At 38.4% G+C, this 126,771-nt stretch overlaps 1 protein-coding gene across 2 annotated transcripts; it reads left to right on the forward strand.

Moving 5' to 3' along the window:
- Positions 1-18,627: 18,627 nt before the first annotated feature.
- On the forward strand, positions 18,628-121,203 carry Pcdh19 (protocadherin 19). Of its 2 annotated transcripts, XM_027933196.2 has the most exons (6): positions 18,628-22,440; positions 25,179-25,319; positions 26,005-26,332; positions 75,502-75,560; positions 83,894-84,066; positions 118,776-121,203. In XM_027933196.2, exons 1-6 carry the CDS (start codon positions 20,294-20,296, stop codon positions 119,372-119,374), a joined length of 3,447 nt encoding a protein of 1,148 aa, XP_027788997.1. In that variant the 5' UTR covers positions 18,628-20,293; the 3' UTR covers positions 119,375-121,203. The 2 variants fall into 2 exon arrangements, with proteins under 2 accessions (XP_027788997.1, XP_027789014.1); XM_027933213.2 differs by lacking the exon at positions 25,179-25,319 and having other exon boundaries at positions 19,666-22,440; positions 83,897-84,066.
- The last annotated feature ends 5,568 nt before the right edge of the window (positions 121,204-126,771 follow it).

The raw sequence follows: 126,771 nt of genomic DNA on the forward strand, positions 1-126,771 counted from the left end.
TGATTCAGGGAAATTGAATAGGACTCATTACAGTGTGTATTCAGTTATTAAATGAGTGTTGAATACAAAGGCAATTACTTGAACTAACCAGAGACTGATCTTACCCCAGCCTTAGGTTTATGTTATCTATGGGGATGGTTTTAGTCAGCTTTTTCCATCACTATTGCCAAAAGACCTGATAAGAACAGCTTAGAGGAGGAAAAGTTAATTTTAGCTCACAGTTTCAGAGGTTCAGTCCATGGTTGGTCAACTCCATAGGTCCATAAGTCTAGGACTGAGGTGAAGCAGAACATCACGGCATTAGGGCACAGCAGAGGAAAACTACTCAGTTCACGGCAGCCAGGAAGCAGAGAGTGAGAACGCTTGAGTGCAAGAAGCCAGGGATAACATCATTCCCAAAGGCATGTCCCTGGTAACCTATGTCCTCCAGTCACGCCATACCTGCTCACAGTTGTCTACCATTAATCTACCAAATTATTAATCCGCTAAGTGGATTATCTACTGATTCGGTTACAGCTCTCATAATCTAATCATTCCACCACTAAATATTCCTGCATTTTCTCACACATGAATTATCAGGGGATGCCTCACATCTAAAGCATAGCAGGGACTAAGGAGTAATATTTGGATATGGATTCCTTTTCTGAAAAAACACTTCAAAGTCAAAAACAGTGCTTCACTATTGTGGTTCAGCACAGTTATTTATATTTAAAGGATAGCACATTTTATTTTTGAAAAGTGATTACCTCTGAAATATCTATTGTTATTTATACTGAACAATTTTCTTTTATTCTCTCTCTCTCTCTCTCTCTCTCTCTCTCTCTCTCTCTCATAAATACCATTAGTGAATTTGACTTGTAATTTAGAAAGGGGAAATAAACTACTTCCCCAACTTTCAAACTGATTCTAGAAACTATATCTGGGTACAAAATCTCACAAGGACACACTGTTTTCCCCAAAGAAATGTCTTATGATTGTGTACTAGACATGGCCAAAGATATAATCCCCAATTTACTGATATGGAAATTGAGGTATGGGCAGATTGACATACCTTGGTACAGTGGTTTGAGTAGTGTCCCCCACCCTGAAATTCATTTCCACCCAGAACCTGTAAATTTGGCCTTATTTGGAAATAATATCTTTGCAGATCTATCAAGTTCAGGTAAAGTCATATCAGATTAGGGCAGACCCTAAATTTAATAACTTTCTCTTTAAAAGGAGAGGGATCCTTGAATACAGAGATAAAGGGAACATATGATGGAACAGAGGCCATGTAAGGTTAGAGGTAGGGATTGGCATGATGCAGCAACAACCTAAAGAACACTGAGGACTTCCTGCAACTACCAGAAGATAGGAGGGAAGCATAGAACAAATTCCTTTCTAGAATCCTTAGAGGGAGCATGACCCTTCAGGCAACTTGATTTCAGATTTCTAGCTTCCTGAATTGTGAGAGAATTTGTCTTGTTTTAAGCCACCCAGACTATAGCAATTTGTTGTTGGAGTCCTGATAGTGAATCCATGGATTAGGTTTGGCATTTCTGAATTCTAGTGCAGTGTTTGTTTTCCCTGACACCTGGATGCCTCCTTATGTATGTGTATATCTTTCCTCCATATAAACCCACTTTTTCCCCCACATTTTTTACAATATTTTTTTAGCTGTAGTTGGACTCAATACCTTTATTTATTTATTTTTTTTTGAGGTACTGAGGATTGAACCCAGTGTCTTGCACATTCTAGGTGAGCGCTCTACCACTGAGACACAACCCCAGCCCCGTTTTCCCACATATTTATTGGTGCGTTGTAGTTGTACATAATAGTGGGATTTGTTGTCACATATTTGTACATGTACACGATATTACAATGTTATTTGGCTGTATCATTCTTCAGTACTTCCCCTCTCCCCCTCCCCTCCTTTCACCCCTTGGGCCCTTTCCTCTATTGATTTCCCTTTGGTTTTCATGAGATACCCCCCTCCCCTGCAACCTTTGTTTTCCTCTTTCCTATCTAGCTTCCACATATGAGAGAAAGCATATGACCCTTGACCTTCTGAGTTTGGCTTATTTCACTTAACATAATGGTCTCTTTTCAATCCATTTTCCTGCAAATGACATTATTTCATGTTTTTATAGCTGAATAAAACTCATATACATGTATATGTATCACATTTTCTTTAGCCATTTATCTATTGATGGACACCTAGGCTGATTTCATAGTTTGACTATTGTGAATTGTGCTGCTATAAACATGGGCATGCATGTATCACTATAGTATGCTGATTTTAATTCTTTAGGATAAATACTGAGAAAAAATATAGCTAGGTCATATGGTGGTTCCATGCCTAGTCTTTTGAGGGACTTCCATACTTATTTCCACAGCAGTTGTACTAGTTTATGATGCCCAAAAGAGTGTGAAAGTTTATTTTTCTCCACATCCTCTCCAGCATTTATTTTTATCTGTATTCTCAATATTCCATTCTCTCTTACCAGGAAAATGTTTAAAAATATCTCTTTCACCAGGAAAAAAAGTTTAAAAAATCATTATCTTTGGGATTTATGGCATTTTGTGTTTTAGGATATTGTAATTATGGAGGTAGGTGACAGATTGAAATGTTAAGGGGTTTGCAGTATTAAAATCCCATGGACACTATCTAGAGGCAAAACTTGCTGTACTGGGCAATCTATGTCATGTGGAGAACACAATCCTCCTCTCTGGTTTCCCCCACTGAGATTGTCTCAAAACAGAGCTGTAATGAGCACTTAGCTATCTCTGCTGGCAATGTATGATACAATTAAGATAATGATGATGATAAACATTTATTAAGCACCTACAGTGCAAGGTGTTACTTGTTTAAAATATATAAAAGAATTGATTCCCACTCTCATTGTGCTAACCATAGTATTGGCACAAGGTGGGAGTTGGGACTTTCTGGTAAATTAATGCTTCAAGCTAATCTGCTCGGACAACAGACTATAATCCTGAATACTTCTGAATTTCTTTTGTGAACTCAGTCTCCCCTGATTATACTGTGCTTCAAAACTATAAAAATGATGAACTCTGGAATATTTGGAATTACCATAATTATAATTATCCTCACAAACTTGCTGATGAGTAAACTGAGGCAGACTGATATTCAATGGTGTAGTGGGTTGAACAGTGCCCCCCTCCTATTCATGTCCACACAACACCTACAAATTTGACATTATTTATAAATGGGACTCTACAGAGGTATTCAAATTAAGATAAGGTCATACCAGATTAGATGAGTTGTTTTTGTTTGTTCTGAATTATTCAAATTGTCATAGACATCTCTGCTTCTAGATTTCCCTGCTATCATTCCTTGAAGTTAGTAGCAGTCCTGCAGTTAGGATGAGTCAGTGATGGTCATAGAACCATGTATCATAGTATCATAGACTGGAAGGGACTTCAAGACATCATGATAAACTGCCTGCTTTAGGGAAACTAATATAATTTCTATTGTATAGATTGAATAATTGAAGAAGATTTTAGTAAACTAATAAAATAATACATTTGCTTAGTAGCTGATAATATGCAAAATTTTGAATACTTTCTGCATGTCAGGCATTATGTTAAGTATCATATGTGGGCAATCTCAGTTTCTACAACAACTATATGAGGTAGGTAATGTTATTATCCTAATTTAGAGAAGAGAGACTGAGACCAGAAGATTAACTTGCCCAAGGCAATACTGTTAATAGATTATCAAAACTGAGCATCTGCACCTTACCATAGACACCATTGTGAATACAGAAAGTGTTACACCCAATCCTAAGCATTTAATCACTACATTATATTGTTTGGTGTTTAGGGTATGAAGCAAGTTCTTTTGACTTGGTGGTTTAGTGAAGTTTTCCTCAACATTTTTTCAGGGTCTATAAATCTTTATATACTCCAAGAATTATCTGTAGATTTAAAAATAATGTACTCAGTATTGTTAAATGAATATTGGTTGTAGTATTTGAATAATTAAAATATAAATTAATTTAAAAGTATTATTTACTTAAGAAAGGATACTCATCATTATTCATTTTATTAAATTAGTGGAGACTAAAAGAACAACCACACTTTGTGGGAGTCTGAAACATTTTGATCTGGAAAGAGGTCTTTGTATTCGTGATGATTGGATAACTACATATGTTAATTTTGGCGACTATAACAAAATAACATAGACTGGGTGGCTTAAATGATAAAGATTTATTTCTCACAGTTTTGGAGGTTAGAAAGTAGTAGATCAAAATTCTGGTAGATTTGGTATCATGGGGGCCCTCTTCCTGGTTTGCAGATGGCCACCTTCTTGCTGTGTCTTCACGTGGTAGAGAGATCATCTCCTTCATGCCTCTTATTAAGGGCACTAACCCCAAAATGAGGGCTCTATCTTCATGACCTAATTACCTCCCAAAGTTCCCATGTCTAAATATAGTCACTTCAGAGCAGGTCGTCAACATATGAATGTTGGGGAGACAGAAACATTCAGGCCATAGCACCAAGTATAGTAGAAAGAGCTAGTATGGAGTCAGACAGAATTGAGTCTGGATTTGAGTCTTGGCTTCTGTTTACTTTCTAGATGAGAACCTCGGGCAAGTCTCATAATCATCTGAGTTTTAGTTTCCTCGTTTGTTATACAGTTATTTTGTAACTTATAATATTATCAGTCTCAAATGCAACAGTGAATGTGAGATCATTTTGTAAGAAAATGAATTTTCTAGGAATACAGGAGATCATTGTTATTCATCTTTGATATACAAGGAATTGAGTTTGTTCCTGAATTTTTCCTTTTGTCAATTTTGCCTGTGTTCCTTTGGTGGACCTTTCTTTACCTTTGTCACTACTGTGATGCTACACTGAGGAAATAAATCAATTTGCAAGAAACTAATATATCTCCCTGGGATAAACTAGCTCCACATTCCAGCACATCCTTTGTGAGATGAAGACTTTTGGTGGTGGACAGGAAAAGAAGGTGGCATCCTAGCTCCTTTACAGGTTCACCCCATCACTTTGAGTAGGTCAAAGCCATTCTGGGAGGGTTTACATTATTTTTTTCTAGGCTGAGAACTAGAAATGGAATAATGGAGCAAAGCCAAATATTCTTGTATCTTTCCACATTTCTTTCCTTTCTCAGCTTTCCAATCTCTGCTGGGGACACTATTTTTTTAAACAGAAGCTCACAAAAGAACAGAACAGATCCATCCTGGGCCTTCCAAGTGATATGAAAACATTCTGGGACTTACTTAATGCAGAGACCATCGTGAAGTGGCTAGCCAGAACACTCCTTTAAGAAATCTGAGGGCCTTAATGGAGAAGTGACTGGATCACAGCAGGGATAGGCTTGAAAGAACCTCAGATATAATCCCAAGTCTGACTTAGCCACCTGCTATGACTTTTCATTTCTTGTCTGATCCCAGCCATTTGCTGAGTTGCTTTAAGGCTTAGTAGTTAGTCTCAGCTTCTGGAAATAAAGCTGTACATCCTACACCTGGGGTTGGCGATATTTCAGCAGGGATTGTCCTCATCTCACTCCCAGGAGCCAGTCATCCACAGACAAAATACTGAATTTATTCTCTTGTCTGAGGAAATTTTTTTTTAATCTGGAAGCCTCCTGATTCTTTGGGAGGTACTTGATTATGGAATGGAGTTTGGTTCCTGGGCTATTGAATGAAACTTCAAGACTGGCAGAAATGAATCCTTAGACAGATTTTTACTCTTTATCAGCCACAGCTATTCATTATGAGTAATAAAACAGTGCACTAGTAACCCAGGTTTGACCAGTGTTAAGACATGATTAAGGGGCTGGGGTTGTGTCTCAGCAACACATGTGGGTGTTCACCTAGCACATGTGAGGTGCTGAGTTCGATCCTCAGCACCACATAAAAATAAATAAATAAAATAAAGGTATGATGTCCATCTACAACTAAAATAATTTAAAAAGAAGTGATTAATCTTATGTCTGAACTGAATTCCAGCTCTTTTTGTTAAACTCACATCTGAGAATATGTATGTATCAAAAGAGACTGAGAGCCTCCTTGTTAATTACACTAGGAGCTCACAGTCATACTTTATAAGACTGAGGAAATACTGGAAATCTGATTGGCTGCTCTAGTTTCCTATCATCAATCTATGCTGAGGTCCTTGCCACTTACTTCTTTGGTTCCATCTGCACTGCTGGTTCTTGATGTTGAGCCACCATAGTCCATTCTCATGGCAGATTTGGGCTGTGAGTCCAGACTAAAATGAATTTAGTTGCTATGTCTGCTATGTTCTTTGTGTTCAAGGAGACAGTAATGATTCTTTTTAAATAAATTTCACCTAGCACAAGATGGGTAGGTCTTTGTCCTAAGCCATTTGTACTCCTATAACAAAATACCTCAGCCTATGTAATTCATACAAAACAAAAATCTATGCCTCACAGTGCTGGTAGCTAGAAAGTTCAAGATCAAGGTGCTGTAGGTTCAGTATCTGGTGAGGGCTGCTCTCTTTTTCCCAGATGGTGCTCTGTTGCTGCACCCTCCAGAAGGGACAAATGGCATGTATTCACATGGCAGAAGGGATGGAAATCCAAAATAAATAAATAATCTAAGTAGTCCCCTTCAGCTCTTTTATAACGTTACTAATCACATTCATGAGGGTTTTGCTCTCATCACTTAAATCACTTCCTGAAGCTTAAGTTCCAATATATGAATACTAGAAGGACACATATATTCAAACCATAGCAGTCTTATAGAAAGAAATGATCCTCTGAATTTTAAAGTTGACCCAGATGTCAGGCCTAAAGAAAGTTTGTGGATAACACCAAGAAAGCTATTATTTCCTAGGTCTACCCTTAAAGTCAGGTTTACTTTGCGTTCACATGGAAGAGGTTGTTTCTTGGTATTGGTCATCTGGTTGCTCTAAGACACGTATTTAATTTTCATTATCCTAAGGCATAACCTAACGAGAGATAAGTCATAGGCTTGGAACATATCACACCTCTGGTTCAGTCATAAGAACTGACAGACGTAGAAATTATGGGAGTACACATGAGAGTTCTGTTCCAGGATCTTCAGTCCCCAAGAGTATGCAAATCATTGCAATCTATGGTTTTACAGACATACTGTCAGGGTTTCTAGAATTAATCATTTTTACCACTTGGTCATATACTAACCTCTCACTCTGGTCTTTTCCTTATTCTGTAAAAACTTTTGGTGAAACTGATATTTCTTTTCCTGAAACTTTCCTTGTCTAATCTCTAATACATATCTTGAAGAAAATCAAGCTTGTTTGATAGGTAATCTCTTGGCACTTAGTGAATTCTTATCAATGAAGGCTGACTTAGAGGGTCTTTAGATCTCATATTAAGTGTTACTTCCTCAAAGAGGCCATTCCTGATCCTCTGCTCTGAAATTTGTTTCTCCAACCTCCTTTATTTGGTATAATAGTTAAGAAAACATGCTCTAGAGCCAGACATCAATTTCCTGGCTCTGCTTACCACTACTTATGTTACATAAGGCAAGTTACTTGCCCCTTTACTTCTCAGTTCCCTTACCTGTTACATAGACATAATATGTACTTTACAGAGTTTTCTGAAGTAAAGACATTAGTTATAGTGCATAAAACACTTAAAACAGTGCCTATGGTCCTCCTCCTCCTCCTCCTCCTCCTCCTCCTCCTCCTCCTCATCATCATCATCATCATCATCACTTGAGCCTAGGTCCTGTATTTCATGTTACTTATATGACTTAGTGTTTTTGGTCTTTTTGAGTGTTCTGGTATTTCCCTCACTGTTCTGAAAATTTCATGAGGGCAGAAACTGTTTGTCAGGACCAGTAGTATAGCTCCAAGGTAAGAGTGTTTGCTTAGCATGCATGAGCCCCTGAGTTCAGTCCCCAGAACTGGAAAAAAAAAAGAAAAAAGAAAACTGTCTTGTTCACCATTATTTCCCTAGCACAGTGCCTAGCACACAGTAAGAACTCAATGAATACTTGCCAGGCAAATGACTGATAATTTAAAGAAATTTCCCTGAACAACTCAGATATTATAAATCTCATTCCTCCAAGCTTCCATTGCTATAAAATCTCTTTATGACAAAAAGGCTTCCAGATCTCAATCAATGGAACGTATTATTTCAAGGAACATTTGCTAGAAACAAAATGCCAGGACAATACATTCCAGACAGTAATCCATGTCAACCATTCATTTTTACTATTACCTTTGCTTTCTCCAGTTATTTCTGGCTAGGTCTAATAATGTGACCCACTTCTAGGTCCGGCTCAGAGCCCAAGTCAATCATCCAAGCTATAACTAAGCAGGATGATTGAAATTTACACTAGAGTAGGTACAAATACATTAAGTAATTTGTGTTTGCAAACTGTAAAGACTCATTACCCTAGCATGAAGTGTGTTAGAGATGAATCTTGGGTATTTGTGTAGACTCCGTAGTCCCTGTTCTCTGTACTCTATATTGCAGGTGACCAGATATCTGGGAAACAGCACAAGATTCCAACTACATGTGGTATATGGCATCTTTTCCTGACCTATCCTGTCTTGAACTTCCATGAATTATTTTTGGACTTCCTGATTTTTTTTTGACACAATGCCTCAGATATTCAGCTGTCATAGCCGATATCAACCTCCTCTAGATTACAATACTCCAGTCTCTTTTACTACTCATTCTCAGCAGCCCATACACATGAACTCACTCTAGTCATGCTACTTTGGTATATGGTATACTGGGATTTGGCTTGTGAAAGAATTTGTGAGTTAACCTAAAATGTGGGCAAAATGGAAGAAGGTTGAGGAAACCTATTTTATTACTTTGAAATAAACCACAAATCATAAAAGTTATATTTAGTTATTTCCCAGAACAAAAGCCTTTAGTGACTCTACTGGTCTTCAACATAAGGTTCTAATCCTTCATTCTAGCAATCAAGGCTCTGCACAATAGCCTCTACCTACCTTTACAACCTCAATTCCCATTATTCTGTTACATAAACCTTCTATGAGATATTTGAGGGTAAAGATTTCCTCTTCTTTTCTTTAGTTGTAGCCTAGTACTTTGAATTGTATCTGGCACATTGAATTGTAGTACTCAATAAATATAACTAAAACTTATTGAGTTCTTTATTTGTACTAGGCATGTAAAACATGAAATGCTTTAAGTATCTCACTTTATAAGCATCATCTTATGTAATCCCAGTTTTATGAAATGGTTATTATATTAATTTTCCCAAGGTCACTCAACTAGAAATGGTAGAACCAGGACACAGTCCAGATCTGTTTAGCTCCATAATTTGTGCCCTTAGTAACTACAGCATAACACTTAAATAATGTTTGTGGAATGAATGCTTGAGATAAATTATATTTTTCACACTCAACTTACTTCAGTTTATATTATCTCACAAATATCCTTTCCTTCACTGGAAAGACTTTCCTACAGCTTCTAGGTTACCAGCCACCCCTCTGTAACTTGGGTTAGACCAAAGCTGAGCACTGCTGTTCTGTTAGATACATCCTTGTATTTGTAGTTCTCCTTGTATATCTACAACTAGTCTCTAAGCACTTGGGAGGTAGGATCCATGTCTCATGCTATTATGTATTCTCTATCTTGAAGCATCAAATGTAGGCAATCAATATTTCCTGATGTTGTTGGCTTAAAATGGAGATTTAAAATATTGAACTTTTGTTCATGAATAATCACAATTTATGAGAGATCTACATTACATAAAAATGTATCAAAATGTGAAGTTTCTTTTATGTGCCAATATTAGTTATCAGAATGAGAAGTTGAAGGAAGAGGGAAAAAACAGGTAGTCATCATCATAACCATTATCCTTACAAATACATCTGCTTCAAAGGTTGAATTTTCCTTTCAGTCCACTGTTTTAGACTAATCTGTGGCAACTGCCAGAAATAAGGAATCAGTTGCCTAGATTGGTCATAATTATTTTGTAGTTGTAGAGTAATTAACATTTATAAAACTGCTGTACAACAGTTTTAATATCCACTGGACATCAAATGGACTGAACAGGAAACCTGGGAGGGTCTTCAAAGGCTTCCTGATGACCAGGGACTGTCTGTGGTAGGAAATTTTTGGTTAAACTCTATGTAGAGCTCCTTTTCTCAAGGGACAAACAGATTTCATTGATCTCCATGTTCCAAAGCTTTTCATGAACCCTGCTGTTCTGGATGTGTGACAGCTATTTATTTCTCAGGGAAAGGGGAACTAAATTAAGCATCTTTATTTTACTCTCCTTGGCCAGAAAAATCTAATGCTATATTGGAACAGGTTAATGGTCCACTAAGTAATATTCAAAACCTTGAGTTATAAAGGAAGGGGGTGGGGAACGCCTGTGCATGAATCTCCAGGAATGTACGAAACAGATATGAAACTCAGCATTGTGAATTCTTTCTTGACTCTCATAGGTGATTACTTCTGCTGAGGTTTTAATCTGGTGGTTTCACAGACTATGAGATCAAATATTTTGCTCCATTAAAAATATAATTATATATATGTGTGTGTGTGTGTGTGTGTGTGTGTGTGGTTGGTTGTGTGTTTCTGTTTTTTGTCCTTTCTACATTAAGAATAAAGGTCTGGGGAAGATGTCTTCATATACATTGTATTGAAGAAAAACTGTCTAATATTTTTCCAGATTGCCCTGATCTCCACTATGGAACATGCAATTTGATTACCTTGCTAGTGTTCACTTATATTGCATAACTAGCAAAATTATTAATAGCTATAAAATTATTTAGGTCCTTAAAGATGCAGTCACTATCTTCCCCTCAATGGTCTCTCAAAGAAGTAAATTCTAGGCTGATTAGAAGCTGCATACTGATTTTCATTTTAAATGTATTTTCCATTAATTTAATTAAGGCCCCTCTAGTTTCCCTGCAGCAGCATCAAGAATCAGAAGGGCTGGCCTCTCTTTCCCACCACATCCTCCATGGATGGAAGAAATCAGGTCCGCTTTTCTCACTTCTCATTTTCAGGCTGAGTCTGTCTTTTTCACTTTACTGTTTCTTCCTGAATGACCCTGCTCTTGACCCTGGGCATGCAATCTGAGAGCTGGATGGGGGTGGAGTATAAGGAGGATGTTCTGGAGCTCAGCAGATGGATCCCAAGAGCACAATGGCTTACCAGCCCTCCTGTGATTGTTGCCAAAACGCCTTCCTGTTTTCAAAAATGTCTCGCCCCCTGCTCCTTTGTTTTGTTCTGCTTGGAGACTGCAGTTCTGATTTTGCTAGGAACCAAATCTGCTGTTTCAAGGAAATGCAGCTGCTTGCTTTGGTGGGTGGCTTGAACGAAGGAATTTTTCTCTCCTCCCCTCTCCAACCTCCTTCCCATCCCACCCCCATGTAAACTCCACTGGCTGGCTCATCATCTCACGAAGCATTGATTTTAGAAGCTGACTATTTGCTTTTGATTGTTTGGCTGGGACTGCAACAAAGTCATTGATGGATCTCATTTTGAGCTATCATCCTGTCCACTCTTTTCGGTCAGCCTTCCAGAACTGATTGCCTGTTCCCCCAAATGAAACTGCACAGCTAGACATCAAGGCTATCTGAAGTTCCACCATTTCCCAGGGCAGAGAACATGCAGAGCTGCACAGGCCTCAAGCTGGGCCCACTCCCCTCTAAGACTGTTAGTTCTCTCACCAACCCATCATTAGGCGCTAGACTTAATTTGATCACTGCTGCCTAGGCTGCTATCTTTGAGTAGATATTGCCTGGTACTGATGTCGCTGCATTTTGTGATCTTTGCTGAAAGAGACCAGCCAAGCTCAGCCCAGCTGGTGTCTCCTGTGATACAGGACACTCTCCCTACCCCTCCCTACTCCCAGCTTTTAGAAGAAAGGTCATTGGCCCTCTATGGCCATTCTGGCTCCAGCTGGAGGCAACAGACGCAAATTAATATGCTTTCCCCCAAGCCCAGTGCACCAATATGCAAACTCTTGGACCCCAAATTGGGATGCTTTCCCAGCTGGCAAGTCATTGTTTTCTTCTCATTCAAAAAAGGTGCATAACTTCCCTGCTGCTACAATGATTTTTCTGTCATTTCTGCTCTATCTGTCCCCTTTGTGGTGCTCTCTCTGCCTCCTTCTGGGATCTCCCTCTTTCAGTTTACTCACCACTGCCCCAGGGCTTGTCAACCTGAACAGATACTGTGCCTTTTGCTGTTAGTGGCATACGTGACATGCCTTTGGTACTTACATTGCTAGCCCAGGTAATGTAACTGCAGCTGTCAAATTGGCAGTTCTTCATGTTTATTAGTTTTCTTTCTTTCCTACTTAAGTTGACATTAGCCAACTGGTAAGTTTCCTAGTTCAGTGAAAGATCAGTTTGTGGAGCAGCTGGAACTCCCAGGTAGCTACACAAGGACAATGCTGAGTTCTAGATGAAGCTCTGGAGGAACTAAAAGCAAATCTAGTCCCAGCCTGGTCACCTAGAATTAAAGAGAATACAACAGGTCTGGTGCCTCCACAAGATCATCTTTTGCTCAAGATACTTGGAGAAGCCTAGGAAATTGGCTTGTCAGATTGACTTTTACATTCCTCTTCCTAACAATTCTTTGGCTATTATCATTCATTTGAACTTAATGCAACAAGGAGTTGTAGTGTGGAGTTCACATGCTTACCCCAGCAGCACTATATATCTCAATGTTTCAAAAGGTCTGGTTTATTTTCTCCTGTCTTGTGGGCCACTCTAAAAATAACAGCCTCCTACAACCCCAGGTAATCAGGTAGATTACTATTTTTTTTAATTTGGAAAATTATCTTCAGAGTCCATTGTATAGAGATGACATTTTGGTCAGGGTTCTTTAATACTCTCAACTCTTCCTTCCAGTGATATTTCTATCTCCTTCTGGCCCCACTGAAACCACTCCACAAGTAGCAAAAGAGATAGAGAGAAGTCCAGGCTGAGACTTAAAAGCTAAGTTCCTATCAGGAACTCTAATCAGAAGGGAGTTTACAAAGGCATAGGGTTCCTGAGATCTTATGATTAGTTGCAGCACTGCAGGCTGAGGAGAGTGGTGAAAAAAACAAAAACAAACAAAAAACTTAGCCTAAGACAAGTCATCTGTAGTCTGCTCATTTTCAATTGCTTCCTCTTTTTAACATTGTAGTTCATATTTCAATTGGTTTTCAAGGTCTCTAATTTGGAAATAGGTTTTTATTTTTCATGTTGTCAAAAGGTATTTCCTTTGTGGAATACCCTCCTTGGGACAACAGAGGTAGTGGTGGGAAGGCTGGGCATGATCTGATCAGAGTGCCTTTGAAGGGAAAGTTATCTGTTTTCAAAAGCGATTGTGGTAGGGAACAGTAATAGTTGGCATGAGGTTGCACCTAAGAGACTGGCGTTTGGGATATAGTTGGAGAGAATTCACATGAAAAGGCTGAGGCGATAATGCTGAGAGCCCAAATGGTGCTGTCAAAGCATCACAGGTGATCACTGCAGGGTAGTACAGAAGGTGCTAGAGAGCAGTGTCATTTATTGAAATGTATCTGCTGATTTAGTCTTTGCTAATTAAATGGTCCCCATGATGTGTGTTTATTTAGGGATATTTATGAGTTTGGCAGCAGCAGGGGTTTGGTCTTGTGGGAAATAGCATTCCTAAAGAGGGGATAAGGCAAGGAGGGGGTTTGGATATAATTTTTCCAGGGAGTGTAGAAATGGGAAGCCTTGGAGTGATTAGTAACTTTCTCAGTCTCTTTTTCACCATTGTCCCCCTCCTCTCTTGTCTTGTATCTCTTGGTAAAAGCAGGCATCAGGGTCATGATGAACAATTTTAGCACTTAACACTTACTCTACTTTATCTGCAGCAGCTCCTGAAATTCACTATTATCCTCTGTAACAGGATAGGAATGGGGGTGGGACTTGGCAAGAAGAGAGGAAAAGTGCAAGGGACCTCAAAGACTTTTCCCGGTCCCATTCTCTGTCTTCCTGTCCTTCAGAAGGGCCAGAAATTGCATCCAGGATGGTGGAAACCTTACCCCACCCTTGCCCAGCAGGTTTACATCCCTGACTGCTGCTCTTGATGACTTTCTTTGTGTTGCCTAGGACAGTAGGAGGAGGGGTGGAGGAAATCAGGCAATCCTTTTGGGCAGAAGGGATTAGAATTTCAGGAAGCTTTCAACATTACATACCTCATCTTCCTTCTCAAAGAATATTTATAGCACATAGAATTTCATGTGTTATTAAATTAACCAACTGAGTTTTGATCTTCACAAGGGCAAGGTCCATCTTAGAAAAATTCTCAGTCCCTAACACAATACTGGGCACACAGCCAGTACTTGTTGATTTCACAAGGGAAATGGTTGAGTTTTGTGTAATGAGGTCATCTTGGCAAATCACTGAACTGCTCCTTTGCAACTCTGCTTCTACATCTGCAAAGCATCTTTACCTCCAAGGGATATTGTGAAGACTAAATAAGATGATGTCTTTAATAATGACACTTTCCAGTTTTGTGATGTTTACACCATTTTTATTCTTTGATTCTCTCTAGGTATTATAACCTAAGTAAGGAGATCAGAGATGCAGGCAGGAAAAGTATGAGTGACTTTGACTAGATTTTAAGTCAAGCTTTTCTTTCTGAGAGAATGTTGTCAGGCAGCTGGTCAAATTATTTCAGTGGGATAGGATGCCATGAGATGCAACAAAAGGCAAGCTAGAAGATGATCCACTTTTCTGCAGCAAGGGCCAAGAGAAGAGGAAGAAAAGGAGAAGGGGAGAGGGAGAAAGATAGAGAGACTTGGAGCTATTTGAAGGCTATTTTCTTTGGAGGCTGAAACAAACACCTTAAAAAACATATCAGAAAGCTCCCTTAAATTTGTCAGTGCTTCAATCTCTCATATTCTGGTATCTTATTTCCTACTATCAATTTTAAACTTTGTGAACAAACCTCCCCTTATCAATCTTGGTGGGGGCAACAAGAATTACTGTGGCACACTGGATGATTTAAAGGTAAAGATGTCCCTGATTTGGTCTCTTCTGTTGCCATTCAGCACTATTTTAGCAACATGGATAATAAAATTCTAAACATGAAAAGCTCTCTCTCTCTCTCTCTCTCTCTCTCTCTCTCTCTCTCTCTCTCGTTATTTAACCTAGGGTCTCATTCATGCTAGACAAGTGCTCTACCACTGCAGCCCTTTTAAAATTTTATTTTGAGACAGGGTCTCATGAAATTGCCCAGGTTGTTCTAGAATTTGTGATCTTCTTGCCTCAGCTTCTCAAGTAGCTGGAACTACAGGCATGTACCACTACACCTGGTACAAAAACAAAAACAAAAACAATCTCTTCACCAGTTCTGATTGGGGAGCTTAGTGACCCAAGCAGTTGCTTTGGCCTAGAGAGCTGAGGCAGGTTGTGTAACCCTATAGTTGGTACCCAGAGCCTAGTGTTTCTCTACAGCAGTTGTATAAAAAATACTGAGGATGGTCACTAGATGTCCCTCTTGTGTCTCTAAAGAGGCTGGGAAGGCGGGGCTCCCTTCAGAATTGAAGTAAACGGAAGCTAAATGAAGAGAACTTTCTTTTTGTGTTTATTATCTACATGCAGAACGGTTTCATTCAGTTAGTTAATAAATTCTTGATCATGAAAGAGTTCTTGGCCACTCATTTAGTCAATAGCATTGTTGGACTACCATGATCAAATATGCCAATTTAAAAAAAGATTCAGAGAGCAAAGGGTATAAGGATTATCTGTAGAAATTGACTGGGGGATGGAAGAACTATTGTGTGTGCGTGGGGGTGGGCATAACTGTCACTTTGAACTTGGGGGTGGGGAGGTAATGGGAAAGAATGAAAGCAGATACATACGCCCCTGCCTCTCTCAGCATCTGGCTTCTGTAAAAGCAGTTTGATAGCTGGAAGTACTTGGGTGCTCTGCTTTGAAAAGAGGGACTCCTGGAGTGTGAGCGGTGAGCAGTGAGCAGTGAGCAGTGAGCAGTGAGCAGGAAGCAGGGGGAAACGGTGCCACTGCCTTAGTAAAGAGCATTTGTCTTTGCAAATGCAGAGCATGTCTTTACAATGTGATTGTGATTACAAAAGTAATGACATTCTACATGAATTGAATTCTCCTATTTATCTTTAAAAGACAGCAGAATATAGACATTCTATTAGCACTCCCTAAGGTAAGAGGTCTGCAGTCTTCTTATCTTGTTGTGTGCATCTTTTCAGATGCCACGGCAATGTTAATCATTTTACCTGAGTAATTCTTCCATTTCTTGTTACCTGGGGGATTGTTAATGGCCGAGACTACTTCTCAGACTCTTTGCTCCCGCTCAATCAAGCCGTGGAGGCGCCAGTTTACTTTTATTGATCAGCGGGTTCCTGACAGCCTTCGCCACAAGGAAGCAGCATCATCCTTTTTTAACTTAAAGGGGAACAGATCGCCTTAAAGTTTACAGCTAAAAGCTTCTAAGCATAGCATGCAAACATTTTAGCATGCTGTTAATTGTTGTGTTTAAATAGTCCAGGCAATATTTTAGAAAGCTGCCAAACGCTGAACTCTCTTCCCATGATCATATAGCAAACCCATTTCAAATGCCTTTTTAGGCCTTTTTAATTAGACCAAGATGCACTTCATCCCCACTCGCTGACATCAAAGGTAAATAACTGTGATATATCAAATGGAACCTTTCCTTTAGCGGAGCCCGCGAGGTGCGCCCGCGCTGCCTGCCATGTTGTCATTCTCCTCCTCTACTTGCCCATTTTTCCAACGTTGTCTGCAGAAAACCCAGCGGACCACGGAGCTCCCTCGAGCTACCCTCTCTGCCGTCCACCAGCATCTCTAAATGATCAAAATTAAACGATACTCATTGCAGACGCCTCAATTTTCTCCCTGATGGTCTGGGCTGAATTGCATTCTGATATGAAAGAGTAAAACGACCCCCTCGCAGAAAGCGGAACAGGATCTCCGCGCTTTCCCCTTGGCCTTGGATGTACGTTCGGAGGGTCGCAACCTTACTCACCAAATTTCTTTCTGTAGGAGGAAGCTATCTTTCCCTCCTCCCACCGACAAGGTAAAGGCTGCTAAACTAGCTCCCCTTGGAAGGAGAAATATTTTAAAAAGCAGCTGAGTTACTCTCTGCAAGAAGATGGCAGTTTTGAGAAAATCCACGATATGTCCAAATGCCTTTTCCTTTTCTTGTTTAATGTTTTTAAAGGACAAAAGTGATTCTCATTTTAAGTCGGGTCAATTATCGCTGGGCTAATTAGGAGTTTGCTCACCCCAAACTCCCGAAATACCAGAGACAACTCACTCAGAAGGGTGATTTACTCTTCCAAGAATTGGAATTCAGAAACTGCTCCCCTGCCCCCACATGATTTTAAAAAAGAAAAATAAAACTTGTGCAGCGGGAGTGCTTTTTGATTCCTTCCGCCGGTGACCTTAATTAAGAGCCTCAGATCAGGGCATGGAGGAGTCCCTTCAGTCCCCAGGGCGCCTTCCATCCAGAAGGCAGGCTAAGCTTGATGTCAGTCCTGGCCACGCTGGCCTCCTGTTTCCCAGCATTGGCACAGCCGCAGCCGCCGCAGCCGCCCAAGGGGAACTGGCAGCCCCTTGAGACTGAGGCCGGGTGGGAAGGCTGGGGCGCCCAGCACACACCAGATCCCAGCTGCCAGAGACCTATGTGAATGGCGCGCCCACCCCACAGCGTCTGTCCAGCTCTCGGCTCTCCTAGCTTGGTGCGGCTAGGCAAGGCGAGGTGAGGCAGCGGCGCAGCGCGGCGGCGTTCGCTCCGCCGGCTTTTCTCAAACGTACAATTTATTTATAGGGAGCTAAATTATCCAAAGAGTGGGGAGAGGGGCAGTAAAATGTGTCCAGATCTCTTCGAGATTCAGTCTTTGCACCACAGATTCAGTTTGATTAACAAGCAACAGAAAAGAGCTAGCTGAACCCAGTCAGGGACCTTGCTGCTGGGGGTGGGGTGGGGTGGCGGGAGTGCGGCATCTGCCAGGGTTTTAGGGATGGGGATAATAATCTGGGTGGATACTGGCCCCCAGTGAAGTGAAGACGCAACTGGCCAAGCGTTGGGTGAATTACCACCCCAGGGTGCTTTCTCTTTCCCTTTCTTCCTTATATTACCCAAGAATGGGAAGAGAGGAAAACAGAAAAACAAACAAACAAACAAACAAACAAAAAAAACAACAAAACAAAACAAAACAGACAAATCCAGGGCGATGAGACAAAGAATTGGTGGGGGAAGAGGAGAGAGAATGCATATTATATTCAAGATACGAAGATATGTGAGGGAGATAAACACGCCAAGAGAACCAAATCCTCCTCTCTCCTGCAATCTCTGCAAACTGGAGAGGCACATGGTTCCCAAGGAGTCTCAGCTGCAGCACCAGCCCAACCCCTTCCCGCTCTACCCTGCCCTCTTTCCTCTGCCTATCCCCTATCCGGCCTCCCCCGACTCCCGCAAGGGCTTCGCAGGCCCGGGTACCACTCAGTCCCGCCGGTGTGTAAGTTTCCGCCTGGCCCCGCCCCACCCCGCCCCCGGTGCCTTGGTCCCGCCCCAAGACCGGAGCCCGCTGGGCGGCGCGCTGATTGGCCAACGCCTGGCGTAGCCGGGCTCGGCTGCTCGGGGTCTCTCCGGCTCTCTCCAGACTCCGCGGCCAGTAGTTTGCGGCATCAGGAGGAGCAGCAGCAGCAGTAGCGGCGGCGGCTGGCGCAGAGGGGAGACGAACGAGCTAACGCAGACGGCAGCACATCTCCCGCGCACCATGCCTGGCTTGCCCGGGGGGCGCTGGCATCCGCGTCCCTAGCCCAGCGCGGGCCCAGGGCGCGTTGCTCTCCGCGGCATTCCAGCTGAGCAGATTCATCTAAGATCCGAAACCTCCCACCCCAAACCCATCTCTTCCTGCTCGCTCATACTCCACACTCACACTCCCCACGCCACACACTCACTCTTTCTCTCTCACACACAGCCGGAGGCAGACAAAAAGCGAGACAGACCTTCCGAGCGCGCGAGTGCCCAGAAGGGAGGGAGCCCAAGGCAGTGCGGTCAGTGCCTCTCCGGGAGGATGGAATCAAGACGCTCCCGCAAGTAAACTTTGGCGGCGACAAAACCGTCATCCGTGGAAGCTGCTGAGGCGGACCCCGGCGACATGCGACTGAACTAAGAGGGCTTCCTCCCGCGGCAGCGGCGGCGACAGCAGCGGTGACCCTTGGAGCAACACCCCAGCCCAAACCCAGGGAGGAGGAGAAGCCCCGGGTATCCACGGCGGCTGCCCCGCCTCTCCTGGTCGGTACTGTTGTAGATTCCCTTCCCCTCCTCCCCACTCCCCACCTCCCTCCCCCCACCTCCCTCCCCCCACCGGGCCATTGGAAAGACCCGGACTTTGATTTTGTTGGACAAATTGCCATCTCCCCGTTTTCACAAACTTGATGTGGAGGCTTGGGCTGCGTTGGTAACTTTGATTTCCGAGAAACGCCCGCAGCCCCTCAACTGCTCTGTAGGGGAGACTCCGTGCCCACCTCGGATCCTGAACAGACGCGCCTCCCAAGCCCTCCGAAGCCAATCTCAGCGCCGGGGAGCACGCTTTCTCCTCGGCAGCCTCTGTCCCCTCCCCCTTCCTCTGCCAGCCCTGGGACCGCCATCCAGCTCAGCCAGATCCCTGGGCACCCGCAGCCCTTGCCAGCAACTCAGACTCCCGCCTGAGATCCCTCTTTTCCCCCAACAGGCCTTGAAGAGGCCAGTGTGGCCCCCCCAGATCCCGGAGGGCGCATTCCAGGCGGGCCCTCTCTCCGCAGTGAGCCGGGAGCGCTGGGGGGAGGTCCTTGCGCATGCCAGGTGCACAGACAACGCGCTCGGCAGCCCCAGTGCCAGTGCGCTGCGGCGGGTCGGGCAGCGCCTGAAAGGCTGCACCCCCAGGGCCCTCTGAGTCTTTGCTCCAAGTACTGTCCAGACTCAGCCGCGGGTGGTCTCGGCTTCGCAAACGCCACCAGACCCGCAGCCCTGCGCCGCTGTGGCCAGTCGCGTCTGGCTAACTTTGAAGGGGGAAAACTGAGTAGCCGGGCTGGAGGGAGGGGGCTCGGGGCCGCGCGGCGCTCCCTCGGCCCCTTGGAGCCCCCGGGCCCTCAGCGAGCCCCCGCCGAGTCCACCTCAACCTCAGCATTGGAGCCGGCGCGGGTATACGCCCCGCGCCGCCGGGCCGCCCTGGGCGGGACTCCTCCCGCGGCCTCCGGGGCCACGGGGCGCGCGCAACAGGCGGCCCGAGCCGGCGGGAAGCTGGAGCGCCGGCGGCGTCGGCCTCGGAGGGGTGTGGAGAGGCGAGGCCAAGCAGAGCCCCGCGCAGCCATGGAGTCACTCCTGCTGCCGGTGCTGCTGCTGCTGGCCGTACTGTGGACGCAGGCGGCCGCCCTCATTAACCTCAAGTACTCAGTGGAAGAAGAGCAGCGTGCCGGGACGGTAATCGCTAACGTGGCCAAGGACGCGCGAGAGGCGGGCTTCGCGCTGGACCCCCGGCAGGCCTCCGCTTTCCGTGTGGTGTCCAATTCCGCTCCGCACCTGGTGGACATCAACCCTAGCTCAGGCCTGCTGGTCACCAAGCAGAAGATTGACCGCGACCTGCTGTGCCGTCAGAGCCCGAAGTGCATCATCTCTCTCGAGGTTATGTCCAGCTCAATGGAAATCTGCGTGATTAAGGTGGAGATCAAGGACCTGAACGACAATGCGCCCAGTTTCCCAGCGGCACAGATTGAGCTAGAGATATCAGAGGCGGCCAGCCCCGGCACACGTATCCCGCTGGACAGCGCCTATGATCCCGACTCTGGCAGCTTTGGGGTGCAGACTTATGAGCTCACGCCCAACGAACTGTTCGGCCTGGAGATCAAGACGCGTGGCGACGGTTCACGCTTTGCTGAACTCGTGGTGGAGAAAAGTCTAGACCGCGAGACTCAGTCGCACTACAGTTTTCGAATCACTGCACTCGACGGCGGAGACCCGCCGCACTTGGGCACCGTGGGCCTCAGCATCAAGGTGACTGACTCCAATGACAACAACCCGGTGTTTGGCGAGTCCACCTACGCGGTGAGCGTGCCTGAGAACTCGCCTCCCAACACACCCGTCATTCGCCTTAATGCTAGTGACCCAGACGAGGGCACCAACGGCCAGGTTGTCTACTCTTTCTATGGCTATGTCAACGACCGAACACGCGAGCTTTTCCAAATCGATCCACACAGTGGCTTGGTCACTGTCACTGGTGCCCTAGACTATGAAGAGGGCCACGTGTACGAACTGGACGTTCAGGCCAAGGACCTGGGGCCCAACTCTATCCCAGCACACTGCAAGGTCACAGTCAGCGTGCTGGACACCAATGACAACCCACCGGTAATCAACTTGCTATCGGTCAACAGTGAGCTTGTGGAGGTGAGCGAGAGCGCCCCCCCAGGCTACGTGATCGCCCTAGTTCGGGTGTCCGATCGCGACTCAGGCCTCAATGGACGAGTGCAGTGCCGTTTGCTGGGCAACGTGCCATTTCGCCTGCAGGAGTATGAGAGCTTCTCCACTATCCTGGTGGACGGTCGGCTGGATCGTGAGCAGCACGATCAGTACAATCTTACCATTCAGGCGCGCGATGGCGGCGTACCTATGCTGCAAAGTGCCAAGTCCTTTACAGTGCGCATAACTGATGAGAACGACAACCACCCGCACTTCTCTAAGCCCTACTACCAGGTCATTGTGCAGGAGAATAACACTCCCGGCGCTTATCTTCTCTCTGTGTCTGCCCGCGATCCTGATCTGGGTCTCAATGGCAGTGTCTCCTACCAGATAGTGCCGTCGCAGGTGCGGGACATGCCTGTATTCACCTATGTCTCCATCAATCCCAATTCGGGTGATATCTATGCTCTGCGATCCTTCAACCATGAGCAGACCAAGGCATTTGAATTCAAGGTGCTGGCCAAGGATGGTGGCCTGCCCTCACTACAAAGCAACGCCACAGTGCGGGTCATCATCCTAGACGTCAATGACAATACCCCAGTTATCACAGCCCCGCCACTAATCAATGGCACTGCTGAGGTCTACATCCCCCGAAACTCAGGCATAGGCTACCTGGTGACTGTTGTCAAGGCAGACGACTACGACGAGGGCGAAAATGGTCGAGTTACCTATGACATGACTGAGGGTGACCGTGGCTTCTTTGAAATAGACCAGGTTAATGGCGAAGTCAGGACCACCCGCACCTTCAGCGAGAGCTCTAAAGCTTCCTATGAGCTTATTGTGGTGGCCCATGACCACGGCAAGACGTCTCTCTCAGCCTCTGCGCTGGTCCTAATCTACCTTTCCCCAGCTCTTGATGCCCAAGAGTCAATGGGCTCAGTGAACCTATCCTTGATTTTCATTATCGCCCTGGGCTCTATTGCTGGCATCCTGTTTGTCACTATGATCTTCGTGGCAATCAAGTGCAAGCGCGACAACAAAGAGATCCGAACCTACAACTGCAGGTAGAGCCAACTTTTCTTTCTTTTCTTCTTTGTCTGGGATGAGTAAGGTGTGAGTATCTGTGTCTCTGTGTGAAAACCCCAGTGCTTTTGTTTCCCACTTAATTGCATGCAGCATACTCACACAGCTTCTTTGTGGAGGGGGGAAAAGTTTATGAGAGTCCAAGTTGATCAATTCTTTTGATCTGACAATTTGCTGGAAGACAATCATTTACTGTTTGAATGGATTCTGTCACATAATGATGATGAGCAGAAAAGCAATTATCATTTTAAAATTTGCACAGCTGTCTCCATGAAGTTATGGGAACTAGGGGCGGGGGAGGAGAGAGGGGAGGGAGAAAGAGAAAGGGAGAAAGAAGAGATGAGAAGAGATGAGACTCACATTTTCAGCAAAACACAGTGATTTGGAGACAGGTACTGAAAGGAGAGGGAATGCTGGCAGCTGCCCTATTTTGCTGCAGTGATAAACTCTGAAGAGAGTTTGGGGGTAGGAGTTTAAGTTGGGAAACAGAGTAAGGAACAAAGAACAGGTGATTAGTGTTTTTATGTCTCTTCCTGGTTTGGTTTGATTTAATCCCTAAACATCTGACTATATAAAGTGAAATTCTGTCAGGCATCTGTATGTTTTCAAATATCTGTTTGGTTGGTGTATAAAGACCTAACTTCCCAATGAGGGACAAGACTTTGTGTCCAGATGTTTCAATAAAAATAGCAATCTTGGAGTTTAGGGTGATTTCCTCTTATGTGGAACTGTGCTGTGGCATTAAGATCTGGTTGCTACCAGTGGATGTCACTATGGGCTATTGTGTTACAATTTCTCTTGAAGTGTGTGCAGGATGTGTATATTGGGGTGGGGGAGAAGAGAGATGAGGAGAAGGGTGAAGAAAAGGAAGAGAAATGTGGAAACTAGAATGACATATAGCATTTAAAAAACAATCCGGATTAGCACATTAGAGGGTCTTGCTGAAGTTCTTCTTTACAATTGGATAGTATAAATAAGTCCAAGAATTTCTAGAACCCAACTTAATATATAATTTTTCCAGCAGTGTCTCATCGAAACAGTTGAAAAAAAAGTTGTTTCTTTACTTTGCTGAAAATGAATGATGCTGCTATTTCCAACCAAGGTGTGTGTGTGCTTTCAACACACCTACACATCCAGTTTGTCTTTTGTGCCATCTGTGCTTGCATGTTAATCAGTCAAAATATGTTCCTGTAGGTCAGATTTGTAGTTGACACCATCTGAAATGCACACTTCTGTGAATCAGAGCTCCCTGAATATGTAACAGCCATGCAATTATTGTTTCCCTTTTACTATTCTCTGCATTACACAAGTTAGTAGACAAATGCTAACCACACATGAATATCAATCAGGTGCCATAAAAGAGCAGCTGCAATGCCTCATAAATGCTTTAATCCTGTTACTAGTGAAATGGCCATGACTTTTCTTTCCTTCAGCACGGAGTCATTTCAGATGGGAGAAATGGAAATTAATATTGCTCTTACCTTTGAAACCTGTGACTGCCAGTGGCGATTTTTATAGGAGAAAAATGCAGGGTCAATAAAATTTTATTTATATGGAGATAATGATAGAGGGGACTCTTTTTAAGCCATTTTCTCAGCATAAAGTAAATTCATAAGACCCTTTCCTTGATGAAAAAGAAATCAGCTTGAAATAAAGATATTGAAGGCTTTGCCACCTCTTGGTGATATATGACTAGAAGTGAGAGCTCTTTCTGAGTGCTTGCCAGGGAGATCATTAAAACAGGGAGGAGAGCATTTGAATTTGGAAAAAAAAGTGCAAATCTCAGTGCTCTCCAACTTCACCCAAATGTGTATTTTGTAAAGCACTCTCTTCTCTGTGATGGTTTGGGATTAATGAAGTACAGTTTAATTAAATAATTGGTCAATACAGAAAGGGCTATGCAATGAATGCCTCAGCTGAATAATTGGATGGGGCATTGCCAAACTTACTCATCATGGGTAAACAAAATGATTAGAACTTCCCATTGATTCTGTAAACAGATTAGAAAAGAAAATCAACCGTATTCCAGGGGTTTGGGGGGGATTTTATTCGCTCCCAATCCCCAGTAGCATCAGCTTGCCATCATTGCAAGTCTGCCTGGGCACAGAGTGAAAGGGTGAGGGGAAGGAACTCAACTGCTTAGCTCTAGGTAGATCCCAGGGACAGAGCAATTATTTGCCTCTGTAGATATGCAGTCTCCCCATCTGCTCAGACTTTTTAGAAACCTAAAGTTCAGGAGCGTTTCTTTCCATGTGATTAGGCAGAGGTTTCTTGTTCTCAGCTTCTGCAGAGCCTCTTCCTGAAATGCATTCATTTATGAGACTTGCAAGATGATCTGCAATTGCTGCTTGAATTGGGCTCCCTTTTTGTATTCAGACAATTAGCTTTGTCGAGCGAGAATACAGGCAGTCTTTCCCTTGTAAAGATCAACCTGTATTATTTATTAACCCTATTGTTTTGCTGATTATTACCTAGAAATTGAATTTCCAAACAATAAGCTTAAATCATTATTGCTAAGTGACATTGAGAATCTGCCTACATTTTAATGTATTTCTTTTGACAAGTCTCTTAATGCTTGGTGTCTTTGGTGCACGTTGCTGGGTCTGTGTCAGTGTTAATTAAATTGAGCTCTTTATGTTCCAGTTGCAGCACAGCTGCTTGTAGGTACACCTGAATGGAGAAGGATGCTGAATGCACTAACCTTTAAATTCCTTTGCAGTAATTGTTTAACCATCACTTGTCTCCTCGGCTGTTTTATAAAAGGACAAAACAGCAAGTGTCTGCATTGCATCTCGGTTTCTCCCATTAGCGAGGAGCAAGACAAAAAGGCAGAGGAGAAAGTGAGCCTAAGGGGAAAGAGGTAAAAAGGCATTTCCCCTCATTCAAATGGGTTTGGCTATCAGATTTCTCTGGAAGAGGAGGGGGCTGGGTGGAGAGTAGAAGGGAGCTGGGCTAGGGCAGGGCGGAGGGTGTGGAGGACAGGAGTTGAGGAGACTTCAAAGGACAGGATCTCATCTTCTACCCCAGTCCAAAACTGATCAGGTCAATCACAGAGGAAGCTGATTAAGGGAGTTTGCTACATGGTAAATGCCTGGAGGAACTGGCAAGCAGTTTATTTTTTATTTCCCTCCATCTCCTCTTTCTGTTAAATTGGGGTTTGCTTCTCACTTTACGCCGAAGTTGTTTTGGGTTCCAGGGAAGCTCCAGATTTAAGCATTTTAATGCTTTCTCTCCCACAGGCTCAACTTTCCCCATCCTCCCACCCCTGCTCACTGGCCACTCAAATGAAAAATTCCAGATCCAGATTATAGGAACTTTTTTTGGGTGGGGGTAGGGGGAGGTTACTATGTTCAATATGAAAACTTCATGGCCCTCAGCTTATTTTCGCATGAGAAAAGCACAGGGAGAAACCAGATGATGTAATGCGCCAGAATAAGGAGCTGGAGCGGAGATGGGGTGCAACCCTCTGGGATGCTTAATGTTTATTAATCAGTGCATGGTTTGGGAGGGTGTTATCAATTCATGCTGCCTTTTCTGTCACATAGAATCGCTGAGTACTCCTATGGGCATCAAAAGAAATCAAGCAAGAAGAAAAAAATCAGTAAGAATGACATCCGCCTGGTACCCCGGGATGTGGAGGAGACAGACAAGATGAATGTTGTCAGTTGCTCCTCCCTGACCTCCTCCCTCAACTATTTCGACTACCACCAGCAGACGCTGCCCCTGGGCTGCCGCCGCTCTGAGAGCACTTTCCTGAATGTAGAGAACCAGAATACTCGCAATACCAGCGCCAACCACATCTACCATCACTCTTTCAACAGCCAGGGCCCCCAGCAGCCAGATCTGATCATCAATGGTGTGCCTCTGCCTGAGGTGAGTGTAGATGAGTAGCTCTGTGAGGTCTTCACAGATCTCTTTTTGAGCTGTTCAGTACACCATAGACTGTTATGCTGGTACAATCCCCTGCAGTGGCAGGGAGAACTTCTCTGCCTAAGCCCACTTCCTTACTTAGGTTTGCTATCAGTGTTTCTTGGGGCAAAAGGTAACCCAACATATATGGATTTTGTGGGCTGGTGTTGCGAGGAGGAACCCGAAGGGTCTAAACTTTTGAAAGTCCAGTACGGTGTCCTGGCATAATACAAGTTTGCTCCACCTGTTGCAAATATCACATGCTTGAGAGCCAGTGGTAACAATATGTCAGTTGAAATAGCTTAGAAAGAGTCACTAAGTAATGTTGAAAATGAATGAAACCCTCTAACACTCCAGTGGGGGCAATGTTCTCCTGTGAGAGTTGTTCAGTCTCCTAAAGCCCCATTTTCTTTTTATCCCCCTTACACCACTGTTCTCTAGCATCTTGCCAAGAATATGGATGAGCTGGTTCATGGGAGGCAAGTAAAAAATGAAAGCCACTTTGCCATTTCTCAGCAGTTCTGGTAATAACATTTGACAGCTGAGGAGGTTGAAACTGTCACTAATATGAATATTTTAGGAATTAGCTATGCATTTTAGTTAATTCTGTTTCCCTTTACTGTGAATGAATGTTTCCAAATGGAAGGATTTTTAAAAACACAATGTGGTCAGATGCTTGTTGGCTATTGAAATATTTCAGGATAGTAGGGTGATATTCAGATGATGGTGGTGGGTGGCTAGGTGGAAGGTAGTTTTTATGTTGTTTTCATTTTTCTATGAATTGCCTAATTCCCTCTTTGTTTGGAAATTTGATGCAGTGGGAGGCATGTGCCCCCATTCAGGCCACTAATGAAAGAAATATTGTACACTTGGAGAGTTTGTCAACATTTTTCAAAGCACCTTTACAATTGTTGTCTCCTTTGATACTTGAGATTGGATATCTTGATAGATGGTCCTTCAGTAGATGATGAAACAAAGGTGCAGAGATGCTAAGAGATTTGTTCAGACTCACAAAGCAGGTCATCAAGAGAGGGAGGGCATATCACAGGGTGCTAAACTTCTAGGAAAGTACTGTTTCAGTGATATCTTCCTGTTTCAGAAATATTTCCGCCTGATATACCCAGGCCATCATGTTTACATAAAATGGTTGCATAGTGTTTATGTCAATTTTGTAGGACAAAGGGATCTTAGGATCACTTACATTGATGGCTTCTCCTGAAAAATAGTTCCCACCAGAATTAATAGCTCCCAAAAGCTGTATTTTTAATGAACAAATGAAGGTAGTTTGCTGGCAACAAAAGCACCAAGGTTATAAATTCATAGCTCCATAAATAAAAATTTATTGAAAGTATATTGTGCTAGATAGACTCAGTTGTAATTATTAATATTCCTGAATACTACTAGGGCCTAGACCATAGACTACTTGGAGGATCATTTATAGACCATCAATAGTTCAGCAGTGGAGAGGAGAGAGGCAGTTCTGTGTAGTGGAACCAGATAGATCACAATTTTGAATCCAAATGTCATTGTTTGTTATGTAGCCTGAGTCTCTGTTTCCTCATCTACAAAATGGGTACATTTGCCATGCAAGGGATAATATGACATTGTGTAGTATAAGGGTCTGATTCATAGGTGCCCCTAAAATGGTATATTTCTTTACTAGGCAATTGGGAATCACTGTTGACAATGGTGTGTATACCTAAGTGTGTCTTCCTGAGCACTTATAACCAAAGAAGAATTTAAGCTGATTCTATATAGATGATACCTACAAAGTGGTGTGGCCAGACTCTTCACACTGATCTCTCAACAATGGAGGTGAAATATGCCAAGGTTGTGTATTTGGTTGCTGATAGTGTTCTTGCTTAGGGAGATGGACAAAAGTATTGAATCCTGATGACCTGGTGATCATTCATGGAATCAATTCAGGGCACCAGAAAAATGCAAGGCCAAGTGTCTATGAAATACAATCAAGAGGCAGGAGCTCTATAACTATAACATGGTTTTATTAAGAACTTAGTGTTCTGAGATTCTCTATGGGCAGAGTGAAGAATGTATTGCTTCAAATATTTAGAAAACCTAAGGTCTCAGTTCTGATGACGTTCCTGACTCACAAAGCCAGATGTTCTACTTGTTTATCAAAATCACACAGAGCTGGTGTGGAGGAGTAGGCAGGTCCATGATAGCATGTATTAGACACTGTGAAGTTAAGTGTGTATTTCCAATATGCATTCATAGAAAGTTCAATTGAAAACCCACTCAGAAAAGGCAGAAGCCTACTCAGCCAAGCACAGTCAAGCCATTTGATCTGTATCTGTCACAAAGCCCTGCATGGGGAAAATGACATTTCTCCCTTTCTTCCATACTAGAAGCCCTTGAATGTGAACTGGATAAAATACTTAAATCCAGTGAAATCTATAGAAGAGCAGGCATGGTTGACTCATGTGTTCAACTGGTATTTGTTGAGCGTCTACTCTTTGTAAAGTACTGCTCTAGGCTGGTGGCATTGTACAGATAAAAAAGACAATGAATGCACATTCTAATGGGGAGACAAGGTGATTTGCAATATGGAATGATAAGTACTATTATAGGGTTCAGTGGGATTCCTAGGATAATAATATCCTGCTACATTCCCTAACTTTCTTTATATTTTCCTCATTACTTAAGGAATCCATCCAAGAAAACAACATTTATTAAACAATTAGGGAACTGAATAATAAGTTCTATGATGTGATAAGTATAAGATTCTATGGAAAATTTTCTACTAAATCATATTGTATCACTTCTTTTGTCCTTCATGTGATTTCATTAAACAATTCATTTTTTTCATTAGTTCAACCCACTAGCATTTATTGCACATTTAGAACATGTCAGACACCGTACTTACTATTTCCTAGGGAAACAAAATAATACACTTGATCTTTGACCCCAGGGAGTTTGTAGGGAAACACACAATATACAGATAATTTTAATTCAGGATAATATCTCTTTCCTGAGCATGTAACATTCTTTCTCTTTAGATTTGGACACTGGGCTCCCTTTTGTGACAAACCCATTTTCTTCATTACTGTAGAGTCCCTTAGAGCACTTACTCAGCAGGGTATTATACGCCAGCAGAGTCAGAACTACTGTGCTTGCTTCCTATGCTGCTTTACTCTATTGTACTTTGAAATTCATCACAGGGGCATTAAATCAAATCAGTAAGCATTTGGAGTGCATCCACTATGCTCAGCTGTGTAGCATGTACCATAGGGATTCCAAATAAATATAAGATGTAACTTCTGCCCTCAGAGAGTTCAAAGTCTAGTTGGGGAGCTAAGATCATCCATATGATTTCACTTGCAAGCAACGTAAGATAGTTTCTTTTTTCTTTTTCTTTTCTATTTTCTTCAGGTACTAGGGATTGAATCCAGGGCTGTTCTAACACTGAATTACATCCCCAGCCCTCTTTAGTTTTATTTTGAGACAGGGCCTCACTAAATTGCTGAGCCTGTCCTGGAACATGTGATCTTTCTGCCTCAGACTCCAGAGTCACTGGAATTACAGGTGCAAGCCACTGGGCCTGGTCAAACTATCTTAAAATACAAGATAGTTTCTAATCACCTATTACTTTGTAGATTCTTTAGTACTTCCTTCTCCTGCCATTATTTATATGTAAATTTACTGTTGGACTCTCCAAGTTTGGTGAATTGTGGGTGACTTTCTTTTTTTGGTGGTAGTGCTGGGAACCTTAGGCATGTGTTAGGCAAGCACTCTAACACTGAGTCACACCCCCAGTACTGAGGGTGGTTTCTGCATCAGCATATAGACCTAGCTGCATCTGAACAATGTTTGCTCTAGATACTATGGGGAACATGAATTTAGAAGCAGTTAAGTAGGTAAAGTAAAGGGAATGGAGCACAATTATAGAGAATTTGAATTTAACTTCTCATATTGCAGAGATAATCCTGCATAGAATTTGATATCATTGTTTACCTGTCCTCTGGTATTGGTTGGAAAGTCAACTATGTGGATTTTGTGGGTTTGTGCACAAATTTGAGAAGGCAAAGTGAAGGATTCCTTTGTTGTTTATACAAGACTTTTGCAGAATTAGTGATGCCAGTATTTTTAAAATATCTTGAATTGGAGGGTGAAATTTGAATTCTTAGTGTTTTGCTTTATTTAGTTCAGACTTAGTGTGTGTGTGTGTGTGTGTGTGTGTATGTGTGTGTGTGTATGTGTGAATGAAAGTATGCTCTGTGTGTGTATACAGGGAGAAAAAGGGAAGAAAGAGGAAAGAAGTTTGAAAAAGAAGGTGAATATGAAGAAAGATAGTAGGTTGGTCACTTTCGTAAGATTTTTCTAAAATTATGTTTTGAGTGCTACTTAGTATGTCATATAGTATTCTGCTGGGAATGGAGACTTGAGTGGGGTCTTTTCCTGACTTCAGGAGGGGTGAAATGTTAAAAAAATACTCATTCTCTTTTGTGTGGTGTATTTTAAGTTTTAGTTTTTTGATGCTGAATGCTTTTAATCTGACAGTTCTAAAGGAGTGACTATAGTAGCCAAGACCTTCTAAAATTCCAGTCATAGGTACATAGGGATTTAGATTTGGCTTCAATTTTAATCTTATCTTGAGTTTCTATCCCACACCCCCATCCTGGGGATTAAACCCAGGACCTCCTGACATGAAAGGCAAGTGCTGTACCACTGGACTACATCCCCAGCCTCCTGAAAGTTTTCCTTATATTTCCTACCTTTTGCCTGAAATCTGTAGCATCTTTGATATGATTTGTCCTAAAGGTTCTGTGTGTGCTCTGCTGTGGTCACTCATGCAACAATTTCATGAATAGTTATGTAGTAGCAGTGGAAAAGATTATAGAACAAGGGCATGTGTGGCAGGCTGAATTGAATATTTCCAGTTATCCTCGAAAAAGACTACCACAAAAAGGCTGAATGAATGCATGGTCATCTTAGGGCAAATAATGACAATAAAACATCAGTTAGACTATGAAGAAAAATGAAAAAGAAATAAATATCTCAGCATGTTTTTGTCCTTAAACACAATTTAAAATTTAGGGATTTGCAGTGATTAGAGTGAAACTCTGGGCTAAGGACAGCCACAAATCTATCACATGGCAGATTGAGAGAGCACTAGAAAATTAGTAGGTATGATGAAGCTGGTTTGGATAGCATGGAATGACACAACATATCACTACCAATGAAAACAAATTCTCTAGTGAGCTTGCTTTTATAAATTTTAGTTTCCTTATTATGATGGGGTGTTGGAATCATTTGAATCTAGAGATCAAAATAACCCTCAGGCAGCAGAAGGAAACAATAGAAAACAATGGAGCCCTCATCTGTCCAAGCATACTCACTCCATTTTTCTTCAAAAATCAAGGGCTCCACTTCTACTATTAGACATTCTAAGGAAACCCATTGCCTACATTGTACGTTTATTTGCCCTGTTACACATCTAGCTGAGGTAGTGCCTTTCCCAGCGGGGATCAGCTTGCAAGATGTGTTCCAGAATAAACTGTTCCTCTGTCGTCTCCATGCAACTGCTGCAGAACTGAGTTAGTTTACATTAGTATTTGCTAATTTATTATTATCATTCCTTATTGGCAATTAACTGGTTACCTTAGAGATCGCCTCTCTCCCTATACACCTTCACTAAAGTTGAGCTCAGCCAGAGTGCTTGCTAATGATCCTGAGATTTCTCTCCCTCGGGTGCTGGAGGCAGGACATTTTCCAGAGAGGGCTCTGAGGCACTGGAATTCTTCTTATCAGAGGACCACTTGTTTTTGGCCCCAGTAGCCCCACCTGGTTTTTCTCTGTTATACTTACAAGATGGGAGAAGCTGGAGACCTCTCCCTCCCTCACCTTGCCAAAGTTTGCTGTAGCTTCCATGTATTGTGCCCAGAGGCTGAAACTGGGGGCTCAAGGGGTTGCTTGTGAGAAATTAGAGAACTGGAAAAAAAAGAGAATGAAGTCACCTCCTAGAAAGCTGGAGTTTTTCATTAATGGTGTTGCAGTGGATTTGAGGTGTTTGCTTAGAATTTCAGATGTTGACCCCTCTGCATATATGTCTCAGCTTCCAGGGCTTGGGAAGGCTATGATTGTCTGGATCAAGTGTCTCAGATATGGGTGGATGAAGCCATTTGTACAAGAGTCCTGTGTCTGAGAGGTGGGAGGCTGGCTCTGGAGCCGCCATTTTCCCCTTCTGAGAGGAGGCTTCATTTCTTCATGTGTGAGTGGCTGGCCTTTAATGTGAGCCTCATTTACTTCAAACAATTCAGAGGCTTGAAGTGAAAGTCCCAGAGGATCAGTTGCTTGTGGAGGGAAATGCTCTTCAAGTTACATTTCCTCTTTAGCTGTTGCGTAGTTTTGAGTGGTTTTGTGTGGAGAGAATAGTGGGGTCACTCACCTTGCAGTGGGTGTACCTGGTGTGCTAGCACCTTCCTGTGTCATCCCAGGGGAATGATGAAAGCCCTGGAGCTGCAGGGAGGGCATCTCTGCCAGCTCCAGGAGCTTGGGTTCCCATGCAGAAATCTCATTTGCTATCATTCAGAATTTAATTTTAAAATATTAGCTAGGACCATTGCAGTTTCATAGTATTCCTGGAAGAATTGTCAGAAGGGACCAAGGTTTCTTTTCTACTGTATGAAAAATGGAGTTAGAAAAGGCAAATGACTTATCAAAGACACAACATTTGCAACCAAAATACACTCTGTGTTGCTTGACAGTAAGTAGTTCCTCAGGTGCATCCTCTAAGTGTTTTCTGTCACAGAAGAGAAAACCTGACTGAGCTCTCCAGGAGGATCTATAGATACACCTTTGATGGTAGTTGGGTTCCTGAAAAGCTATTCAGTTAGTGAATGTCTGTTTTGTGAATTAGACCTCATATTAACCACAGTGGTGGCATTCTATATTTAAAGTAACCCTGTGGTGGATTCTTTCCTAGAGGAAAGTGTCCTTGTATAATGTGCAAAATCAACTTCTAACTGGTTTCCTTTGTAAGTTTGAATTTTTACTTATCTTGTTTGCTTAAAGTGAGTTTCATTACCTTGACAAGATTCACAAAACCCTCATGAGGTGAGGTAATTCCTCATTTCCTTGACTGGTATCTGGCCTTTGAATTCTCACTGGTTAATTTCTGGTGGATTTTCATTTAATTTTAAAAAGTGAAATTATGTAACAGCTAAAATATACAGAAAAGACAGATACATAGCATCCAGATTTTTAAAATTTCGGTAATTTATATTTGCTCCAGATTTTAAAAAAATGAAACGAAATATTACAGTGTATCCTCTTTCCATCGTGTTGTACTTCCTCCACTCTTTGTAGGCCTTTTGCTGAAAGAATAGAAGCCCACCACAATTTTTTTTAATGCTTTTTGCCTTCTCTTCTTGAGCTCGTTCCTGAAGAGATGTGGTTCCAACTTGATGTGCCAGGTAATGAAAATTCCTTAAGTCAGTGAGGGTTTCCTGGATTGGGTGGAACACTGGAATTACTTTGGAAGATGAAAGGAGTCTCTTAAGATTTTTCTTTAAATTCAGCCTTTAGGAACAGAGAAAATTCTTTTCATGAAAAAACTGTGAGACAGAGATTAACAGACAGGTGTCAGGAGCAGGTACCTTGAGAGTCCTGAGCAGACCATTTGGGATTGAAGCAGGTGAGAATTCAGTGTCAAACCTGTGTTCTCCTTGAGTTCAGCATTCATGGACTAGCACCAAGGCTTCTTAATTGTCATATGCTTAAGCACTGCCTTCGTGTGCATAGTCTTCTGATGCTCCATTAAGTCTTTGAGTGCCAGGGTGGCCAGTTTTCAGCTTCTCCCACTGGGCCCCATCTGGCCACTGTTCTGTGGCAAGCTGCTCTCCTTAACTACCACCAGCACTGGCCTTGGCGGCTTTGCTTTCTGGATTATGTTATCTCCTAAATCTGATTTCCAGAGCATGAAGGGCACCTCTTCTTAGATTGTGTAGCTTGCTCTTTTGAATAAAATGAATTCCCTGTGTAAGCTAGCAGGAAGAAAAGTTTAATCTAAAGGTTAGATTCCTCTTTAGGGAAGTGGAGTGTGTGTGTGTGTGTGTGTGTGTGTGTGTGTGTGTGTGTATCTGCTTCTCTTCCTTACTTATATGACTTTTTTTTTTTGTGATGGAGCCTTTACCAGCTGTGCTGATTATACACATATCTATGATCTTAGGTCCTCAGGGCCCCCTTCTCCACTCTCCTCTGCTGGCTGCCTCCCTGAGGAAATGCTCATAAGCCTAATCAGAGTCAGTGATATCCTCCAAATGTGAGGCCAAGACACCCTGATTTGATGTATCCCAAGATTAGATCTCTCTGTGACTATTCATAATTGAGATCTCTGAGTAAGAAACAGCCAAATAATCATTGCTGTGCATAAAGCTCAGCTGAAGAATATCTTATAGTGAATATCTTCAATTCCTTGGAAATTATTTTCTGAGGCTTTGGTTCTCATTTTGTCTCTTTTGGGCTTAATTTTGTTTCAAGCCTTCCTCTTCCTCTTTAATTTATTTAGTTTGGAAAAGTCTGATTTGGGCTGCCTGTATACATAGGTAATTCATGAGTAGGGAGACTATATAAGACTGCATTAATTAGAATTGGTTAGCTTTTAAGTATTTTTAATAGCTAAAATATATGTAATCTAACATTTGTATTTGAAACTTGACATGCATGAGAAAAGCAGGATTCTGGGAATGCAGGGGTGAACAAATGCATTTGGCAACAGGTAATGGTGCCTGGCTTATTGGAAGACTAAATTCCTCCTCTATGTTGCTAGGCACAGAAGCCATCGTGAAGACACAAAATTCTCATATGACTGGCATTGATTATGACCTTGCTGTACTGATCATTTCTTTAATTAGTACATTCCTATTTCTTAAGTATACACTTCTGAGTGATGGGGTATGCTAATGGTAAGGTTTGTTCCTAAGAGCTTAGGGGATAGAACACAATGACATTAGTATTAAATAATGGTTTTTATCATTGTGGGATTTTGCCCAATTTTAAATTGCAAAACAATTTATGAGAGCTATAGCTCCTTAGAAACAAATTTCAAATGTTATAGATGCAATACCAATGTTCTGTATGGCTTGTGAGTTTGCTAATGGGATGGGTGTTCTTAGACCTCTAGGTCACTCTTTCTAATTTTGCTTCTACTGGAAATTCTTTAGAAATGGAAAAAGGGGTGCACTTTGTTGTAAAAAATACTGTCATGAAATGCTGAAATGGGAAGAAAACTAAAATGCCTTTGCACTAACTATACATTGTTTAGTAACCTGATAGAATGAAACCACATAAAGATGGTAAACTATACCATGGCATTGGGAATTGTTGAAATGACAATCTGGGGATTTGGTCTTTCCACATCTGATTATCAGGTATCCACAAGAAGAGATTATGGAAAATGATTTCTGGAACTGCAAAGGTTTGTAGCTATGCATGATGTCATATTTGGAAAGAATGAGATAAAAAGATGTGTGATGCTAACAACATTTTGCTTTCCTCGCTCTTTGAGCCCAGCACACCCCATCAGGACAGTTCTCTTTAATATATGAGTGACCCTGATTCACTATATCCACAAAGGTAACAAATGCACAAATCTGCATATCTGGGGAAAATAGAGGAAGTTGTTAGCAAAACAGATGAAGCAAAATTAACAACCTTATGAGAAATGAGCTTTAGTTATTGAAACCTGTTACTACTAAGGAAATCAGAATCTAAGACATTGAAAATTTTGAAAAATCCCAACAAATGCCAAACTGCAACAAACCTGTAACAATATGTGAAGAAGTTGGATCAGGGGATTTCCATTTTTTTCCATTTCTGAGTGTAATTCTCTGAATTTTTGTAGCATTGGTTTGAAGGGCTTCATATAGTTGGTTGCATTAAGGTTTGAGTTCATGTGATGATAATGGCTGCTCTATAGGTGGTATTGAGGGCAAATGACAGATATGGCAGGTGATTCAATAGATAGAGTCCTTTAATTTTTAAATGAGGGCAACATATTCTGCATGTCATTTTTGTTGTGAGTTTTATACATCAAAACTCAATAGCCTCTTCATTCAAATATGTCTTCCTGTTCAATGTGACTTCTGCCATAAATGCATCAATGAGTACGCTAACCTTGTTTCAGTTGCTCTTTACATGTTCTAGGGCTGAATGGGAGATACACTCATCTTGTCTGGCAAACTAGACCTTTCAGGAGAGTGCAAATTCACTTAAGTATAAATTATGTTGATTCTCACACTAAGAATTCACAGAGCTGGAAGTCACCGAGATCTCCTTTCTAAGTTAGTTATTCTTGAGAACTGTTTTGTGTATCATGATAAATTATCTAACCTTTTATACCATTGGAGGCCAACATTATGGAAATAAGCAACTTTTTATTCCATTCTAAGGTCAGTCTAACCAAATTATGCAACTTCTAATGCAATTGCTTGCAGCTTCCACTTTGAAGGTTTTCTCATTTTAATACCTTGCAACAGAGATAAATATTTTAGCTAACAATTCATGCTTAACAATATATTTCACTGATTGTCATTCTCTTTGTGGGATTTGTTGGCATGAGAGGCAGTTCAGCAAGGCTTTGTTCATTTTGCTATAGATTATAAGCAAAGAGCCAGAATTCAATAAAAATGTATTTTTGTTGTTGTTATTTTTAATTTCAGGCCATAGGAGGAGGCTAACTGAGCCTTACAGAATCAATATGGGACACGTGGGATTTTACTTGAGAGCCAAAAATGAGGTAGATTTTCTTTTAAACTGGATTTGATTCCAGAATTATTAAACCCAATGCATGTTGGAGGCTGGTGGATTGCATTCAGCAGGATTTGAGCACTGTCTGCAACAAAGTAATCTATTTTTTTTTTCTGGGAATCAGCTGCTACTTCAGGGGAAGGGGAAGTCAGTAACCTCAACCTTGGGAAGCACTCTTCTACTATAAGCCTGTAAAGAATAATTTTTTAAGAATTCCTTGAGGACAGGGCCACTCTGTGCAATTCATTTATACAAGGTCAGGTGTTCATTAAGTATTTTTGTTACCAATGAGTTTAGCTTACAGGGGTTAAAGTGCCTTGCTCTTACAGGATATTCATTTACTGTAGGTTAAACTTGACACTCTGAAGATTTGCTTTCAGACTTTAGTGAATATACTTACTTTTTAGTAGTTAGGCTTTTTTTGAAAAAAATTATGTTGGCTTGAGAATATCCACCCATTCATTCATCCACCAAATATTTGTAGACCATCTTTTACTGACCAGCCTTGTACTCACCTCTGAGAGATATAGATAAAAAAACATAAGCAGTACCTCCCCTCAGAGTGTATATTGTCACTGAAGAGATAAAATGTGAGATTAAACATATTTTCTTTAAATCAATGGAGGAAGGCAAGGTTTATTCAATAAATATAAAAATATTTTATTTTCCATTATATGACACACATTCAACATGATTTAAAGAGGTAAAGATGAAAACTCAGTGAAATTATTCGAAGAAAGCAAATAAATATCCATATAATTTTGAAATTGAAAAGGACTTCAGAAGCATAGAAGCAGTGGAAATGAAAACAAAGAAAAATACCAGTAGCTCTAATTATATAAAATTTAGAAATGTCTGTATGTTCCAAAATATAATAAGCCAAATTAAAAATAAGTCATACGCTGAGAAAATATTTTAAATCTATAGGGCAGTCAGAGACTATATATACATACACAGATATGCATTCATTTTTTTCAGCTTTATTGAGTTTTTTTGACAAATGAACATTTTATATACTTCAGGTGTATGACTTGATGTTTTGACATATGTATACATTGTGAAATGATTACTACAATCAATCTAATTAACATATTTGTCACCTCATATAGCTGCCATTTTTAAATGGTGAGAACACATAGGATCTATCCACTCAGTAAAATTTAAGAATATAATACAGTGTTGTTAACTCTAGTCATTATGCTTCATATGAGATTTCTAGTACTTACCTTGTGTAACTGAAACTTTGTACCATTTAATTAATATATTTCCATTTTTCCCGATAATTACCATTCTACTCTGTTTTTTATAAAGAACATATGTTAATTAATTCATTAATTGATTCTGCTAATAGTTATATAGAGCTAATTACATGCTAGTCACTATTCATGGTGCTGGGCATCCAACAGTGTTCTTGCTCCCATTGAGTTTGTGTTTTTATGGGCTGAGCCAAATAATAAATAGAAAGTTGGATGGTAATATGAGAAACATAAGAAAGAATGAACCATACATGTTCTGCCAGGAAGCAGGTTGTTCTAGGAACATCAGGAAAGACATCTCAGATAAAGGGACATTTAAGCAATACCCTTATATATTAAGACCTCTTACAAATCACCAAAGGCAAACCAAAATGTAAAATGAACACAAATAGGTATGAACAAATAGTCAATAGACATATGAAAATATTTTAATCTTAGTAATTAAATAATAGAAATGGAAAGCCATTATTAACTTTTTTTTATTAACTTTGCAAAAACTATGCATATTTTTTAAAATGTCAAGCAATATAGGAATTGAAGTCTCCACAACTGCATCCTCACCAATCTTATGACCTCAGCTCAAGGGAACAACAATTTGATATATAAGATGTCACTTTTTACTTATCAAATTGGAAAAGATTAAAACAAATTCAGAGGTGGCAAGGGCGTGATTATGGTACACTGCTATATGGAGTATAATTGATGGAACCAATATACTTTTCTTGGGGGCAATTTGGCAATGCATACTAAAAGCCCTAAAATATCTACTCTTTCTAGAATTTACCTACTATTTTGGAATTTATCCTAAGGAAATAATTTTACATCTGCATAGAATTCACATACAGAGGTGTTAATCTCAGTATAATTTATAGAAATAAGACATTGGAAATACCCAAATATCATCATTTGTGAATAGTTAATTATTATCATACATACATATGCCAGAATATTATGCAGTCATTAAAATAATATATTGAGGAATATTTAATGACCCAGGAAAAATTTTATGATAAAATTGAGAAAAATGAGAAAACAAAAGAGCCTATTATAGATGGATTTCAATTGTTTAATTCACATACACAGACATGTACACACTATACTCACAGTAACACACAGAGAAAAAAGACTGAAAGAAAAATTATCACAGCATTAACATTTATCTCAGGTTGTAAGAAGATTTTTAAACACACTTCTAATTTCCCACATTTTCTACATTGAGAATATATTATTTTTTTAGATCATAAAAGCAATCATTTAAGTTTAGTACTATATTTTACAGTAAGTATTAAGGGCCAAAGAAGTTGTCTTGAGGAAGAACAGACCAAACATGTTCTTTATTTTCACTTTTCAGTCAGATCATATCTTTTTATTTCTCAAAAAAGTATGAAGACTCACATTTAACAATAACACCTTCTTTAAAGTTTAAGTTTAAAATTTGAGAGAAAATGTTATTAAAAATATTTTTCCTCTTAATTCTTCTTGCCTACATGTATACTTTGTAAAAGTAGGCTTATCTCATCAGTGTTAAACATCTGGTTCACAAGTTTTATTTATAGGACAAGAGGTTTTAAAATAGTAACATTTAACTGCAACATGTACAGGTTTTTAACACTATAAAATGATATAGGCTTCCTCTAAGGGCCACTTTTGGCAAACTATTTTTATCAGAGCCCTTTTTTCAGTATCAAATGGACAATTTAAAATATTCTCCAATATTTGATTTCATGCTCCTGCCCCGTGGCTCTGAGGCACATATAGTGCTTACAGATAATAGCCCCAACAATTTGGAACAACGACAAAAAAAGAAAGAAACTTAATAAGTTGGTGGTCATTAAGATGCTGAAAATTTCAAATGCAGCCTCAACTAAATGCATTTTTTCCCCAACAAAGTGGAACAGGTTCAACCTTTTAAGAAAGGTAAATTTATTTGATTACTTTTCTATCTAGTATCCTAGTTTTGAAAAACATTAATGTGAAAACCAGCATCTATTTGAACATTTCTTTAACACTTCTCACATACTAGGCACTATACTTAAGTGAAAAATATTTAATTCAGTGGTCCCACATAGATAGACAAAAGAACAATTTAGATATTGTAAAGAAAATTCTCATAGAAAAAAAACCCCACATACAGATGCTACAACCCCCACCCCAACCCCATTGCTAATATATGAGAACCCTGTACAACATCACCTTGATTGTGGATGAAATGTTTGCCTGCTACAGGAAAACATCTCCAGCCGTATTCTGTGGTCTGTTCCTTGGATAAATGGAGACCATGGCCTTCAGTAGGACTGTTTTTCTTTTATGTGAAGACTTTTAACTAGATGACTCTAGCTTTGAGTTGGAAGTTAGCTAATGTTATCACATGAAGCATTTGATAGAAATAATTATCTTTGCATTTTTTGTGTGTGAGAGCACAGAAGTTGCTGAAAACTGAGGGGAAATCCTCCCCCTCCCTCCTCCTCCTCCTCCTCCTTCTTCTTTTTTTTAATCTAAGTTCCTTAATGTAAATGTCTTCATTTAAGGAAATATTGAGAATGTTTTAAATTTGATTAGGAAGTAAATTAAAAAAAAAGGTTCACATTTTCCTTTGTATGGCTTAAAGATGAGATTGTTTGGATTAAAAAAGAATTTCCAGGAAATTAAAATATTTAATTGCCTTTAAGCCAGGATTTGAAAGAAGCTAATGCAACAGAGCAGTGTTCCAGCTGAAAAAAATTATGTATTACTATAAAAATTCATATACCACTAACGTGAATTTAAGGTGATGGATCAAAAGTAAGGACATTTGTTTGTAAAATTCTAATTCTATTTACATTTGCCAGTCAGTGTGGGTTTGGGACTGGGTCTGAGGAAGGCCTTCCTAAAATGCTGTTTAGGATGTGGGTGAAGGCCTGACTTTGAACTTGTTTATGGATCCTAGGTAGGCCTAAAGGTCTTGAAGTACCTCCATCCTCCACTCCCTTTGGCTTCTATTGCCTAAGAAAAAGAACAGAATCAATTGTTGTGGCTTTAGATGCTCTGTTTCCCAGTGCCTATATGAGGGAGACTGAGTCATAGATATGTAAAAGCCACTTGCAAAAGGGGCTGATCTCGATGGGTTGATATCTTTATTTTAAATTTTTTTACATTTTATTTTACTTGCAGTTGTACACAATACCTTTATTTTATTTTTATGTGTTTCTGAGGATCGAACCCAGGCCTCACACATGCTAGACAAGCACTCCACTACTGAGCCACAATTCCAGTACTTGGGTTAATATCTTTAGACACATCTGCTGATATCATGACAGTGACTATAGTATAATATCTGACTTTAATTTGACCATTATTAAAAATGCAGTTGCTTTCTAGGGGAAAAGTAGGTACAGTTCTAGTATATTTTATGATTCTTTTTGTTGGTTACTCATTATAAAATCAATTTATGTCTAAAGTGGAAAAGTACAGAAATAATAGAAGAAGTTCGGAAATCATCCATGATTCTACCATTTCAGGGCAACTACGGTTAATTCTCTGTTCAATGCCTGACATAAAATAAATGTTTAATATAGGTTGAATTAATGATAAACTTCCCCAGTTTTAATGTTCTAAAATTTAATTGAGATTATTCTGTTTTTCTTTTGTATCTTTATATTATATCATAACTTTTTCCTATGTCCTTAGAAAATATTTACAAGCAAGATTTTTTTAGTTGCTGAATTATATATTGTTCTATAGATAAGTTTTGCTTTTCATCAATTTCTAACATTGAACTTTATGGTTATTTAAATTTTTGTCTTATAAAAACAATACTATGATGGATATCCTTGTACATAAATATAGTTGTACTCTCTAATTGCTTTCTTAGAATAAATTCTCTAGAAATAAATTGTTTTATCTGAAGGTTTATGTTTTTAAGACTTCTAGTAGATATTTTTTCCCAGAAATTTGTACCAACTTACCTGCCCACTTGCAGTGTATAAGAGTCTATTTTTGCTTATTTGGTAATAATAAAACATTACCATCACCTTTTTTGTGGTGTTAGGGAATCAAAGGCATGGCTTTTAGTATGCTAGGCAAGTGTCTACCACTGCGCTATACCCTGGTCCCATTATTAGAGTTTTAAATGTTATCTCCAATAAGGTAAAACAGTGGGGAAACAGACCATCTCCATACATTCTCTGTATAAATGGGTAGAAGTCCCAATGGAGAGCAGTTTGACAGTCTTAAGTTTACAAATACATATACCCTTTAACCCAGCAATTCCACTTTTAGGGAATTCATACTGTCTCTATGATTTCTGCTTGACTATGCGCAAAATTATATATATATATAAATAAAATTTTATATATATAAAAATTTATACACATATATAAATATGAGTAGATATGTATGTTTATATATGTATACACATATTAATACATATGAATATTCACTTATGTATTATTTGAAATAGCAAAAAAGGAAGCAATGTGTGTGCCTGGCAGTAGAAAAGTTTTAAAAATGTTTTATATATTCATATGGAAAAATCTCTAAATGCATTGTTAACGTAAGATGAAGATTAAAAAAAATGTGTAGGGCATACACTAATTTCTGTAAAAAAAGGAGGAGAAATATTTATTTTTAAAAATATTTATTTTTTAGTTGTAGTTGGACACAATACCTTTATTTTATTTATTTTTATGTGGTGCTGAGGATCAAACCCAGGTCCTCACATATACTAGGTGAGTGCTCTACCACTGAGCCACAACCCCAGCCTGAAAAATGCATTTTTTATTAGTTTACAAATGAATGAAATTATATGGCAAGATACATAGGAAAATTAATTAGAATGGATGCTTATTGGGAGGAAAAAAATATATATATATATCTCATATAAAGGTAAATTCCTTGTTTCATTTACTGCAAAGACTTTTCTTCAGTTTATTGAATGATTTTTAATTCTGTTTATGCTTGCTTTTGACAGAGTATTTTGAGATCATGTAGAAAAATGTATCAGTCTTTTTCAATCTGTGATTTCTTCTGTTGCTTTTGAGCTATAAAACTGTCTCCCAATCCAGAAATTATATAAACTGCATTTCTTTCACCGTTTTCACGAATTAATGCTTTCATAGCTTTTTTAATTCATGAGGAATTTATTTGGTTAGAGATAATTTATATTGTTAGAGATAAGAATTAAAAAAAATCTTTTCTAACTGGTTAATTGGTTTGCTTTGTACCACTTATTTCATCTCCTTCTCTACTGCTTTCTGGTACTTCTTAAAAATATTTATGTTGACTTTTTATTTTTTTGCCATACTGAGGATTGAACTCAGGGCCTCACACAAGCCAAGCAAGCACTCTGCCACTGAGCCACATCTCCAGCCTATTTATGTTGATTTTATGTATACTACGGTCTTTCCCAAACTATTGTGTATTTTCCACTGATCTTTTTGTTTCCTTTTTACCACTACCACACTGATTTATTTATTGATGCCTTATAATAGGTTTTAATATATGGTAGGGTTAGATTCCCTTTATTCTTTGTCTTTTAAAAATCTAGTTTTTCTGTTTATTCTTTCAGAGTAACTTTGGAACCATGTTTTGTTTAAAAAATATTATGTTGGAATTTTGATTGGAAATGTGTCAAACTGATAAATTTAGGAATAAATAACACGTTTATAATGTTTTTTTCTTTTTTATCTATGAATATGGCATCTTTTCATTTAGTTATGCTTCATTATAATGTCATCAGTACATTTATGTAGATCTCCTTGCACTTCTTTTTAAATTTTTTTTTTAGTTGTTGATGGAACTTTATTTTATTTACTTATTTATACATGGGGCTGAGAATGGAACCCAGTACCTCCCACATGTGAAGCAAGCGCCCTCACACTGAGCCACAAACTCAGCCCCTTCTTGCATTTCTTGTTATGATTATTTCTGGCCTTTTAATGGTTTATCTGTTGTTTTGAATGGGCTCTTTTCGCCCTGCATTTTCTAATCAGATAAAGCTGATGGAGTTCTTAGGATAGCTCTTAACTTTAGCTTTTATATTTTTTCCTAAGCATGTCCTGTTTTCAGACATGGCTTGTCACTTGGGTGCTCATGTAATAGTTATTTTGATGTGTTGTATTTGGTTTTTAAAAGGTAGAATCAGTAGCTAAGTGATTTTACAGAAACAACTTCCTCTCTGTGCTTCAGCTTCCTCATTTGTAAGATGAGAGCAATAGTGCCTACCTCATAAGATTTTTGTGAACAATCTGAGTGTTCAAGCACCTGACACATAATAAGTCTTTAGTAAGTGTTAGCTAGCTTTTTTTATTATCATCAACTTCTTTTGTCTAGAAAATATCTGATTTGTACCTCTCAATCTGGAAGGAAGCAATTAGATTTTTATTTTATTTTATTTTATTTTTTTAGTTTTAGGTGGACACAACGTCTTTATTTTTTTATTTTTATGTGGTGCTGAGGATCGAACCCAGCGCCCCACGCATGCCAGGCGAGTGCACTACCACTTGAGCCACATCCCCAGCCCCACAATTAGATTCTTATTGCCCCTGACAATATACTATAGAGGGCAAGAAAATCCAATTATGAAATTAAGGAAAACTTACATTTGCCTCCATTTCATTATTGCAAATCAATTCCACTCCAGCATACTTTTCTCCTCTTAGTTCCACAAAGTCTCTTTTATATGACTACATTTATTCTTTTCAGTAGTGGCACTTTGAGGTTTCTCCTTGTTTTTATACTGTGACACCCATCTCTAGTTCAACTGTGAAGTTGGAGGAGGTCCTACATGAATCAGAGTTAGCTAGATGGGCTGGTTAGAGAGCCAAAAGCCGTTCTCTGATGTTATCCCCTTGTATTTTCTTTCCAGAGTTAGTAGATATCAGTTTAGGCCTTAATCTGGCATTTTTCAACCTTTCTCCTGAGTGACTCTGTGCTGGGCATCTGCATTAGCTAGGAAGCTCTGGAGATGGCAATTTCATGGAACACTGGCTTGGGGTTGTGACCTGCACTTTAATAAATACTACCCTAAGTCTTTCTTCTCCTGTGACCTGCTGCTTCCACAGACCTGGGATCTGTTTCAGGGCCACTGCTTTTTCTTCTTTCTTTCATGCAAGTGGCTTACATATGAATTTTAAATAGGTAGCTCATGGTAAAGAACTTTTGAGCTCATGTTCCCAGGACTGTGCTCTGGCCCAGACATACCTTCCTCCCACCCAGGAAACTAGCTCCTTCTATTTCTTCTCTGAGAATATTTTATACCCTGTCCTTAATTTTGGGATGAAAAATAGTGGCCTAGAGCAGGGACCCTAATTGTACTTTGGCCACTTGGGGATCAATTTATATTTTTGGAGGGCTTTAGGGAAGGGCCAGGATGTTTGGTGAAGGGAGGAGAACAAAGTGTGATTGTCTACCATAATACTTAGCCTGAATGAAATGTGTGAATCCTTGCAAACATGTTCTTACTGTAAGTGAACCATTGCCAACAAAATAATAGGTAGCTAGTTGTGACTATTTCCTAATCAGGTTGTACATAGCCTTGATATACTAGTTTGCTCTTTTAAATGACTAGATATTGTTCCCCATAGAGTCAGCAGTTGAGTACCAGCTGCTTTCTGTTCATTTAAATACAAGCTGATTTTTCCCCTTCTCTAGGTTATAGAGTTGTAATCCATGTGCATAAAATTAAAATGATATCCTAATGCAGCTCAGAATTTCCTTTGAATTTGTAGTGGCTTTGTTCATAGGGAAGGTTGTTGCTTTGCTATAAACCTCAGACCCAGAGCAAACCTCAGCTGTGCTGTAGCTATTTTGGACGACAACTTTCTAGTTGCTTGTGTGTAATTGCCTATATTACATCATCCTAACTATTGTGAAATGTACAAAATACGAGGCTTATCTAATGAGTCATTTCAGGTGGATGGTTCCTTTTAAAGTAATTTTAGAAGCGGTTCCATGCACTAAATGGATCCTCCCACTTTGTTTTGGCTTTCTTGTTCTGGCTGAAGGTAATTCAGTGATTGATAACAATGTAGTGGAGAGAAGTGCATCACATACATTGTGCTCCATAGCCTTGACAGTCTACCTAAAATATTCCATGGGATATGCTTTCTCTTCATGTAAAAGCCAGAGGGGAGAAAAACTCCCTCCACAGCAAATCAAATAAACATTAACCCTGAATGAAATTTTATTTCTGTGTTGAGTGGCAGAGAAAAAAATTACCTTTGGTGACCACAATAAGCTTGGTCTTTGGGGGATTTCAGTTTATCAGGTTATGTTGTCTTTTGTGATAGTAGACACATGCCATAGAAAAAACTTTAAATGTCTCTGTTGGTGGATTTGTATTAACCCATCTTTAAGTCAGATAAGTTAAGTTCTAGTAACCTAAGATCTTCTGGCTTTTGCTTATAAGTGTTAAACATTTACATGCTAGGCAACATTACATATTTACTCAGCTACTAGTAGGAAGAGGGGGTCTAAAATAATAACATTTTTCTTTGGTTTTGACTTTATATATTGCACACAGCATACAGTGTGGTCAAATGCCTTATAGATATTATTTCAAATTGGGTGGAAAAAGAAGACTGTTTAGCACCTGGAAGGTCAGAAATAGATCAAATAATTCAGGATCTTTTTATTGCTGAACAATGGACTTTGTAAATATCACATGTGACTGTTAGACCAAACGAAAATACATAGAGCTCAATATTAATTGGTTCAGTATCAGCTTATGGCCTGTTTGCAGGATACAATGAAATTATGTAATCAATATAATGTTTTATTGATTCCTTGGTTTGCACAATTAAATAAACATAGCATAAGCACTTGCAGTGATAAGTTGTAGCAGAGAAAAGGGTTTTGATTTGGAATTTGAAAACAAAATTAAAGGTGATTGAAGCAGAAAGCAGGCTGTGGCATAAAATATCTGCTAGCATTTCTCAAAGTGACTAAGTATATCTGGGTATTTGGGAGGAATAAAGACCAGGAAACATACTTTAGGGGAAGTATTTCAAAATGCTTTCTTAAGGGTTATTCCAATATTAATAAATCCTTTCATTGAACAGATTAGTTTGCTTTGGTATGGTTATATTAATTGATTTAATTCTGTTTTTCCCCAGTGTCTACCCTATTCTTGGTATTTTTCTAGATACTGGTTAAATGGTGGATAACAAAACTGACATAGCCTCTGTCTTCATGGAGTAGGGAGACAAAATGCCACCAATATAAAATTATAGTGCTGTAAAGAAAAGAGCTTATTCTTATGAAAGAGAAAAATGGTGAAATCCCACTTAGTCTGGGGGATTAGGGAAGTAATATTTGAGCTGACCCTTGAAGAATGAATATGAGTTGTAAGGTCAAAAGGAATGGATTTGGGAAGATAGTCAGAAGCTGAGAGGGAGTGGCATTGTGGTTTTCAAAGTATGGATCTGGAATTAAATCCTTGGCCTAATATGAAGAACTTATTCTTTCTTCCCAAGATGCTCTGAATCTCAGTGCTGAAGGCTTGAATCCAACATATAGCTATTGGTTGAAACAAAGTGGAAAGGAGCTGAGGCAAGAGGGTGGTGGTTGTAACACTACATTCTACTATGAATTGTGCAAAAAGCAAGTTCATTTCAGAAAATCAGCCGTGGAAACATTAAGGAAGAAGCAGCTTGCAGCCAAATTCAGGTGGATAGTTTGTGGCTCAAATCCATTTTCTCCTCTATGGCCTTTGGTGTTGACCATGCCCTCACCCCCAGCCATGTTCCTGAGTGGTATGTAACTGCAGCTCAATAAGATGGTCTTTGTAGGGCATGCAAAGCTTAACTAGTTATATCCACAACATGAAATCAGAGTAGGGTTGAGGCAATATGCATGATTCTATCTTTCTTCTTGGCTGATCTTGATAGATAAGAATACAAGAAATCCCTTCTCTCCATTTTCACTCTCAATATATAGACAGCAGGCCCCAGAAAAGAAAGGCTTCTTTTCTTTTCTATTTCCTGCTTCCAGTCTTAGTTTCTCTTTTCCTGTTCTCTCTGCTCCAACTTTTTTCTTTGAAGTTCTGCCTGACATCAGCAGAGGGCGCACAGATGCACCAAAATCCAACCTTTATACCTCTGGCCACAGTGATTTCATTGTCTTTATCTCTACATTCCTCAGAGACAGGGATTCATTCTGGCCTTTTCTCTTTGTAATATTCCCATCAAGGACAACTATTCTACACCCTTTTTTTGAAGGTAGGCAAAAGCTACTGTCTAGATAAAAAGAGAAAAGGATTGTGTTCCTTGAGATCTGAGAGGAAATTGTGTGTGTGTGTGTGTGTGTGTGTGTGTGTGTGTGTGTGTGTAGTGACAGATCTCAGAGTTCCTAGTACCCTACATTACTCATTTGGAAAGGACTCGTTTTGCCAATAGCAAAGCAAACAGTCTGGGCTCTTTGCTTTCCCCGGGCTGTTGTCCTGCTAGCAGCTGCCCCGATTCCTGACATGTCCTAATAATGAGGATGATGTGGCCAAGGGGAGATGCAGCTTCTTCCCCAATCTGACTTCTTCACTGAATCTGCCCCTTGCTGAAGTCCAAAGAGGATTGTCTCTTCTTAACTGTGTGCCCTCTTCACTCTGCCCAAGGTCAGAGAATCCAGCTGTGGCCTGTCTGCTTCCAACATCACTAGCCGCAGAGAATGATCCACATATGTCTTTGACAGTTCTGTGTATGATTTGTAAGAGGCTGAGGAGAGCTAGTTTAAGCTCCTCCAAAGATGTCTTGGCATGGCAGTGCTGATGAAATTGGAGGTTGGTTTGTGTCAATGACATAATCAGAGAAGACATCCGGGGCCTAGCTTCAGGGAGTAAGGAGGTGTGAAGCTTAGTATAGTCTTGTGACAAAAGCCCACACACTTCACATTCATCTGCCCCTAGTGCCAATCTCCTTCTGATGTCTTAACCTGACTTTTGTACTAGATGGCTCAAACAATTCTTGTGCCACAAAGAATTACTTAGCTGTTGGTGGTTATGCTGAATAATGTTGTTAATACAAGTGTAGGGTGTTTTATAACCAACTAGTCTCATAATGAGTACTATACTGGAGGAACAGGCAAGGTTTAGTTTAGCATATTCTGCCAATTGTAAAGCATCAGGCACAGTTATAGCTCTTCATAAATAATTGTCATGGCTCCTAAAGGCCATTTTTCATGTAAATTTCTTTATCGTTAGCAAGCTCAGAAAAGAGTTTTATTGGAGAACAGGTTATTTTAAAAGCAGAATGATTTCCCACTAAAATTCTTTTCAACTTTTCCCTTTGGGACTCTAGGGTGTCCCCCCTCCAGTCTTGAAGATCCATATGGGCAGATTTCATGTTAGCTTGCAAAGGCAAAAGAAGCATTCTTGCTTTCAGTGCCAGCAAAACACTCATACTGTAAACACAAAGGACATTTAACACAGTAACTGTTTCTGATGGAGCAAGTGGTGCTGCCAACTTGCTCTCCTTTGGATGGCTTCTGTACTAGGGGAGAATGATTGGGAGTTAGGCCTACACTACTTCTTGGTTTGTGTGATATAAATGAACGACTTTGGAGAAGTGTTTGTATAGTAAGGGTCATTTCTGCCCTTTCTCAAAAAACTTGCTCCTGGGCTGGATACTTATCCGGCTTGGTTTTGTGTTTTTGGAACAAAGGAAACTTCCAGTAACCAGTCTGGTTAATCACCAAAGCTTATTCCCTCTTCACTACTACTCTGTATTGGGTTTCCATCTACTTCAGTACATTGCATTTCCAATCACATCAAACCCTATTAAGCTGACTTCCATTCACAGTGGATTAGATTCCCTTACACCTCACTGCCTAGCAGGATTTTCCTTTCTACAATGTGTAGAGTATTAGGTTCCCTTACATGGATTGCTGCTTGTTAAGTTGTGTTTGGTGCTGCAAAGTGTCGATTCTCTCTCTCATTGACAGTCACTGGGATGTTAATTACACACTTTCAGATTCACTTCTCTTGCACATTTTTTGATGCACAGCTCCCCATAAGCTCTGACCTCACACTTCAGTGCCTCATTCAGCTATATATTCTCAGAGATTCAGTTTACTTCAGCTGTGTGGAATTAAGCACCTGTTCATCAAGGTCTGTGCTAGGTAAATGCAGGATTCACGAAAATGAATGCAGAATAATCCTTGTCCTCAAGGACTTTACATTCTCCTGCAGTGGGGCCAGGGCAGAGCAGTATATAAGATGAACTATATGCATGAAGGGTAAGTGTTGGTTTTATTCCTTTCCTAGAAACAGTTTGGTATTTGACATAAAGCACATAAGAAGGCAACTTGTTCACAATAATGGCACTCATCTGCCCCATAATGAAAAAAAAAATCAGAAGCACAATTGTGTAAAAAGATTTTTTATCAGGTTTCACTGCAGTTATTGGCAGATTTGGGGTAAAACTCTTGGGTCTCTTAACAGTCTTGCTTTCATATGGATCTAGCATAATATGAAAAATAGTATGATTTCCAGAGATAAATATTAGACACAGAGACATAAAGATTATTATGTACACTACTTTCAACCATACCTTCACATTACATGTGGGCTAGGGACTATTTCTACTTTTTAAAAAATATTTTTTAAAGTTGTTGATGGACCTTTATTTTATTTATTTGTATGTGGTGCCGAGAATCAAACCCAGTGCCTCATGCATGCTAGGCAAGTGTGCTACCACTGAGCCACAACCCCAGCCCAATTTTTACTTTTTAATATCAAAATTTTGTGCAATTTTATTCATCTCTGAAATGAAGGGGGAAAAGTAATACAAAGTGGAGTGAGTCATAGTTTCCCACAGGTAACAGTTGTGCTCTTAGTTGGGGTCAAATTCACAATCTCATGTCTCACAATAGTGTAAATATTCCCTAATTACTTCTTCATGTAGCTTTGCATTCCTTAAACACTTATCATGTGCCAGGAGATTTTCCAGTTGCTTTACTGTAGCATCCCAGTGATTACATCCCATAAATGAACCTTCCTTCCTTGCATTTACTGGAGATTTTTTAAAAAGTCCACATTTACTGGCAACATAGGGATGTGTTTTGTATCTCTTTCTGCCAATGCAACCCGAGTGCTTCATTAATGCCAAATTTCTAATTTGATATAAAAAGTACTCATAGTACTCATAGAATAGTCTGAAGCATGAAGTGACAAATAGTGATTAAAAAGAAACATGGCTTAGCAAATGACCTAGCTAAAATGTAAAATTCTTTGTTATTGGAATTAATTAAAAATCCAGACTTTGGTTTAATTTTTTTTTATTTGACATCAAAATCTTGTGCCATTTTAAAAAATGCCATTGAAGAAGAACAACAAAAGTAAGGCAAAGTAGAAAGAGAGAAAGAGGTGACCAAACCAACACTTTTGCAATCTATCAGTTTTTTTAACTAGTCAAATGTATCATGTGTCCAAAACGCAGAGCATGATATCTGTATTTCCTAATCTAATTGTGCAGTGTAAAGAGATTTTACCAGTAAGAAAAAGTGACAGCAGCATTCAGTATTCATTTTCCAAAGGTGTATTACTAGTCACAGCATTTGGACCATGCCATTATTTTGTTAGAAGAACACATAGATCTTCAACCGAAATGTCCTACTTACTTATTTGATCATAGTTATCACCAGTAGACAAAGAGGTTTTCTTTTCTGAGTCTTCTTGTCCTTATTGCATAGGGCTCAACATGCACATCTGAACACAGATTTTTTTCCCTTACACTGTTTCCAAACTTCACTGAGCTCCTTCTGTGCATATTGCCATATCTTTCTATCCTCACAAACACCATTACTAAGGCCTGTACTTCTATAACTCAAGTGTTTCATATTTCATCTTCTTTTGAATCCAAGACTTGTGACCATAACTTATGGGTTATGGGTTCAGAGAAACAGTCAGTTCCATTGTGATCTGCCATTCCTTGGATATGCCTTATTTAACAGCAAAATTCCCCACTTTCCCCCTGTTCTCATTTTTAACTATAAAGACCAGAGTCAGTCACTGCCTCAAATCTAACCACTCCCTTTCACATTCATAGCATAATGCTGAACATTCTATACATTGCCTGTGACTCACATAATCTCCATGCAAAACAGCATAATTCATAAATTGTTTAGTGCAACCTTTTGCACAGTAGCACTAATTATTATTATCACACAAGCCCAGTAAACTAGATTGGTAATTATCAGGGATTTATTTGAATGGACAGCTAAGCTATTCTTGGCAAGTTAGTCAAAGCAGTTGTCATGACAGCCATACAAATATGCCTTTATGAATTGGGTTAATTGGGGTAATTAATAACTGTTATTTGGCCCCATTTTCCCAAGATATTGCCTAAGAATTATCAAAATGTGGGAGGTAAAGTTTAAATGAAAGTTTGGATACTTTTACTAAGAAAGCTACTTTTTAAATCAATGAAAGGTACCCACCCTCCAAAGGTGGCTCCCCTAGAGAAACCCTTATTTTTAAGGAATATTTTCCTATTTGGATGTTTCAAAGCCAACAAACACAAGCCACAGTGAAAAAATAATGTAGTTAAGAAGAGAAGCTAAATAGTTCCCTGAGGCTGCTGCTTTTCTTTTAGTTACCTATGAGAGCTCCCAAGGGACTGTCCCTCTGGCTTTCGCTTTTATCAGAGCCCTGCTTTGTTTTCTTTTCTTTTTTCTTTCTTTTTTCCTCATCTAGAACTTTATTGCCATGCTCTGCTGCCTATTCATTTCAACAGTTTCTTTTCTTACTTTCCTTCACAAGGAAGTTGTAGGTTTTTCTCACCTAGGTTTCTGCCCCTCAGAGGTTTTCCAAGTTTTAATTTTGTTGAAGGCCTTTTTTTTAATTTAATGCCTTGGGGATCATCTAACATTGCCTGATGGTGGTTTTGCTCTTTTTTCAATAAAATAAAAAGGGGATAGCTCTGAAGAGCTTTCTCGTTCTCTTCCCTAAAAAAGTAAAGTGTAAAGTCCAAATTTCTTCTTGTGTATTTCAGCATATTAAGTCATTTACTTGGTTCTAGTACAAAGAAGAGCGATAGGGAGAGGTTAAAAATGAAACCAATTTTCCTCAAGGAGATAATACTTTCAGAGGCTACCATTGTTCACAAAAGGAATTTGAGGCTTTTGGTAATAATTTTGAAGAACAAATTAATTTTCTCCTGTTTCTTGCATAAAACAAGGGAAGGGATATGGGGAGGGAAGAGAACTGAGAACATTAATTGGACACATAATCTATGTCAGTTCCTGGGCTCAATGATTTTCATTTATTAACTAATTTAATCCTTACAACAACCCCTAGGAAACTGGAAACATTATTATCCTAGTTTCACTAATGAAGAAACCAAAGTACATGTAACTTAAGTAATTTTTCTAAGGTTATACACAATTGGGACCTAGTCATATCTTCTCCACCAGCTAGAATGGAGTCCCCCCTGGCCCTGCCGCCACCCCTGCAAAGTGAGAGGCTTCTGGGACTTTAAAATTCCAGATGACTTGTTCACAGCTCAAGCTTCCATGGAATAGAAATGCCAATTCTTTCTTGCTTCTCTGTCTCTATCTCTTCCCTGTCTCTTTGGCAATTGAGTAGATACTAATGAGTCAATGAACCATCAGCTTGGCAAACTTTTAGGTCAGGGGCCAGCATTCTGGCTGACCCATAAAATTTAAGTTTGGGAGCAATTCTGGTAAAAAGCTTTTAGCAGAGGGCATTAGGTTAATACCTTAGAAATGGGCTATAGCACTTTCTTCCAATGTCATGCTGGAGTCTAAGGCAGCTTCTTCTCTATTTTATATTCGGTTGCTTTGTTGGGGAAGACAGGGTGTGTGCTGTCAGAGTGGCCAGTAGTGCTTGGAATCTACACAAGATGCAAAGGAGATGGAGGTGGATAGGGTTTTCTGGGTGTCCCTGTTCTAGCAAACCAGAGATCAGGACCATGCTCTGACATTGTATTAAGCTGATAACTGGCAAAAGGGAGCTATTCTAGGCCCATTTCTCTGACATGTCATTACTAAATTTAAAATGGGCAGTGGTATCATTTAGTATTTTTCAAAAAAATGCAACAAATCACTTATTCTAGAAAAAACATTAATTCAGTGGAATTAATTCAGGTAATTTATTGATTACCTACTTCATGCTCAAGGTCTATTTTCAGGGTTCTAGGCAGCAGTTTACAGATAAAATTTCCTAGCATCAAGGAGTTAACTTTCTAATAGGGAGAGATAATTGAAAAAGTCTACAGATGAAATATATGATATTTTAGAAAATAAGTGTCATAGAGGATAAATAAGACAGATAAAGGGCAATAGTGATTATGGAAGAAAATTCACAAATTTAAAGAGAGTGGTTAGGTAAAGCTTTGATTAGACAATTCTATTTCTCATCACTCCACACAGACTTTCTTCTCCAGCTAAGCTGATGGTTCATTGACTCGTTAGTATCTACTCTACTTACCCTTGTATCTTACCAAGCATGTGATGCACATTTGGAGCAAAATAGTCATTGCTCCTACACTTTTGGAGCCCAGATTATAGTGCAGGACACAGATATTAACAAAATGATTATGCACATAATTACTTGCAATCATAGTAAGTGTGAGGAAAATAAATACAAGGTAATAACATGTACCACTCATGGAGACCAGGACACAGGTAACAGTTCTATTAGGTAAAAGGCCACAGACAGACCACAAAACATTTGGGTTCACTGGATTCTCATAGGAAGGGCCCTGATGACATGGATTATAAAGCAGCAAATCTCATTTGGATTAGGTTGTGTCAAAGGATCCCTGAATTTGTGATTTCAATTGTCTTATTGCCATAATTACATGTAGATACCTTGGCCTCTAACCTAGCTAATTACTGACATTTGATATTCAACAGATGCTTGTACACACAAACACATGGACATTTGTTTTTGAAAAAAATGACCTCTTGATTGGTGAATTTTGGAGCTGCTAGAAAACTGACTTAGGAGGAAGTAAAGTATTAATGAAGGTGATGTCTGATTTCACAGCATAGTGCCTATTTGTTTTTTCTTGTCTTTTCATTGTGCCTCCAAAGCTTCAAAATCCCCTAAAAACCAAAGATTGGAGGACAAACTGCATCTTTTTAAACTGTGGAGAGCAAAGTATTTTAATGAGGAAATATATTATTCTCCTACAAACCAAGGGCTGATAGCCTGGAACTGGTACTTTGGCTCCCTAAAAAGTCCAACAAGACAAGCCAATTATGGACTCTGAAACATTTTTATTTTTAGTTCCTTGTAATAACGATTCATTTCTTTGCTATGGTACATTAACTGGGAAACCAGTTGAAATGAGAGTTTTGGCACTTTTAGAATAATTGACTTTATTTACCAAACTCTTAATAGTGCAGAGAGGTGAGCTGAGGGGGAGATGGAAGAACAAAAGGCTGGGTCAGAGGAAAGTGTTTTTAGGAGTCTGATTTTCAGTAAAAGTCAACCAAATGGACAGCTGTGAAACACAGTTCAGCTATTTTTTTTTCATTCTGGTTTATTTCTTAGGTAGATAATGAATTGGTTATTTCTGTTGATTTTTTTCCTTTAGTGTGATGTGATGTACTCCTGAGCAGGAATAATTAGTTGTTTACAAATGAAGAGTGCAGGAGATACAGCTATGATATCCTTATCCATGCCATGATATATGACACTCTTCCATTCTGCTCTATATCTGGGCACATTGGCAACACCATTCACTGGGCTGCTCCCTTTTCTTTTCAGAAGAATTTCTTTTGTTTGGGGGGTCTGTTATTTTGTCTTTTGGTCCACTTTCCTTTCAGTGGCTCTGCTTGACCTTTTGGTGATCTTTTTTGGAAGTTCCAAGCTGATACCCGTCTGGACTGGAGCTTGTGGAACTGAAAAGGAAGGGGTCTTTGGGAAGGGTAGAAATGTTATAAGGGATGCAACTAGAGAGACATTAAATGGGCTGCTAAAAGAGATCCAACTTTAGGTCTCATTAATGAAATATAATTTTGTGATTATAGGAGTTTTTAACTCATGTGAAGTCTTTGCTACTCAGAATATATCTGGAGAATTATACTCAATTCTGGATGCCTTCTTTTAAGTAGAACACTTCCAGACTAGAATGAGCTTCAAGCAAGGTCAAGAAATTGGCAAAGGTGCTCTCATTATATCAAAGAAGACATTTGGTATTTGTTTTTTAGGGATTGGCTAGCTTCACTAAGCATAATCTGCTCTAGTTCCATCCATTTCCCTGCAAATTCCATGATTTTGTCATTTTTTAGTGCTGCGTAATACTCCATGGTGTATAAATGCCACATTTTTTTTTATCCATTCATCTATTGAAGGGCTTCTGGGTTGGTTCCACAGTCTAGCAATTGTGAATTGTGCTGCTATGAACATCGATGTAGCAGTATCCCTGTAGTACGAACAGAGCAGGGAGGAAGAGCAGGAAGAAAAGATTAACATTAAACAGAGACATGAGGTGGGAGGGAAAGGGAGAGAAAAGGGAAATTGCATGGTAATGGAGGGAGACCCTCATTGTTATACAAAATTACATATAAGAGGTTGTGAGGGGAATGGGAAAATAAACAAGGAGAGAAATGAATTACAGTAGATGGGGTAGAGAGAGAAGATGGGAGGGGAGGGGAGGGGGGATAGTAGAGGATAGGAAGGGTAGCAGAATACAACAGTTACTAATAGGGCATTATGTAAAAATGTGGATGTGTAACCGATGTGATTCTGCAATCTGTATTTTGGGTAAAATTGGGAGTTCATAACCAACTTGAATCTAATGTATGAAATATGATATGTCAAGAGCTTTGTAATGTTTTGAACAACCAATAAAAAAAAAAGAAATTGGCAAAGGCCCTGGAGACCATGTGTTTTGTGGAACAACATTCATATTGCTTAATTATAATAGAAGCAAAAAGTTAGTTGCATGAAGCCAACTTTTGCATTGGTTGTCTACACTGGGCAAATGTGTTGGAAAAAAAGAGACTAAGACTGAAATATCACAAAATCATAAAATCTTCTCAATATTTGGTTTTTTATTTCCTTTGTGGTGTGGGGTACTTGCATATGCTAGGCTAATATTCTATGGAATTACATCCCCAGAACTATAAAAAGCTTTTTATTTTTGTAGATGGGGATTCATTAAGTTTCCCAGGCTAGCCTCAGATGTGCAATCCTCCTGTCCCAGACTCATAAATAACTGGGTTTATAGGTATATGTCATTGTGCCCAGCATGCCTTCTGAATTAGTTAATTTAGGTAAAAACATGTACTGTTTTTTATCCTAGGACCACCTAATTGGTTGACTAGCACAATAACTTTCACATATTCAGCAAGGGCAATCTGTTCTCAGGCATAAGGACAGAGCCTGATCTTTGGGTGACCAGGATGATTTTCCTTCCCTATCTAAAGTGTTCTGTGTTTAATATTTTTATCACTAAAAATCAGGTGCTCACCACTAGCAGAAGAAGAGTTCTAGAAAGGATGGACTGATGGCTGCTATGCTGTCTTCCATTTCCATGACACCTGCCATGGTTTGAATATATTACTCAAAGTTCATGTGATGGAACTTGATCCTCAATATAGTGGTACTTGGGAGTTGGGTATTTAAGAGTTATTTATTTATTTATTCGTTTGTTTGCTTGTTTTGGTACTGGGGATTGAACCCATGAGTGCTTAACCACTAAGCCACATCTCCAGACCGTTTTTGTATTTTATTTAGAGATAGGGTCTCACTAAGTTGCTAAGGCTGGCTTTGAACTCACATCCTCCTGCCTCACCCTTCCCAGATGCTGGAATTTTAAGAGTTATTGAAATCAGAGTGTTCTATCCTCATGAATAGATTGATATCATTATTGTGGGATTGGGTTTGTTATCCTCACAGTGGGTTCTTTATAAAAGAATGAGTTTGTCCCCCACTTGCTCTCTCAACATGTGATGCCTTCCTCCATGTTATGATGCAGCAAGAAGGCCTTCACCAGATGGTAACACCTTGATCTTGGACTTCATAGTCTGAATAACTATAAGGAAACAAATCACTGCTCTTTCTAAATTATATAGTCTCAAGTATTCTGTTATAGCAGCACAAAAAAGACTAAGACAACATTGTCTGCTGCTTTGTAGTCGTGTGCTTTTAATTGGGTTAGGAAGTAATTCATGTCTGAGAAAAACTTTAGATGTGGCTTGTTTTCTTCTTAGTGATATTGAGAATATGAACACATAGTGGGAAAATTTGAGATTTCCAGATGCTGTAGGCTTTTTCTAAAAGGCATTTATAGTAATAATAATAATGATGATAAGTCCATATGACAGAAGAAATCGTAACTTATGAAAATAAAATTTTAAAAGGCAATTTTATAAAATGGCCAACTGCTGTAGGATCCTAATTCTTTTTAGAGCAAACAGGGTGTGGTCATTCATATTTTTATTTCTTCCTTCTCAGTATTTTCATGTCTTTTTAAAAGCAAGACAGAGAAAACTTTGGGGAGGAAGAGATAAAAGTAATCCCTGTTTGCACAGCAACACAATGTAAACATTGTTAGCCTAAGGCCTTATGGACAGAAAAAGTCTGGCTTCAGATTCTCCCAGACTGCTATTCAGGAAGAGAAAACAGAAACATCATTCTTGGTGTAGAGACCAGGTTTCTGAACAAACCCAGAATTCCCTAGTTTGTTGTTGTGACTTTCCCTTGTTTTGGGGCACTGTATAGGACCCTTCCTCTAGGGATGGTACACAGCTGGTGTGAGAGAGTATAACTAGGGCTTCTGCAGCACCTGGAAAACTGGAGTGTGACCTAATAGCTTTTTAGCTTCTTTTGGAGAAAAGACATATGTTTAGCTGATCAGAAGAGGAAGAGATCTATTATAAAACCCATATCCCTAAACTACATAAGAAAGGAAATTACTCTCTTTGTTCCCCACCAAATGTGCAAGTTATATTGTAATCTCTATTTGGAGGGCTGAGAGTGAGTCTGAACTACTGAGGAAAGTGAAGTTCTCTACTTACAAGCTGCTGCACAAAGAGCTTGATCTTTGTTTCCTACCTCTGCCAAGGGGACTAGAACAAGTTTGCAGAGACTCTCTGAGATACAGTTGACTTGTCTCAGGGCTCATTCATCTGCAAAGGCTGGAAAAAGAATTTGAAAATCATGAACAACTGACCATTAGATAAAACCTTTACTGGCTCAAAAATAAATCTCTGTAGTTTAATTATGTACCCCTTTGGACATTGATTTTTCTGACACTAGAATGGAAGATAACTTGTCTTCCAAACTTTGTAGAAGAGCCAACCCAAATCCAGCTGGATTTGTATCTGTAGGGAAGTTGCTTGATTTTTTTAAAGCATGGTTTAAGTTTCTCCCTCTCCCCCTCTTTCTCTCTCCCCCATTTCTCTTTTCCCCCTCCCTCTCCTCATTCTTTCATCCCTCCCCCTCCCTACCACCCCCAAGCACTCATAAGAAACTTGCAAAATCAAGAATTAAAATCAGGGAGAAGTATGCTTCTCCCTCAAACCAAAGGTTCTTCCCAGTTCAATCTTCCCACAGGTTACTTGTGTCTGAAGGCAGTTCTGATGGCACATATTACTGATGGGGGGGGGGGTTCTTCTCTGTTGGTTTCTCCTTCTTGCTTCCAAGGCACAAGTGCATATACTACCTCCTATGATTTGAATATATATGTCCCCACAAAATATTCATGTGTTATAATCTAAGACTTAATGTGATAGTGTTAAAAGTGGTACATTTAGAAGGTGACTATGGGGACTTTGCCCTTATTAATGGGATTAATGCCCTTATAAAGCACCTGAGGGATTAGCCACTTCACTTTTGCCCTTCTGCCATGTAAAGACACAGTATTTATCCTCTTTGGAGGATGCAATAGGGTACCATTTAAAAGCAGAGAACAATACTCACTAGACACTAAATTTCCTGGCACCTTGATCTTGGACTTCATGGCCTCCAGAACTGCAAGTCATAAGATTTCTGTTATTTATAACCCAACTGCAGGTATTTGGTTATAGCAGTACAAACAGACTAAGGTATAACTTTGGTAGCACTTATGGCATTACATTATAATCATCTCTTCATTTACCCATCTTCAGTACTTCAAAAGTAAGTTCCTTGAGAGTAGAGTAGAAGTAGAAGAGTTTATGTCCATCATGGAGACTTCACCTAGACTGAACAGTATCCTTTGAGTAGAATTAAATTATTTCAGCCCGAGCTGTACTAGCTGCCATTTGTTTTGCAACAGTCAGTCAAGGATAGCCAGGGAGCATGAGGTAAATCTTTTCACTTGTGGGAGGCCTCTGAATGATCTCTTTTTGCTTTTCCTTCTAGTTTCTCTCATTGCTCCCATCTACCCTTTTCCACTAATGGTTACTTACAGTTTGTGCAAAGAAAGATCTTAAACATGGTTCAGGAACTTCTGTGACTTACATATTTTGACCTGAGGCTGGTGGCTTTGTCATTGTTCAGCCTTTATATAGTATAATCAAATCTGATTAATTGAGACTAACTTTGGGGAAGGCCTGTCAGAATTATAGATAGAAAACAAATGCAATTTTATTACTTTCAAGTTCATAGAATAATAAGAAGTAGACTAATAAAGGCTTTGCCAGGAAGTTTTGCCAAGTAGAAGTCCTTGGACCTGTTTTAATGAATAAATAAGAATGATGTGCAATTAACATATTTATTGTTTGTAAATTGCTTCTAAAGTGCTTAAAAACAATTTATTTTCTTAAGTAGTTTAAACACTTTCCTTGTAATCTTGTTTATACCATAGTTTGTCCAGCAATCCTTCATAAAAATAGATACAGCAGCCTAGCTCCATCTGATTGATCACAAAATACGAATGAGTGAAATCTGAACTGCAAAGGTATGACTTCAAGATGGTGATTTTTCATTTCCTACATAGTTGTTTTTCATCTCAGAAGTATAAGCTCACAGTTAGTCGTTTAGTCCTATTTAGAGAAGAAAAGAGTTTCCTCATCAGAAGGCAATACTTGCCATCATTCCAGCTACTCTCAGTGGCCTAATGCCAGAGTTTTCACTGAAGCAGTAAAAATGAGAAAATTTACCTTTTGGATAATTTCACTATGATCAGACAATCCCCAGTGGGCAAACCTGATAGAAGATACTGTATTTTGGTTGCAGTTTATTTCCAGCAATTATAGATGAGCAATTTAAGTGGCAACAAAGCAAGTCATTTGCTAGAATGAGGCTGTATTTCACAAAGCTTTATCATTTGACATTCTCCTGATCACTTACCTAAAGACAGTCTATTTCCTTGGGTAGATCATACATCCTCTTTCTACAATATCCCTAGGTACAATTACTTTTCTTAATGATAGGATATTGACAGAAAGTGATTTACAAACATCATTTGCACCAAGTTTCACTTTTTTCTTCCCAAGAGTTGATGGGACCTCAAACATTAGGTTTTATTCTTCTGGGACTTCTTAGGAGAAATAACAGGAAGGCACTAGGCAAATGGAGAAGAATAAACTATGACCTAGATATCAGAATAGATGAGTTCTGAACCCAGGCCTGGGTTTCTAATAACCAGCTGTGTGACTTTGGGGTTGGGGTAAGATTCTTTGAGCCCCCCCCCCTTTTTTTGTGTGTGTATTTGGTGGGGGAAGAAAGAGAAAGACAGAGATTAGATATTAGATAATCTCTAAGGTTATACTGAATTTTAATGGTATGTGGGCGTATGATTCTCTAATGATCCTGGGCCCAAAAGGGAATTTTTCAAAGCCTGCTGTGATAGTGTAGGACTGTCAAGTTGTAATGATTTCAGGAACCTTTTCAAATGACCACATTTGGCAGTAAAGCAACTGAAGGCTCAATCATGATCTGAATAAATAATTAATGTTGCATGAAAGGATGTATTTTTTTTTTATGAAGGGTAAATCTCGGAAGTGACCATAGATTAAAAGCAAAAGTGGTAAATCAGCTAACTGGGTTTCCATTTCCTACTGTCTATAGAGTGGAAAATCCCCTGGTCTAGTTCTTGCTCTGACTCTTCCAATAATTGGCTATTTGGTCATGGATTCACAAACTCTCTGGACCTTGGTTTTTCCATCTGTTTAAAAGGGAAAATGATACATTGCCTATGTACTTATCAAAACATAGTTACTGGAATAGAACACAGGTCAAAGCTATCTTAAAATAATCATCATACCAATATAAGATGCTATTTGAGAAAATAATTTTTAAATTTGGGTCATTGAAATACATAGCCCAACAGATATTTCTCATTGTGCTAAATTGTAAAACACTCTCTGTCAAATTATATTATGTTCAATATTACTTATATTACACATTGGCATCTTAATATTACTAAGCATAGCATTTTAATTTTTTAGGTTTGTAAATGATACTCTGATGAATGATAGAGATGGAAATAGAGGGTTGAGGACAGACAATTTGTTGTTTTTTGGCTTAAGCCAGTCCCTTATTTGTCAATTTGTGAGAAATGTTAAAACAAATACATGTGTTAGAAGCACAATAGCCTATCTTAAAAGAGCTTAGCAAACTTTGCATTTCTGACTTAATTTATGAAAGAGGAGAAATGTTCCTATCTCATAGATGGTTTGAACGTCACTATTAATCAGTTAACAGAAGTGAGTGAGCATGTGCTGTGTGTCAGGAACAGTGATTGGCAGTGAAGGCACAGACATTAAAGATATATTCTTTTTTAAAATTATTTTTTAGTTGTAGTTGGACAGCATACCTTTATTTTATTTATTTTTATGTGGTGCTGAGGATCGAACCCAGGGCCTCTCACGTGCTAGGCAAGTGCTCTACCCCTGAGACATAACCCCAGCCCCTAAAGATATATTCTTTACCCATAAGAAGTATCTCACTAGCCACTTAGCAAGGCCCTAAGAAACTCAGTGAGACCCTGTCTCTAAATAAAATATGAAAAAGGACTGGGGATGTGGCTCAGTGGTTGAGTGCCCCTGGGTTCAAACTCTGGTACAAAAAAAAAAAAAAAAAGTACCTTGCCGAATGAGTAGTGAGATTGATAGATAAATATGTCATAAAACATGTTATGTGATATGAGAGAGATAAGTATACTCCTTATATTTCCTTGAGTTATTAAGTGTATAACATTTCAGAAAAGAAGAATGCTGAATCACAAGCCAAAGACCTTCCTCTAAAGTACTACTGTGCAAAAGAACTTTTGTGATGATGGGGATGCTCTGTCTACACTGCCCAAGTCAGTAGCCACTACCTACATATGGCTATTGAGTTCTTGAAGTGTGATTACTAGATGAAGAACTAAAATTTTAATGTAATTACATTTTTGTTAATTTAAATATTCAAATTTCTACATGTGGCTAATATCTATGTTATTGAACAGCATAGCTCTAAAGGAATGGTAGAGTGGGTCCATAGTCAGGCTCCAAGGCAATACCTAGTGGGCTCTGGTGCAGCTGCCCCAGTCCTTTAATTCTGTTTTCCTATCCACAGACTGTACTAGCCGTAGAATGGCTCATTTCCAGCTGACAGCTCTGAATTATGCATGCTAATGTGCTTTACTTAACCCTGGGATGAGTTTTTTTTTAAAGATATTCTGTGACAGTTCAATCATAACAAAGGAAGGAAATGGGGCTAAAGAAAACTAGTTAATAAATGGTTTTAAATTGTCTAAAATCTTGCTTTTCTCATAATTTCAGATGGTGTGAGGTCATTTTAACATTCTTTAAGCTAGTGTGCTCTCTCTCTCTCTCTCTCTCTCTCTCTCTCTTTCTCTTTGGTGTCTGTTGTAGGGGGTCAGGTTCCTTCTATTTCTATATAAATCAACCATCAGAAAGGTTAGAGCCAAAAGAAAAATTGCATACCATATTATTCTTTTTTTTTCTGATACAACAGTCAGGGAAATAACAAGGTAAAATATCCTAGCAGAGAAGGGAAGCTTAGAAAGCAAGCCATTCACAGTGTTCAATGGAAATTTAGTTGTAGACAGAAATAAATATTTAAGAGAAATCAAGTTTGTTACCTGATAATAAGAAGACCTACCATTTGTCTGATGATTCTTAGTTTTAGAGAATATTTGAGCATATATTATTCTATTTGATTCTAGTAACAATTCTGTAAGTTAGTTAGAGCTGATTGGACAGATTCTGTATGTATACAAGGTATCACAGCTAGTAAGAACTTTTTCTATTATTATCTTGAAGGTTCTGTGTTTGGAGACTTTCTGGGATTTTTCTTTTAATATTCTGTGATCTTTTCTAAGCTTATAACTGTCTGCAAAAACAATCACCAGGGTGATTTTAGACTTTAACTGTAGCTTAGGTATACCACGAAGAAGCAATTTTAAATATCTAAACCCAAAGACACATCTTCCTTTCTGTGACAAAATTTGTGTGTGTGTGAAGGGAGAAGTGACTACTCACATCTGGTTTAGCTTCAAACAAAATGTTCATTTTCAAGTAGACACAAGTATTGAGCCAAGCAGGATAATGGAGTGGGTGTACCAGTTTACTTTGAGAGAAGGGTGTGAACATATAAGAGTGAATGAAGAGAAAGGTGTCTCTAAGACCATTTGAAAAGCTGACCAGCAAAGAGCTGGGAGGCAGGAAGCTGAGAACAGGGTAGGAAAAGGAAGGCATGGGTTGAAGGGGAGATGCTGTCAGACACCAGACACACTGGGTGTTGTTTCTAACAGTTCTCTCTCTCTCTCTCTCGCTCTCTCTCTCTTTCTTTTTTTTTTTTTTGACAATTAAATTTGTAATTGTCTCTGTTTTTTTTTTTTTTTTTTTGCTGTGGGGAATCTGATGGAAGAGGGAGAGTGAGGAGTTCCCCCTCATTATTTCTTAATCTTCCTTCAGGAGGAAATTGCTACAGTTGTGTTCACTGCCCTTGGAACTGTCATGTTTAAGCAGGCTAGGGAATTTTTTTTCTCCCAAATAGTATACTCAGTCAGCCAGTCCTAATTACTTCCATTTCATTGCGTTTTCCAGAATCCTAATGAGGTATGGACTGGTGGTGTGAGCACAGGACCCAGCATGAGGAGTCTCAAATTCTAGTTGCAGATGCTAGATGCCTCTTTCTAGTAGAGGCCAAGTCTCTTAACCTCTTCTGTAGTGCTGTTAATGGAGTTAATAATATTATTTAGCTCATAATGGTAGCAGGAGGATTAACTAGTTCATGTTGGCTAAAAAGGCTTTCAGGAAAAGAAAAAGTTTTTGTGCATTGTATTCATTTTCAAATGCAAATTCTTATTAATAGGAGGCACCTGCTCTATTATAGAAATTAAGCACTTTACGGAAATCTTGCTGGCTGTATGAGAAGGAAAATTCTTCAGTTCTGTGTTATGAGCTCTGTAGAAAATGTAGCTACTGTCAGCTGTAGTTTCCAACTTGGGTATCTGTTTTCTGCCCATCTAAAAATAATTCCTCTCCTTTATAGTTTCTCTAAGGTTTAGTAATTTCTCTCTCTCCTGCAACCTTTTATATTTACTGTTACTGGTGCAGAATGACTATTGTGTTTCTGCTATGGGGAGAAATGATCCCTTTTTATAATAGCCTGTTAAACATTCTGGAAATCTTTGTGATAAAAGGTTCCACACAAATACAAGGAGCATTAGTAATTGTTCTGGAGGTGCACTGCATAACTGCATTACAGATTGCTAATACTGTGACACTCTCAAGCTGCTGATATTAGCCATTTTGTGAGGTATAATTATGCTTTCTTGTACAGGGCTGCCAGCACTCTTATTATGTCATATAGTAGTAGCCTTTTGGTTAATCTCTGTGTTCAAAAGGACAAATTCTAATCTGCCATCACCTCTCCTCATCCCTCCATCCTGCATAAAATGAGAAGGTCTGTTAGAATTTTGGAGAATGGGTAGGGGGTTTTAGAGAATGAGTAAACATTTCCGTTACATCCTTGAATCCTCTTATTGCTTTTCATTTGTGGTTCACAAAGTGATGCTAAAGTGTAAGCTCTATCTTGCCTCCAACAGAGATTTGCTGCAGTGCTTGTTTTTGTTGCTAGAAACTGGAGGCTACTGTGGGTTTCCTTCAGTGCCTAATAATTTCCACAGAACCAAGTGCCCTTTATTTAAACTACAGTCATAATTAGAAGGTTGCCAATGTTAAGCAACCATGGAGCCTGAGTTTGAGAAATGTTTATTGTGCCTCATTAAATTTGAAATTAGTACTTAAAAGGTCAGAAATAAATAATCTATTTATATTTTTGTGACAGTAAATATATGTGGATGCTGTGTGTGCACATCTTTGACTACTCATTCCAGTGTACTGAGACACCACTCCGTTTGCCACAGCAGTAATCAAAATCTCTGTGCCAAAAGAGAGCTGTGGAGGGTTTCATTGACCACAAACAAGAAAATGATCTATTATATTGTATCTAATTAGAAAACATCAATATTAGAAGCTAATGCATTTGCTATTTCTAAGATGGTATATTACTCCATTGTCTCTTGCTAGCATGATCGCATATTACAGGCTTGAGCAACAAGCTGGTACAAGGGAAATGAATTTAGACCGATATGCCAAAGGCTATTACTCTTTCATTCTTAAGTAAGCTTGTGGAGGCAACTGGGTTTTAAGTGATATATAATATAAATAATGGGATTGGGGTTGGAACTGAATTTGGGGGTGTTGTTTTGGCCCACAGGCACAGGGCCACCTGTAGCTTTCCCTCCAAATATTTTGAAAGTCTTTTCAGCTGACAAGCCTCGCTCAATAGAACCTGCACTCTGCAGGCAGTCAGGGCTCTGTAGCTGCTAACTACTGGGAATTGAGACACTGATAAAATAGAATTTAGCAGAAAAGAATGGATCAGCTCAGGTTCTGAGAGTGCTGGGCCTTCTCTGAGCCAGAGGAGCTCAATGATTGGCTGGATCCAGGAGAGCTTATACTGTGGATCCCTGGATCTCATTGCTTTGGGGAAGTCTTAGGTGGAGTTTGTATTGCCGTTGGACTAGCTGTATCAAGTTATAGACTTTGGAATTGAAGCCACCTCATAAATCATTGTCAAAGTTCCAGGGAACAAAGCACCTTACTCCTGAAGCCCTTGGGCTATGTGTCCTAGTCCTTGAACTAGGTCTGGAGGACCATCTCCAGTTAGTGTGTACCACATTTTTCCTTTGCCTAACTGCTAGGCTATACTCTTCTTACCCATTTACTGGAAGTAGCCAAGAATGCCACTCTTAGAAAAACAGGTATGAAGCAGACTGATCTGATGTTATTGTATTATATTTGCTTTCTATCTCAGTAGTAGGTTATGCCAAGACTGGTGCTTCTGGTTTTTTTTTTTTTTTTTTTTTTTTTTGTGTGTGTGTGTCATTCTTGTTGTGGCATGTTCTGAGTCAGTATTTAATGTGGTTGTAGCACTTAACCTGTATGTTTGTTTTCTTGGCTGTTTAAGGGGAGGAATAACAGTTGATACTTGCTTGCAAAGGGCTTTGATTTTGGAGATGAAAGGCATTCTGTCTGTGCCTGCAAAATACCTTTAATATGTTGTACTTACATATTTGGGATGGTGATTGAACTCTAGGATTTGTTCCACAGGCATATGTGGGTGATAGCTGTTTAGTCCTCAGATTGAATTTTGTTTATGTAGCAAGATATAGTCTGACTTACAAGACTAGATTCTTCATTTTATTTACTCTCAAGCTACTTTACTTACACTGTGGCCTTGTTGATTTTGCATTTATACATACAATAGGCATGACTGGTTCCAGAGAGCTTTCTATAAGCAAATACTATTTCCAAGTACACTGTACCCCATAAAGGACTTAGCAAAGCATCCAAAGGCCTTATTCAGAAGGCTCTATTTGTTTGTTTAGTGGAACAACGTTTAGCCTGGTCTGTCAGCAGGTTATTTGCCTCTGAGTTGCGTGAATTCCTACAGCAAACAGCAAGGCTTCTAAAGGAGACCTTTGTAGTGAAACCTGTAATTAGGTTGTCCTTCTAAAGGCACTACTTTAACCCAAAAATGAGAGCAGAGGAAAGCATTTTCCCTGGGGCCATCTTTGCCCCATTCTAGGTAGTCTGACCATTTCAGTGGTGCTGGCAAAACTTCAAGACTGATAATGAAAGATCAGAAGGAGCGTAACTCTTTCAAATTAACTTGTTGTATGTTAACCACATAGCCTGTGTTTCCCATTGATAGCCCTGTACTAAAACCCAGTGGAATCCTAGAGTTTTCTACCACATATAGAAAAGTAGTTGCCACACTGTCAGCTGTGTGTCAGAGGTCTATGTTCTGATGAACCCTTATTTTCTCATATAATATTTTTTTTGTCTATCCTGAGTTGAAATCATTATCATGTGTTACCATTGCCATTCTCAGAGATGTGGCAGAACTGATGGAGTTAGATGAGCAGGAAGCACTTAACTGTGTCATCTTATCTGTGACAGTTATATCCACACTGCTGTGTACTTATAAGGTTGTAGTTGGGAATGATAAGAGGATAAATTGTAACTACAGAAGGCAGTATACAGAATGGATACTTTCTGAAGAAATAGGATCACTTTGGTCTAATAGAATTGGCCATCTACCTTAATTGTGATAAGTAACCACATTCTTAACCCCTTCCATCTTTCTCTGGTCATTTATTTTTGAATTACACGAATAATAAGTGACCAGGATTGTAGCAGATGGCAAAGAGAACTTCCAGTCCAGTTCAAAGATGAATTGACACAGTGCACATGAAATAATCACGGAACCAAAGGTGCACAATCACATGTATAGTCTGTATACAAAGTGCTGAGAAAATGCTAGTCAATGTGGAATGATCAATGATGGACATATATTAGAAATGAAGAGAATTGGATATGCAGAAGTAGAGGCCTTGTATGGAGGACTGCTTAGCTAAGGATTTCCATTTAGATTTAATGCTAATCATAATAAGGAGTCACTGCAGGTCTTGAAAAGAGAAGTGACATGATGAAAATAGTGGACAAGGAAGATTATCCAAATAGCATATTGCTGAAGGAGCCAAAGCAAAAGGCAAATGGAGATGAAGGAATGGTGGTAAAGGTGATGGATACTGGGGAAATGGAACCAAATGGAAAGATATATGAGCTATTTCTAAGAAGGGTAATAATTTAAAATCTATTTGACAACATGTGGATTGTGTAGATGTAACAAATATAAAGGCCAGATTCTCCTATGGTAGTCATTTGTGCTCATCAAATCATTAGGGTGCTCTTGAATTCTATAAAGTATTGGTATAATTCTTTAAATTGTATTCCAGGATCCTGTGTACGAGTATGTGCATGTATCTGCAGGTAGTACTGTCTCAGTCTCTATGTTCATTTATCTAATTGTCTGACATTTTGACCATCCCTAGTAAGAGATCCATTAGTTAATGAGCTCCCTGAAGGCATAGGCTATGCATTTTTTTCTATTTTCAGGGTTTGGTACATGTTTATTCAATGGATGAGTGAACGAATAAGTTAATAACAATCAGTTTGTTTTAGAAGCCTAGAATTTTTAGAGTTTGAAGGAAAACATTGAAATCATTTGGATTTTTCTCCTCATTTTATAGATGTATAAAGCAGTCTTAAGAGGGACAAATTGACTTATCCAAGGTCATCTGTGAGTTCAGTGAAAAATAGGGAGAGGATGTCGAGGTTTCCCCACCAGACCAAATTGCTCTCTGTAGTGAAACTGTATGAATTTGTGTATGAGAATTAGGGCTGTGGTATGTGGAGAACATATGACTTACAAGATGTGGTTAGTAGGAGCTTACTTAGATTTTGTTTTCAAGTTTGGCATAAATATAAGCTTTCCAGTGATGGTAACTATGGGGATGGTGCCTTATTCCACCTTCACTAATTCCCACTTCATCTGCTGCTGTCTGGATGGATGAGTCTGTGAATATACATTCTGGCTAGAGGCATGCCGGCTTTATCTTTATGTAGAATTTGCATTTTCATTTTTATGTATTAGGCATAGGAAGTAGGAAAAAGCCATTTGTCGATTCATTTCCAAAAAATCATTTTGTGAGGGGATGGCCATTTGAGCATTTAAAACAGCGACCCCTTTTGGAAAAGTTTATGGGTCTTTTCATCATTGAATCAATAGGCACAATTTACATTACTGGAAGTTAGCAGTTCAAAAAAATAACCAACACTTTAGAATAACTTTTCTGTGCATCTGATCTGGAATTCCATTTTTGCTGGTTCGTATTGCTAAAATGAATTAAGGGTTTAAAAATTAAAAAAAAAAAAACAATTAGTTAGCAAATTGCAGTTATAATGTTTTCAGTTTGATGGGACTTTTAAAGTGTAATTTAAGAAGATTGTTCATTTTCAAATGCAAACCTTTGGGTTTGAGGAATCTCTATTTTAATCCAAGAGTCTGCAACTTTTTTTAGCTTGGTGTAGTGACCTGAAGATTTATGCCAGTAGGCAAAGAGTCTAGTCCTAGATATCTGCATTTATTGGGCTTCTTTCTCCTCAGGGTTGAAGTCTCCCTGGTGATAAATGTGGTACTGAGAGAGTTGCAGTCACTCTTCCAGAGACTAGGGCACAATTCAGTGAACTGTAAAAGTAATGCAAAATGACAATTAAAGTAGGGCATTCTCTGGTACCTTGGGGGCCTGACAAAGTGGAAGCATTTGACTTCTGATGTGCCAGACTTATTAACATAGAAACATAATAAAATATAATCTACCCAAAAGTCTCACTAAAAACCTCACATATCCAGAAGGGAGTTGAGAACAGAAAGCAGTAAGCAAAGAAGGCTTCTGAACAGGTAAAATACAAGCAAATAATAAAACCCAAATCATTGCACAGAAGTTCATATATTAAAGATCATGTAATTTCCCTCTTAGGACAAAAATATCTCAGCTCTCTACTCAGAACTTATTAACTCATGTTCCAGTCTATTCTTACAAATGTAATTATGTAGTTTCCAAAAGCATGGTAGAGTAGAAGCATTGAACTTGAAATGGAAGAGAAGCTGCTTTTGTTCTAACATCACTGATAAGTAGCATCACTGAATATTTGATTGCAAGTTAGTTGAAGGACAGCTGTTGAAAATTAAAGGCAAGACATCAAAAAACAGTACTTTGGGGTCATTGAATATATAGGCAAGACCTTCATGGCACAATGATTTATGTTTAGAAGGGTGCACCAAAATAACAAATAAAATGTACAATTATGTCTTTTTTACTCTAAAAGAGCAACATTGTGATATGTTCTAGAAATAAGGTATAATGGTTAGGGTTTTAAATTAGAGTTTCAGTTCTTAAAGGGGAAAGCCGTAAGTTATCTGGAAAACCAAGCTACGCAGAATTATTTATTCTATAGGGATTGTACAAAATCAAGATTTTATTAAAACTAGGCCAAGGAGAAACCTACTCTAAGTGAATTCCTAGAAAAAAAGCTACTTGTTAGAGAAAGGATTTGAGAGAAGTATATTAAGTGATAAAAAGTGACTTATTTGCCATCAAGACTGGAAATAAAAGTTTGCTGTAGACCCATTTTTATGTCAAAATTAGGTTTTTTAGAAACAAATGTTGTTCTTATCTCTTTGCTGTGTTTCTCTGTTAACCTGCCTGTCTCATTAGAGATGGGGACATTTCATAGTGAAATTAATGTGACATTTAGAGAAAATTTCCTCTCTCAAATGTTTCATGTTATTTGCCATTTAGAATACTTAAAGATGGGATTGGAATAATGTCAAACAAATTTTGATTAAATAAGGCTAACCAGGAGCCAATACATGCAAAACAGAAAAGCTCTTGTGTTATTTCTTGAAAAGTGAATTCCTTCTCTGGTTCTTTATCATATATTGAGATAACATCAGTAGATAATTTGACAGAAAAGGTGCAATCTCCTAAACAGCTGGGCTTGCCTTAGAAAACACAGCATATCAGGTCAAATCCTGTCACCAGTTCTTTGTTCACAACACTAGTTTTCTACCCTGAAGGTACATTAGAATTATCTGGGAAACTTTAAAAAAATACCAATGTCTGGGCCCAACTCCAGGTCAATTATCTCAGAGTCTCTTGAAGTGGATCTTTGGTGACAGTATTTTTTTAAGTTCTTCAGATGATTCTAATGTGCAGTTAGGGTTGAGAACCACTGGCTTAAGACATGAAAACTATTTATTAACACAAGATTGTTTCCTTGTTCAGGGAGGTCTGAGTCTTATTCTATGCTCCACCAGTAGTGAGAAAAAAAAATCTACTCTTTCAGTGCATATGGGTTGGGCTTGAGCACACACCTAGAAAAAATATAAACTAGAATACTTGATATCAGTAGATATAGACCCACCATAAAATAGGCTACCTATGGCCTGTTAACTCAGTTGTTTGGAATATAGCACTAATGAGGCCAAAAGATTGTATCTGTCTAATTAAAATGATTCTGTTCCATATATTGTTCCTATAACTGCAACTAAACTGCTTCATAAAGAGAGATGAAAGTGATTACAAAGGAAAAAGACAATGTACAAATTGGTTTAGCCCCAATCATTCTGAAAAGTTGGTTCTAGGTACCTGCCTCATTTACTAGTGCTACCAATGACATTTAGGATGGAGCATGGGGCATTTGCCCATTATGGTTTGTGCTGATTTGGGGGAAGGGATATTTACATTAGAAGGTTAGGACCCATAAGAATGGGCAGTGCAAAAAAGAATGGGTAGAGTAAAAATAGAAAAAGAGAGGAAAGTGATAAATTACAATGACATTCTTTTACCTACAGTGGCAGATGATTCCTGTAGCATCTGTCCCGAGTTAACTGATTTGTCTTGGGGGTAGGGACTGTTAAGGTGGGAATTCTCGTGGTCATATACATTATTCCATTAGAACCAAGAAGTAGTATATTTGTCAGAGATAAAATTGGTTTGAATTTTCTTCTTTGCCTAAACATGTGGTTCTGGTTTTTTGATGAGAGACCAGATATCCACAGAGCTCCATATTTGTGCTCAGTGAACACAGGCTAGATGCATTCATATGCAAAGCCATGTAAAAATTTCTACTTGAAAACTGACTTTCAAAAAATGTGACAAAAATAAAAAACAAAAAACATGACAGTAGCTTGGGATATTGATCATGCTTTCCCTACAATGCCAATGTCCTCTAGATTTCCTCTCCTTTTTATTTGGAATCTACCATTTTTCTTGCAAAACATGATTTGATAAGTTTGAACCTGGCTGATAGAATACACATGTGCTATTGTTTTATTGCCTGAATGAGGTCAAATTTCTGGTCCTTCTTGGGGTTTCAAGTTTTGAAGATAGCAAAGAATAAGGATTCCCACTATGAGTGATGAGAAATGCAACTGTAATCTCCTTGGATTCATGTTTTATTGTCCATATTTTACAGAGGAGGAAACTGAGGCACACAGAGATTAAATAATGTACCCAAGTTTGCATGGTGAAATGAATAAGTGAACTGTTATTTTAATTTTTAGGGGATGGGGAACTTCCACTCATTAAATTATATGTTGTAGTGATTATCATAGAAGAGCACATTTGATCAACCCCATTTCCCCCTCTTATATTGATAAAATGAATTGACTCAAAAAGCATTTGTTGTTTGACTGACTGATGGATAACCTATCCTAGCAAATACTTAGATTGTATTCCCAACACAGACCTTCAAGTTAGCTTCCTCCTCCTGTAGTTATATTTGCAACAATTTTGCCATTCATTCTCTTATGAACAAATCAGAAATGAACTGACCCCTTTGATTATTACTCTCTCAAACCATTGCTTCTAACAGCACCAAAAATTGCTTGTGGCTTACATTAAAGGGAATATAAACTTCTAGATAAAAGCAGTGCGAGTGGATATTATACAGTGTGTCTTCCAATGAGAGGCATGTGCAAGCGGCACAGATGTACCCCAGTCAATACAGGGCACTGTTGGGTTTTAGTTTCCTTCTCAATACTCTCCTTTCTTCCAACTATTCACCGCCCACTTTTTACTTACTCTAGGTGGTTAGGGTCCTTATTCTGACTGTTGGCTGTTTAGTGCCTATGTGGGAGCTGGATCTGCTATTACCAGTCTCATTTTCTCCTCTATCAAACTGTGAACTCCTTGAAAGCAAGAACTGTATCTAAGAGCCTAGTGCAGTAAATGTGTGACAGGTAATCGTCAGAAAGGTATCTGCTATTTTGTTCTCTAGATAGCTATTGTGTTTCCTTTTCCAGTTGAAGTGATTGCAGAAGGCCCTCAAGGAAAGGTGGGCATTGTAGGGATTTCCTGTAGGAGGCCAGGAGGGTAGAGGAGATGTGTTTGGGCATTTTTCAGTTCCTACAATGGTTCAACAAGAGTTGTACTTTAGTGTTGGGGGTAAGGTCTACTTTACTAGGACATTAACTTACTTCAGTGTAGACTCTTCCCTATCTCCCACCCTTTCTAAGAGGTGCTTCCCCCCCTTCAATTCATCCAGCCATTGGATGCTCATAAATGGTTTTCCCATCTCTTTCATCTGGCAGGTATTCTGCATTTGCTTTTGTAAAACTGTTGCTCTGGCAGTCTGCTGTAACCAGATTAGACAGTAGTGTTTTAATGATAAAAACTGAGACAGGGGTTTGCTTGCAAACTTCATGTCTGACATGAAAGGCTTTGGTACCCCCTGTGGTCTGCCCTTCACCCTGTTTTAGGCATAGTACTTGTTTGCCTTTATATTTGTGATAAAAGAAGGTCTTTCTGCATAACCAGTGCTGAGCAAATGTCTTAAAACAAAGGGAAGTGCAGAGTTTAAATCCACAGTGGGGGATTACCTTGCCTGCATTTCCATATCTTTGGAATAAATATTTTAACATGTTAATTATCTACTACTAATAAAAATACCTTTGAACTTCCAGTCAATTTGATGGGCATAGAATTGTCTCCACTGGGGAATGGGAAGCAATTAGTTTCTGTAACGATTGTGAGTCATATTGTCTCTTCTCTATAAGTGGTTGCATGGTCAGTAGCCAGCCCTCTTCTAGGAAATGTTTGTGCCAAGTCTGTCCTGGTCTGCAGGGGTGAGTTGCTACCTCCACAAAGGATAGCCCCCCCACCCCTCCCAGGCTGCTGCCCCACTATGGTGTTAGTTTCTGATTCATTTATTGCTTCTTGCCTATTTTAAAAAAATCCTTTTAAGTAGGTACTTGGATTCTTCTTATGAATTACCTGTGTAACATTTTAATTCTTTTTTTTCTTATTACAGACTGAAAATTATTCTTTTGATTCCAACTATGTGAATAGCCGAGCCCATTTAATCAAAAGGTATGTTGATTTGCTTACCTAGCTTGATTTAATATAAAAAAGAAAAACTGAGTTTTTTAAAAACCATACTTTTTTGGATTTTAAAATGAATGCCTATATGCTTATTGTAGAAAGTTTGGAAAATTTAAGTAATTCCATCACTTAAAGGTAATCCTGTTGGCATTTTATCATATTTCTTTCCATTAAAATATATGCATACATATTCACAATTATAAATAAAATTGGAATTATATGAAAATATAGTTTTGTGGATTAAAAATGTAATATGAGAAATATTAGAAAACTTCCAAAATCTTGTTTAGCAAAATACTTGTTGCTATTCATTTTAAAGGCCTTAAAAGTTTTTTTCCTATGGAATTTCCAGTGATTTCTGAGATTGCTGTTATTTTGACAACTTTGAAATATTAAAGATATTTTAATGACAGAAAAATTGACTTTTTATGTTTTATAATGCTTTTTTTAGATGAGACAGGAAAAGAAAATTGCCTGATTTAGTACTCTAGTTAAAGATATTTAGAAGTGTTTCTTTGAATACTGATGAAGATTTCACCTGGTGCAGTGGGCACCAAAGTCATCCAATAGGAAAAAAAATAAGACGTGTAGAAAACCTAAAGAGAGAGAACTAAGCAAAAGAGAAATTTTCTTGTGAATAAAAGTAACAAAACAACAAAAATAATCCAGAACTGACCACTCAGATGATGCCTTTATTACTGTTTCATGTAAATAGCCTCTTGAATGGTCCAGTGGTTATTTGGCAGCTAAAATTGAACACTGAGTGTGTTTGTTAAAATAATGGAAACAAAATAGAAAGGCAAGCAGGGTGTATTAGAGCTGCTGTAGAGAAGATCTGAAGCTTCTATTGTTTTGCTGGCTCTAATCCCATAAATTTACATAAATCACTGGAAGGGTAGGATTCACATAATAAACTAGCTTGTTGTACAAGTAACTTGAATTCATATCTAATTTAATTCATGGTGCTACAGTAACCCCCCCCCCCCTCCACATCATGCTACGTTTATCTGTATCAGTTTGGGACAGCTTGTGACCTTAAGTGATGATCATTAATCATCTGAAAATGGAAAGCACTGTATCCCAGGCATAGTATAGTTTGAAATTTTTCTGAAGGGTTAAGAAGAATCCATTTAGAATATTTTCTTGGTCTACAGAATAAAACAAACAGTGAGGAATTTAAAATTCTCTGACTAGTTTGTTTTAATGGGAAGGAAAAATCTTTACAAACACTGATTAGAGTGGCTTTACAGTAGAGGTCTGCTTTGTTTTCTGCTTCAAGATTGTTGTTTTCAAAGCTTCTTTTAAAATTTCTAGTGAAAACAGTGACTTGCCTTATCCTTACAGGTCCCTTGGGCAAGCTATTTCTGGATACTTGGGAATTCTATGACCAAGTTAAATTGATAACATGAGTCGTATTTTCATTGCCTGGCGGAAAGCTAAGACTCCTGGGGACCCTCAAGTCTTAGGTCAGCCCTGAATATCCAATTTAAAAGGCAGACTGATGAAATTAAAACTTATGTCAAACATTTACCTTTTGGGATACGTGCATTTCCACAATAGCTTTTTGACTCACTGGGAACTGGGAATCTCTCATTTGATTACTTTATAACACACACACACACACACACACACACACACACAGAGAGAGAGAGAGAGAGAGAGAGAGAGAGAGAGAGAGAAGGCATGACCTGGAATTAATAGGGCCTGATGGTGGCTGAAACAAAAACTAGGAGTTTTTAAGTCTTCACTAAGGACCTTCTTCATTATTTTTTCATTGACAAATACAACTTTGTTTATTTACTAAATACATCATGGTATTTTATACTATATATACAAGGTAAAATGACTAAATAGAATGAATTAGCACAATCATTATTTCATATAATTATCAGTTTTGTGCTTACAAGGTATTGTATTCCTTCTACTAGTTTTATGAAATACATAATACAATGACCATGTGGTAAAACAAAACTCTTTACCCTCTTATGCTCAATAAAATAAAAATATGGAGACTTTGACTGTAATATCAACCCTTCACAAAACACAGTATCTGGTGAGCAAAATTTTACTCACTAAATTTCTGACTTCCACATGTGAATCAAATGCTCCTGCAAGTTAATATCTGCTTGCCACATTTCACTTAATGCAAAGTCCTGCATATATTTCTTATAAGACTTTAAGAGATAAAATATTCTTACAACTAAATAACAATAGTATATAAGTACAATATTTTTACACATTTGATCATTGATGGGCACATGCATTGAGTTAAGGACCTTCTTCATTAAGACAAAATATTTTAAAGCAGAGAGACATACATGCATTTTTGCCAGTTTCTGTTATGGGACTGCAAAGGTTTTGGAAAACCATTAAGGCTTTGGAATTTATGGGGTCAATTGAGTTTAGACAAAGAACAATACCTGGAAAGATACAGGGTGCTATTTTGTATGCTATGCTTTCCTGTGGAGTAACCATTATAAGTATAAAGTGTGGGGAAAATGTTAAAAGAGAGTAGTTACTAACACCAGGTGATCAAACCAGGCAAAGTATGTTCAAATAGCTCACAACAATGTTTGAAAGGGTTTTTTTCCATATGTGGTTTCTTGAAGATCCATATCTATGCATGGGAAAAGCTCTTGGCCAGGAAATTCTTAATTGGATTATAAATTTTAATTTTGAAAATGCCAGTCCAATCTCAAGCCTACTTTGTGAACTTGTTTTCCTATCTCTTTTCTCAGCCTCTGTTCATTATCTACTCATCCAAGGATGTTTCTTGAATCATTCTTCCTGGCGTTCTTGGACAATCTATTTATACATGGGCATCTTTTCCTCTTTCATATATATCTACCTTAGATAGTTGAATAGGCCTGTCATTATTCTCTAATTTTTTCCTGTATCAATCAGGAAATAGTTACATGATATAGTTGACACACTGAATTGTAATAATTTAAGGAAAGTTCTTTTTTACAAAGGGACTATTTGCAAAGACTTGGGCAAGAGATATCACAGTATTCTGGTATAAGAACAATAGAGTTGAAAATACTTTTGAAAAGACTAGGGAAGAGAGCAAGGAGGGAACATTGACTACAGAATAATAGTGACTTCTGGTCAATTGAAGGATACAGTCACCATTAAGTGACCCTGCAAGAGGGGAGCAGAGATAATGAATACCCTAACATCACTCTCCTCTTACCCTCTGACCTCCTTCTCATGTCCTCCATGGGCTAATCCCAATGGAATGCCACAGGGCAAGGGGATTTTTCACAGGCATAAATCAAAGTTGAGAAGAGTCAAGAGTGAATATAGAAGGGAACAGGAAGATATATGGCACATTCTCCATAATATTTTTTAATAAAGAATCTAGCATTATATCTTTGTAGTTTTTTTTTTCCTTCAGAACATCATCTGCAGTCTGGAGGTATCTCAAGGAGGTTTATAAAAGAGTTCCAGATTAGCAAACCAAGAGAGTTTGAAAATTATTCTGGATGGATTTCCTTCCTGCTGTATTTGTTTTCTTGCTATCTTCTCAGAAGAAGAAAGCCAGCAGTGGTACTTTGCCCCTGATGCAACACTGTCTTTGCTCATGCCTGCTTTCTATGCTGTTGTCTGATATCCACTCCTGTAGTGCTTTTGGAGCAATATCAAGCAGGGCCTAAGGATGTAGATCAAAGGAAATAGAATAAGAAATGAACAAGATGCTGAAGCAGCATGGAAAGGAAAATGAACATCAGCTCCTAATTCATGCACAGTGCTTTCCTTTATCACCAACATTGTCCTGAGATTTTGTAGCATTTGGTATGGTGCCTTGAATATAGTAAGTGCTTGGTACATGGTTATTGAATGAATGGAAGAAGGAAGTTGAAGGAAACCTCAGCTTTTTTTCATTAAAAAACTAGTGCTAAACTTCCCTTTAGGCCAGTGATTTCTGAACTTTAGTGTGTGTTGGGAATCACCTAAGAGACTTGTTAAATACAGTCTCTAGCACCATTCTTAGAGAACCTCCAGTTTTAACAGGTTCCCAAGGTGATTGTGATACAGCTGGTCTAGAAACCACTTTAGGATCTTCCTTAGATTCCTTAAACACAGTTATAATACTCTTTCAACTCTTACCCCCTTCTTATTTTTAGTCTCAGCTGTATTCCCTGGGTATGTGGTGTCACCTACTGGGAAGATATGGCCTATTTCCTTTCAGATTCTTCATATTATTGAAAAAGATTCTAATATTTTAAAAGAATTCTAATATTTTAAATGGTAGATACAGATCAGAATGTGTATGATGCTCATTCATCAAGCATTTTCTGAGTAACTCTGTATGCAGAGTCCTGTTAAGGTGTTTTCAAGAGAATTTGTCCTGTTGGCCACCAGAACAGTAATAGAAACATTTGCATTTATAATACCATTGCAAACAGGTACCCTTAATTTATTGTCCTACACAAGTTGTTTTATAAGTCTTTCATCTCCCAAGAGGTACACAGGTAATAAAGTAAGTGAAATCAGCATTTTTTATGCCTGACATAAATTGTTATTTGTTTTGGGTGAGTAGCCATTTATCAGACTGCTTTACAATTTGTAGCATCTTGCTCACTGAGTCTTAAACTGCCTTACACAAATCCATTCATTAAGCCAATAAATGTCCTTACAAGATCAGGGTCAGTGGTACTTAGTTTGTCAGATGAGCAAAGTGATCCTTAAATGAGTTAACTATTCCAAGGTTTGGGGGAGGGTAGTGGTTATATCTTTTGCTTTTCCTTTTGAGAATACACAACTTCTCAAATTCACACTACCAGTCCCTTAGATTCCAGTAGCTAGTCCTTTATAGTTTTGTTTTATTATTTCTATCCTTTTTGCCTAAAGAAAAAAGCTCTGAGGTAGTTTATAACATTCAGATGCATATAAGATGGATGATCAAATTTTAAAAAGGCAGATCAAAAACCAATTAGGAGAAGCAAGATAGAGATTCCTGGTATCCAGGGAGTTAACTCAGTGCAATTCAAGATTACATTTACCTTGCATCTTTTGAGATGCCAAGACTGAAAAATAAATGCATCAGGTCATATAGTTCTCATTATTCAATTAAGAAAGTGTACATATTTGAGAGAACTACTTTTTTTCTGTTACTGAATTTTAGGAGAAATAACATTATGGACAATGTCTGACTGTTGTTTACAGAAGGTGTAGAAATAGTCTTTAAATATAAATTTTCCTATACAATCTGGTAAAAGACCATGGATATAATATTTAGTTACAATTCAATGAAGGTATTACCATGCAGGTAATGATCATAGTAAATTGTACTATTTATTGAGCATTTGTATATGTGATACTTCATGTGTATTGTCTTGTTGAACCCTCAAAATGGTCTTTTGAAGGAGAGTTTAGCAACTATATTTTACAGACAAGGAAATTGAGACTCAAAGACATCAGATATCAAGCCTAGGATCACATAGATTAAGGAGCAGATGACAGATTTTCATGTATCCTAATGACTCCAAGTTCAGTGCTTTTTCCAGTATAGTCTGTTACAGGAATAGAGTTTAGAGAATCTAAAGCAGTTGTTCTCAACTGGGGGTGATTTGACAATATCTCCCTGGAGACAAAATGATTGTTATTCTTGTGGGCCACTACTGTCAGCTCATGGATAAAGCTCAGGGATGTTGTTAAACATCTTACAATGCACAGGACAGCCACAGCAAAGAATTATGTGGCCAAGAATGTCAATAGTGCCAAGGTTAAGAAACCCTGCTCTGAAGGATGGTCAACTACATTGTCCTTGCACTCTATCCCTCACCATCATATATCTTATGTAAGTTTTGGCAACTGCTGAAATGCAGTCAATTCAGAATTGAATTTTCTGGCTTAACATGCCAGTTTTGTTTTGGGGATTAAATAAGTTTTCATTATGTTTCAGATAACAGATAATACAGGTTGTGAGTTAATTTTTGTTATCAAAATGGAACAGTCTGTAATATCATCCAGACAGGTCATTTCCCTTCTCTTGAAGAATATGAGTGCTTGTAGGCAGGGCTAATTGTTTTTCTAAAGTACAAACTTTGAATCTATTTAAACTGTGGAATTGGTATTTACAGAATCTGTACCATAAAGCTAGAAATTATAAGACACTTCAAATGAAGTGTTTCCAATTGGTCTTCTTGACCATGAAAAAATTATAGAATGATTTTGTTTTAATAGAGCTGCATCCTGGTATGTTCATAGGGCTGTTATCTGAGTGAGCTGGCCTATTAAGTGATTTTAGTTTTAGTGAAGTAAGCTGATGCTCAGTTATCCTTTCTGAAAATAATTACCCAACAGGCCAGTGCTTCACTCTATCCTCCTCTTCATTTTCTTATACATATTGCTTTCCAGTTATTACTCTCTTGATCTTTTCCTTTTAAAATTCAGGTCAGCCAGTTTTTAGCACCTAGTTGGGTCATATGTTAAAAATTAGTTGTGATTCCTCTTGGCCAAGTGCAAAGAACTACAGTGTATTTATTGTGTATATGGCACAGCTCTTCAACATATGTACTGAATATTCTTATGAAAGTCTCAGAGAGTCAGGCCTGTGAATGTTGAAAGTTGAGCAGATCAAGCGAGTTTGCAGTACTATCTCCACAGGGCTCCCTTTGCAGAGGCACAGTAAGTCTATTGGGGCTTGTCCTAATTCACAAGTGTGCCACTCTTCCTTGTTAGGACAGCAACACATTTTCTTGAGTGTGCCTTTGCTACTATCTCACTAACTAGGGAATGGATTCACCATCCACTACTTACTTTAGATGCATAATGTACAATCCATGGTATAGCACAATTGCAGATTCAGGCAAGATGTACAAAGTATTATAAATAGCAGGTGGGTTCTTTATGGGTATACTTTGTATATTACTCTCTGTGAAAAATGATGTGGAGTTCTTGGCTAGTATGCTTAGTGCCTTGTGTGGTGCATTGGTTTAATAAATGCAAGAAAAATTTACCCACAAACTCTTGAGCTGACAGTTTTCTTGATTTTAGTATATCCACAGTTACATTAATGCTTGCTCTCTGGCTCTCACTTTTATCTTACCTTCTATATTAGAGTTTTCCAGAGAAAGAGAACCAATAGGCATTTAAATATCTATATCTGTCTGGAAAAAGTTTTATTGTAAGTTACTTGTTCATGCAGTTATGTTGGCCGAGAAGTCCTGTGATCTTCCATTTAGAAGCTATAGAACCAGGAAGGCTGGCAATGTAGTTGAAGGCCTGAGAACCAGATACCCAATGGTATACATTCCAATTTGTTTCTCAAGGCTTAAGAACAAGGAGCAGTGAGTATAAGAGACAATTGATGTCCCAGCTCAGACAATTTGGCAGAGAGCAAATTCAATCTTTTGCCTTTTTGTTCTATTCAGGCCTAGGAGGGATTAGATAATACCCATCCACCCTGGGGAGAGTCACATGCTTTACTCAATTTCACAATTCAATTCCTAATCTCTTCTGGAAACACCCTTACAGACATATCTAGAAATTACATTTTTCTAGCTAGCTGGGCATCCTGTGGCCCAGTCAAATTGACACAGAATTAGCCATCATACCTTCCATGCACCAAGGTTCTTTTCTCACCTCCTCTTTTTCTTTGAATCTGTCCTTTTTCCTTTTTCAGTTAAAACTGATCTGAGTTCTCTAATTCTGACAGCCCTTTCTATTTTAATTGTGTTGTATCAACTTCTTCCACTCTTATTTTTTTACCATTGGTTAGTAAACATATTTGGAGAAGCATTATACATAGTGGTTAAGTTCTAGGCTCTGGAGCTAGACTATCTGGATTTGGTATTAGATATGATAAACTTCTTGTCAGCCATGTGACCTTGTGCAAGTTATTTAATTTCTATGTATCTTTGCTATCTCATCTATAAATATGAATATTAGTAGCACCTTTCTCTGATAGAGCTGTGATGACTTAAAAAGTTAATGTTAAGCACTTGAAACAGTTACTCATGAATAGTAATCTCTCACTAAAAATTCAATTGTATTAAAACAGAAAAATCCTGAGATGACAGCATTCTTTAGAGGTGGTTGTTTTAGATTTTTATCTTCTTGTATCTTGCTTATAGCGATGCACTGAAAATGAGTGAATGAAAATATTAGTTGCATCAGCATCCAATAGTGGGAACTTCTCTGCAATGTTAAGTTCCATTATCTTTAAACAAAATTTTCTCTTCCCCTCATCCCTGCTCTGTTGGGCAATCTAGCCACTGTTGGCTCCATTACAGAACTGACATCATCCTGGCTTGGAAAGATTTTAAAAGTCAGATCTATCACAGTCGTAAATGAACATTCTTTCTTCAACCCAGCAGCTCCACCTTCAAGGACCTAGAGGGCAACAGCCTGAAGGATAGTGGACATGAGGAGAGTGACCAGACTGACAGTGAGCATGATGTCCAGAGGAGCCTGTATTGTGATACTGCTGTCAACGATGTGCTGAATACCAGTGTGACGTCCATGGGATCTCAGATGCCTGACCATGGTAAGGGTTGACTGATTGTAAGTTACAACAATAGACTCCAAAGAACCCAGAATGTTTGCAGGCACAATTTACTACTTTAATGAATGTGGTATCAAGTTATCCACTAAGTTCATAACTCGGCAGCACCTACAGCAGAATCTAGTCAGATTCTTCTGCTTCCCTGAATGATTCCCTCAGGATCATATACTGTTTGGTCATTTTACAGGATAACACCATATACATATTGCGTGCATTCACTTCAATAGTAACTGCACTGAGCGAGCACACAGGAAATGGACAGATGCCTTCTCACCAGGAATAAATGCCTCTTTTTGCTATGGTGCCTGAATTCAGCTGATCAATTGAGTTGCATAGAACACAACTCTAATGAGACCAGAGGGGTAGGTTTTATTTCCCAATCAGGCTAGTTAGATTTACCGGGAGAGACACTGTTCTCTGACTACAGATTGTGTGTGCTCTTTACTGAGGATTGAAAGTACTGAACTTCCCATTTTGTCTGGCTGCCACATGAATCCATGCCATCAGTCATAGGGGAGACCAGGGCAAGAGAATGCAGCTGAATCAATGTAAAACATTCCACTAATGTGGAAAGCACATGTCAGGAGCAGCGTCCTCATGTATGAAGAAGGATCTGTTTTTGTGAACTCAGCCACATATCCCTCAGCAAGAAGCACTATTTAAAATTATGCTAGGCAGAAACCAGGATATAAAAGCATAAGCAGAGTTCAGGAAGGCAGAATGTTCAGATGGACTTGGGCACAAATGTCATTTTCAATATTTTACTGATGCTAACATGCTGTGCAAACAGCCTGTCCTTTTCAATTAAGAAGTATGAATTCAACTTAGTGTAGTGTTTAGGCTCAGTGAAGCTTCAGAATACTTGGCTATGTCTTAGAGAAGCTAGGCTCAAGCTCAGCTGGAAGTCCTACTGCTAAAAGTCTTAAAGACGAGGAAACAAAATATGGTGATTATGTGCTGGTCTTCAGCTGTTTCATTTCACTGTAAACATCATTAAATGCTTTTGTTTTGGTTTTGTAAATGAATCAAAAAATGCATGATTCACAAAACAAAATGTTTTCTATGGGAAAAATAGTCACTGTAGATTTTATTAAATTGCTAATCCATTCCTTACCCAGCAGACCCAAGTGTCAAAGTCCATAATATAGAGAGGTCACTACCAATTGTTCACTGCTGCCTTCCCTAATTGGTGAGTGGTGACATCTGCCGAGATAATATACTTTCTGGGGATCCTTACTATGACTAAGGATAAAAAAATAAACATTTATATAACTGAAACAGGAGCAATTTAATTCTCAGAGAATTAGCAGTGTGTCACAGGATGCAGACAGATATGTATCGTTTACTCCTTGCATGTGTCTCAAAGAAATGCTTTTTTCATTTATATCAGAAAGGGTTTTAGTTAGGTGCTCTGTGAAATGAAATGACTCCAGGAAAAGAAATAGTCATAATTGATTCTCACTTTATGCCTGGCTAGAACAACATCTGTTTTAATTTTTAGCACATTTCTCTAGGAAAATAATATAAGTGGACTGTAGCTAGATTTTCTGTTTCTTACAAATGGGATGCATTATATATTGTGTAGATTGGATAATAACGAGAATATTCTAAAGCAAGATGTGACAGTATCCCAAGATTCTCCTATTATAAGAGATGATTAGACACACACACACACATGCACAGATGTACTTTTTGTTCCATTTTGGCAATACTTCTTCATTTGTTTCTCAGTATTTGATTTGCAAATGCGTGTTCATTATTTTTCCCATTATTCCAGCAGTGGCTGAACTTTGAGCCAATCCTTAGGTTGGTTCTTTACAACTTGAGTGGCTAAAATTTATGTATGAAGGTCTTTTTTACATAGTCTGTACCTTGTGATATCCCACTATTTCTGAAGATTTCCATAATGATATTTAATTGTGTGTCCTAAATCAACTCTAGGCTTGCCACACAGATTGTGTCACCACAATCTTGGGTTGATTATTACTACCTCAAAACATAGCAATATTCCAGCAATTAACATTTTACTATTTCAACCTGCGCTCCCATGGTAAGTGTATTTCATTTTATCCTAAGGAACAGTTGTGGGAATGCAGTTGCTGGTGAATCTACCATACATGCCTGATCTTGAAGTTCTCAGCCTAAACTTTGATCCTGATATTTCTTTTGGTTCTGCTAGAACCACTCCAAATTTGGCCTAGATTCACCCAATAGAGTGGACCTTATATCATTGTATTGAATAGTTTGGTTCACCTTGGATATCCTATTTGTGGCTCTATGACATTTCTAATTTCAATATTGATACTGCATCTTCCTTTGCATGTATGTGGACATGTAATTGATAGAGAAGTCTCAGAATTTTCAAAATTAAGAAAATTTCTGCATTTGTTCATTTTTACTTGAGCAGGAATGGTTTGTTCAGTGATCTATTATTGTGTTGCTAGTGTTCGAAGAAGTGATATAAAATGTATTTGTTCCTCCTTTTCTGAGAGACACTGGGCCCTGTGCTTCTTCACACTGCTAAAAGTTCCTCTGGGATTTGTACTTATAACTATACTATACAGTAGCAGAAGAATGCTAAGTGTGAATGCTAAGGGTGCTTTATGACTTATGTAAGGGCCCAAGTGTCTAAAGTTTCAATAACTATTCACTGAGAACTTTACAAGCCATTGGAATTCAGAATCAATAGTTTCAGTGAAGAAAGTGGAATATGTAAAAGACTTTTTAATGCAGAGGCCAAAGTTCAGGTATTTAGTCATTGACAGTTTGGATTGTTTTGATTACCCCATCCAAACACATTCGTGAGCTGGATCAGAGTAGAGATAAGAAGGAATGATAGGAATCTCTGCTTTCTGTCTTACTTTCAATCCTGGCATCTCTCTTAACATGTCTAAAACCAGGTCAGTAGGTTGATGAACTAGTTGAACTGAATTTTCTGGTTGCCAGCTGACTGAATTACAAACTTATTTGTCATCCATCATGCTCAGGAATTAATGTCTCTCCCTAGTTCATTGGCTTTTATCATCATGGCTTCCCAGAAATGAACGCGAATAAATAACTCTTTAACTTGTGCTTTTTTAATGGCACATGGTACTGCTTAAGATGCTATTTCCCCATAGCTCTCAGAGGACCTTGACAACAAGTAAATGTGGTCATTTTGAGCAGGTTTAATGCCTCATTTGGAGCTTGAGAGTCACAATCAAATCTTCCCTCCCTGAATTTATTTGGTAAACTGACTACCTTCTGGTGGGGATAGGAATTTTGCCTCATACAATTCCTACAGGCAAATCTCTAAGAGGAGCAATTGACAAGTAGGATGGTCAGAGGTGCCAGAAGCTCATGGGTTTGTTGCATGATTTCGGATATGACTGGGTTTGAAATTCTTCCTATCCTGGTTATTTCTGAGTTGAATAGTGGTGAAGTTAATAGACTTCTGGCTCCTCCTTGCTTCTTTGCATGACCATTTATGATGACTTGTGTATTCCATTATGCTTACTTAAAAATGCAGTCCTGATATGAAATTGGGGTTTTGGGGGATCATATTGTAGAACTGTACTCTAGTCCCAAGTCCAACTAATTTGCTCCAAATCATACCCAGTCTCTTTTCCCTTATGATTTTAATTATTGATTATAAATTCTTCAGTTGAGAAGAAGACTCTAATTGCTCTAATATGCACCCAATTTGGAGTTCAGTACACACTGAATTGATTTCCTTCCCATGTTAATTGATACCAAATGGAAGCCATGTACAGAAATTTGCAGTAACATTTATCTCCTTTTCACATCTGGAAGAAATATAATGATTCTTTATTTCTGGAAGTGTAGGTTTTTCTGGATTTTATTAAACTTGTTTATTTACCAATCTTATCACCTAATACCATTCAACATATTTTCTGTGCAAAACATGGATTCGAAGAACTTGATCTGTGCCTAATGCAACTGCTGCTACAAATTAGCCATGAAGGGGGCTGAGGTTGTGGCTCAGTGTTAGAGCACTCGCCTAGCACATGTGAGGCACTGGGTTTGATCCTCCGAACCACATAAAAATAAATAAATAAAATAAAGGTATATATACATGGAGTAAAACTTATAAAAAATTAGCTATTAAAATGTTCTATAGTCTGCATTCTACCCATAGTATAATGTTAACCACGGGTGTATTAAGCTGTTTACACTTTCAACACTATACAAACAATGTGCAATTTCATTTTCTCTAGCCTTTTAATGAAACTGTGATTCAGTGACTAAATATCCCTTTCTTTATCCTTTTACCTATCCCCCTGACTCACCTTCCATATCACTAAATTTCCAAACACTCAATTAATTCATTTCAATTAATCTCTTGGAAAAATAGGGAGTTCTCAATGGAGAATATTTTGTGACATTGCAAAGCAGTGTGCTGCTGGGCTCCAGAAATGGTAGCATAGACCAGATATTCATAAAGTAATTGAAAATTCCATTTTATCAGAATAGCATTTGCTGTCAAAAAGTTTTATCTTTACTTCAACAAAGAGGTTGATTAGATCCCCCTGGACCTGAATTAGCATCTTTTAGGCTAGATATACTGTTTTGCAATTCATGCGGTTATTTCTTCCCTAGTTTTGCTCATATAGAATTTTTTTTTAAAAATGTCTCCATTCTCTTGAAAATATACTGAGTGAAATGTTTAATTATTTGAACATAGGTTTGTGTATATAGTGTTTCTATGTGACTTTCAGATTCTTTCATCCTGCCTCAAGTATTACTACTACTAGCCAGGATTAATCTATTTACAGATATACCTTATTCATTTATTCAACAATATTTTTGAGGGTGCACTATGTGTTGGGCTCTGGGAAGTGTTATTCACTGTAAGCAATTATCTTTTTACTTTGGCTTACCTGGGGTTTATTGAGATGACCAAGTTCACCTGAATGATAAAATCAACAATTTTTATTTTAAAGACCATAAGAATAGGGCTTGCAACTATTAGAAAATTTGTTAATATTGTACCAATAAAGAAAAAAAATAAGAAGACTATTGCAAATAAGGTCTTATTTTCAATAAGAATATCATGAAAATTCTTCCTTGATGTTCTAATTTGAACAGTATTACATTAGCAAACATTTTTTTAAAACCTTCCTGCTTTGAGGTTGAATTTCCTGCTCAATTTTGGTTAATTTCACCATAGAATGGTAGGTTTAATCTCTGATACACCCAGTTCCTTTTCTGGTTTAGAGGCATTCAATGGTATTCAATGGCTAGTCCCTCTTTGCCTTGGATGCCTGGAAACTTAATCCTTTCCCAATCTCAGCAATTTCTGTAGGAAGAGATGTGACAGGTGGAGCATTGTTTATTTTGACTACATTGCTGCACCAGGTAATTGGATTCTTTCCAAAGCATTATTTACATTTTATTGACAAGACAGTTGCTTGAATAAAAAGTTGTTCTTAACTAATGGAAACATCTATGCTATTAGCAGTTATTTACTAGCATTTTATTGGTTTGGTTATTTTGGTTAGAGAATACTTTCAGGACAATTCACCATCAGTTTTTTCATACAGTACATCAGGAATAATACCAACTGTTCATTTGCTTTCAAATTGACACACACACACACACCAATTTGTATGTGTAAATGTTTTTCTGATATCCACTTGGAACTTTTAGTTGTCTCATATTTAAGGTCATTGTAAAATTTGCTGTTGCTATTTATTACCTGTGGTAGGGCTGGGCATGGTGGTACACACCTGTAATCCCAGTAGCTCAAGAGGCTGAGGCAGGAGGATCACAAGTTCAAAGCCAGCCTCAGCAAAAGTGAGGTGCTAAGCAACTCAGTGAGATCCTGTCTCTAAATAAAATAAAAAATAGTTCTGTGGATGTGACTCAGTGGCCGAGTGCCCCTTAGTTCAATCCCCAGTACCCCCCAAAAAAATCAAAAAAATTAAAAATTATTACCTGTGGTGAGGGATTGACTATTTGTCAAGAAAATGAATGCCATGGGCTTTTTTTTTTTTTTTTTGTCTAGCTGATACTAAGAATTTCTATGTTTCTAAATACTTGGAAAGCATTGGAGCATGGAGGCTATATAAAGGGAGCACACTGAACAATTAAGAATTTCATTCTCTAGGAGTTTATGGCGCAGTAGCACAAATGGTCCAGTATGGAATAGGCTACATAGGATCAGTGAAGAAATTAATTAAGTTTACTTGAACTAGAAAACAAAACACATTTAAAAGGACACTTTGGTGTAATGGAATCCCATTGACGGAATTGTGGAAGATAGTTGCCAACATGGTATGCTAGATAAAATTATGCTCTATTTTGGTGATTTGCTGGGTGAATGTTTTCCAGTTGCTGCATGAAAAAGCAAATTCTGTAGGCCATGATAAATAGGGATACTGCTAAGATGATAATAGATGAGAAAAATGTCAAGTTGTCTTATGGGACCAGATCATGTAGATTGCTTCATATGCTCAAAAAGCCCTTTGAAATATCAAGATCATTATCTTCTTTGGGTCTTTCTTTTTATATAACATTATTTCTGTCCTAAGATGGTTAAGAACCATAAATAAACTCCATGAGGATGGAAAAACCTGAATCTAAACATGGCATTTAAGAATTTATAGACTACCTTTTTTATTTTTCCTCTAATCCCTTTATTATGAAAGAAATATGGGGAATTAAATCCAGTCATCATTTAAGAAGCCACTTAAATCATCATACCAAAATTCTACATCATTTCTTTATTGTGTAGTCAAAATATTTGTGAGATGGCTTTCTTCCCTTACCATAGATGATTTTTGTCATCCAGGGTTAGGGTTTGCCTAGGGATTTTTAATCTCTTGTCTTCACCAGATGGCTTATTTTCAGTAGACTTTGAGCCAAGAAAAGCTCATTTGATACATCCTTTTTTTCACATGGAAGTCCTTTTTTTTCCTACAAAGTTTGCCCCCAATAAAACTGCACTCTGGAAAAAACAACTAAGAACCAGATCAGACAAGGTTTGACAGGCATTTAGGTCCATTAGAAAAGTTGCTTTTCAAGGACGTATGGACAGGTTCTTCTGGAGATGTTTTGAAAGCTCTCACATAAAAACTTGGTAGCCTTAATTGATTGTAGCAAGGCAGCTTCCCAGGCATGAGTTTACAAATTTAAATCTAATGCCAGAGATTTATTTCCCAACTTTATGTGACTACTCTCTCCATCTCTAAGTCACATAATCTAGGTTTAGGTCTTGGGTGGTCATTTATTTATTTATTTGTTGAGGATTCTGGGGATTTCTGGGGATTGAACCCAGTGGTATTCTACCACTGAATTACATTCCCAGACCTTCCATTTTTATTTTTCTCTTTTGATAGAGGGTCTTTCTTTGTTGCCAAGGCTGGCCTTGAACTTGCAATCCTCTTGCCTCAGTGTGTGAAGTTACTGGAAATACAGGCATATATCACTGCACCAGTCTTAGATGGTCTTTTAAAGTTCAAGGCAGATGGAAAAAACTGACTCTTTTGCAACTGGGCAGAATGTAATTCCATAAACCAATCAATTACCATCTCTAGAGAATACAAAGCAGTTATTGACAATTAGGGCTAAAGAGATTAATGATGAGATAGGGTCCATAGTTGGTCTAGAACAAATCATTTGGCTATAGATATGGGTGTGCAGGAAACAAAATGAAAATGTACTGTGGGATTTGGGGTTTTATGTCAAATGCTGGACTTTATATAAAAATATATGGTCAAAGATCTACTGTATGGTTGTAGGTATGTGAAATATGGTGTTTAGCAGAGATTGAAAAGTAATGAATCCAGAAGGGGCTAAAGGAGTTTATCCGAATATGAACTCTTTGTGGCTGAATTCACATTGTCAAATGAGGTTGCCTCTTGAGAGACAGTTTGTCTCTTAAGGGTGCCTTGTAATCAGAAATAATAGTTCTAGTCTGTTATCCTTCGTAACAGATTAGACGACAAGCAGGCAAGTGGTTAAATATGAAAAACAGACAACAGTATCTTATTGTAAGTTTAGTTCTTTTTAACTTTGGTAGTACCCAGTTTAATAGCTTTTGAGAATCTTTAGTTTCCTTGGTTTACCAGTAAGTTTTTTACCCTGACTGAAGTTAGAACCCCTCACACAAGTTTCTTTGCCTCTATTTAAGTCAACTAAGTCCTAGAGTATTCCTAAATTGTAGTCTAGTATCTAGACTTTAAGTGATGCAGGAGTGTAACTGTAATCTGGTTTGAATAAAAACATAGCTTTTATAATATTGCCTTTTAAGGTAGAAACTTGTAGGCATACACTGCTCTGATTACCTGGAAAAACTTGGTAGCCTTAATTGATTGTAGCAAGGCAGCTTCCCAGGCATGAGTTTACAAATTCAAATCCAGTGCCAGAGATTTATTTTCCAACTTTGTGTGACTACTCTCTCCATCTCTAAGTCCCATACTCTCTCCCTTTTTAATAGGTGCTGGACATCTTGCTTTCTTCCCTCTTTTTTTAGTTTGTATAGAGTTTCTAACCTGTGTGAACAAGAGTCTTTCCCTTTTAGTACACAGAAGAGGAAAAGAGGAATGATGTAGGTTCCAAGATATTTAGACTGGTCAAACTGTTCCAAGGCATCACCACCTGCTGTTTTTAATCATTAATGAGGCTGTCAGTTGCTCTAATCTGGGAGGTGAACCAAAAGAGTGGTTTTGATTTTAATTTAATTTAAAAATCAGCTTATTGAAACAAAAATGCCTCCAGCTTATAAGAGTCAGGTTGTACACTATTGACAAACCAAAGCAAGTCAGAAGCAGAAGCTGAGCCGTCACTCATATGTAAAAGTAAACTATTTTAAACTTGGAGAACTTTTATTATCATCTCTAGCCAGAAAATTTAGTCCTTTTAAATCAAGGAGCCATTGTATTCTAGAGATATGCTGCATATAAATATTTCTTCCATTTGTGTTCTGAAGAAAACCCAATGGACAAAATGTTTAAGGACTTTATTAATGCCAGAACACAAATCGATAGCAAAGTCCAGAGTGAACCCAAAGTGCAAATTCTTTTGCTTGATTCAATGCCCATCAGACTGTTTCTACATTTTAGAAAAGTTGAGTGATTATCTTGTGAGTACTCTATTAAGTTTGAATTTTCTTACACTGGATAATTTTGTTTAGTGGCAAGATGAGAATTCAGAAATACAGTGCCTATACACAAAGTGAATTTTAAAGATGTAGAGCCAGACCTTTGTTTGTGCCAACTGTCAACTGAGAAGGCTTCATTATGTCTCTCTGAGCTTCACCAAATACTTCAGATTTATAATTGATGTCAACTGAAATTGAAGGCAATGAAAACCTTCCTTCTTTGATTGTAGAAAACATTACCTTACTGTTGGGTGCTAGTTAGCTGGAGGGTTGTATCAAATCACACTAGCCTTCTGCTAACACAGCAAGTGAGCACTTCCTGAATTCAGCTGATAATCAATCTATGCAGCTAATGAGTCTGCAAACATACTGAGCTGCTGGAGCTGGCACCAGGAAACCACCACTCCTAACTAACCATCTCTTATTAACCTTGTGGTGTTGCCTTTGTGATGTTAATTAGAGACCCATAAAGCTATCTGCCCTGGATCTTTGGTTTAACATAGATTCAAAGAAACACAGTCCACTTTAAGGCTTCTGTTTGTGTAGTGTTTCCTCTTATGAAGGAAAATGACTGACTTGCCATTTAAATCAATTTGAGATGATTAATCTGTAATGTTCTGGTAATTAAAATGCCAGAAAAAGTTGCTGCTGCAGGTGGTATAATTTATAATGCTCTCCAGATTCTGGTGGTACTGAAGTGGGTGGCAGATGTTTCCACCACTGTTATGTGTTGACAGTCTGAAGGTACCCATTTCCAGGCTGTAGTCCTGTTTGCCAGACTGCCTGTCTGCCTTCTGTTTTGGATTGAATTCCTCTAGATTTTGCTTGAGGAGTGTAAGAGGTGTGTTTTGCTTCTCTTCTGTGGGGTGATGAGCCAAGGAATAAATGTTGTACTACTACTGGGAAGAAAAAATGTCTTCTGAGTTGAAGCACTGTTTAACTCAAAATGATCTGTTATCAAATAGGCATACCCCAAATTGAAACTATTCTATTTGTATGATGAAGATGGAGAAGCAGCATTATTTGCTTCTCTAAGTCCCCATCACACTCCCTCTTTGTTAGTGTTTACACCAGGAAGTGTTTCATTAAACAAAGAGCATTATAAGTGTTTCAAGCATGTTGGACCCATGTGTTCATCCTGTGCTTTTGCTTATCGATCTGCACCTTTTAGTGTCTTACTTCTCTTTTATTCTAAATAAAAAATCTCCATCATGTCGGATTAGCCCACAACTTTGTAGTGCAAGAATTAAAACCAAGAATCAATAAATGGGATAGATTCAAACTAAAAAGCTTCTTTTCAGCAAAAGACACAATCAGTGAGGTGAATAGACAGCCTACAGAATGGGAGCAAATCTTTACCCCTCACACATCATATAGAACACTAATCACTAGGATATATAAAGAACTAAAAAAAACCTAACACACAATAAAACAAATAACCCAGTCAATAAGTGGGTAAAGGATCTGTACAGACACTTCTCAGAAGAGGATATACAATCAATCAACAAATATGTGAAAAAATGTTCATCATCACTAGCAATTAGAGAAATGCAAATCAAAACTACTCTTAAGATTTCATATCACTCCAGGCAGAATGGCAGCTATCAAGAATACAAACAACAATAAGTGTTGGTGAGGATGTGGGGGAAAAGGCACACTCATACATTGCTGGTGGCATTGCAAATTGGTGCAGCCAATCTGGAAAGCAGTATGGAGATTCCTTGCAAAACTTGGAATGGAACCACCATTTGCCCCAGCTATCCCACTCCTCAGTTTATACCCAAAGGACTTAAAAACAGCATACTACAGGGACACAGCCATATCAATGTTTATAGCAGCATAATTTACAATAGCTAAATCGTGGAGCCAACTTAGATGCCCTTCAACAGATGAATGGATAAAGAAACTTTGATATATATACACAAAACTTTGATATATATGAGCAAAACTCTATGCTTTTCTAGTGGTATTGACTCTGTTTTCCCTTCCCTGTGTCAAAAAATGTATATCTCAGCCCTCAGGGTCTCTCTTTCCTCTTGGTTATCCTCCTTCTCTTGCCCTACTGCTCTTAAATGGCTAATGGGTGGCAGACATCATTTTGAACTTTTTTTGTTGTTGTCATTCCCACCTCATGCCCAGACTTTCATTAAAAAATAAATGAGAAGATGCATTAAAAGAGAATAAAATCATGACATTTGCAGGTAAATGATGAAGTTGGAGAATATAATGCCAAGTGAAGCAAGCCAATCCCCCAAAACATAGGCTGAGTGTTTTCTTTGATATGAGGATGCTGACTCATAATAGTGTTGGTGGGGGGAGCATGGGAGGAATGGAGGAACTTTAGATAGAGCAAAGGGGAGGGAGGGAAAAGGAGGGGCAAGGAGGTAGGAATGATGGTGGAATGAGTTAGACATCATTACCCTAAGTACATGTATGAAGACACGAATGGTGTGAAAATACTTTGTACAACCAGTGACTTGAAAAAATGTGTTCTATATGTATAATATGAAATAAATTGTATTCTACCATCATGTATAAAAATTAGAATAAATAAAAAATTTAATTATAAAAGAAAAAAATTACATAAAATAAATGATTTATATGACCCTATGTGGCAGAATCTCTAGATTAGGAATTGGTTGTCTATGAAATAAGTGAGATTTTGAATGTTAGACATTGTTTTATGTGATTTGGAAAAGGGGTACTTCTAAAAGTGTAATGTTAATCATGCAGATGCTTTAGAGACTAAAATTCAGGCACAGATCCTAGTATTCCACTTGCAGCATTACCAAGAGTCCCTTTGGTATCTGAAATTTCCTCTGATATCAATGCATCAGGTTTAAAGTACTAAAAAGTCCATGAAATAATTGCAAGAGGGAGCACATTTTATGGTATTATTTATCACTTACAGCAACACTAAGAGACAAGCATTGAATTCCAAAAAAAATGAGAGAAATTATAGCCATTTAAATTGACTTGAACCAAGTCAGAATCTTAGTAGATTGAGAGAAGTTCCGAAAGTTAGAGTGATTTGATAAGAGAGAAATGAAGTAAGATACAAATATTTGTGGTTGAAACTAAGATTGGCAGGGATTTGAGGGTTATAATCCAGACTTCTTTAATATATACTATCTAGTTTATCCTCATAGGTAAACTGGAGACTTCTTTTTCTTATTGGAGTCTTCCAGATAGAGGCTCCGACTAAAATGAGCAAGTCCTAATTAGTTTAAATACTTCCACACTATTCCATTATCTTCAAGAATGCATTGCTAGTCTGCCTGTAAACCTAAAGGCACACAGAAGACCATAGTGGCCAAGAGTATACACTTTGGGTAAGAAAAATCTGAATTTCATGTTTACTTTTGCCACCTAAAGACATTGACCTCAGCCAAGTTACTTATTTTTTTAAACTCAATTTTCTCTTTGGCAAGATGGAAGTAATAATAGAAATTGCTTACCAGGATGTTTGTGAGATGATCCAGGTAAAGCATTTAGCATTCTTCCTTGCACCTAATGAGTGTCCAAAACAGAGAGTACATTGAGTCTTTGAGATATTCCACTTTGTATGATTTCAGGGTCCCCACCACCTAGAACTCCTATTCTGTTTTCTGCTGTCTGTTATCCTTTTAACAGAGGGTAAGGCATTCCATTTAATAATTATTGTTCAAAATTCAAGCAGCCCATAAGGAGAAGCAATGTATTTATTCAAATTCACACTTAGTTGTAAATAGCTGCTATGAGATATTTTTCCCCATGTTTGGAATTTGATGAGGATGTGGGGAGAATGTTTTCTAGAACACTGAACATTAAGAATCTTAGAGGAGGGAAATGCACAGAAAAGGGGTGCTAACCTCAGGTGTTTGCCAAGGGAATTGTCAGTGTCCAAAGGAACATGAGGTAATTGTCATTTAATTTACTCACTCTGAAATGTTTGGATGTTAGAAAGCTGCCTTCAGTATCAAATTATTTTTCAGAATAAGCCTAGATTTTGGTTTGACAATTTAAAGGATGCCTACCAAAGGTTTAAACAGAGGTCTGTGCCCATCTAAATAGCAAAAGGCACATATTCTTGAGCACTTGTGGTGAGATGAGCAAAACTCTGTTCTTTTCTGGTGGTGTTGACTCTGTTTTCCCTTCCCTGTGTCAAAAAATGTACACCTCAGCCCCCAGGGTCTCTCTTTCCTCTTGGTTATCCTCCTTCTTTTGTCCTACTGCTCTTAAATGGCTAATGGGTGGCAGACATCATTTTGATCTTTTTTTGTTGTTGTCATTCCCACCTCATGCCCAGACTTTCATTAAAAAATAAATGAGAAGATGCATTTTTCATTTCTAGTTTTCTTCTAAAAAGTCACCCTGCAAAGGATCTCCTTTTCATTTTTCCTAACAATAGGCTGAAAAATGCCCAGCTCCTACCTGAAAGGTCACATCTCCTTGCCATATGAATGAGCTCACAGCATGTCCATGGGGACACTGTCATCTGAGAAAATGATGGGAATTTATGTGATTTTGGATTTCTGCCTCTTTTTGTAGTGGAAAAATGACTTTGTTAATGATTGCAAAAAAAGACTTAAAATTTTTCTCTATATAAATTCCAGGAGAAAGCAACTCAGATTCACAATTGATAAATGGAAAACAACAACAAACTTTTTGTACCACTATTTTGTTTAAAGCTGTTTGTTTTTAAGTAAGTTAGATGTCTCACCTTCTCTTGTTTTAGGGTGTTGAATCTAGCTGGCAGGCTGCACTTTTGTGGCATAAAATATTTTGGCTTGTGAGAGACCTTATGACATGTTTCTGTTTAATATAGAAATGGAAAGGAGGGAGGGAAAACATGCACACACACAGAACTGTGGGCCATTTTGGATATGCAAAAAGAACTTAAAACACATGCAAAAGCATCATGGTTTTGAAAAAGGCAGATTCATTGTGAAAATAACTTTCTTTCATAGCTTGAATATCGCATTCCATGATGACAATGTAAATGGAAGTACATAACTCTTGCCTTCCTAAAAATTCAAGTCCATATGATGTATGCAATAGTCCAAAATCATTTTGGTCCCTAAAATAATTTAATGTCGTGTGGCCTAATGGGAAATGAGAATTCTAAGTTTTACTCTAGTATTTGTTCATCATATAGCCTTGGGTAAGTCACTAACCTCTTAAAATCTCAATTCATATATTTATAAGTGGGATGATGAACAATGTTGGTAAGATCAATAACCAAATTGATATTTATATATGTGCAGTAGCTTTTTCCAGTACAGTATAATTATGAATCAGATAGTTAGTGTTTTCTTTCTTTTTTTTTTCATGCCTTCCTCCTTGACCTGTTGACCTGAACACTTTGATCTCAGCATGATCTGTTTTAGCAGCAAGGGGACTGACTTGAGAGCCAAGGTTTAGCTTCTCATTACATTCCACAAATGAATATTTGTGTGACTATAAATGAATTGCTTGTCTGTCTAGTCTTTGTTTTTTCTCATCTACAGAATGCAGGATGTTGGTAGTACTTGCCTTATAGGGAGGTTGTTTGGATTAAATGAAATAATACATATAAAACACTTAGCACAGTGCCTATTCTAGAGTAGGCATTCATAGATGTTGGTAAGATGATGTTAATGAAACATTCTCCTTGGTTTTCTTTCTCCTTCATAATTCCATGTCTCTCTTTCACTTTAAAATCAAGGGCAATATTTAAGTCCTTTAAGAAGCCTTTCTTGTCTAACACTTAATTCATCCTGAACTCTACTTGGCACACTCTTCAACATCTATGTTTATGATTTGTATTGTGCGAATTCATGCTTTGCTTATTTTTTTTTTTTAAAAATCAGAATGAGGGGGTTGGTAATTACTGAGACCCTTTAACTTGTAAGCTTCTTTTATTCTGATTTTGGGTTCTGGGCACAACCTTTTCAAATTCCTGAGCACATAGCCATTTGCCAATGGATCTTAATGAGTGCCATACTCAAGTTAACAGATGGTATGGTGTGCTTGCTTTGAGGGGGTAATTGCTCTTTCATCTTAATTTCCTCCCTTTGGCATTCCTTCCTTGGAAGCTGCTCAATGGCAATGTCATAAAGCTTGAGGTGAAAATCAAACTGAAGTATCAGGTCACTTGTCTGTCTAAAAAAGGCATTACAGTTAAACTAAGAACTAGTGAAGTTCTTCCAAGGGAGAGACTTTTAACCCCAATATTGGGGACCAGATAATTCTTAAGGGTACAACAGCCTTAATTATCTGTTCATTCTTCCTCTCCTAAGCAAGGTAGTTATTTCTAGTTGATCACTACCTCCATTTTTCCTTAAAAAAAAAGATTAAGAAGACTCCTCCTCCTTGGCTAATGTGTGAGACCTCTCACAGTTTGTTATTAAATTCTAACACTCCAAGTTGCAAAAGGCTAATTGTACTACAATCTTTCCCTCCCTCTTCCTTCCTTTCCCCCTCACTTTATACAGTATTTCCTTGATGATTATTTAGTTCTTCCTTAAACTTCTCTTTTCAAGTCCCTTTTCTTCTAGGGACAACTTCTAATTCATTATTGTATTATTACAGAAAGTAGAGATATTTTCATTGAGACTGAATGAAAATTTTTGTTTGGATGTCATGGTTCAGGCTTCCCTTATGAAGTTTTTTAATGGCTTTTTAAAATTTTCTATCGTTGTCTTCTTTAATACTTTTCCCCTTTCCCCACAGAGCTGATAGCACAATACTATGAATGAAGAAGATACTCAGTGAACAAGTATTGATAAATTCATTTCTCTAAACACTACCAAAGAACACATATTATCTACCAATCTTTGCTTCCCAGGGCAATTCTTATCCACCTCATTTTACAGATGCCAGAGGTGAAATGATTTATTCCAAGACAAGGCACAGATCAAAAAAGAGTTTTTGTTTCTTCCATATATTATGCTATTCTAGGGCATTGTTGCTTTTCCATTTGAAATCTCAAAGGCTGCTGGACTGACAGGAAGTTTTCATTGTTATAAAAGAGCTACCTCCTCTAGTTTGGAAGAGATGTTGCTTAGGGAAATTGCAATAGAACATAGCAGTTAAACCAGAAAGAATGGGGAGTCAGAAACATTACTGTGACATGGGAGGAAATAATTGGTGTGGCTAACTAGCCCAAGGGGCAGGTTTTTTAGTACCAGGCATCTCTACAGCATTGGTATCTGTACAGATACTGGCCTCTCACTTTGTTTCTTACATTTTACTTTCTGAGTTGGCTTGCTGTTATCCTAGTCACTGGTCATTCCATTGACTACACACTCCCATTGAATCACAACTGTGTCTTCCTTGTTTCCTTCTTTCCAACCTTGATGACTTCTTACTCAGATTGGTGTCCAAATCTTTTTCTTTCAAAAATACCTGATGAAATTCAAGTCTTTAGCTTCTGCTCCCCTCATCATTTCTGCTGATATGGGCTGGATGTTTTCACTAAATGTTAAAAATTTTATCAGATGGTTCCATTCTTTTTGGGTTACTGGACAGCAAATTTGCTGAGGCCCAGCCTTTCTAGATTGGCAGCGGTAGCTGCTTCCTTCCCCTCCCCTCCTTCTTCTTTGGTGCTGTATGTATGGACAGTTTGGAGATGGTCATTTCTCAGTGATGATCTTTAAAATATGTTTTTTTACATTGTCAAAATGTGGAACGTGATCACCCTTGACTACTAAGATGTTTCCTATCATTCGCTTCCTTTTATTGTGTTTTTTTCTTGTACAAAGAGTGGGAAAAATTCAATCAAGTTTCTGAATTCAAGTCCTAGATCTGCCACTAACTCCATGTGTGATATCAAGTACTCTACTTCTTTTCTTTGGGCCCCACTTTCTATATATGTATTGAGGAGTTTGGACAGGAGTAATTTATACAGGGCTTATTATTGCTAATATTCTACTACTGTTGTTCATTTAGCATGAAAGGATTATTGGGAAAGCAGAGCATATTTTGGCTGAATTTTCCCATATTTCTAAAGAACAAGTTAGGGTGAGAAATCTGACTTAGTCATGAGGCTTTGAGTAGTAAAAATCCTTCCATTGTGGAAGGGAAATGAGGATGGAAAATTGGTGGAGCTAGCTTGTGTTAAATACTCACAGCTTCTTTCTCCTCTTTGGCTTTTGTTTGCATATGTTTAACTTAACTCTGCTTTCAAGTGTGTGTATTTTTGTTGGAAATTGTCCCCTTTTCCTTGTACACCCAATTCATGTTCTCATCTTCCTTCTCCCTTACTGAATCATCCATTTCTGAATAGTTTGCAATTTTCAACTTAATTAGGTCTTTCCCCTAAGTGAAGAACACAGCTGTTTCCCCTCTGATACTTTGGCAGCTGCCTCTTCCTTTCCCAAAATGGAATGATTAGCTCTTTTCTTTGACTTCTTAACTGGCCATTAGTTCAGAACTACTAGCCCATTTCTTGTGAAAGAAGTACCAAATCCCATGGCCAGAGTTGCCCCAATTTGCCTTTGAGGCCTTTTGATATTCTGGGAGCTTAATTCATATGAACTATGGAACTTATCAATCTTTCAGAGCCCCACTTACATTATTATCTCCAGTGATTCTATTGTTCAATCATTTGAGACACTGATCCATGAGGAGAACCCAGCCTGGTGTCTCTGATATGGTTTTGATGAAGAAATAGAGAATTAGAAGTCCTAAATATATTTTGTTCCTGAATTAAATGGCCTTCATTTGTCATGGGGTTGCCAATGATTTCTAAAAAGCCCCCTTGCCTATTAGTCTTTATGTTTTAGTTTTATGTACCAGCATTTAAGAAAGATATTGCTGTTTTTCCCCAGGTGCTTTGACTTTACCCCTCTGGCCTTTAATTTTATCATTCCACACCCATTGCTAATTGTTGGGATTTCCTCTTATTCATTTATGATATCAAGTCAGCTTCTCCACTTATTTCTAACTCCCCTCTCATATTATGCCCCTTGTTAATCAACCAAAAGCACTCAATACTGTGGGTTTAGTATTGCATTTCCAAATGTGTGTGGTGCAGCCTCTTTTTGCTCATTCAATTTAATTCCACATACTTAGCATATTAGGCACATTCATCAATATTTCCTGTTTGAGGTCTGTCTTTTAAATTTGAATGCATTCTGCATGTGGTCCCCACCACCACTTAAATGATGAGATCTGCAACAGAAAGAATAGCTCTGTGCTTAGTAGGAAAAGAAAGCACAGGGTAATTTGTCACATTCTCAGAAGTTGTGTGCAAGGTCCAACCCTTGGCACAATTGTGTATGCAGTGCTGCTATATCTGACTACACCTTTCCCTTCATCTGGGAGCATAGGCATTGAATGTTGTTGTCTTTGGGTTTTCTTAGTTTCCCTCATCACTAATTTTCTACTCATGGCTCTGCATTCCCAGCCTTTCTTTGCTTGTTTCCTACTTCCCATACAAAAAGGTACCTGTTCCATGTTCTGTTTCCCCAAAGCCTTATTTATTTTTAGGGACCTTGAAAACGAACTGTCCTCCCTTTCCAGATAGCATTTACATCTCAATGTAATGATAATCCAAGAGAATAATGGAGGCATTTGGGTCACCAGTGAAACTTGATGGAGTGATGTCTTTAAGGTGAGCTCTTTCTCAGAATCCTTTCCTTCATATCCTAACAATAGTTAATTACATGGTATAAGAATAATGTAAACTTGGACATCACCTATCCAGAAGAGTTAGAGCTGTCTGATGGATAAGAGTACCTAATGTGTATTGAATTCTTCCTTTGTGCCAGGCACTTTTTAGCTCAATTTACATGCCTTTCCTCTTTTAATCGTCTCAACAATCCCATGAGGTCAGTGCTATTAGTCCTATCTTATAGATGGAAACAAAACCAATAAGGCCCAGAGAGTAAGTTTAAGTAACTTTTATAGGACAGGGCTATGACAGTCTATTAAGACTTAGAGCTGGAACCCTAAGACAGTCTTGTTTCAGAGCCCACATTTAAATCAGGGACTCACACATGCTAGGCAAGCGCTATACTACTGAGTCACATGCCCAGCCCCTAAACCCCACATTCTTTGACCCATGGCTACACTGCTGTTGGGAAAGGGCTGGTGTCCTGTGTGCTTGTATACTTCACTGAGAGGAATCAACTTCACATGTGCTGCAGTGAAGTAATCTGTTCCTTTGGTGAGGAACAGATCTGGCTTATGCCTCATTCTTTCTAGAGGGAAGCTTGTCTTTGGGCACAGTGCTGCAGCAGAAAGTTTTGTTTTTGCTTTTTTGCACCCCATAATTAGCAATGTTAAAGTTTCTTCACAAGTCTCTATGGCTTTAGGTTCTCAGGGCTACTTGCTAAATACCCAGTACCAAGCTTACATTCTATCTTTTCCTTACTTTAGGACCATGTAAGGTCTCTCCTTGATGTTAGACAGCAGAAGTATGATAGACTACAGTCCAAGGCAGGGGTTCTGTGAAGGGAGAGCAGACTCACACATTCAAGGACCAGAATGGCTAGAAACCCTGCCTTAATCAGGTAGTGCCAGCATTTTGTCTAACAAGACATTTTTTAAAGGAAGTGATTCAATGAATTGTTTTCTGAGGTGGATGGCTGTGTTTTCAGTTAGTACGGTTTTTCCTTCTGGACTGAGATTTTATTGGCTGCTGCTTATTTACTAGCAGACAGAAATCTTCACACCTGTGAGCTGCTGCAATCATGGTAATGAGCATTCTGTTCAGAAGGAGAGCACTCATTCTCTTTTTCAGTAGCCCTTACCCTAACACAGGAAGTTTAATACATTCATTTATTCTTTCAATAAATAGATTAAATTCAGAGTGAAGGAAGGGACAGTCTTACTCAGTCTTCTTTGCATGATATTCAGGGTCTGCTTAGTTCCAGCTGTGTAAACATGATTGCAGAACTTAGGTATTGTCTAGTGGGGGAGGATTGCAATTTGGGAGAGGCACACCATGACTGGGATGGAGCCAGACATTCTTCCACCCACTTCAGTCCACACCCTGTGGGGTTGGCTTGCTCAGCTCCTGGAGTCAGAAGTGAAGATGGGGCAGCTGGAGTTAATTATACTGTTTTATAGCTGCTTATCATTAAGGAATGAGGACTAGTAAAGAGTTAGTGAAATATAAAATCATATCCTCAATGGTATTCCAGTTATGGCAGTAGGAAAGAAAGAAATGGAAGATTTTAGACAAAATAGTAAGCCTAAAATATTAAATATGCAAGAAAAATCCAATAAAATCTACTAAAATTGTAGCTGTATTTATATTCCATTTGATTTTCTCTTTGGCCACTGAAAGCAAGGGCAGAGAGATATCATGTTGATTGGAAAAAACTATTGTCATCATATCTGATATCTGGGCTCAGCTTTGTTCTTGAGATTTGTTTAAATAATGGGTAATTAAATAATGCTTGATACTTCTGATATATGAGAACTATTAATATGGAAGTGTGATTTTCTATAATAAATACAAATATTATGGATCATTCTAATTCTTTGTTCCCACCACCACCTGCAATTATATACAAAGTTGGCTCTTCTCAGTTCAGTAGTCTGAGCTCTAGTAATTGTTCTGTCCTTCTAAAGAGGCACATGGGCATACATATTCCTGAGCTCTTAAGTGTGAGGTTATTTATGAGATATCAGGTATTGTTTGATGCCTCAGATTTTCCAGGTTATTTTTGGGGTAAGGTGACTAAGAGTTAACACAGAGGTACTTGGATTCTCACTGGATGTGAATGTAAGGACAGGGTCCTGATCAAGAAAGAAAGAAAAAACATTGTTTTCAATGCACTGTGGTGTTAGTGCATTTAGGAATAATTCAGTCAGTGATATTCAATCCCTTTTTCCTAAGCAGCTCATTTCAAAATGCTGTTTCTGAGACAAAATCTTTTTTTACAGGATGGGGCGCTCTGCAATGAGAAGAAAAATCTGGGCTGATAGAGTGCACTGAGTTTGAATCATATGAAAAGTGTTTAATTATAAAAAGGGAAATAAAATTCAATGAATTACCATTAATGCAATACTGGAATACCATTAATGCAATACTAGAGTGTTCCAAACTGTGATCTGTATACATGCATTCCTTGTTCACCAGCTTTGGATCCTGAAGAAAGAGAAACATTCCTCCAGAAGACTAGCAGGGTATATGGGGACACCTCCATCTTCCATCATATTCAACCAGGGTGGGGAAGTCCTGTCAGTATTGTCCGTATGGTGTCCCTGGATCTTGAAATTGAGATGCCTATTAGTGCTGTCCTGAATGTTGTAATTGTACTATGTGCAGAGCATCCCATAATACTCAATTCCTGGATTCTTGTCTAAATCATTAGGTGAGAGCATTATGGGTGCCATAATAGCATTAGAATTCCTGCAACTAAAAAGGAAACACATTTGGCTTGTACTTTATCCACAATCACTTACACTTAAACTATTGATAGTTGATTGGGATCTGTAGACTGTTGGCCTGTGCCATGGGACTTCTAAGCATATTTGATGGGTGGAACAGACAGGGAGGCTGTAGATTTTGGCAAGCTGTGCTTCCCATTAGTCAAGCTGACTGTATCTGACACAGAGATTCCAATTCACCAAGATGAATTGGTGAATTCCAATTCACTTCTCTAGGCTTTGGCCAATGGCCCAATAATCTTGACATGAAGGACAAGAGAGGACCAGTGTTACATTAGGCTGTGAGTTTCCAATGAGCAAATATTTGAGTGATTTACTGAATTCCCCATTGCGTTTTTGGTTGTTGTGTTTTTTTTTTTTTTTTTTGGCAGACACAAAATTCATGGCAGCATTTTAGAATTTGAGGGAATTGAAATATTTAAAATTTTATTGTATTGTAAATGTTAACCATTACTCCCCTCATAGAGAATGTGGATTCTCTTTATAGGGTGTGCAGACTGTATATTTAATATTCCTCTCAAGTTTTTCTTGTGAGGGGTGCTGGTAACATATCCTGCTAAGGACATACCAGACACAGCTGTTTCTAATAATAGGAGGGGCCCTACAGAACTATCCAGCTTACTCTGAAGGTTCTTTGATAGGAAGGAGGAAATGCCCCAAGAGAACAGACCTTTTCCATATCAGTGGATTTTCTGGCAGAGACTTGGTCACTTCTATTGTCTATGCCTCCCTATAGCTTTCTTAGTGGTATGAGTTTCTAAGCAGATGGATTTGCTGTGGTGAAAAAAGGCCACAAAACTGAAGGAAGAGACATGAGGTCTGTATAGGGTGAATGGTAAGATTAGAGGGTGTTTTGGTCATGGCAGAGATGAGCTAAACACTACAGAATGGAGATCAGGGAGATGAGATGAGAAGAATGGGAATTAATTCATGAAAGCACTTATTATTTATAGATTGGAATAAAAGGTTTATTGAACAGGGGAAACTTCCTTTATGCAATGTCTGAATATGTTGAAAATTTGTAAAGGAAATTGCATCTTAAATGGACTGGGTGAGTTGACAGCATGCAGGTTGTGGGTTATTCCCCTGGCCTGGACAATCTGCAGGGTGTGGTCAGGAGAAAATAAATACAAAAAGATGAAAGATTTTCTCTGAAGAGAGGTCAAGAGCTTTCTTAAATAAAGAGGAGATGTGAGTGTCAACTTTAACTTTCCAAACAACCTCTTACTGAGAACTATCTTGAAGAATTTCTGTTTTCCTCAGTTACCAGGTAATTTCTGAACTATTTAAAGGCTATGATTAATTTTGCTTTTTCAAATTAAAGTTGATGTATGCTAAAAGATCATTTGGCCAGTTTTTGTCTAGTTGGGTGGTACAGAAGAAAGATGAGCTCTTGTATCAATCTTTATTCCCTCTGTAAACACACATGACCAGAAGGGAAGGCTGTTATTAATGGTAATGCAGACCAGAAAAAAGGCTATTATTTTCAGTCTGTTGAACAGTACAAAAATGCTTCTCAAGCACTGTGTTCAGATGTTTCTTTTTATTAGCCGTCACACAAGGAATTAGACTCATTTCAAACAGTTCATTTCCCTACTCTTGTCTCTGTAAGATCATTACTCATGAGTGGTTTCTTTGTTGAACTATCACTGACCTCTTATATTGGAATGGACAACAGGGTGTTAAAAATATAAACTTTTCAGTTTGCATAAACTCTAGAAGAAGGCGGACAGAGATTCTCCAGGAGAAGAAAATCATTTGTCAATGTCCTTGTTTGTTACTGTCCTATAAGCATTTTATCTAGAAAGCTATGTCAGCATTATAATTCTGTGTAGACACTCTGTGTTTCTGTGTGACACACACACAGAGAGAGAGAGAGAGAGAGAGAGAGAGAGAGAGAGAGATGGAGAGAGAGACAGCTGAGAGTTCTTTGAACACCAGCAGGAGTTTTGAAATATCATTCTGCATCTGCCCCACTCTTCTTTCCAATGCCTTTCTACCTCTCTGCCACCCACACCCACCAATCCAGGGCCATTAGGATAGATGAAGGACTTGTGCTGTCTTAATGTATGAGCAAATGATGATCGTTAGCCCTTTAGCTAGGCACGATTTGCACTGCTAAAGCTGATTATTTTATCTGCAGTTTTAATAATAAGCCAGATTATTTGCTGTTCACTAACTGATAGAAGTAAATAAAAAATATTGCAAAGTAAAGGTAAGCAGATAAGGAAACTCCAGGGCTAAAGAAGGCTTTTCCTTTAAATAATAATTTCAGTTTACTCTTAGAATATTTTTATGCTGCAATCCAAAATCTTTTATTTAATAAATCTGCACCCTTCCTCTTGTAACTGCCAAATTAGAATCTCAGAGAATGGAAATCAAGCAGGCTTGAATGAACCTTCAAATTCTCTACTCCTAATGCTGTCTTGTCTTTACACAGAACTAGATTCCTCAGGGCTCCTCTCACCACAGTATGACATTCATTCATTAGCCCCATGTTTCACAAACCTAGCTATGAAAGACTGGCATTTGAACCAACAAGAGGCAAATACAATAAAATTGGAGTGAGATGCAATGCTGTGAAAAGAGATTATTCCAAGGGTGTAAAGATACATAACCTACAGATAGGCAGAGCATTTGATTTCCATTGTTTTAATTCGTGAATTTAAATGAGTGTTAAAGATGATGAGGACTAATTGTGGTGGTAGCATTGGTGTTGAGTGTGTGTGTGTGTATGATTGTGTGTGCTTTCCATGCATTGTTTCCTATGTAAATCTTTCTAGAGCTGTGAAATTGTGTCTTAGCTCATGTAATATCAACCAGAGAGCTTTCTGCTAATCCCATAGGCAAAAGTTTGTGCCAACTCAGAAAGATCCTTTTAGCTGTGGCCCAAATAGATTCCAAGTTCTTCCTGATGCTTCAGATGGAGCAGCTATTCTCCCCATCAAAGATGAGTTGGATAAGCTGGAGGTCAGGGGTTCATGATGGAACATCCATGTGCTAAAGTCATAAAGGACTTTTTCTTCTTAATAAGAGCACTGGGACAAATGTAGGATGGCTTCAAATTATCAGACTTCTTCAAAGAATTGATTAATTGGCTTCTCTTTTGAATTTGTGCAATTGCTTTTGAGGCAACGCCCTAATAAAGTACAGCTTGCTTTCCCCTACTAGAATGATTAAGTGGACAACTAAAAAAGAATAATTCTATGTAATTTTAAGGAAAAGAACAAAAAAATGAACCGAGAATTGTCCATGAAAGATGGATAATGACAAGTAAACATAGAAGGTGGTGTTTGATCCCTTCAATTTTAATATTCATTATTCATATTTATTATTCATAAATTCCAGCACAAATGTTAGGCTTACACCCCAGTGACACATTTGCATTTTATTTTAAGTTGATTTCTACCTCGTTTTGCAAACAAAGATTTAATGGGTTCAGTTGTCTCTCCCTCTCCCTCTGTTGCTATAGCTTGTCTTTTTTTGTATATTGACTTTTATACCTTTCACACTCTTTGTCTTTATCATCCATCACATCCATCTCACTCTCCCACCCACGATTTTGCTCTCTCTTTCTTTTGCTCTCCCTTTCTTAATGTTTTAGGAAAAAAAAAGATTTGTAACACGGAAAAGTGATATTTGAATGGATTCCCCTAAGGCAATCAATTTACTTTTAATTTGTCTGGAACTAAGCTTTTCTTTGTTGCAATGAAAAAGGATTGAAACTGCTGTAAAATTTATTAGCTTGAAGGAAGATATTTGAAATGGATTTTTTTCAATGATTGTGCTGTTTGTTGTACCCAGAAGCAGTGTCATTGCACTATGGTATTCCAGATGGCTGCTGAAGTTATGATGAAATATTGAGATAATGCTACCCTTTTATACCAGGTTTATATTAGTAACAAAGAGTCCATTCTAGGTACCTAATCCACATTGATCCTCTTAATGTTCCTATTTGCTTCCAGTGATCGTCTCTAGTGATTACTGCCCAGTTGATGACATGACATATTATTCTTTTGAAATATTGCAAGAGACAGTGACTGGCTTAATTAAGCATTTACTTTTTCATCTGTGGAAGAAGTGATTGGAAAATTATTAATGCTGTTTCTTAGCTTTCCCACCAAATCCCACAAATATTTTAGCCATTGAGAAGCTTTAAGGAATCTATAAGTTAGAGTTGCAATATTTTTTCATTGGCTTATATCAAGCATTATGTGTTCTGCAAAACTGAGTGTCCTGGGACTTGACTGAAGGAAGTGTCAGGTCTGGTAAGGGGGACACCAGCTTCTGGGTGCCTTTTTCTAAACCTCCAGCATTAAATTTTCATTATAAAGGGAAGATTTTTATTCTCATAGACTACATGTACTACCTTCTCTTGCTTTCTGTACCAGCATTGTTTGTGCCATACTACATGTTTTCTAAGACATCAAGAAGCTCATAGTCATAATAAAAATGTTTTTTTCAGAAGCTGATGATGCATTAACACTTTGCCTAATTTCCACGAAAAGCAGAAAAACCAAGTTGCAGACAACTTCAGTTTTAGAGGGGCTTATCAGCCTGATCTAAAGACTCGGTCTTTCCAGTAGCATAACTACCTGTATAATGTGTGAAACAGCTTATTTTTAATCTACATAAAGTCAAACAACTGGTTTGAACTCTTCAGAAAACTGACTAGGTATTGTAGGCATCCTACTGATATAGACTAAGGGACATTTCTGTGAGTGTCTTAGCATCGAACTCTTGAAAATGGCCTCATGTTGCTCAGAATTGTGATACCTCAGTGCTCCTCCTTTTGGGGAATAGTTCAGTGGCCCTCTGTGTCATCTCATATTTTACTTATAAAGATGCTTTTTCAAATAGTTTTTAAGCACCTAGATGAAGTCCAGCACTTTGTCATGTAATTTTCTCTATCACAGAAGCCAAAATACAAAGATTCCAGCCTAGTCAATCTCTGCTTATCTCAGTCACTGTCAGCACCTCTTATTTCTCAGTCTCAATTTTCCAGGCAGCCTTTTGCTTCATTTCCTTGCTCCCCATGCATCAGCACAAATGATTTATACGTATACACATCTTGAAATCTCTTCTTTATGGATCGAGTTGAATTGAGCCCCAGTACAAAAATGAAAACTCCAGGAACTATTGTGATTGCCCAAATTACAAGTTAGATTATATGACTGTACATGCAACACTATCATCTATCATAAATATTAAATTCTCAAGCACTTATACTTCAATATGTTTTAACTTTGTCTCTTCAACCAGCTCAGCACTAAAGATTCCATTGAAGATAATTCAATTGCTTTGAATTCTAAAAGGGGCATCTTTTTAATCTATTTTCATGTTGCACTGGGAGTAAGTGAATTTCAGGTACATGGACTGTGAATGAGGAGAGAGGCCTGTGTGCCATTTGGCATCACAGAGGCCAAATATTGGGTGGCATTTGTTAACTGATGCTGATCTGTCAAATGGACTAGGACAGGTTGGGGGTTCATCAATCTTTTCAGGTATACTCCCTATCTCAAAGCTAAAACTAAACTTTACAGAATTCCTGCTCTTTAGTCAGCCATCCTGAAAATGGCAAGCTATGCTAATCAGAGCAGGCTTTTTTGTATCTGTCCTCTCTCTTTATTGGCAAGATTCCTCTTGCCAGCCTTGGAAACTTTGTTTCTGTGCCCTATCCCCCTCCCCCCTTATCCTTCCCAAGGCATCTCCACTCCCCAGACATGTCTAGTCTTTCTTACCTTGTCAAAACTCTCTGATTTGGGTCCTCTTCACCCAGGGCCCAGCTAAATAATCAAAGAAAATCTGATGATCTCAAGTTGGCAATGTATTCTCTTATTTCGATAGGCTTTTTTTGGGCACTAAGATCTGAACCCAGGTAAATTACCACTGAGCTCCATCTTCAGCTCCTTTTTATTTTTTATTTTGAGACAGGGTGTTGCTAAATTGCTTAGGCTGCACTCAAACTTGCAATCCTTCTGTCTCAGCCTCCTGAGTAGCTAGGATTACAGGTATGCACTACCTTGCTTCCTTTAACAGGCATTTCTTAATGTGTATACCCATATAAATGAAGTATGTGATTTTTTCCCATGTTACAAGGGCTGTTTTTGGATAGCACTTTTTGGCATCTGTCAAATAATACAGATAGGTATTTCTAATGCCAGTCACAGTTCTGACATCCTACCCTTCCTCCCCTCTCTCTGTTAGAGCTTAATACTACAGGAAGGGCTGCAAAGAAGCAGGAGGCTATGGAAGAGAACAAAAAGAAAGCTTAATGGAGAAACTAAAATAGAAAAAAAAATTGCTTAAGGAAAGGGAAGAAGGTATTGAGAAAGAGACAAGTAGCTGTTTGTAGTATAATTTGTGATTGTTTTTCATTTTAATTAGACTTGCTACAGGATAGTTTGGTGTCATTGGTTCCTGCATCTCTAAAAATGTCTCATCATTCATTGATGTTCCCTTGGATGTTGCACATACTGAGTTCTATTTATTTTTCTGGCTAAAATTTTATTTTAGGAAGTGAATGTAACCCCCCCCCCCCCCAAGGCATCACAGACTCCGATGGTTCTGGGTAATTGTCATTAAGTCTTTATTGAATTTTTGCTAGATGATTAGCAGATACTTTAAAAATATTTTTAATTTGTTCTTTTTAGATATACATGACAGTAGAGTGTATTTTGATTTATTATACGTACATGGAGTATAACTTATTCTCATTAGGATCCCATTTGTATGGTTGATCATGATGTGGAGTTATACTGGTTGTGTATGAACACAGAAAAGTTATGTCTGATTTGTTTTAAATGGTATCTAAACACTCCAAAGAAGCCCAGTTCTTAAGATGTCAGTCAAATCAAAACAAGATATACTATTTGAAGACTAGTAATTCCTGCTTTTCTCCTTTCTTCCACTTTTCCCTCTTTCCTTTCTTCCTTTTACATTGAGCCCATTGCTACTCCACTTGCCTTGTAGTTACATAAATAGGATAGGCATTCTTTCTCTTGCCCCTGAAGGCCTTCAAATGCATTCAAGAAATCTTTCCTGAATATTTCTTTTCTTCATAATTCCCTAGCATATTAGATTGGAATATTAGTTTTGTCATGTATATTTTAATTAGTGAAAAAGTCAACATCTGCAATGGTTCTAAAAGGCTTATCATAGGTCACATTTTGGCCTTTTATTTTATAGGAAATAATGACAATTTTGTTTCATGTCAAAAACAATGCTTAATATTTGAACAGCTCGTTCAGCTCATTTTAGACTTTTCTGCTTATTGTGTTCTTAAATTATCACAGTACACCCCGTTAACTATTGTTAAGATAGAATACTTTCAGGTACAAGCAAATGTATTTTTAATTGGACATCAAAGCACACTAGATCTCTTTTGTATATCCTGTGTAAGAAACCACCCAGAGGCACTTGACACTTGAACTAATGTTTCTCAAGTTCTACATTTACTTTATTGCCTTTGACAAAGCAACATAGTTTACTTTGCAGGTTTTTATACTGTTTCCTTCAGATAGAATAGTTATTTCTTCTTTTTGGAGTCACATCAGTGGCACAGTTATCTGGGTTGTTGATCAAGAGTCTTTGTTCTTTCTGTATTTTTTTCATTGAATTAAGTTAAACTGTTATTGACTACCTGCTCTGCACTGGACCCTTTGCTAGTTTCAGTGGACAGGGTAGGAAATAAGACAGACATAATCTTTGTCCATCTAGAGGTAATTACAAGTATGATGAGTGCTATAAAAGGGAGGTGCTATGAAACCTGCTTTAGTCTAAAGGATCAGGAAAGAACTCCTTGAGGAAGTGAAATTGCAGTTAGGGCTTCAGGGATAATGTGTCAGTCATGGATTATGTTTAACTATTGGTAATAAAGACTCCTCTCTCCGGCTAAGGAAAATAAATCAATGGCCTAAATGAGAGGGAGCCTTCTTTGCTCTTACATAAAAAAAAAAAGGAGTTCAGATCCAATGAGATGGCTCTATATCTTCAGTATCCCAAGGTCCTTGCATCTTTTTATTCTGCCACCCATATGCACATGGCTTCCATCCTAGGGTTGCTTCTCTAGTAGTAAGATGCATGTTTTAGCTCTGGACATTATGATTCTGTTCCAGAAAAGACAAAATGGCAAGAAATAAAGACAAAATTGTCTCCCAGCTAAGTCAACTCCCTTCTTTTAAGGAGTTTTCTTGACATCCTGCCTTCATAACATTGGTCCAATCTTAGTTATATGGTCATCCCTATCAGGGAGGACCTAGAATGTTCGTTGACTTTTTAGCTGCACACATTGCCATCCCTAATAGAAGAGAGTCTTTGTTATTTAAAAAAATAAAGATATTTGGTAGGCAATTAGTTATCTCTGCTTTAGATAAGTGGGAGTTAGGTAGGTCAAGGGGTGATATTGCTCAAAAATTTTTTTTTTCTCTTTCTTCTTCTTTTACTACCACTACTACTAGTACTAGTACAGCTACTACAGTATTGGGGATTGAACTTAGCTAGGGATGCTCTACAACTGAATTACGTCCATATCCCTTTTTATGTTGAGATAGGGTCTCGCTAAGTTGCCCAGGCTGACCTTAAACTTGGACCTGAGTATTGTGTGCCACCACACCTGGCTTTTCTGTTTTCTTGATTAGGCACATGTGACCAATTTTAATAGTACTTAACTTTTTCATAATTAGTGTCACAATCCCTTCCATTATATTTCATATTGGTCCTGCTTTGGTCATAGTTTGCCTTTTTCATGAACTGATACAGATTATACTAAATTGATGTGTAAAAAGCACAATCTAGGAAGGTATTCTGATTTACACATCATTTTTTTGTAGGTTATGTTACTGGTGCTACTTAGAAGTAGCAAAATATTTGAGTTTGCAGGAACTGGAACTATTTAAATTTAACTTTTCTGCATCATTGATTTCACATTGCTTCTGAAGAGATAATGCATAACTCTTGTAAGTGTAACTTTGAACTATTTTAGCATTGGATTTTTGTCTCTGATCATTGGGATCTTTGAGTTAATACATCCAAACTCCAAATCATAGTAAAGAACTGCCAGGATTATTGAACATATCCATTGTGACTTGATATCTCTACAAACTCAATAGAACCTCAGCTCCTTTATTCTGCTAGAACTTTAAAGTTATAGAAAAACTTGAAGATGGTGTTTTCAACATATTCTTGTATTACTTTGATTGGGACCATGGGTAGATTCTTTCTAGTGTAAAAGCACATTGTTTGCCCACATCTGAAGAAACAGCAGTTTCACATTCCAAGGAAGGTAGTAATCAATGCACAAAGTTTTCTATTGTGTGTACAAAATAGCATATTCTGGCCTTTTGCTGTTTGAATTACTTCCTTATCCATCATAACTTAGACATTGTTGCCTCTTATGCCTCCCATACCCTCACAAGTCTGATGCTTTTAAGATTTAAGATTTTATTTAAGATTTAATATTTTTTTCTTTTGCCAGTGGATTTGCAATTCCCTTACCTAGGGCCCTAATGACAAACTGTGACCAAAAATACTTATTACTGTCTAGATTGAAGAAGTTTTATCTTGTCTCTGGCAGAGATGGCTGCTGCTTTTGCTTCTTATTCTTCTTTATCACTTTCCTCCTCCTCCTCCTCCTCCTCCTCCTCCTCCTCCTCCTCCTCCTCCTCCTCCTTCTCCTCCTCCACATACTTTTCCTGTTCCTCCTCTTTCTTCATAATCTAAAATAACTGGATCTGTTTTGAACTAAGGAGTTTTCAGGCTTCAATATTTGACTCCTTCTTCCAAATTTATATGCTTTCTTCATGTTATTTTTTTCTGTTTGCAAATCCTAGGGACAACTTAAGAAGCAGGGGAGATTAGTTTGCAAATTAATTCATCCATACAGAGTAATGTGTTTGAATTTCCACAAGTATGTGTGGATTTTAGGTTCTTCAATTTTATCTTGCTTAGGTTTAGGTCAATACTTTCAGATAAAGATGTAGCAAAATATTAAGTCATAAATAGGCTCATAGAGGAATTTTAGCAGGGAGTCAGTGAATTTTTGGCCTACCTGTGTTAAAGCAGGGGCCAGCATCTTAACAAGTTATTTTTGATGATATGAAATGGTTCCTTTCTAGTCTCATAGTTCTGTCCCCAGCTGCTGGAATACATGGTGTCTAGCACATAATCTTTACCAGTACTGTGTCATTCTGGAAATAGTATCTTCACTTTTTTTCATCAGGTCTCTTTATTGCCATTCTTATATTGTAAATTTCTTACTTTTAATACAACACTTAATTTATTTACTAAGCTGAAGTTTTGATTTTTGAAAGGTAATTCATTTGCAGTACATTTATGTATGTAGGTTACCTTGTGCTGGGCAGAGATGTTCTTCCTGCTTTTATACATTAACTGTGTTTTCTTTCATACATAAAATGGGTATAAATACTTTAAAGCTAGGTTAGATTTGTTTTAACTGTATTGACATAAATGTCATGAAGTATTGTGTGAAACAAAAAAAAAATTATAAACAGCAACTCACTGTCTTTGGTAAGGACAAAAGGAAACACAGGTATCAGATTTAGGCCAAGGGTGAGTAAATCTTAGATTTAAGTCTTAACTTGGATGAGGTAAGAGTAGTATATGTAATAAGCTAATATAAGTCATCTCAGATAATTGCATATTACTCTACTTCATATAGGGTAGGTTTAGCAAGATTGGTTGGTCGACTTAAATTGATTGCATTATTTGGGGTGCTGAATAAATTACTTTTGTCTCTTCCTTTCTGAAGGGCAATTCATTTCTTTTAGGCAGTGGGTAAACTGAAGGTAAACATGGTCTTTGTAGAGAAGTTTCTGAGAAGCTCAAGTTCCCCACTTTAGTTTGCAAAACTCTGAAGGTTTCATTCCCCATCATTGAAAGGGGGCAGAAAATGTCCCTATTAAAGATAAATTGGCAAATTGTGTCCAGGTACACAGATGGGGTCTTTTAAGTAGCATAAATGAAGCCATGGGCCATGCCCAGAGTGGTGTTCAAATCTGGACTCAGCTTGGATTAGATCCTTGACCTTTAACTGCTTTTCTCCAAATGTTGAAATGTACAACCAATTTAGCCATTTTCCTTGAGCTCCCTTCCCTGGGCCCATTCACCAATGAATGTTTGGTGAATGAGGAAGGGCAGTACCTTGCTCTGCAATGCCATTTACTCTTTAGAATCAAGAATCAAACAGAAAACACTCCAAAAATAGAAATGCAAGTGTACAAAGCTGGCTTGTTTTATAAATACTGATTTCAAGCAAGAACTTGAATTGCAGGCTTTTTACCCCTGTAAAAAAGCAGTCAGAGCATATGTTTCCAACTTGTTTTTGGTGTACAAGTCTGTGCCTGGGTATGCGCACGCACACACACACACACTTTTCATTTTTGCAATCTCTCTTAATTTCCTCAATTCCTCCAACTCTGCCTCAAGGTTTTCTATAAATGCTAGGCTTCTGATATTTTGATGCATTGTGCAAAATGATGAAAAATTTCATCAGATCATCCTAATGCAAGAATGTAACATAAATACAAATGGGTCTGGGGAACTAGGGTTATAAACTAGACATTGAAATGAACAGTTTTCCAATGAAGTGACAGATATTAACCATGAGGCCATGCTTTGGTGAAACAGTCTCTGTAGATAGCCCCTCTGAGAGTTAAATAACTTGTTAACCCTTAATGAACCTAATCTGTAAAGAGAAAAATATTCACCCCAATAGCTGTGAATTCTAGCTGCTGAGATCTTCAATAATAGAGTTAAAAGTAATCCATGAAGTATTTATATTTGATTTTAATTAACATATAATGAATTGTATGTATTTGTGTGGTACAGTGTAATATTTCAATGCATGCATACAGCCTGTACTGATCAGGGTAATTAACATTTCCACCTCATTATCTTTTCTTCATGTTTGGGGCCTTCAAGCTCCTCTCCACTATTTTTTCTCAAATATAGTATACAATAGATTATTGTATATTATTGTCACCCTACTATGCTGTAGAACACTAAAACTTATTCCTTCTTGGGCTTGTGGCTCAGAGGTAGAGTGCTTACCTAGCATGTGCAAGGCGCTGGGTTCAATCCTCAGCACCACATAAAAATAAATAAAGGTATTGTGTCTAATTATCACTACTACTATAGTGACAGCTGGATCATATGGTAGACCTATTTTTATAGAAACTTTTATACTATTTTCCATAATGGCTATACTAATTCACATTCCCATCATCAGTTTATATTTCTTTAGTTTAAGGAATATTTCCCTAATAAAACTGTAGATAACAAAGATAAAGAGGGATGGACATTTGGATCTAATTAAATGATGCCCAACATATAAGGGATGTGTGCATAGGCATTTGAAGCATATGGGTTATCTGGAAGGAAGGGATCTCAGTGTAGTTCATCTGATGGGAAATCCAATCATAGAAATGGTATAGTGAGGAGATTGGCTGATAGGAATAGTGGTCAAGAAGAAATGATGTCTGGGTTGGGGATATGGCTCAAGTGATAGCGCGCTCGCCTGGCATGGGTGTGGCCCGGGTTCAATCCTAAGCACCACATACAAAAAAACAAAGATGTTATGTCCGCTGAAAAACCGAAAAATAAATATTGAAATTCTCTCCTCTCTCTCTCTCTTTAAAAGAAAAAAGAAATGATGTGAGTGGACTTTTAAAGGGATTGCGATACTAATCTAAACTTAAATTAAGCACTATGTGTCAGTGATGGGTAGGATACAAGGGTGGATGGCAGTTCTGTTGCTCAAAAATATGGCCAAGTCTATTTAGATATACTGCCTGTTGGATTTCCTGCCCTGACTGTACTCCCTCTTCTGCTGAATCCATTTTCAAACACAGATGATTTTTAATAGGAGGTATTGATGAAATTGCTGACTCTCAGCATCTTGACACTCACGATAAACTTTTTTTAAAATATATTTTTTCATCATAATGTGTTTCCCTTTAGGTTTTTTTGTTTTGTCAGCAGTGGGAACAGCAACAACAATAAAAACAGAGGAGTATATAGGGGGAGATATATAGCCTTTTAAAAATACAATTCTTCACACTTGTCCCAAAAGGCAATAAAGGACTATCTAAAAGTACCATTTCCCAGAAGGGCCTGTGGATACCTAAGAAACAAGAACACTGGTGAGTAACACTGATTCCTGGGGAAAAGCTGATGAAATTGACATTTTCTTTTCTCCAAACAGATCAGAATGAAGGGTTTCATTGCAGAGAAGAATGCCGGATTCTTGGCCACTCTGACAGGTGCTGGATGCCCCGGAATCCCATGCCCACTCGTTCCAAGTCTCCTGAGCATGTGAGGAACATCATCGCGCTCTCCATTGAAGCTACTGCTGCTGATGTTGAAGCTTACGACGACTGCGGCCCCACCAAGCGGACTTTTGCAACCTTTGGGAAAGATGTCAGCGATCACCCAGCTGAGGAGAGGTCCACCCTGAAAGGGAAGAGGACTGTCGATGTAACCGTCTGTAGTCCCAAGGTCAATGGCGCTATCCGGGAGGCAGGCAATGGCTGTGAGGCGATTAGCCCTGTCACCTCCCCCCTCCACCTCAAGAGCCCTCTGCCCACCAAGCCTTCCATGTCTTACACCGTTGCCCTGGCTCCCCCGGCCCGTGATCTGGAGCAGTATGTCAATAATGTCAACAATGGCCCTTCCCGTCCCTCTGAAGCTGAGCCCCGTGGAGCTGACAGCGAGAAAATCATGCATGAGGTTAACCCCATTCTGAAGGAGGGTCGCGACAAAGAGTCCCCTGGTGTGAAGCGTCTGAAGGATATCGTTCTCTAAACCAGTCTCTGGGAAGAAGAGAAAGAAACTACGTTGGCTAGCGAAGATGTAGGAGCTACTCATTTTAATTGCTCACCAATGGTTGGTTCTTGAGTGGCTATATTTCAGAGCTTTCCCTAAATGTATTGTTTATAAATGACTATCATTCTGTGACAATCCCTCTCGTTTCAACAGGCAGCAGGGGTGTTCAGTTAGAGCAAATTAGCTTTGGCTTGAGTTGTTCATGGGGCCTTGATGTTGGGGAAACAGAGACAAATTCAGTTGTGAAAAGTATTATGTATTAAGTGTTTGAATTTATATATTTTTCTATGTCAAAATTATAATATAAATTACCATTGTTTGTGGAGGATTACATTTAAAAAAAAGCAAAAGAAAAAAAAAAAAAAAAAAAAAAAAAAAAAGCTCTGGACACCTTTAATAAGCTCGCCACTGTTTTTTGTAGTGTAGACAAGTTAATGGTCATTTATTGTGTACTATTCATTGATTCAGTGATGTGAAATCGAGCCCCAAAAGGTTGTTTCTGAAGCTCAAGTACTTTCTAATGCCGCTACTTTGCTGTGGACACCCCTGCTTTAAGAACCCTTTTGCTAGCTGTGCTATTGTTGTATTTGATATTGCAAATTGCTATGTGTGTGGTGATGGCAAAAAGGCTTTTAAAGGTTGGTGTTTCTTTTTCTTAAAAAAATAATAAAAATACAGATAAAAACAAAGAGCAAACAACTGAGACAGCAAATGAATGAGCAACACCACACATATAGATTGAGTACTTGGAGGATACTTACATTTTTTAACCCATGTAGTAGTGATTGCTCACCACCTTGCAATGTATTTTTCCTGCCTTTCAGTCTTCTGCCCAGGTCCATGATAGATCATCACAGAAAGTCATTTTTGGATATGCTGCTATCTAATTTGCAGTAGTCAGAAATACTGTGCTTAAACTTTCATGAGATCCATTTTTCTAATTTTCAGACCCTGAACTGGAAAGTTGCTCCTGAAGTTATCGGGTTCCAGGCTTAGAAATTCCCTGTCTCCAATCATCTAAAACTCAAAATTGACTGAATCTATTTTGAGATCTAAATTAGTGTCTCTTTAGACACACACTTCCTGATTCAGTGTTTCTCAATCATGATTGGAATTAGACTGTAAAGCAAGTCATGGGCTTGAATTGAGAACTCCATGTTGCTCTGTATCTTAGGTTTATAAATAGGGATAGAGTAAGCAGTACAAAATGTACATTTAGGAAAAGACAGGTAATAGGCAACAGCATCACTAATCCAATTACTGTGCCTTCTAAATGGAGACACTTGGACACTTGAACTCGTCTTTTTATGACTAATACTTTTTTGATTAAAAATGTGAACAAGAAATTATTAAAACAAAAATCCTTTAGATTTAGCTAACTCTTTTTGCTGTAGGCTAGGAATACACCTTTTTTATTAACAGACTGCACATTTCTTCTTTGTTGTTGTTTTAACATTGCTCTAAATCCACAATTTATAATTTGTCTATTAATATTCACTAGCCAACATAGTATTCTTGCAGCCTAAGAGTTCATTCTTTAGAAATAAAAACTCAAGAAATATGTTACCTTTGCTCTGCCTTGGTCTTAAAAGAGTTGTTTCTTGAGAAACAAGTTTTGTGGATCTGCTGTTTCATTTTTTTTGAAATTCAGGAATACCCAGAAAGAAGCCCTAGGTTAGAGTACTAGAATGCAAAAGATAATTTATTTTCTTAAGTTTAGGTAAATAAGGTCATGTCTTTTAAATGTTTTAGTTATTTTTGCCTGAGTTTCTAGCTTTGTACATTACTAGGAATATTTTCTTTTATGGGAGGGGGAAGGGTTTTGAGGGAGGAGGGTGGGTAAAGCAGTGGGGGTGGGGTTAGGTAGGGGAGAACATTTCTGAGGAAGAACCTATAATGAGCTACAAATCCATTCTTATTTCTTATTCAGTGCTGAATACTACCTCATGCAAAATATTGGTGTGGCTGCAAATTTCCCTCTGAAACTGACACAAATAGAGATCAATTTACCATAACATCTTTATTTTGCCTCATTTCATTCTGTTTCATATAATTTCTCCTCTTATGATTTATTTCATTTTGTTAGATTCTGAAATAGGTATTTATTTCTTTTTGCAAGTGACTATTTGATTAACATATTAAAAATGAAAGTTTCCCCTTTAAGTTATGATGGCTGCCTATAGAATTTAGACTGTTCCTTACCTTGACCCATCCTTATATTATGTTGTTAGCTACCACCTCAAGGTCACTTTTACGTCAGATTTGACAGTTTTCTACAGGTGTGCAAGACTATGGAATGTTATATGGCTGCTGAATCAGAGATTCCAATGACTGCCATGCCTCTTGCCAACCAAGTTTAAAATGGTTAGAGTAGCAGTGGCGTTGATACTGCTGTTTTTATTGAGTTTTCTTTCGCCTTCATTTTTCCCCAGAATTCAGTTTTAAGCTGTGAAACTATCCCTTTTCCCTATCCAAATACTTTCTTCTCAATGGGCAGTCAGAGTTTTTTTTTTGGCTTCCATAGCCTTTACTGAGCATGTTCACAGGATTCCTCTCATTAAGAAAATATCTTTTTTTCCCCTACAATTTTCTGATTTATGCGTCCTCCCAGAAGTGCAAGTGCATCCTAGGAGGGCTTTGTAAGCTGATTTTACAGGCAGGCTGTGCCTGCAAATAGTGAATTTGTGCAAGAATCCTAAATCTCTCTTTGCCCAATGTTTTTTCCTCCTTTTAAACATGCCTGAAGAAAAGTTACAAGGGCCAGAAGGCCAAATATTCTTTATTTTCCTTCTGAAAACATGTTACACACTTAAATATGAGGGGACAATTTTGGTTCCTAAGTCCTAAAGAGCTCTATTCCATTTATCCTGAATCCCTTGGTTTTGGAGTCTGACATACTTTTCAAACAACAGTTTTCAGAAATTCCCTGGGAAAGAAAACTTCTTCATGCAACCTAAGGGATTTAGTTTGCATTGATTGATTGCTTTCCTACAAGTAGGGGAATATACTATATAACAAGGGATAGGAAAAGAGAGCCATGATGGAATGTAGTATCTTATTTTTTTCTTTCCCTAAGCTGACTAGTCTGTGAACCTGTTCTTAGCATTTCTTTGATCCTCTTAAAGCCAGCACATTAAATTATGGTCCATCTTATTACCAAAATAGGTAATGGGCAAAGGGATCCTGCAGTTCCTGCAGAGCAGTGGTTCTCAAAATGTAGTCCCTGGAACATCAGTAACAACATCACTAGGGACCTTCTTAGAAATACCAATTCTATTTCCCTGCCTAGACAAACTGAACCAGAAACTCTGGGTATAGTGCCCGGCAATCCGTATGAATCAGATGCCCACTGAAGGTTGAGGGCTTTTTAAACCACAGGTGTATGGGCCCCTGCCCTTACAGTTTCTGATTCAGTTGGTCTGGGATGGGGCCTCCCTCTTTGCATATCTAAAAATTCTCAGATGATGCTGATGGGACTGTACTTTGTGTATCACTGCTCTAGAGAAAACATGTTTAATAGGGCTAATTTCACCTAAGGTACCCATTCAAACAAATTCCTTGAGATGGTGATGCACTAGTCACTAATGAGAAATGTTAAAGGAAATACAACTCAGAACTCTGAAAACTGGACAGAACCACCCAGAGTATTTTCCCAATGTGTCACTTCACATATGACTGACTGATTGTATGGGGGAATTTAGATGACTTTTTTCTATATACCTATCATATCATTAAAAAGAAAACAAAGTGGTCCACTTGAAGCAGCGAAGATAAAGGGCTGTTTGGGCAGAGGCAGGGGTAAAGTGGGATAGCTCAGCTGGGCATCCAAGGTGGAAAAAATTATTATTGTACATAATAGCAGTTCTGGCTGGAATCACAAGGACCATTTTACGGGGATCATTTTGATGTTGAGTGCTCCCTAAGGCATTCTGACAAGTCTGGTCCACTTGGCTCTTTACCCAGGGTAATAAGACCCTTACTGACTTTGAAAAACTGGCATAAATGAGCTTAAGAAGTCTATTGTATACAGTCCTAGTGTTTGCCTTCTTGGAAAAATTACATTTAAGGATGTCATTTCATGAGTCAAATTGTATCTGCTGACACTGAAGTGTATTGAGATGTTGTTCTTTAGTTTAAGTATGTAACAAAGTAATATTCAAAGGGGATGTGTGGGGGTGGGGCTGGGACTGGGTGGCTTTATATTGATAATGAAATATTCCAGAGCAAAACACATTGTCCTAATGAAGTTGTTGCAGCTCTCTTTGTTTTCTTGTGAGGCTGACATTGGCCTGTGGGTCACTTGTTGTGCAAAAGTGAATTATTTTCAAATAGGAATCATATTGCTTTTGTAAAACAAAGAAAATCAACCACCTTGTCTGAAATAGATATTGTGAGGCGCTCTTGGTGAAGAAAAACCCACAAACACCTGATCTTGATTGGAAAGCATTGTAGGTCATTAGGGAAAACTGATGATACTGACTGTTGCTCCAGCTGTGTTGGCAATTAAAGATGACCTTGTTACTAACCTAAAGTCACTGTCAACCTTAGTTAGCAAGGAAACCAGCTAACACCATTACAGCACTGGTCAAGTAGACTTTACTGGCACTGGCTGGCGTTCAGCTGAGGAAGGCTAGGATACAGACTTTAATGACCAAGAGCCAGACTAGCTCAAGCTAGAAATTCAGCAACAAATACCTCCTCGTGCTATTTGAATGCTAAGGTATTAGTTGCAAAAGGCTTACGCCTTCGCTCCTCTAGTGAGGGGAATGAGCCTGATGACGCTATTACTGTTTACCTGTCAAACCAGGGTGGAAATTTAGAGGGATGCAAGTACAGTATGTCTCATTAAGCAGTCTCTGTTGCTGATTATATGAAGATGAAATTGTTGTATATGCTGATCTGTATGTTATGTACATTTTCACAGTGATTGAATCATTGTAAAAAGAAAAAGACAAAAAAGAATCAACACACTGTCTATTTTATGAAGATGATAAAGCAGCTTTATTAAATTATTACAGTTATGTTTTAAATGGTGTTATCTGCCACATTGTTTCCTTTTATCTGGTGGTTCTCTGTTTCCCCCTTAAATGTGTTTTCTCTGCTTCAAAAATTAAATGCATTTTAGTATTAAAGGCTATTATGGAAAAATTATTGAGTGTTTGATGAAATGTGTCTGGAGAGTGTTCCTTGGTTCCGGGTGGGGGTGATTGAGACCCAGGAGGTAATGAATCCTTGGAATCATTGATGTTCAGGCCCAAAAGGTTCCTTTTGTCTTTGCCATTTTACCCTGACTCTCCAATTTAGAGGGGCCTCTTCCTCCATTCAGACTCCAGTTATTCTTGTGCACCTCTCTTTCTTGCCACTCCTGTCAGTCAATACCTTTGCCGGAGGAGGGGGGTCCATTCACATCCAGAATGGTAAAGATTTTCCTGGGTGGTAATTTAAACAAGAGCACTAAAACCATTGTTTAAAATAAATCATTTCAGGGCAACTTCACAGTGGGATTCTCTGAAGAATTAATCTTAAAAAAGGTGAAAAATAGTAGAGGCTGACAGCAGGGAAAAAGAGAGTTTAAAACAAAGATGACCTGGCTGCCCCTTTGATGCCTTTAGGTTTGAAAGCAAAGCAACAGGATAGGCTCTGACTTTGCACATAACAAGGCTGCAGAGAAAGCCCTGACAAGCTTTCTTTATCCAAACCATTATTCTCTGGGACTTAGCACTTGGGCTGTAAGTATTCATTCTGGTTGCAACTGGCAGGGGGTGGAGGGTGGGAGCCATGGGAGGCGGGATCAGGGGCATGACAGAACATTCCAAATTGTGCCTTTAGTGGTTAGGGGCTAAATTGCTTCAGCATGACCTATTCTCTCTGAACAATTAAAAATAATCTCAAGGAAATCCACTGACTCCCTGGATCTCCATCTTACTATTATCTCTATCCACCTGGATTAAATTGAGATTGCATCATAACCCACAGAATTAGCCCTAGAGCCAAAGCGATAGCCAGTGAGATGCTATTACAGTTTAACAGGTGTTGGAATGCAAACACAGACATGCTGGGACACATGGAGTCACATACACTGGTGTATGTACAGGTGTTCAAACAGTTTCACAGATGTTCATAAAGGCATGTTGGAAAGTGGTTAGTCTGTCACTGACTTAGAGGCCATTGAGTCATAGGAAGCAAAGGGAGCGATTCTGGGTTAACACTCACAAAAAGAAAATAAGTTACTCTGACCCTCTTCCATCTACCATTCATAGGCAGGACAAAAAGGAAAGGCAACTCTTCCTTAAAATAAGATCCTCCAAGAAATGAACAAGAGAAAATAAATTCTCACATGATGAAGGGGATTCACACAGGCAAGACAGGCATATCCAAGTTTATAACAAGGGTAGTAACTGCCTAAGTGTGGGTTTATTGGCATCAACTCAAATATATTTACACTTATTAAACAAAACAAAGCAAATCATTAAAATGATGTATTTCGTTTTGGTAACCAGGTGCTTGTGACACAACTTGTATGTGTCACTGGCATGCTGTATGGGGTCAAGAAACCCTGGTGATAATTGATGCCTAAGACGATACACTCTGATAGCAGACAAAAGCTGCTCCAGACACAAAGACATGACTAACCATTTTCATTATTTTGCTTTTGGGGTATAGATATGACTTATAAAGGCATACCCTAGATGTCACTGTCAGCACTTGAAAGGAAATAGGGCCTCAAGACAAAATTCTCCAGGATGGGAATAGAGAGATGTTTCCTTAGAGTTTTAGTTCTGAACCCTGCTGCCCACTTTGTCAAACTGCCCACTTGCATGTATCTAACACTTCCTTGTGCTGCTTTTGATGTGGAGAAGGAGGATGAGTGGGAAGTGGTGAGACAAGACTCTCCCAGTTATCTGCCATTTCTGGCTTATTGGCTCTAACTATACCCATCAGTCTTAGTGATCAATGCACTGCCCGAGCTTCCACAGAGCCCTGTCAGGAACCTCTGTGTTTTGTCTGGAAGTGAGGAGTAAGGTAACTGTGCTGTTGATACCAGAATTTCCATACTTTCTTTTTATTTGTTATTTAGTGTTATAACTTTCCCCAGGTACCCAAAAGCCCTGATTTTCCCTTAGTTGTCCAGATTCCCTAGTACGGACCTTTCTCTCTAACCAGAGCTCTCCCTTCTCTTGAAAATATGTCCCCTACTTCCTTTTCTACTCTAAATTATCTCTAAAATTGAGCTCTATCCTATACCTTTTAGGCCTTTTCTCTGCTAGGATTTCAGGAACCAGAACTTTGCTTGAGCCCTTATTTTATGCTAGACACTTTTCAATCATTATCCCATTTATTCTCACAGCAATTTTGTGTAATAGATGATGATATCT

Source organism: Marmota flaviventris, chromosome X (genome assembly GCF_047511675.1).
Source record: "Marmota flaviventris isolate mMarFla1 chromosome X, mMarFla1.hap1, whole genome shotgun sequence".
Classification (NCBI taxonomy): domain Eukaryota; kingdom Metazoa; phylum Chordata; class Mammalia; order Rodentia; family Sciuridae; genus Marmota; species Marmota flaviventris.

Excerpts from the sequence above, each read along its gene's own strand:
- Pcdh19 (XM_027933196.2), top strand. The coding sequence starts at position 20,294 with ATGGAGTCACTCCTGCTGCCGGTGCTGCTGCTGCTGGCCGTACTGTGG. Across the intron at positions 75,561-83,893 it reads CGAGCCCATTTAATCAAAAG|CAGCTCCACCTTCAAGGACC; the intron begins GTATGTTGATTT and ends TCTTCAACCCAG. Across the intron at positions 84,067-118,775 it reads ATCTCAGATGCCTGACCATG|ATCAGAATGAAGGGTTTCAT; the intron begins GTAAGGGTTGAC and ends TTCTCCAAACAG.